The sequence below is a fragment of the Schistocerca serialis genome, chromosome 9 (assembly GCF_023864345.2).
Source record: "Schistocerca serialis cubense isolate TAMUIC-IGC-003099 chromosome 9, iqSchSeri2.2, whole genome shotgun sequence".
NCBI lineage: Eukaryota > Metazoa > Arthropoda > Insecta > Orthoptera > Acrididae > Schistocerca > Schistocerca serialis.
This window is the reverse complement of record NC_064646.1, coordinates 406,251,451-406,395,500: the sequence shown is the minus strand read 5'-3', so window position 1 is coordinate 406,395,500 and position 144,050 is coordinate 406,251,451. Positions and strand designations below refer to the sequence as shown.

The window sequence follows — 144,050 nt, the reverse complement described above, 5'->3', positions numbered from 1 at the left end:
CTCTGGGGCCAGTCTGTGGACTGCAGTCTTGGCAGTCCACAATCAAGCTCCAGTGCCCGGAGACACTGACTGTGTGACTCAATGCCTCCTCTACATTGTGAGTAGTAACGCATCCTCTTCATCTTGCTGTTAAACACTCTGCCTGATATGCATATACTCACATTAGAACAATGTCCTGTTCTTTGTTTAGGTTGCAGTTGGTGGTTCTTCATGATGAACTCAGTTGATTTCTTCAGTTGCTGTCACTCCATTCTAGAGGATGAACCAATCAGAATCTGAATTATTACTACTATCATCATCATCATTGTCAGAAGACATACTTCCCAAGTTTATGACAATTTCATGTATAGTGTCCCCTATTAGCCTGCCTTTTTACCAAAACATGTTATTGATTTTGGCAACATAGTGATCGAACTTCTCCCACACAGTTGTGGTCACAGATGCGGTCCCAGTCTTTGTAACTTCTTACAGCTTTTCTAGAAAAATGTCAGCTGTAGCATTGTGCTTCAGTATATTTCTTCCAGTTTTTGCCCAGACCATCTGTATGGCATTCAGTTCACACACATGTGGAGGTAACTGGAAAACTGTGTGCTTGTGACTGTTCATTATCTCGTCAACACTTTACCTCTTTTCGGGGCTTTCAGCTTTCAGATTGCCTCAAATAGTTTTCAATTTTTAACAGCATGCTGTGAGAGTGCCTTTTTACCTTGCACACTATGATGAGAAGCATTATCAATAATTGTAATACTACCTTTGGGCAGACTGGGGAGCAGATTTTTCTTATAGGTATATACTTCTCAAAACTGGTTGCAGTCATTTGCCTCTGATAGCCGCCACTCTCTTTTCTTGCTCTAAAAATAAGTTATGCTCCATTGACAAATTCACTCCTGGAACCTTCAGAACAAGTAGAGGTCTATCTAGTGGGCTGGTACTTGTAGTGACACTGATGGTATTTTAACTCCACCAGAATTTACTAAATGTAAGATTAAGTGATAATTAAATGGACACCCTAGCTGCAAACAGGTGTTGATATACTTCGTTGGGGACATGTTGAAAATGTGTGCCCCGACCAGGACTCGAACCCGGGATCTCCTGTTTTCATGGCAGACGCTCTATCCATCTGAGCCACCGAGGGCACAGAGGATAGTGCACCTGCAGGGACTTATCCCTTGCACTCTCCCAGTGAGACCCACATTCCCAACATGTCCACACCACTACATTCGTAGTGCGCCTAATGTAGTGGTGTGGACATGCTGGGAATGTGGGTCTCACGGGGAGTGTGCAAGGGATGAGTCCCTGCAGGCTCACTACCCTCTGTGCCCTCGGTGGCTCAGATGGATAGAGCGTCTGCCATGTAAGCAAGAGATCCCGGGTTCGAGTCCTGGTCGGGGCACACATTTTCAACATGTCCCCAATGAAGTATATCAATGCCTGTTTGCAGCTAGGGTGTCCATTTAATTATCATTTCATTTCTAGCAAAGCTGCATGGTCATCAATGGTAACTGTTCTTTTGGGAACAGATACTACCGTCATATATAGTTAAATGTGAGATTGTTTTCACCCGAGGTTCACCCAGGCAAAGAATGTTTCAATGCTGGGATGGGAAGGTTCTGACCCTCCTCAAGTTCTTCACTTACCAACGTACACTATTTTAGGTGCTCACTCAAAATTTTTCCTGTTGCTCGCACATCTCTTCCATTTGGACACCATTAAATGCTATAATCTCCTTAACGTGTCATCAAATCTTGCAAATCTGATTCTTTTCCTCATTGCTCTGTGTTGCTTTTGAATAATAGGGACACCTTTTCAACTAAATAGATGCAGTGTGTCTTATAATGTCTAGAATTGCATTCCCATCAAAATTATCGCATTGAAGCTTGCATTCCTCAGATCATGGACACTTTTTACTTGTAGTATAAAACAATCTGAGACAAAAAATAAGCAGTGCATCACAAAGGAATTATCCAAATGGGGTAGAAATTGGGAGATGTGATGTACATGTACAGACCAACAAATTGTTACAGTTTCAGAAAAACTGGGTGATTTATTCAAGAGAGACAGCCTCACAAAATGAGCAGTCAGTAATTCGTTGGCCGATCTTTTGCCCTTATGCAAGCAGTTATTCGGCTTGGCATCAACTAATTGAGTTGTTGGATTTCCTCCTGTGGTGTTTCATACTAAATTCTGTCCAATTGGTGTGTTAGTTTTTCATCTATTTAATTTGCTCCCATTTACAAATGAACTGCCACCTTGTTACGAAGACAGGTTGTATTTTCACAATATGGAATTGAACATGTACAGAGTGTGAAACTTATTTGACGTTTCTTGTCTGTAGTAAGGATTAATAGTACTTGACCTTTAAATGCTTATACATTTAAGAGCAATTAAGAAACGAAAATCTTAAAATTAATGATTTATGAATAGAAGATAAGAATGTAGCAAGACAGAAAAGAGGTTATGACATATTATAAATTCAGAAAAAATTAAAATAACAAGCTTCTTGCATTTAAGAAGGAGAAAAAAAAGATAATAGGAAACTACATAGCTCTGTATTAGAGATTCTACCGCCTAGCTATTTTGTGCATGAGGGCTCGGCAAATCATCCAGCCTGTCACATTCGAGGTAGCGTACAAAATACATCTTTAATATACATTTGATAAATTTATGTGTATGGTAGATGTGTATTTGTATTACTCTTATATTATTTTTGTTAAAGTTAATGTGTGCTTTACACAGGGCATAATCAGTGTGCTATTTGTGCGTCTTTGACTTCCTTATTTCTACATGTTGTGTAATGGTATCTGTGTTTTTGGTAAGGTAAAACCTTATCTAAGCCTAATAACTGACTGTATCATTTTTGTTACCAGTATTATTTTAAATAAGCTTAATAAACAATTACATCATTTAAATTACATGTATTACTCTAGATGTTTCTACATATATTAAAATATTTTGTGACATATGATCCATTTGTGTGTACCACAATTTAGTCTTATCTTACATTTAGGTCTGTATATTAATCTCACTGTTTGTATGTGCTTCAGTGTCTGAGTCTGTTTCCGTGTTTGTGTCTGTCTGTGTCATTCCAAGAATCCTTTTTCCATGTTTGCTTGCTCCTATTCGTGTATGTGATTATCCTTGTTTGTATAATTCATGTAAGACACATGATACATTGTCAGTTACGTCATTTGCTATGCACCAATCGTAGAATTTGTCCTCTGTTGTCATACTCAATTAGGGGCCATATGCGTGTGAGTGTATCATAGGGTAAAGTGACATGTCCAGGAGTTCCTAGTTCTCCACAGGTTCGCTTGGGCATTCGGTTTGGAGTGTAAAGTGACATGTTCAGGAGTTCCTAGTTCTCCGCAGGTTCACTTGGGCATTCGGGTGAGACTAAACCGATGGAGGTGTTGTGGGTATGGACCATGGCCTAAGAGGAAATTGACCTTGCCACATGTGGGATCTATATGTTTTAGCTTCATTCATTCCTTGATGTTTGGGAAAAATGTGTGGACGCGACACTTCTTTTCTGTTGAATCCCATTGTCTCCTCCAGGTATCATTTCACAGGTAGTTCAGTTAGCGCATTTCTGTGATGTCATCTCCTATATATAAAGCTGGTGGGATTTGCGTTTGTCTTAACTTTGTGAATAGCATAGGCCAGCGAAGGTTGTCAAAAGTGCCAGACATATCAATTAATATTGCCACCACATATTTGTTCTGTGTGCTCTGAGTTGTGTTAAGCCCTATTTACTGTATTTATTGGCACCACGTATGTGTTCTGTGTACTCTGAGTTTTGTGTAAAACCCTACGTACTGTAATTCTGTAGGCCTGTGCATACTGATGTGAACTGAGTCCCAGAAGTTGACTGTGTGACTGTAACCTGTCACACAGTAGTCCCTCCTGGAATTTGCCTAGTATATTTAGTAGACAGATTGATCTATATGATTTTGGGTCTGTTGAGTCTTTGTCCTCTAATTTTTTGATAATCACTGCATTGGCCATCTTTCAACAGACGGGTATTCTCCTTTGCTGTAGAGAGTCATTAAGTGCGTCAGGTAGAGGACAATATGTCATGCGGCAGATTTAATGGTTTCTGAGTGGACCTCATCTGGTCCCGGAGCTTTTCTGTCTTTTAAGTTTCGTAATTGCCAGTGCAATCTCCTCGTGAGCAAAAGGAATACTGAATCCATAATTTAAATAGTTGGTGTCCATTTGTCTGGGTAGGTCTATATGGCGGTGTTGGTTGTGTGAAGGGTAATCATACGGTAGCAGGTTGTTTAGCAGGTGCTTCACCGAACATCTCCACCACCGTCATTGTGCCGTTTGGTCGTTTTAATGTTGACATTGTGGGTGGTGTTTTAACTCTCTCAGTTTGTATTTTGAAGAGCTGTCCCCATATGGTATTCAATACTTTGGTCCTGACAAAACTGTCCAACTGGTCCTGCCTTGGTTTTTGTAATTCGTCTTTGCATCGTCGTTTGGCTTCAAGATATTGTTGTAGTCTGACTTCTTTTTCTTGTGTTGTCTTTGCTAGTTGGGAATACTGTCTTTTATCCCGCGAGTCCTTCTTAAGTTTTGTTAATAATGTTGACTACGGTATACTTTGTTTAGGTATGTCGTTGATTTGTAGGATTGCAGCGATTTAAGCTATCTGTTGTAGGTCAGTTAGTTTGTGTGCACTGTAATCAACATCCACTATATTCCTTGGAAGAGTTTTTCAACAGTGGTTCTAGGGAATGGAAAAAATAATAAATATTGTTATGTTTTATATATAATTTTGCCTAAATTTAATCTTCTTTTTATGTTCTCAGTTAACTGCACATTTAATTTTGTGTTTTGCTTAAAGTACATATTTTGCCAAAATGAAACATTATGTGTGTGATCTACATGGTCTTGTAAACATTTTGCTTTATGGTATTTTCATTTGCTGCTATGAAGTTTTACTTTCCTGTTTAGTTATACACTCCTGGAAATGGAAAAAAGAACACATTGACACCGGTGTGTCAGACCCACCATACTTGCTCCGGACACTGCGAGAGGGCTGTACAAGCAATGATCACACGCACGGCACAGCGGACACACCAGGAACCGCGGTGTTGGCCGTCGAATGGTGCTAGCTGCGCAGCATTTGTGCACCGCCGCCGTCAGTGTCAGCCAGTTTGCCGTGGCATACGGAGCTCCATCGCAGTCTTTAACACTGGTAGCATGCCGCGACAGCGTGGACGTGAACCGTATGTGCAGTTGACGGACTTTGAGCGAGGGCATATAGTGGGCATGCGGGAGGCCGGGTGGACGTACCGCCGAATTGCTCAACACGTGGGGCGTGAGGTCTCCACAGTACATCGATGTTGTCGCCAGTGGTCGGCGGAAGGTGCACGTGCCCATCGACCTGGGACCGGACCGCAGCGACGCACGGATGCACGCCAAGACCGTAGGATCCTACGCAGTGCCGTAGGGGACCGCACCGCCACTTCCCAGCAAATTAGGGACACTGTTGCTCCTGGGGTATCGGCGAGGACCATTCGCAACCGTCTCCATGAAGCTGGGCTACGGTCCCGCACACCGTTAGGCCGTCTTCTGCTCACGCCCCAACATCGTGCAGCCCGCCTCCAGTGGTGTCGCGACAGGCGTGAATGGAGGGACGAATGGAGACGTGTCGTCTTCAGCGATGAGAGTCGCTTCTGCCTTGGTGCCAATGATGGTCGTATGCGTGTTTGGCGCCGTGCAGGTGAGCGCCACAATCAGGACTGCATACGACCGAGGCACACAGGGCCAACACCCGGCATCATGGTGTGGGGAGCGATCTCCTACACTGGCCGTACACCACTGGTGATCGTCGAGGGGACACTGAATAGTGCACGGTACATCCAAACCGTCATCGAACCCATCGTTCTACCATTCCTAGACCGGCAAGGGAACTTGCTGTTCCAACAGGACAATGCACGTCCGCATGTATCCCGTGCCACCCAACGTGCTCTAGAAGGTGTAAGTCAACTACCCTGGCCAGCAAGATCTCCGGATCTGTCTCCCATTGAGCATGTTTGGGACTGGATGAAGCGTCGTCTCACGCGGTCTGCACGTCCAGCACGAACGCTGGTCCAACTGAGGCGCCAGGTGGAAATGGCATGGCAAGCCGTTCCACAGGACTACATCCAGCATCTCTACGATCGTCTCCATGGGAGAATAGCAGCCTGCATTGCTGCGAAAGGTGGATATACACTGTACTAGTGCCGACATTGTGCATGCTCTGTTGCCTGTGTCTATGTGCCTGTGGGTCTGTCAGTGTGATCATGTGATGTATCTGACCCCAGGAATGTGTCAATAAAGTTTCCCCTTCCTGGGACAATGAATTCACGGTGTTCTTATTTCAATTTCCAGGAGTGTATTTCATTTTCTGTATGTTCTATGTGTTTTTGTGCACTGCATAAATATTTTCTTTTATTTGTAATATAAATTTTGTATGTGGTGTTGTATAAATGTTAGTTGATAAACATTGTATATGTGACGCAGTCTGTCCAGCCGTGGCTGGTAAATGATGAAGATATAGTAATAAAGTGATAATAGTTCCTCGGGTGGTGTGTGAGGGGAATTCTATAGCAGGGCCTCTGAGGACATTTCCACCAGCGCATCGCACAACCTTTTTTTTTTTTTTTTCTCTCTCTCCCTATGCTTGTCTCGTTTGCTCCGCCCGTCTCAAGCTTTTCCACAACTTCACCTCTGTTTTACTCGTTATTGCCAAATGTTTATGAACAGTGGGCAGAGAGCTTAGTTTGATGGGACAAGATTACCGGGACATAAGAGATTTAAATAATTATAATAACTTTTTTTGCAGTAATGCTACTAAGATCTGGAAAAAAGGGATCGGCTGAACTCTTAGAGAACTTTTTGAACTCAAACAGGAATACTTCCACACAATCTAGTCTTTGAACACGATAAAACAGAAGAAATACTTTCACATACATATATGGAACCAGACACAGAAATAATCTTCACAGCTTCTACGTGCAGCTTAGGAAACTTTTCATTCGACAAATTCTGGCAGAATTTGAGCAAACCTTGGGTACTGTAAAATAAACACTTTTGGTGATAATAGATTTGCAAATCGATTAGATTGAAATGTAAATCGAATGGGGTTCTACAAACTCATCAAGTATTGGCTGCAGCTTAGTAATTTCCTGTAATAAAACAAAAAAACAAATGAAACTAATGTATAAAGTAGCTTTGAAATACTGAAAGCTGAGATGTTTTAGTAAACACGTACGGTTGTCTAATATAACACTTGTACATTTAATAAAATTGACTTTATTTTGCTGTTAGTGATATACCGGTACATTACTTGGAATCGGTTGCTAATCTCATTTTCAAAGTATTGTAGCACCTCGACGTATTTTTCAAAGAGCTCTCCTTCCTGCACAAATGCTGTCAAACAAGACCATAGTACCGTACTGAATAAACCACTTTTAAAAATCAGGATGCCTTATTTAAGAAAAAAAAATATGTATAGCTTACCTAGCTCAGGGATGTGATGCGTACTTTCCTCTGAAATATTGTTTTTGAGGAACTGAAGTTTATGTTGAATAGCTTTTATTTTGATGACCAAATTGTTGATGAGATTATTTTCTTTTTGGAGTTTCAGACTTGCTGGTAAATCATTTAGTAAAGCCACAATGTCTGTTTGAAATTCTAAATCAGCTACCCATTTGGGGCCATGTAAAAGTGGCTCCGAACATTCTTTGCCGTCCACCATCTGAGCCACGGAGTGTCATCCTCCAAAAACTGCGGAAATCACTATTCCTTTGCTCAGCTAACATACCTCAGCATGATAGGTGATATCGGGATATTCCTCTTCAAATGAAATCAAAAATTGCTTGAACTGATAATGAATGAGCTCGTAGAACGAATATACTCTGCCTCATATCATGTAGGGGCCCCGCGAGCACGCAGAAGCGCCGCAACACGACGTGGCATGGACTCAACTAATGTCTGAAGTAGTGCTGGAGGAAATTAACATCATGAATCCTGCAGGGCTGTCCATATATCCGTAAGAGTACCACAGGGTTGATATCACTTCTGAACACCACATTGCAAGGCACCCACACATTCTCAATAATGTTCATGCGTGGGGGAGTGTGGCAGCCAGCGGAAGTGTTTAAATTCAGAAGAGTGTTCCTGAAGCCACTCTGTAGCAATTCTGGACTTGTGGCGTGTCGCAGTGTTCTGCTGTGTTGGAATTTCCCCAAGTCCGTTGGAATGCACAATGGACATGAACTAGATGCAGGTGATCAGACAGGATGCTTATGTACGTCTCACCTGTCAGAGTCGTATCTAGACATATCAGAGGTCCCATATCACTCCAACTGCACACGCCCCACACCATTACAGAGCTTCCACAAGGTTGAACAGACCCCTGCTGGCATCCAGGGTCCATGGATTCATGAGGTTGTCTCCATATCCACCACTCAATACAATTTGAACCGAGACTCGTCCGACCAGGCAACGTGTTTCCAGTCATTAACAGTCCAATGTTGGTTTTGACAACCCAGGCAAGGCGCAAAGCTTTGTGCCGTGCAGTCATCAAGAGTACACAGTGGGCCTTCGGCTCCGAAAACCCATATCGATGATGTTTCGTTGAATGATTCGCACGCTGATACTTGTTGATGGCCCAGCATTGACCTCTGCAGCAATTTGCGCATCTGTCACGCTGAACGATTCTCTTCAGTCGTCGTTGGTCCTGTTCTTGCAGGATTTTTTTCCGGCCGCAGCGATGTCGGAGATTTGATGTTTTACCGGATTCCTGATATTCGCAGTACACTCATGAAATGGTCGTACGTAAAATCCCCACTTCATCGCTACCTCGGAGATGCTGTGTCCCATCACTTGTGCGCAGACTATAATACCACATTCAAACTCACTTAAATCTTGATGACTTGTCATTGTTGCAGCAGTAACCGATCTAACAACTTTTGCTGACCACAGCGCCGCATTCTGCCTTTTTACACGTGCCTATATCAGTTTCTTCGGCGCTTCAGCATAGTTCACGATACGCACCGCTGCGTTCATCGTGTCTTGAAGACCGAGAACTTTTACTCAAAGAGCTTCTTGGTGTGGAGAGGAAGGTAAATTCGACATGTTAAGCTCTTTCCACAGTAGGCGAATAAACCCTTTTGCTCTACCGTGCATTGCTTATATGCCATTTGTGGCTACGGGAAACAACTTTTTCCAGGTGAACCCTATTCCTTCAACAGCCATTTCGACCGTTTGTAAAATACCCGCCCTCTAGCAGTGTCTGTCACTGAAATTATACCCAGGAGCTCTTCTGTTATATGTAGGTCAACGTCCATGCCACGCAAAAAACTGACTATCTGAGACATGACGCTAATATCCGTAGACTGATCAAGTGCAGTGGCGTAGTACGCCAGGACTTTTCAGTTTTGGCAGCCTTTTGTTCATGCAAATTCCCGGCAATATCATTGATTCGCCGAGATATTGTCACACTGGAAAGTGGTATTCTGCTGTATGCGGGAGCTAATGTGGGTTTCATTGTCTCTACTGCATCCAACAAAATATTCTTTCTTAATGGCCCTTTCACAAACAGCTTCCCTGCATTTGCCAAACGTAGAGCAACTTCATAACTAGCTCTAAGTGTCATATCGGAGTATTCTTCACCCTACATTAGAGAGAGAATATTGTGTTAGATATAATACAAGCAAAAACAAAAAGGAATAAACGTCTGAGAGAAATGTGAAGAAACTTCAGTTCATTTCACAGGTCCTTTAACCAAACATGATGATGATGATGATGATGATGATGATGGAGTACAGGTACAAACCTCATTTGTGCACACAAAATTCTCTTCTGCAAGAGTTTGCAACTTCCTTAATACTTCCTGTCTGGCGTCCCCTATGATTCCATTATATTTTCCTGAATGCAGTTTTCTATACACACGATTTTCTGACACTTGTAATTGCTGTTCCGCAGATTAGACATTTGATTTTATTGTTACAACTAACAAAAATAAGGAAGTTCTCACTCCGGTTTTAAAGGACTTTCGAAAATCTTTGCTTTTTTCGGAGTAAATTTTTCCATTATTCTAGTAACTGGCTTGCGCTTATCTGTATCAGTGTTAAGAAGACGTCTGTCAACGCACTCGATAGCACACCACAGCGGCTTCACAACGCATGCCGAGTTGAGGCGAAACAAACCGTGCTGGACCGATGCACCGTGCAAACAATCTGCACATCGCTTTGCGCGCGCGCAATTTTCCATGAGTGAAAGGCGCTGTTCTATAGTGTCTTTTAGTGTCTGCTATTTTGCCCTTTTCGCAGGTATTATTGAGTGAATATGTTTGTATTTATGTGTGTAGCTGTGAGTATAATTATTGCATTGTGATCGCTGTGTGTTGCTCTGCCATGTACCTGCTAATCAGCGATATGTGTTACATATGTTCCATTTGCTTATGAAATGTCTATGTTATTGATACCTTAGGTATTTCCACGCTATGTCGGGGCTTGCCCTGCCTTATTGAGCACACAAAGGCTGCCCTCATTTAGGATGTCAGTTATTACTTGTCCTCTGGTATCTGCCCTTTCAGCATGCCAGAGTGTTGAGCATAGAGCATACGATAATGTCCGGGAGAATGAGTAGTCTTTAGACCCTAGAGAATGTTGCTATTTGCCTAAAAGGTTCTGCAAAGGGCTCATTGTTATAAGATTACTGTGCGTATAATGATGTGACTATCCATAGCCTAATTCCCATCTCAGTGTAATTTCTGTCGTTAGAAATTGTTCAGTAGGTAGTTCTGTTTATTTTTGTCACTGTAATTCGTGTGTTTGTTACCACGACTGCTGCTTTAGTGTCCTTTACATATGTGATTGTCATATATGTGTTAGGAGACCAGTTATTTTACCGTCATGCATGTAGGGTTCCTGTAGACAGACGACGTCCGCTTGTACTTCGTCCATCAACTTGCTTAGTTCCGTACTAACAGTTCTACTCATACAATTCAGTCGTACGATTTTCACGGCGGGGCATATCTTTTGTAGCCAAAGCTCTTCCGTCCAGTTTCTTTAAGATCAGAGAACAGTAAATGCGCCCATATGCTCTACTAAGTCCTTGTAGTGTTATTTAGGACCACATCCTTTTCTCTCCGTGTGCATACCACCCCCAGGAGTCTACAAGTGCTCTCGTTTGTCAGATGAGAAGTTTTCTGTTCGCAGAACCTTGCGATCAGTCTGTTCTGTAGTTTTATAACGTTAAATCGTCAAAATCCCGAGCTGGTTGAAGAGTCCTACGCATAATGCCCCAAACGTTTCCAATTTGGCGAGAGATGCGGCAACCTTGCTGGCCAAGGTATGGTTTGGCTAGCACAAAGACAAGCAGTAGAAACTCTCTATGGGAGCGGGCATTATCTTGCTGAAATGAAGTCCAGGATGACTTGCCAAGAAGCTCAACAAAACGGGGCACAGAATATCATTGACGTACCGCTGTGCTGTAAGTATGCCGCAAAAGACAACTAAAGTAATCCTGATACGAAATGAAATTGCAACCCATAGAATCGTACCTGGTTGTTGGGTTGTAAGGTATCCCACCACTGTCCGGGTCATCTCCAGACATGTAATCGCAGGTCATCTGGTCTCAGTTCGAAGTGGGACTCATCACTGAACAGTTCAGTCAAAGAGACTCCCCAGTCTCTTTTCCGACGAAAGCTTTGACCGAAAGCTTAATGTGTAGCAGTGTTTTGGTTATGCCTGTCTGCAGTTCAATGCGTCATTTTTACGGTGAATGGCAACTTATCCTTTCCATAATTGCTGAATTGGCAAATTCTTGGAGATAGACGATAATTATCCCTCGAAAGCCTACTTACAGGGCTCCAAGAACCGGCATTAATTCGTCTAGATTTGCATCCACATAGATACTCCGCAAGCCACCGTGCAATGCGTACCTACACCACTACTAGTCATTTCCTTTTCTGTTCCACTCACAAATACAGCCTGTCTACATGCCTCCATATGAGCCCTAATTTCTCATCTCTCATCTTCGTGGTCCTTATGCACAGTGTATGTTGGCGGCAGTAGAATCGTTTGGCAGTCAGCTTCAAATGCGGGTTCTCTAAATTTTCTCAATAGTGTTTCTTGAAAAGAACGTCGCCTTCCCTCCAAGGATTTCCATTTGAGTTCCCAAAGCATCTCTGTAACACGTGTTGTTCGAAACTACCGGTAACAAATCTAGCATCCCGCCTCTCAATTGCTTCGATGTGTTGTTTCAATCCAACCTGGTATGGATCCCAAACATTCAAGCAGTACTCAAGAATAGGTCGCACCAGCGTCATGTATGTGGTCTCCTTTACAGGTGAACCACTCTTTCCTAAAATGCTCCCAATAAACTGAAGTGTTTCTCTGCCTTGTGATGACTGGGTGTTGTGTGATGTCCTTAGGTTAGTTAGGTTTAAGCAGTTCTAAGTTCTAGGGGACTGATGACCATAGATGTTAAGTCCCATAGTGCTCAGAGCCATTTGAACCATTTTAAACTGAAGTGGACCATTCCCCTTGCTTACCACAATTCTCACATCCTCGTTCCATTTTATATCGCTTTGCAACGTTACCCCCAGATATTCAAACGATTTGACTGTGTCAAGCAGGACACTAGTAATACCATATCCGAACATTGCAGGTTTGATCCTCCTACCCATCCGTATTAACTTACATTTTTCAATGTTTATAGCTAGCTGTCACGCATCACAACAACTGGAAATTTTGTCTAACTCGCCTTGTATCTTCCTACAGTCATTTAACTTTGATACCACGAGGTAGCCGAGCGGTCTCAGGCGCCCACCCCCCTCCCTTCGGGCTGATGACCTCAGAAGTTAAGTCCCACACTGCTCAGAGCCATTTGAGCCCCCTCCCTTCCCCCACCCCCCACCCTGTAGGATGTTTGAGTCCACCCTCGGGCATGGGTGTATGTGTTGTTCTTAGCATAATTTGGCTTAAGTTAGATTAAATAGCGTGTAAGCCTGTGGACTGATCACCTCAGCAGTTTAGTCCCATAGGAGCTTATCACAAATTTCCAAAATTTCGACACCTTACTGTACACCATGGCATCATCAGCAAACAACCACAGATTGTTGCCCTCCTTGCCCACCAAATCTGTGTCAGATGAATACACCCATCGAGGATCGAGGACAACATACTCAGTTCTATTACTTAAGAAGTCTTCGACCCACTCACATATCATCGTTAATAACCTCCAATGGGTCACTGTGTCGTCCAGAAATATTCTTCAGCTCCGTATGTATCGCTCCTGTAGAGACCGTGAAGACAATATTAGACTAAATCATACCAAGCACAGAGCCATTTAGGCAGTCATATTTCTTATACTCGATACGCGATTGGAATGGGATGAAAACCTAATAACTGAAACTTGCCTACGGACCGAGAAGATGTGGAGTGCCTTGTGGATTGTGGCAATCGAAAACAGATTTCTCACTATTCATGATGTATTTCAGTTAGATATAGTGCACAGTAATGGTAGATAGAAGGGAAATTGGTTATAGTCCAACAGAGAAAGTAGTGTGGTAATGGGTTTAATCCTTATCAATGTTTAGAAATATGTATGGTGATGCCAAGTATGTGAACTGTAATAGTACATACAATTTTATTAATTGCAAGTGTATAGAAAACAACATTAACTGTTAATTGTTGAATTTTGAATAAGAATGGATATAGCTGTTTGTATTATAGGTAACAAACAGGCTGCATTCTAATCAATACATACATTACAAAAGTAAGTATACAGTGTCTGTGTCTCTCTAACACCCAGAAATGAGTCCTGGTACGATCAAGGAAGCCATATGCTGTGGTAGCCCTCTGTCCCCCATCCACGAAGAAGGTTCCCGTTTTTACCTGAAGATCGTACTTTTGAAGATATAAGGGCTGGAAAGTTTTGCCCTCTACAAATTTCGAGAACATTCTAGAGCATTCCACAATATTCCAGGATATTCCACAATGATCTAGGATGTTCTGGAATGTTTGGGAAAAGTCTGGAACATTCAGAAAGATTCCAGAATGTTCGGGAGCATCCCAGCACATCCCAGATCGCTGTGAAACATTCCAGAACACTTTAGAATGTTATGGAATAATCTGGAACATTGTGGACCATTCGAAGCCTTTTTGGTAAATTCTGGAAGTCGAAATTGGTGGGGCTACCCATTAGTTGGGGTATAGAAAGCAGGACCCTTCGTGGGTTCGAAAGTCAGTTTCCTATCAGTGACGAAGGGAGAAACCGGAAACGTAGTGTAGTGACTGAATAAAAACAAACAGTGAAGTGTGAGTAGCCAGAGTGATACAATGACTGAATATAAATCGAAAAGAAAATATGACAAGTGTGTAAAGTGTGCTTAGTGTATTTGTTAATAAAAAGTTGATTTTATTTATGTTTTAGACATTGCCCAAACGTGAAGGAAGAGGAGATCTTGCCAGTTCTGAAGCAAAATGGCGAAACAAATGAACAGCGAAAAAAACGAAACAGACTGCAGAGTCAAGAATTACGACACAATCTTATAATAAAAGACTGCGAACGCAAGCCAGCCACGAAAGTATCACCCTACGAGATGTACGGATGTGGACAAGTAAACAGTGCACTCTAACAAATGAAGTATTCCTCTACGACCAGGAATGCCATTACACTGTCTTTGATTTGAACTTGAATCTCAGATCATACTACTCAGAAATCTCAATTCACCAGAAGCATGTAATGCAGCAAGGCTGATTGTCAAACAGCTATCGAATAACACCATCGAAGCCGAATTTATGACTGAAGAGTACAATGGACACACACTGTTTATCCCCAGAATATCACTGATCTCTACTTAAATACCATTCCAATTTAAAAGACTGCAATTTCCAATCATTTTAGCTTACAGTTTTACAGTTAACAAAGCGCAAGGACGAACTTTAAAATATTGCGGCATCAACCTCAAAGACTCTTGCTTGTCTAATGATCAACTATACACAGTTTGTTCTCTAGCAGGAAATTCGAAAAATTTGTACATATATAGCCCAGATAACAAAATCAAAAATGTTATTTATAAACAAGTATTGTAAAAACACACATCAAAGAAAGTTTTGCATCACCTCGGTTCTGAGAGTTGCAGGACGTGTACAGAAAATTGGAATAGAGATTAACATAAACGTCATTTCCGCTATTTTTATTGCTCATGAGAACCACACATTGCATGTTGTACCACCGTACAGCGAGACCTTAAGAGGTGGTAGACCACATTGCTGTGCACATCGGTACCTCTAATACCCAGTAGCATGCGCTCTTGCATTGATGCATGCCTGCATTCGTCGTGGCATACTATCAACGAGTTTATCAAGGCACTGATGGTTCAGATTGTCCCACTCATCAATGTCGATTCGGCGTGGATCCCACATCGTCCATAGACAGCCCATTTCAATCTGTCCCAGGCATGTTGGAAAGGGTTCATGTCTGGAGAACATGCTGGTCACTCTAGTCGAGCGATGTCGTTTTCCTGAAGGAAGTCATTCACAAGATGTGCACGATGGGGGCGCGAATTGTCGTCCATGAAGACGAATGTCTCGCCAATATGCTGAAAATATGGTTGCACTATCGGTCGGAGGATGGCATTCACGTATCGTACAGCGGTTACATCGCCTTCCATGACCACCGTCGGCCCCACATTATGCCACGCCAAAACAGAAGGGAACCTCCACCATGCTCTATTTGCTGATCAGTATGTCTAAAGCGTTAAGCCTGACTGAGTTGCCTCCAAACACATCTTCGACGATTGTCTGGTTCAAGGCAAATGCGACTCTCATCGGTGAAGAGAACGTGATGCGAGTGGTGAGCGGTCCATTTGGCATGTTGTTCAAATGTTCAAATGTGCGTGAAATCTTATGGGACTTAACTGCTAAGGTCATCAGTCCCTAAGCTTACACACTACTTAACCTAAATTATCCTAAGGACAAACACACATACCCATGCCCGAGGGAGGACTCGAACCTCCGCCGGGACCAGCCGCACAGTCCATGATTGCAGCGCTCAGCCCGCTCGGCTAATCCCGCGCGGCTCAGCACGTTGCTGGGCCCATCTGCATGGTGTTGTGGTTGAATAGATGGACCTCGTAATGGACATCGGGAACGAAGTTGCGCATCATGCAGCCTACTGTGCACAGTTTGAGTTATAGCACTACGTCCTGTGGCTGCACGAAAAGCATTATTCAGCATGGTGGCATTGCTGTCAGGGTTCCTCCGAGCCATAATTCATAGTTAGGGGTCATGCACTGCAGTAGTAGTCCTTGAGTGGCCTGAGCGAGGCATGTCATCGGCAGTTCCTGTCTCTCTGTATCTCCTCCATGTCCGAACAACATCGCTTTGGTCCACTCCGAGACGCCTGGAGACTTCCCTTGTTGAGAGCTCTTCCTAGCACAAAGTAACAATGCGGTCGTGATCGAACCGCGTTATTGACTGTCTAGGCATGGCTGAAGTACAGACAACGCGAGCCGAGTATCTCCTTTCTTGTGGAATGACTGGAATTGATCGGCTGTCGGACCCCTTCCGTCTAATAGGCACTGCTCATGCATGGTTGTTTTCATCTTTGGGCGGATTTAGTGACATCTCTGAAAAGTCAAAGGGATCGTGTCTGTGATACAATATCCACAGTCAATGTCTATCTTCAGGCGTTCAGGTTACCGGAGTGATGCAAAACTTTTTTTGATATGTGTAGAATATGTTTTCAATAAAATTTTTTACTTCTTATACTTTAACAAGAATTGTAAATAGTTAGAATACGTTTTCATAAGCCGGCCGCGGTGGCCGAGCGGTTCTAGGCGCTACAGTCTGGAACCGCGCGACCGCTACGGTCGCAGGTTCGAATTCTGCTTCGGGCATGGATGTGTGTGATCAGGTTCGAAACCTGCTTCGGGCATGGATGTGTGTGATGTCCTTAGGTTATTTAGGTTTAAGTAGTTCTAAGTTCTAGGGGACTGATGACCTCAGAAGTTCAGTCCCATAGTGCCCAAAGCCATTTGTTTCGATAATTTTTTCTACCTCTTGTACTTGAAAGTTTATCCTTTTATTCCAACTACCATACGATCTCATATTAACTCCCAGAGAGAAGCAGGGTACCCCAACTAGTATATAAATAAAGGCATCCGGGCTCTTCCGTTACCTTTATCCTTCTCTTTCGGCAACCAAGACTGGAATGATTAATTGTTTGCAGCAGTAAATTTATTCTCAGAGAAGGAGGTTGGAGTCGAATAGCGATGTAAATCCAGCGTATATTCCGTTTCTCGTGTGAGATCCTTGTTGTAGCTGCACCTATAGCTTCTTGGGATAGACTATCTTGAGTTTCCTTTTAATGGGTCGATGAATTTTGTCGCAGAACTTCGGTGCTGCTGTTATTTCAGCACCTTCATTAATCAGTACGCTTTGAAATGAGTTTTAGTTTGCCGTTTTGGTAGCTATATCTGCGTCGAAATAACAGTTTTTGTAGGCAGGCAGCATGCGTTACTTTTCACAACATTGAGTTTTGTTGGGTGGCGAGACACGGCGGGCAAATATTTTGTAGCATTATGGGTAATGTGTTGTACGTTAACTGGAAAAAGCAGATCCAGATTGTATCCCTTTTATCATTTTCCGCTATTGAAAGACGAAAGGATTCTGTCATCAAGGATCAGCTCAGATGTTTATTTAAGCCCATTAATAACAGCCTCCCCATCGTTACTGCCTTCGGGTTAGCATCATAGGCGCCGTAGCTGTCAAAGTCTCCAGTGATGAAAAATGGCTGTGTCGCTGCTGAAGGTAGAGTGGAACGGGGGACTCTTCCCACAGGGAGTGACAAATGACACCATCGTAGAGGGCACTCGCTAACTGCAGTGTGACGAGAAGGCAGCTGTGTATGTCACTGTGTTTATTGTTTCCCCACTTTTGAACCCTCAAATACAAGGTAACAGCTAAAGTGGACGGCTTCTTAATGGTACAAAGATATTTTCAAGTATGGATAAAATAGAAGAGGCAAATGTTAAACATGTAGAGCATAGTGGCTACTTTGTAGTGTAGGTTGCCGTGCACAGTTCCCATGCGGTGGACATGAGGTGCTAATCATGGGAAGTGGCATCCCACACCGAAACTGGAGAGAGTTGCTCTCTTTTGTTGGGGTAAGATGACGAATTTTATTTCTGCCTTATACAGACGTTATTTCCATTGAAAATACCTAAATGTATGTAAGAATATCGAATGGAGGTCAGTGGTCTAAAGAATCCCTACAAGTGCCTACGGAGCATCTAGGAACTGGTGAAGTGAATTGTCTTAGAGCTTCCCAAGAATATGACATCCATTACAGAACTCTAAACGATGTCTGCTGAAGAAGAATGAACGATGGAAAGAAACGTGCTATTGACCCACAAAGTAAGCAGCAGTATATGAATTATAATGTTTTAGTTGATTACGAGATAAATGAGTACAGTTTTTAACCGTACTATTTTATTACACCAAAAATTAATGATTCAGAGGGAAAGTTGTTCGAATTAACTACACATTTCCAGTTCCTGCAAACATTTCTCTGTGTTGAATAACTATGGCGTTATTATTATTATTATTATTATTATTTCTAGGTAGCCTTGGTGAAGATAATGAGAAATTTTTGGTCACCTACATAAATACACTACTGGCCATTAAAATTGCTATACCAAGAAGAAATGCAGATGATAAACGGGTATTCATTGGACAAATATATTATACTAGAACTGACATGTGATTACATTTTCATGAAATTTGGGTGCATACCGGTAGATCCTGACAAATCATTACCTGGAGCAACCACCTCTGGCCGTAATAACGGCCTTGATACGCCTGGGCATTGAGTCAAACAGAGCTTGGATGGCGTGTACACGTACAGCTGCCCATGCAGCTTCAATACGATACCACAGTTCATCAAGAGTAGTGACTGGCGTAGTGTGACCAGCCAGTTTCTCGGCCACCATTGACCAGACGTTTTCAATTGGTGAGAGATCTGTAGAATGTGCTGGCCAAGGCACCAGTCGAACATTTGCTGTATCCAGAAAGGCCCGTACAGGACCTGCAACATGTGATCGTGCATTATCGTGCTGAAATGTAGGGTTTTGCAGAGATCGAATGAAGGGTAGAGCCACGGGTCGTAACACATCTGAAATGTAACTTCCACTGTTCAAAGTGCCGTCAATGCGAACAAGAGGTGACCGAGACGTGTAACGAATGTCACCCCATACCGTCACGCCGGGTGATACGCTAGTATGGCGATGATGAGTACATGCTTCCAATGTGCGTTCACCGTGATGTCGCCAAAAACGGATGCGACCATCATGATGCTGTAAACAGAACCTGGATTCATCCGAAAAAATGACGTTTTGCCATTCGTGCACTCAGGTTCGTCGTCGAGTACACCATCGCAGGCGCTCCTGTCTGTGATGCAGCGTCAAGGGTAACCGCAGCCATGGTCTCCGAGCTGATAGTCCATGCTGCTGTAAATGACGTCGAACTGTTCGTGCAGATGGTTGTTGTCTTGCAAACGTCCCCATCTGTTGACTCAGGGATCGAGACGTGGCTGCACGATCCGTTATGGCCATGCGGATAAGATGCCTGTCATCTTGACAGCTAGTGATACGAGGCCGTTGGGATCCAGCACGGTGTTCCGTATTACCCTCCTGAACCCACCGATTCCATATTCTGCTAACAGCCATTGGATCTCGACCAACGTGAGCAGCAATGTCGCCATACGACAAACCGCAATTCGTGATAGGCTACAATCCGATCTTTATCAAAGTCGGAAATGTAATAGTACGCATTTCTCTTCCTTACACGAGACATCACAACAACGTTTCACCAGGCAATGCCGGTCAACTACTATTTGTGTATGAGAAATTGGTTGGAAACTTTCCTCATGTCAGCACGTTGTAGGTATCGCCACCGACACCAACCTTGTGAGAATGCTCTGAAAAGCCAATCATTTGCATATCACAGCATCTTCTTCCGGTCAGTTAAATTTCGCGTCTGTAGCACGTCATCTTCGTGGTGTAACAATTTTAATTGCCCGTAGTGTAAGTTGGAGATGTTTGGATTTCCACCAACAGGAGAAACTCTGCGTAGTCTGGTATTTCAGTTTGAGAAAGAAATGAGATTCGTCATAGATTTTCTAGAGAAAATCAGGTTTCCGGTTGGAATCGGTTGCAGTCTTTGGTGAAACGTTATCTACATCTAGCTACCAGAAAGCCGCAAGGTCTCTCTATTGAGAGAGCTATGGGAATGGTTAGGGAAGCAACTGCAGCTTAGTTTTCCTTAGTTCTGGATGTGAACAGCAAATTCTTTACTGGTTAAGCCTGGCGCCTGTACAATATGGACGAAACTGGCTTTCAGATGAATCCTAGGTCTGACAAAGTTACAGTTAAGTAACTTCTGGAGAAAAAGGAGAAACCATAACAGTTGTCACTTGTTTCAGTGCTGAAGGCAACTTCATTCCACCAATGTGGATTTTTAAAGGTGAAAGAAAGAAGCGTGAATAGGAGGATGGACCTCCGAACGGCTCAGTTGTGTCTATGACTGACAAATCAGGGTATGATATAGTCATGAGCTAGATGGAAGACCACTTTTGTACAAGAAACAAGAAGAAAAAATGGTTCTGGTTCTCAATGAGCATATCTCACACTCTATATATGCTGCAGCTTGCTACGGATAATGGTGTGATCTTGATTTGTTTACCTCCTCACTCAGCGCACTTTCCTCAGCCACTTCACAGGCTTGGTTTCAAATCACAGAAAGAAGATTTTTACACGGCAATGCGCAACTCGACATTGTCTCGCCCTGGCCGGTAAGTCTCAAGAGTACCGTTCCCACTCTTCATTAGTGAAGCATGGAAGAATGCTATACTGCCATCCAAGGCTCAGTCTGGGTTCGAAGCTTGTGGCTTGTACACTTTCAACGCTAAAAGAATTCTAGAGAAGGCATTTCAAGTTTCTGACACGGTTACTAATGTTGAGGCAGACAGGGGTGATGGAGGTATCCTCGACAACAGAGGATGTGCTCGGGCTCTTCTCCCACTGACGGACAACAGCACACTTGAAGCGGAGACTGAGAATAACCCGATGCCAGGAACACTCTTTAAAGACATTACTCCTTGCGCCCATCTTGGACCCACAGAAACAGCTGAAGTTGTCACAGAACACAGTAGAACTGAAGAGGCAAGAGCCAGGTCATGGCGAATTAGGTTTAAAAGCAAGAAGTCCACTGTAAGGCAACCTAAGATTAGCGAACCAGGCGGGTCACAGAATGACAGTGTGCTATGGATTACTACGATAAAAATAGAGCACAGGTAGATTAGTTTCAGTGTGCATGTACAAAAAATGGTTGCATGAAACCCGTACAGAAGAAGACAACGTGCGCAATAATTGCCCAAAAAGGCTCTGATTTAATGTGGAAGCAATCTTGTTATTTGCCAGTTTACTACATCCATTCACATGTTTATTTCATATTTTCGTTTTTATAATTTATTAAATTTGATTTCGAATTATATATTTAGCTACATCGTATCATAAATCCACAAAACTAGCGCTGGAGTCTGCTTCCGATATAACTACCATTTCACCCCGATGATCGGAGTGACATGCCTAAACCACACTATTCATAAAAAGGTTCAAAACGCATGTGATTTGTAATGGTAGCATAACACCAACTGACAAGTACACAGAAAAGGCTCTTCAGTGAACACCAATTTAGTGTCGAATCTATACTCCATATTGTAACTAAAGTTCTGATTCTGCAAACCTTAAGTTGGCCATCTCCCCCCGATCTACAAAATTGCAGTTCTTATTGGAGAAGTCTTCATTTAGTAGTTCTTATACTGAAATATCTTGCATACATATGCATTGTCCAGTCACATTAAAGTGACCACCCCCTATGTTCGATGTCAGCGCGCAATAACCACTCACAGACGCCAGTTGGCGGCACTGGCTGTGGAGGGTATATGAAGCATGTCGGGGAGGATGTGGAAAACAGTTGTTGTCATGATGCGGAAAAGGAACGATATATCTGCCTTCCAAAAGGACATTATCATTGGCTTTCGGGCCAAGGGTGGAGGCATTTCCGAATCTGCTAAGTCTGTAAACTTGTAAGTTGGCTGTTTAGGTTTTTATGTTGGTAACGTCATGTAGCGCTCTGTATGAAAATTACTGGCTGTCTTGTGTGCAGTCTGTGGTTGGTTGGCATTGTTGGAATATTCGCTATTGTAGTGTTGGGCAGTTGGATGTGAACAGCGCGTAGCGTTGCGCAGTTGAAGATGAGCCGCCAGCAGTGGTGGATGTGGGGAGACAGATGGCAGAATTTTGAGAGCGGACGATCTGGACGCGTGTCCATCAGAAAGAGTAAATTTGTAATACTGGATATCATAAATTGATATATATATGATAACTTTTGAACATTATTAAGGTAAATACATTGTTTGTTCTCTATCAAAATCTTTCATTTGCTAACTACGCCTATCAGTAATTAGTGCCTTCAGTAGTTAGAATCTTTTATTCATCTGGCAGTATTGGCGCTCGCTGTATTGCAGTAGTTCGAGTAACGAAGATTTTTGTGAGGTAAGTGATTCATGAAAGGTATAGGTTATTGTTAGTCAGGGCCATTCTTTTGTAGGGATTATTGGAAGTCAGATCGCGTTGCACTAAAAATATTGTGTGTCAGTTTAGTGATGATCAGAATGAGTGAAGAGAGAAATGTCTGAGTACGTTCAGTTCTGCTCAGTTGTTTGAAAATCAAGTAAGGTAAGAGGTTTGCCAGCACAGTAATTCATAATGTTTTCTAAGGGGATGTTTCAAACTGTTCGTGTGCTGCCGTGGGTAAAGTCATGGGATATCTCCTAATGTTAAGACGGACTTCCTTTTGTCCGGCGAAGTGCATCCACTCGATGTGGCATGGACTCAACAAGTCGCTGGAAGTCCCCTACAGAAATACTGAGCCGTGGTGCCTCTATAGCCGCCCATAATTGCGGAAGTATTGCCAGTAGAGGATTTTATGGGCGAACTGACCTCTCGGTTATGTCCCATAAATGTTCGATGTTCGTGTCGAGCGATGTGGGTGGCTAAATCATTCGTTCGAATTGTCCATAACGTTCTCCAATCCAGTCGCGAACAGTTGTGGCCTGGTGACATGGCGCATTGGCACCCATAAAAGTTCGACCGTTGTTTGGGAACATGAAGTCCATAAATGGCTGCAAATGGTCTCCAAGTGGCCCAACATAACCATTTGCAGTCAACTATCGGTTCAGTTGGACCAGAGGACCCAGCCCATTGCATTTAAACACAGCCCACACCATTTTGCAGCCACCACCAGCTTGAACAGTGCCTTGTTCGAAACTTGGACCCATGGCTTCGTGCGATCTGTGCCACATGCGAACCGTACCACCAGCTCTTACCAACTGAAATCGGAACTCATCTGACCAGGCCACTGTTTTCCAGTAGTCTAGGATCCTACTGATGTGATCATAAGCCATGGAGAGCCACTGCAGGCGATGTCGTGCTGTTAGCAAAGGCACTCGAGTCAGTCGACTGCTGCCATAGCCCAGTAACGCCAAATGTCGCCGTACTGTCCTCACGTATAAGTTCGTCGTACTTCCAACATTGATTTCTGCAGTTATTTCACTTAGTGTTCCTTGTCTGTTAGCACTGACAACACCACGCAAACGTCGCTTCTCTCAGTCGTTAAATGAAAGCCATTGGCGTGGTCAGACGTAATGCCTCAAATTTGGTACCTCGGCACACTCATGCCACTGTGGATTTCGGAATATTGAATTCCCTAACGATTTCCGAAATGGAATGTCCCATATGGCTAGCTCCATCTATCATTCCGCGCTGATTGTTAATTTCCGCCGTGCATCCATAATCATGTCGGAAACCTTTTCGCATTAATCACCTGAGTACAAATGACAGATCATCCAATGGACTGCCCTTTTATACCAAATGTGTTGTATCGAGGGGGATTACTTTGACCGGGATGAAGTTGATGTTAATAAATAAAGAAAGATTCTTTAAGAAGAACGAAAAATCCTATTACTTTTTCATCATACCTTGTGTATAAACAATGAGACATCTAGGAAGAAATTAATAGATATTTACGCAACGGATTGTCAACTTTATATTCGGTGGCATCACCCTCGCGTTTCCCCAACAGTAGCAGTTTGCAAGTAGATATTTGCTTCTGAAGGGGAAAGATGAAAATCAATAACCTTTGAAACAAACTCGACGGTACTGCGAAGTCAGTCATCTGATCTCATGGTAGAGTTCAGTACGTTTTCCTGCCCTTTATTTATACTTGGAGATATAATTATACTATTATATTAAACTCTGAAGGGTGCTACGTAAAAGGGGTATGCTGTCCTCTGAACAGTGGGAAGTGAAAGAAACCATAAGTGACAGAAAAAAATTTCAGAAATTACTTTTGTTCAAATCCTTGGCCTATTCAATAATCTAGCATTTAACTACTGAGCCTCTAAGCAACAGAGCAGGTTACAAACTACGTTGTCCAATTCAGCTGTACATGCTTTACAATACGGAAGATACCACAACTGGCTGTTTTTATGTACCAGCTTTTCGATGAATCTTTAATGCATCAGTGGTTACAAGCAGCATTCGTTTTAATGCACACTAGCTCTAATAAAAGGTATTCCATAAAGATGAAACGTTTGAGTGAGTAAAATAATACAGAAATATATTAATGAAATTAAGTAATTTGTACATTGAAGAGCCAACGAAACTGCTATACGCAGGCGTATTCAAATACAGAGACATGTAAGCAGGCAGAATACGCCGACGCCTATATAAGACAACAAATGTCTGCCGCAGATGTTAGATCGGTTACTGCTGCTACAATGGCAGGTTATCAAGAATTAAGTGAGTTTGAACGTGGTGTATAGTCGGCACACGAGCGGTGGGACACAGCATCTCCGAGGTAGCGATGAAATGAGGATCCATGTGCGACCATTTTACGAGTATACCGTGAATATCAAGAATCTGGTAAAACATAAAATATTTGACACTGCTGTCCGCCCCCGTTAGCTGAGTGGTCAGCGCGGCGGAATGCCACGCTAAGAGGCGCGGGTTCGATTCCCGGCTGGGGCAAGAGATTTTCTCCACTCAGGGACTGGGTATTGTATCGTCCTCATCATCATTTCATCCCCATCTCCGACGCGCAAGTCACCCTTTGTGGCGTCGAATGCAATAAGTACTTGCCCTCGGCTGCCGAACTTCCCCGAATGGGGGACTCCCGGCCCACAATGCCGTACTCTCATTTCCATTATATGACATCGCTGCGGCCGGAAAAAGAGCCTGCAAGAACGAGACCAACAACGACAGAAGAGAATCGTTCAACGTGACAGAAGTGCAATCCTTCTGCAAATTGCTGCAGATTTCAGTGTTGGGCCACTAGCAAGTGTCAGCGTGCGAACCATTCAACGAAACATCGTCGATATGGGCTTTCGGAGCCGACGGCCTACTCGTGTACCCTTGACGACTGCACAACACAAAGCTTTACGCCTCGCCTGGACTCGTCAACACCGACATAGGACTGTTGATCACTGGAAACATGTTGCCTGGTCGGACGAGTCTCGTTTCAAATTGTATCGAGCAGATGGACATGTACGGGTATGCAGACAACCTCATGAATCCATGGACCCTGCATGTCAGCAGAGGACTGTTCAAGCAGGTGGAGGCTCTATAATGGTGTGGGGCGTGTTCAGTTGCAATGATATGGGATCCCTGCTACATCTAGATACAATTCTGACAGATGACACGTACGTAAGAATCCTGTCTGATCACCTGCATCCATTCATGTTCATTGTGCATTCCGACGGACTTGGACAATTCCAGTAGGACAATGCGACACGTCACACGTCCGGAACTGCTACAGAATGGGTCCAGGGCACTCTTCTGAGTTTAAACACATCCACTTGCCACCAAACACTCCAGACATGAAAATTATTGAGCATATCTGGGACGCCTTGCAACGTGCTGTTCAGAAGAGATTTCCACCCCTTCGTACTCCTACGGACAAGGATTTATGGACAGCCCTGCAGGATTCATGGTGTCAGTTCCCTCCAGCACTATTTCAGAGACTAGTCAAGTCCATGCCACGTCGTCTTGCGGTACTTACGCGTGCTCGCAGAGGCTCTGCACGGTATTAGGCAGGTGTACCGGTTTCTTTGACTCTTCAGTGTACAATATTGCAGTGTATGCTACCTGTGATTATATATGAAATATGACATTGCTCAAATACCCTCCATGACTCTACAGGCACACTTTCACTCTTTCGATTAATTTTAACTCTTCGGCATACTTGCACCTCCAGTTGTGAAATTACACGCTGACTCTTGGCCTTGAGCTCTAGGAGTAATCGTTCTTTGTTAGCGTACACACTGGATTTCAAAAATACCCCTTCCTCCTAGACAAAAATCACGTGGTGTCAAATTACCAAGATCTGCGTGGCTAATTCACGTCACCGTTGCGAGAAATCACCCAGCCAGGGAATTTCTCTCGTAACAAGACCATTATTGCAATCGATGTGCTACAGGTTGCACCATACCACTGAAACCAAACCTTTTCAGAGTTCAAATGGCTCTGAGCACTATGGGACTTAACTACTGAGGTCATCAGTCCCCTAGAACTTAGAACTACTTAAACCTAACTAACCTAAGGACATCACACACATCCATGCCCGAGGCAGGATCCGAACCTGCGACCGTAGCAGCAGCGCGGTTCCAAACTGAAGCGCTTAGAACCGCACGGCCACACCGGCCGGCCCTTTTCAGAGTTCACAGGACTCGGTTCAGACCACAAGAGCTCTTTTAACATACTGAGGTAGCATCGCCGTCCACTGTTAATGCATTTCTGGCGCCATATTCGAAGAAGTACGGCTCAGTTACGCTCAAATGCCACACCCATAGTCAGTCGCTGTGGCTGTAACGGCTTCTCCATAATTACTCGAGGACTTTCTACGACCCAAATTCTCCAATTTTCCTCGTTCCTGAAGCCACTGAACAGGAAATTTGTCTCATTAGTAGATATTATTTTCTTAAAGAAATTGTTGTCCAGCGGAGTTTTTAGTGATAATTTTTTTCGGTTCTTGCGTCAGTCGGATTTTGTAGGTCCATAGGTGCAAATCTTCCAGAATTCATTTCGTGTTGGTTCTGGGAATGTCCAGTTGTTTTGAACGTCAGCGAATGGATTCTGTCCTGCTTACAGGAATATTATCGCTAACGATAGCTATGTTTTTCGCAGAGCGACTAATACTAGAACGTCCTGAGGATTTAATGTCCACAACCGAGTTGTTTTTCTGTAATACAGCTGTCAGACTCATCACAATTGCCTCATTCGGTGCATTACGTTGGCCAAACATTCCACGGAGTTTGTGAACAGTCTTTGCACAACATTCATCACATTTGTAAATAAGTTTTCACTGTGACAACGCGCTGTTCCGTCGTGAAGCGCTCCATTTCTAACCAGAGGGAAAACAGATGAAAATCGTGCAATGTTCAGTGCTACCCATTTACTAGAATAGAAAGGACAGATCTTATGGGACACCACTTACTAAACCAGCAAATACGACACGTTCCAGTAAGAACTGTGAAATCACATATGGCGTGTTCTTATTGAAATCAAACATGGCATGTTTTGATCTCTTCTCCATCAGCCCATGTCACAGCACACATGATTAATAACGAAAGTAACAATTAACAAATATTTTATACAGGGGAGGCTATAGGGGTGGACAAAAATTTAGAAACGTCAAAAACACAGCACGTTACCATGACTTTTACGGTGTAGAAAAACCGTTAGCTCTCGAAACGGATTTCAATCGCACCGGAATGGATAAGTAAAGGTCCTGCAAGGTGCTCGAAGGGAACTTATACCATTATGCCTGGAGAATAGTGGCACGTTCAGGAAACGATGATGGAGGTGGATAGCGATCAAACACCCTTCTCTCCTAAGTAGACCACAAAGTCATAATAATAAAAGTTTGACGACTGTGGGGGCCAAGAAAGATGCGACAGTTCATTGTAGCGCTCACACAACCAGTGCTGGACGAGGCGAGCTGTGTAAACAGAGGCCCTGCCGTCTTGGAACACAACACCACCATTGGGGGGAAACGTTGCACCTTGGGATGGATCTGATCAGCCAATAAGGTTACATAATGCAGAGTAGTAGAGCGACCTTGTAGAGTAACCATGGGGCCCATAGCATACCACAATTCTTCTTCTTCTGTAGTGGTCAATCCAAGGATTGGTTTGCAACAGCTACAATGGCAGCTTGTCTCCATTCTGTGCGTCTTTCAGCTTTTCTCTTCATTTCTTTATAGGTGTTACATCCCACATCTTTCACGATTTGATCCATGTACCTCAGTCGTGGTCTTCCTCTTGGTCTTTTTCCCTCGACATATCCCTCTATGATTGTGTTCAGGAGTCCTGTTGTGTTCAGGAGTCCTTTACGTCTTAATAGATGGCCTGTAAATTGCACTCTTCTTTTAACAATGAAACTCCAGAAGCTTCACTTCTCACCTGCTCTTTCCAGAACTACTTCGTTTGTGACCTTGTCGATCCATTTTATTTTGAGCATGCGTCTATAGCACCACATTTCAAAAGAATTTAGCTTCTGCTGTTCCTCTGTCCCGAGAGTCCATGTTTCACACCCATAGCATGCCACACTCCACACATATGATTTCAAAAATCTTTTCCTGGTTTCAAGGTTGATGCTCTTAGATGTTAATATGTTTTTCTTCTTGTTAAAAGCAGCCTTTGCTTGAGCTATTCCACTTCTCACTTCTGCATTGCTCCTTCCATCCCTGGTAATATTACTGCCCAGATAAGTAAATTTATCAACTTGTTCAAGCAGTTCATTGCCTACATGAACTTGGACTTTCACTTGATCTTCTTTGTCGCATGCCATTACTTTTGTTTTTGCTTTATTAATTCTCATATTATATTCTTCACCCATAACTTTATCCATTCTATTCAGTAGGACTACAAGACCTTCTTCACTTTCAGCCAGGACAGCTATATCATCGGCATATCTTATCATATCTATTCGTTGGCCATGAATTACTACACCTGTCTGTGAATTTTCCCTTACTTTTTTCAGCGCCTCTTCAATGTATACGTTAAAGATAACAGGGGCGCAACCTTGCCGGACACCTTTCCGTATCTGCACCTCTTCTTGTTTTGTCCGTCCACGGATAACTGCTGTCTCGTTTTTGTACAGGTTCCATGTCATTTTTCTATCTTTATGGTCTATTCCTACTTTTTTGAGTACCTCAAACATCTTATCCCATTTAACATTATCAAAGGCTTTCTCTACATCTACGAAAGCTATGTATGTTTTCAGGTTCTTATCTAGTCGTTTCTCTATTATTAGTTTTAGAGCAAATATTGCTTCTCTGGTTCCTCTATCTTTCCGGAATCCAAACTGGTCTTCGGAGAGTGTAGCTTCGACTTTTTGTTCTATGCATTTTAGGATAATTGAGGTTAATATTTTAGAGGCGTGAGTAACTAGGCTGTGTGTCCTATAATTTTCACATCTTGTAGCATTTGCCTTCTTTGGAATGGGGACCACAATGTTTTTCTCAAAGTCTGTAGGAATTTTACCCTGCTCGTACATGTTGAAAACAAGATTCAGTTTTGCTCCTCCAGATTTCAGAAGTTCGGCTGGGATATTGTCTAACCCAGGCAATTTGTTGTTTTTCAATTTTTTCAGAGCTAGTTCAAACTCTACCTTTAATATAGGTTCACCTATGTTGTGTGCATCTACTTCTGTTTCTTCTTCCATGGTGTTTTCAGACAGGTCTGGTCCGCTGTACAGTTTTCCTATGTATTGTTTCCATCTTCTTGCAACTTCATCATCGTCATCCAACATATTGCCATTTTCATCCATCACAGCCCTACATTTGTTTCTTCTGTCTCCAAAGCAATGTCTCACACATTTATAGGCCTTGTCGATATTTCCCTTGCTCATGTTGTCCTCGACTGAAATACAGAGATCATCAAGGTATTTTTCTCTTGCTTCTTTTGCCTCTCTGTTGATTCTGTTTTTCAGACTCTTGTATTTCTCTTGGTCTTCCTTCTTCACAGAATTTTTTAATTTCCTTCTTTCTTCCATCATATTTAGCAGGTCATTAGTGATCCATTTCTTCCTTTTCTCTGTCCTTTCTTTTCCTATTACTTCTTCTGCTGCTTCTAAAATACCAGTTTTCATTTTTTTCCAGCTGCTTTGGATGTCATTGCAGCCCTGTGTATTTGTTTTCTTGTCTGTTTCTAGTTGATAGTGCTTCAGTGTATTTTCGTTTTTCAGGTTTGTCAAATCCCATTTACATGTACTTCTTCTTTTAATGTTCTTGAATTTTAGTTCATTCGTCATCATAACGAGTATGTGGTCACTTTCCACATCACAGCCTGGATATGATCTGCTGTCCTTAACTAGGTTTTTAAATCTTTGCTTCACTAATATGAAGTCAATTTGGTACCTGTTAATGTCACCAGGCATTTTCCAAGTATATCTTCTTCTTGGATGATGATTAAAGAAGGTATTTGTAATGTAAAGTTTATTTCTTTGGCAGAATTCTACAAGTTTATCCCCTCTTTCATTTCTTAATCCTAATCCAAAATTCCCTGCCACATCCTCTTCTTTACCTTCCCCAACAACGGCATTCATATCTCCCATGATGACAAGGTTTTCAGCTTCTTTAATTCTGCCAATTACTTCCTCAAGGTGGTCATACATCATGTCGATTTCATCATCCTCGTGCCTCGTAGTTGGCATGCATACTTGGATTATGATTGTGTCTCTTGGTTTAGTTTCCAATCGGACATAAATTATCCTCTCACTATGTTGAACAAATCCTTTTACTCTTAACCCCATCTCTTTATTGAGGATAATTCCCACTCCTGCAATCCCGGGTCTGTCTTGTGCTGTTCCAGTGTGTATGATTCTGTAATCCCCTGACCAAAAGTCGCCAGCGTTTGGCCATCTCATTTCTGAGACTCCCAGTACATCAATATCCATTAGTTTCATTTCCATTTTCAAGTTTTCCAGTTTACCACATTTAAGAAGTGAGTTGACGTTCCATGTTGCTATCCTTCATACATTAATGCTTTTGGACTTTGGTATCTCTTTAGTTGTCCCCGCCCGGAGATCCGAATGGGGGACTATTTTACCTCCGGAGAATTTAACCAAAGAGCTTTCCATCATAAGCTGTTGATACTTGGGATAACCGCCCGGGTCTTTAATGGAGTGGTTTCCCGTTGCCTTCTCCATTCTATGCCGTTGGCCACCTTGTGGCTCCTCCGCCTTTAGGAGCAGTTTCCCACCCCAAGGGCAAGAGAGTGCCCTTCCTTCTAGCCGCTCATCCGCCCTCCTACAAGGCCGTTGGCACTTGATAGAAGGTAATCTCCTTATCCCGGGAGATATTCGGCTCAGTAGAAGTATAGGTTGGAAATGGAAGACCCCTAGCCCTCGAAACCTAATAGCGTCAGGGTCGGAAAAGAACAAGAGTTGGCCGAGGGTGGCCAAATAGGAAAGATAAAAGTGAGGAGCCTGGCATAAGTAAGTGGAAGCAATGCCAGTACTCAGCTCGGGACCCCGTGGTCGCCAGCCACGTACTCACTAGGTGTGAGTCCCTGAAGGGCATACCACAATATGGCTGTCCAAATCGTCACCGAATCCACCGTGTTTCTCGCTTGGAACGTAAACTCGGCCAGAAGTTGGAAACAGTGTGAAACAAGATTCGCACGACGAAACAACACCCTTACATTGCTCCACATTCCAGTTTTTACGACTTCAGCACGTTTTCCTTTTTCGGGCATTTGCGTCAGTGATGAGTGGTTCTGGAATTGCAGCTCGCCCTGCCGTTGCCTGCTTCTAGTGCTGATAGGGTTCGCGAGTGCGACATTCAGTTCTGAGGTGACTTTTGCAGCTGTCGTCCTGTTATCTTCCGTTATAATCCTGCCGCATGGGATTAGCCGAGCTCAGCGTGTTCAGTCAGAGGGTTAGCTGTCCTCTGTAATAAAAAACTGAGTTAACCAATCAACAACGAACTAAAACGGATGTCCGCCCCGAGCAGATACAACGAACGAAAGCGAACAAACTGAGATCTAAAAAAAAAAAAAAAACAAGTCTAAGACGCTGCAGTCATGGACTGTGCGGCTGGTACCGGCGGAGGTTCGAGTCCTCCGTCGGGCATGGGTGTGTATGTTTGTCCTTAGGATACTTTAGGTTAAGTAGTGTGTAAGCTTAGGGACTGATGACCTTAGCAGTTAAGTCCCATAAGATTACACACACATTTGAACCTTTTTTTGTTATAATCCTCTTTATTCACCATATGTCGCTCTCACGCACTTTCATCCGCATTGTGACTTAGATGGTGATGTGCTTCCGCTTTCCTTGTATGAGGGAAAAATCTTCGATATATTGACTCTTGAAACGTGAAACTTTCCGCTATCTTGGTTACGGAAGCATCCACCATACGACCTCTAACAGTCTGCCCACGTTCGAATTCACTTAGGTTCGACATAATACTCTCTCAACTAAGCAGAACGGTGTTCTGACCACTATCGATCCTTGCAATGTGTTGAGGACATTGCACAAGTGCATCTACATTTATGCTCAAGCAAGCAGTTCTCGCTGTGTTTCGATATATTTGTCGAACAATGTAGCGCGACAGCACCGAATACATTCGACTAGTCTGACAGGCTTATTTCCTGGCCTATGCGTATGTCGGGCCAGACTACAAACTCCAGTTATGCAACCAGCGATACCACCTGCTAGACCACACAGAGTTTTCTGAACAATGTCATATTTAATATCGATGAATGGAAAGTTGAATCCAGGTAGCGTAACCTGGGTTGACCTGAACGCATTGCAGGTGCCAGGAGTGGGTAACCCGTTTCCGTCTGCTTCTCCCACCCCGCGCACAGCCGCTGCCGCAGCAGCCTCAGCGGCGCTGAGACAAGAGGCGCAGTTGGCGGAAGGCCGTGGCATGGAGAGCTGGCGAGGGAAGGCTGCATTGGTCACTGGCGCCAGCGCGGGCATCGGCGCCGCCGTCGCGACGCGCCTCGCAGCACGCGGGCTGCGCGTCTTGGGACTCGGTCGTCGCCTCCACAAGCTGCAGGTCATTCCTTCTTTCATGCTAAACACTTTTATGACGATTGAAGTCGATGATTCTGAAGTACCAATACCCCACCCCATCCCCTGTCCCCGTTTCTTCAAAGAATCGAACTTCCACGTATAAAACAGCTTCAAGCGTTTGATTACTTTACAAACGGGTTAATGAGTTCAATGTTTCAAGTGGTGCATGTAAGGGCGAAAAAGTTTAGAACGGATTTGAAATTGTCATCTCTGTGGTTCTACTAAACCATACATTTAAAATTTGCGGAGGGTAACAGAAAATACTGGTTGGCAGACTGGGGGGCGAGGACCGCCTAGTTCAATCCTAGGCTGTTGAAAGTGGTCTGTATCGGACTATTTCAGGATGGTTTCGAGAAGCTTCCCGACCGCTGTCTAGCTGACTGCTGGCCCTGGGCTACACTTTACTCAAAGAGTCCAAAAAAATGTAGCTTTCTAAACAAATTACGCCAGTCGAAAGTAAAAAATAGAAGGTATGCAAATAATGCAATAAATCCAATAAGATGGTACGATGTGAAATTCCGTTAAGAGTCTAAGTGTTCTTCACGTTTAAGAGTATTAATGTGGGATTTTTTGATGTTTTTTCTTTGTTATTGTGATTTAACAGGATTTCTTCATTCATTTTCACTTTTTCCCAATTCAAAAATTTTAATTTTCCATGTCATCAAACATTCTTATTATATAAATATTTTTATGGGCAACTCTTTGGACTACCAGCGTTTAATTGTAAGAAAGATGCAATTTCACATCGAAGAATTACGAAGATAGCATTTCTATTGTTATTAATAATATAGAAATATGTACTTTGCGTATATTAGTGAAATCCTTACTGTTTAGGTATCAAAGTAATCTACCTTAAAAAAATTGCGGGGGTACCTGTCACTCGTTTGAGATACAAAAATTTTTTTGCCCTTCCTGTCAAATTTAAATCCCAAGCTCACTGAATAAGTTGTCTCAAAAATGGCAGTTATAAAATCTCGCCCCTCTTTGATAAATCTGCGGACACCCATGTACATGCCTCTGTATGATTAAAATTTTCTCATTGTACTCTATATGTACTGTATTGAATCGCACCAGTTTTTTTAAGGCGCAAAATGACTAAATTACCAATTAACATGAATGTTATGGGTAAATTACTGCTGAATTACTCCATACTAAGATGATTTGATCTCTATATTTCGTTTCCACAGAGTGTAATCCATTCACTATGCTTCATTAGTATTTTCTTTTAGTAGGCCATATTCAATAAAGCTGATTTGACTTCCTATGTTCACATTTCATTCCCAGGAACGAGAATCGCAAAAATATACTGACGGTGAGGAAGTGGCGTAGTTGTTCACGAGAAAAGAGGTGAAATTTCGTGCTGCCAACGTCAGCCAATCAGAGTCGAGACGACACGAGCTGTTGAAATGATCTTTCTGAGGGAAGTGGTGAAGCGGTCTCTGACCCAGGCAAGCAAGGCAGCAGCGAACGGGACACGGACAGCATCCGCCGGGGCGAGAGAGACAGAGAGAGAGATAGAGAGAGAGAGAGAGAGAGAGAGAGAGAGGAGGCCGCGCAAGTCGGTGAGTCGGTGATCCAGCAGTGCTGTTCAGTTAACGGTGCCGCCTCCTTTCCAGCAGTTGCCGTTCCACTCGGGTCGGTAGCTGATAACACAGATTTTTCCGGATTTCATTTTTGTTTACATCCCTGCAAGTCGTCGCTTTTCACAGAAGAACTCCAAGATTTTAAACGCGTTCTGAAGAGTGTAGAAGAGAGACAGAAACCGTTCGGTTTATTTCTTGTACCACGAACAGTGCCAAACTAACGCCTTATCGCCGGATCTAAACAACGACTGTAATAAGGCACTGATGGCGTTTCGCTGGCTCTTCGTGCAAAGGCAGTTAAGCAGCGTTTTCAATCAAGGCCGGATTTAAGCAGTGGCCACCTAGACGCGGAAAAAGACGGGGCTTGTATTTTCAGTAGACTTGGTCTCTCCGTCTCCCCTACCCTGGTCTCTCTCTCTCTCTCTCTCTCACACGCACACGCATACACACACACACACACACACGCGCGCGCGCGCGTGCGCCCACACAAAACTGCATGTAATTCGAATGTACGGACGGCAAGTAGTGTCGCTATCGTAGGATTTTGTTCATTGTTGAGTTCAGTTATAGGGCGATTCATAATGTCGCTTACCGCAACTGATATATAGCTGTGTTTCGTATCGATTCGTGTAAGAGTTGGCGTTGCTTTGGTTGACAATGCTCATCGCTGCGTCTACTTACCATTGAAACTTACGTTCTTCCTGAAAGAAAAAGAAGAAGAAGAAGAAGAATTATATCCGACGTCATGGTTTCGTTCAGAATACACCTGTCGATGGCGGTTTTTAGCTGTGCTGTCGAAAGGTCGATATATGTTATAAAAGTATTAGAAATCATCTCGCGCCTACCGTTTTACAAATTAGACTTATCGCATTGTCTGTATCGTAAATTTAAGTGTAAATTGTAAACATGATTGTGATAACATAACTGATGACTTCGCTGAAACGAAGTATCTAGGTGTTACGCCAACTTTCAAGATCAGAGTTTATGTTAGTTTCACATTTACAGTACATTTACTTCTTTTCTTTCTGTGGATAAACCGCAGCGGTCTTATTTGTTGAGTTCTTATTACAAAGTTAACTGGATGTTACGTATCCCTCTTAAGTAACCCCTTCCCATAAAATTCTGTTTTCTAAGATAAGTAGTAGGGTCAGTTCAAGAACTATATTTGTTAATTTTGATTTAACACCAGATTCTCTAATGACCTTATCTCTTGTTTCTCTGCCTATACAATCAAATGCTTTCTTGAAATCAATAAATGACACTATTATTGCCGGGCGGTGTGGCCGAGCGGTTCTAGGCGCGTCAGTCTGGAACCGCGCCACCGCTACGATCGCAGGTTCGAATCCTGACTCGGGCATGGATGTGTGTGAGGTCCTTAGGTTAGTTAGGTTTAAGTAGTTCTAAGTTCTAGGGGACTGATGACCTCAGATGTTAAGTCCCATAGTGCTCAGAGCCATTTGAACCATTTTTTTAACACTATTATTGGTTTGCTGGTTAACATTCTATGGTGAATTATTGACCTTAAGTTTAAAATTTGTTCTTCACAGGATCTTCCCTTTCGAAAACCACCCTGATATTCTCCCAGTTGTTTGTCTAAAGTATCTACCTTTCTGTTCAGGAGAATTTTTGATAATACTTTGTATGCCACTGGAAGAAGTGACACTTCTCTATAATTACTAACATTTTGTTTGTCTCCCTTTTTATGTAGCGGGTGGATTAATGCTGTTTTCCATTCAACTGGAATCTTTTCAGTTTTCCAAATGTTCTTAAGAAGCTGTTATAGGTCCTTTATGAACTTTGTTTCTGATCACTTCAATAATTCCGCTGTAATCGAGTCTTCACCACTTGCTTTATTCTTTTTGAGTGTTTTGATGGCTTCATGAATTTATAACTCTGTTGGTGGGAAATCTTTCTCTAGATTTTTACTTGTCACTGGAAATTCTAATTTATCAGTTGGAACTAGACAGTTTAAGAGCTTTATAAAAAATTTTGCTAAAATTTCACAATTTTCTTTGTTATTTAATCCGATTTTGCCATTTTCATCTTTGAAACAAATACCTGGTGTCTGATATCCTTTAAGTATGTGTTTAAAAGTTTGCAAAAATTTCCAGTATTATTTTTGGTGAAATTTTCTTCTGTTTCAATTAGCTGAGAATTTTAAAAGTTTCTTTCGATTTCCGGATTATTTTTGATGTTTCTTTCCTTTGTTGTCTGAATTGTTCAAGGTCTTCCTCTTTTTTAGAACATTTCCATTTTCTCCGTTTTTGAACTCTTTGTATTAGTGTTTCTTCACACTCCTCATTGCACCATGTCTTCTTTTTATTGTTGGCCAATCCTAAAGTTTTCTCTGGTGCTTGATTTATTTGTATCTGGAGTTCACGCCAATCTCCTTCTTTACTTGTCTCAAATTCTTCTCTAAATTTTTCTATATTTTCTTTTGTAATATTAGTGTGTGGTGTTGTATCTGATCACTTTATTGGTCACCTTTTTTGTTTTAGATGGGAGAAATTTTATTTTAATCTTAGAGAGATAATGATCTGAGTCGAAATCCCCATTTCTGACTGTTTTAACATTCATAATTTCTGTGATATACCTTTCATATATGGTTATGTGATCCAGCTGAAATTCTTCTAGGTTTGGATTTGGATGTCTCCAAGTTTTGGCATTTCTTGGTAGTTTGAGCAAATGTGTGGACATGAGTTTTAACTGGAACATTTTACACATATTGATCAATCTTTCATCATTTCCGTTTGTTCTTGAGTGTGCTGGATATTCACCTACAATAGTCCTAAATTTTTTTTCCCTCCCAATTTGCACATTGAAATCACCAAGAAGTATATCAACGAACTTTTTTTAGGTATGATAGAAATTTCAGATTCTAAAAGATCGCAGAATTTATTCACTTTCTCCAGATTTATTTTGTTGTTTGCATTTATAGGTGCATGGCAGTTTATGAGGGTGTAACTTTTATTCTTGCCTTGTTAAGATAGGTATTCTTTCTGAATTCGATTAGCAGTTTATTTTTTGAGTATTTATGATCTTAACATCAATGGAAATTACAATGTCAAAATAAGATGCACAAATATTACAAGAATTTAGTACATTATAGTTAGTAAATCTGACAACTGATTCTAAATTTAGTTTATTACAACGTATGCAGTTTCGAAAGAAGAGATCGACCTTCATCGTTTTTTAGGTCGTTTGTCGGCATATTCGTGAGACAATCGTATTTGCTACAGGTTTCTGTAAGTGTAAATATGGCACCAGCCGAAACCTAACAATAACTTATAACTTCTGGCAACGCAGGACCTGATAATGTATAATGAAAATCATTGCCTAAACCTTCCTCCAGGTACTGCAATTAATGCAAGAACGTATTTTCAGTTCTTACATAGTAATATGTTACCTACTTGAATATTGTTTCTGATACATTATTTCGTATACCCGCCAGAAGATATCGAGATCGATGCAGATGCTTCGCCATGCGCGGCAAGGTCAAGGTCGAGCTGCAGCATTGGCAGGACCTTGGTGTCATTTCTCCTATTCTGCTAAGCTAGTGGGCCATGCCTTTGGTGGTGATCCAGATGACAGATGGCGCCGGGCGCCTTTGCAGTGATGTTAAACATACTGTCTACGAGCAGTGTTGGACTCGTATCCAATTCTGAGGAAGGAGGAGTTGGCGAAGTTGCCAGGTGGGCTTTATTTCTTGCTCATCAACTTGCGTGGCGCATGCCTGCAGTTGCCGTTGGACGCAGTTTCTTGGGATTAATTAGTACTCACGACCGCCCGCATCTCGTGGTCGTGCGGTAGCGTTCTCGCTTCCCACGCGCGGGTTCCCGGGTTCGATTCCCGGCGGGGTCAGGGATTTTCTCTGCCTCGTGATGGCTGGGTGTTGTGTGCTGTCCTTAGTTTAGTTAGATTTAGGTAGTTCTAAGCTCTAGGGGACTGATGACCGTAGATGTTAAGTCCCATAGTGCTCAGAGCCATTTGAAGTACTCACGACCCCCTCTGGATTTTTTAACTTTACCAGTTTAATCGCTTTCCCCTTTGGAATTTCGTCTGTGCCAAGAATTTATCAGTGATATCTGGAACAGTTTAATCAGAACATTTCTTGCTACATAAAGTACTTCGATGACATCTCGGTCAGGGTCTCCACACATTTACGAAATCTGCAGGTGGTTTCCCCTACGGACTAGTATGTCAGATCCCAGGAACCTAAAGGAGCTCCAGTCTTTTTGGGAAAGATTTCTTGGCATGTAAAGTTCGTTCCCCAGGCCGAACACAACTGCCATCCTTTTAATCCGCTTCGCCAAAATTGCAACAGATCCGTGTGGTTTGCGGATTTTCATTATCTGAAGCAGTGTTTTTGTTGCCTGTTGGCTTCCTTTACGCCAGGTAACCGCTAACGCTGGCCACTGATGGGTCCCAGTATCGCAATGGTGTGGTTCTATCATATCAGAATCTAGATGAGGCCGAGCAAACTATCACTTATTAGTCCAGTGAAACTGTCAGAAAAAAGCCTGTACCTTGCAAAAGGTGGGGTAGAAGATTTTATTTTTTTAACTCGTTCATTTTGTTGGAAAGGTTAGAAAACCAAGTTTTGCCAACAAAATTTCTCTTGGGAAAACTTTCTGCAGTCAAAAAACTTCGAAAATATCTGGCTTTTTTCAGTTTTTTCAAAATATATGTTTCATTTTGTCTACCGCTTTGACGTCTATTTTTTAAAGAGCACAAAATTCTCTACAAATTTGATTCTTACCATTTTTTTCTACTCCCAGTATCTAAGGCGCTACAGCGCGTCAAAAAATACCAATTTTTCAAATTTCGACCAAAGTGGCAAATTACCTCATTTTTTAACACTGTTATTTCAGTTTCTATTTGTGTAGTATAAACATATTACTCATCATGTTATTCATTGGAATTTACCATCTCACTCTGCTGCAGGACCAGGACAAACAGCATCATATTCAGTAACTACGAACACAGTGACGTCGGATTGCGTGAAGTTTATTTGTGTTACAATATGTAATGCGATTGCATGCAGGTGCCGTACATTTTCTACAGTTGATTGACGTTAATGATCAGTTATAAGAAAAAGTATGTAGGAATTGTTCTTTAGCGGACAAAAGCGTATTTATTCTTTGGCGGGCGGAAGGCGATTATCTCTGGTGATTGTTCGCAGCGCGCTGACAGCTATTAGCACACAACAATAAGGGTCCTACAGTTTGGAGTCGCTTCCATTCAGTATATGTTGTGGTGCTAAAATGAGTATGTCTGACATGAATTTGTGTTTCATTTGCGAAAAAACTGTGGTGAGTGGTGAACGCAATGTGAAAAAGAAAGGACTGAGCACACTTATCGATTGTAGTGCTAAACGCAGGGAGTCTGCTAACACCCGTTTTTTGAAAACGCTCGGTCAAGTGATGGTGCATGAAGCATGCTACAAGGAGTACATTAATGAGAGAATGATAGCAGCTAGCCTTCGACATCCTCAGGAACCAACAGGCGTGCTACGTCGGTCGCGGGAAAAAGGTCAGTTCAGTTTCAAAGAGAAATGCTTCTTACGTGCAAAAGGGAATTCTGATGACTTTTTAACCAGCAGTTAAGATTACCATACGCCAAACGAAATTTTGTTTACGAGGTAATGAAATTGGAAGTGCAATCGAGAGTATTAGAACAGGCTAAACGACGTGGTGATGAATTTGGTCAACAAGTGATAGAGCAGATTCAAAATGTAAATGATTTGGTTGCTGCAGATGGGTGGTACCACAGATTTTGCTACAGAAAGTTCTTTCACCGTGTTTCAGCTACTGGACAGAAACGAGGTTACCGACCTGCAACACAAGTAGATGAAGACATGGAGGCTATATTTGACTACCTGGTAACCAATACAGAAGAATGTCAGTTTTCTATGGACGATATGTTAGAGTAAATACCCACATCACCTCGTCCTAATATTCGAACTGTCAAGGCTCGCCTTTTCCAGAAATATGGTGACGATGTGGTGATAGCTGAAACAGCTTCAAAGCCAGCAGTCGTATGTTTCAAGAATGTTGGGCACCAACTACTCAATGAAAATTGGTACACCAAAAGAAATTCAGATCCTCAGCAAGAAAGACTACGAATCGTTAAAGCAGCTGCAAATATCATATTAGACGATATAAGATCAGTAGAGTGCGATGTAAAACAGTACCCTCCCTCTGATAATTTTTTATGTTATGTAGAGTCTGTCATAACAGAATCTGTAAGATTGTTCTTTGAAACTATAATTTTGAAACACAAGCGGTCTCCCAGAAAATGGGGGAAAATGTGTGTTTCTCTTGCTCATGCACTCATAAGTGCTGCGAGGCCACGTTCATTTATTTCATCACTTTTGACTGCTATTAGTGCATACTTGTACCGGAAGTTTGGCTCAAAACATCTCATCCAGGTTTTGTCTTCCCTTGGCTTTGCAGCATCTTATACGGAAGCTGCCCTATTGGAAGTGTCTTCAATCCTTCAGCTTGACAACGAAAGACAACAAAGTGACGCATTTTGCCAATTTGTGTTTGATAATGCAGATTTCAATGTAAACACCCTAGATGGAACTGGTACTTTTCATGCAATGGGAGGTATAATGTGTGTTACTCCTCATGATGCATTGCTTTCTCAGAAAAATATTAAAAAGTTGAATCATCGTCCCTCAGCTCAACTCGTTAGTGAAGCCGGAAAAAATGACATACAGACATTCCACAGAACACAAGTTGGAGGGCTGAAGACTATAAAAATTGAAGATTTAGACATAATTGCTCCTGCAAAAGGTGTGATCGTCATCTCAACAGCGGTAATTACGTGGTTATATTGTAAATGGTCTCATAATGCAGTTGTTTCAGGGTGGAATGGTTACATGGAACGCTTGACGGCAGGCAAAGAATATGAACGTTCTAAAATAAAGTGTCTTCCATTTCTTAATTCATCACCAACCCATTATGACACCATATAGCTAGAGATGCATGTAAAAGACATAATCAGACTACATGCTTTGTCACATTTGATAAGCCTCTGTACTGGAAGGCAAGGGATATTGTGGAGATTGACCTTCCTGAATTTGGTGACAATTTCTACGATGTAAGCCGGCCGGTGTGGCCGTGCGGTTCTAAGCGCGTCAGTTTGGAACCGCGTGACCGCTACGGTCGCAGGTTCGAATCCTGCCTCGGGCATGGATGTGTGTGATGTCCTTAGGTTAGTTAGGTTTAAGTAGTTCTAAGTTCTAGGGGACTGATGACCTAAGTAGTTAAGTCCCATAGTGCTCAGAGCCATTTGAACCATCTACGATGTAAAGTTCCGTAGAAAAGATAAAGTTGCGACTCTCCTTTCTGCGTTCAACTCTGTAAAAGCTGGGAGCACTAAAATTACTCCTGTTGATCCTTTAACTCTTTTCCAAAGGATTTGTTTAATGAAACGAAGTGAAGAAGAGTTAAAAGCCTTTCTGAAATATGAACTTGCTCCTTACCCAATGTCCCTATTCTCAGAAAAAGGAATGCGAAAAGGAACAAAATCTTCATTCTACAATGCCTTCGTTCCAGTGGAAGATGTGAAGTCAGGTGGACCGAGTAAATTTTTTGTCATTGATGGAGGGTACCTTATCCACAAAGTGACTTGGACTCGAAATGTTTGCTTCAAGTCAATAGCCCAAAGCTATGTTTCTTACCTGCAACGTCATTTTGGATCTCAGTTTGCTATTGTATATGATGGGTATCCATGTGAGGGAGACAAATGTAGCACAAAGAGTGCTGAGAGGATTCGTAGGTCCAAAAAACATTCTTCGGTTGACGTTGTGGTTGAATCAGAGATGGTGAACCAAGTCCCTCAGGACAAGTTCTTGTACAACGAACGAAACAAGATGCATTTGATCACGCTTCTTAAAAAGGACTTTCTGGAGTGTAGCATTGAAGTGCTCCAGGCACAAGAAGATGCTGACGTTATGATTGTAACATCTGCCATTTCAAGAACCAAAGGTTTTGGAAGTGTTGTCATTGTAGGAGAAGATGTTAACCTGCTTGTGCTCTTGACCGGTTTGGGGCAAGGCATTGAAAATTTATTTTTCTTAAAGCCAGGAAGAGGAAATGCAGAAGACAAGTGGTTTTTCACTGCATCTTACTAGTTTGACAGTGAATATATTCTGTTCACTCACACCTTTAGCGGATGTGATACAACATCCGCTTTTTTTGGTCAAGGAAAAATTAAGTGCTGCAATATTGTTGCGAAAAATGAACACCTAATCTCAGCGCTTTGCACGTTCAATAAACCACATGCTACCCGTGAAGAAATAATAACAGCAGGAGAACAGGTTACTATCGCATTGTATAGTGGAGGTGTCAGCAGTTCCCACACACTAGACCATTTGCGGTACCAGCTATTCGCCAAGTCTGCCACAAAAAGCAAACTGAATCTTGCACGGTTGCCACCTACACAAGATGCTGCACAACATCATTCGTTGCGGACTTTTCAACAAGTCCAAAGCTGGATGGGAAACTGGAAACCTCCTGAGAAATGGAGCTGGAATCACAGTGACCAATGTCCAATACACGTTATAATGAGCTAAGATCCAGCACCTGAAGCACTTCTTCACATTGTTTCATGCTCATGCAAGCTGAACTGTGGCGGAGCGTGCTCCTGCAGAAAAGCGGGTTTGAAATGTTCTTCAATTTGCAAGAAACGTATTGGGGTCAACTGTGAAAACGTGCCAAAATTTTTATATGAAGACAGTGAAGAAGATGTTAAGGAGGATGTTGAGGAAAACGCTGACGAAATCAACGAAATTGCTGAGGCTGACTCGCTGTTTAAAGAAGAGGTCAATCTGGGATCAACTCTATGTACAGACCCTGAATCCGTAACTCAAGGTATTTCTGGTGACATTGAGGAACCTGGTCCCTCAAAACGTTGGAAGTGATGCTCATATCTCTCCCAAGTGCGCTAAAGTGCGATATTACAAGTATTACACACCCAGAACCGTCAACATTTTTTAGTAACTGACAATGCATTTTAACTGTAATAAAGCTAATTATTTTTAATGTCAACTGTGTGGCTTTTATACACAAGAATAATTACCTACCTAATTAGGTTGCCTATTGCAGCTAGTTGCCGGCCGCGGTGGTCTAGCGGTTCTAGACGCTCAGTCCGGAACCGCGCGACTGCTACGGTCGCAGGTTCGAATCCTGCCTCGGGCATGGATGTGTGTGATGTCCTTAGGTTAGTTAGGTTTAAGTAGTTCTAAGTTCTAGGGGACTGATGACCCCAGCAGTTAAGTCCAATAGTGCTCAGAGCCATTTGAACCATTTTCAGAGCAGCTAGTTCAGTTTCCTGAGACAATTTATTTTGTGTGTGTGTGTGTGTGTGTGTGTGAGTGTGTGAGTGTGTGTGTGTGTGTGTGTGTGTGTGTGTGTGTGTGTGTGTCTATGTCTCTTAATGATGTATTTTTATATTTCTAGTTTTACAAATACCAGGGCTGAGGTGGCCCATAGTGAACTTCAGGTAGTGATGTAAGAATCACAATAGTTGGGTGCCCAGCAATCTTCATGTTGCATACAGAGAAATTGAATACCTGAATGTGAGGTGGTAAATTCCAACATATAACATGATGTATAATGTATTTATACTGCACAAACAGAAACTGAAAAAATAGTGTTCAAAAATAAGGTATCTTGCCACTATGCTCAAAATTTGAAAAAATGGTATTTTTTGAGGCGCTGTAGCGCCTTAGATATTGGGAGTAGAAAAAAATGGCAAGAATAAAATTTTTAGAGAATTTTGTGCTCTTTAAAAAAGAAAATAGATGCTAAAGCGATAGGAGCAAAAAAACTGAGATATTTTGAAATTTTCCAAGTTTTTTGATTGCAGAAAGTTTTCCCAAGCGAAATTTTGTTGGCAAAACTCGATTTTCTAATCTTTCCAACCATATGAACGAGTTGAAAAAATAAACTCTTCTACCCCACCTTTTGCAAGGTATATATGCTATCTGACTGGACTATATGCACTGAAGGTGCTATCAGAGGCGCAGCGTTAATTACTCTCAGGTGGAAAAGGTGTTGGTAATCTTTTTCGGCGTAAAAATTTTCACGCTTTTTTTGTATGAAATAAGTTTCTACTTATTATTGACCAAAAATACCTGGTTTCTTTATCCAGCTTTCACTCTAAGCTACCAAATCGGAATGTCCATCAGTTGCAGAAGTGGGCCCTCTTTCTCAGTACTTATTGCTACAGCATTCATTACTGGTCTGGTGCACAGCACGATAGTGCAGAAGTGCTATCGTGCTCACTGGCCAGGCCTAATCCAAAGTTTGATTGACAGAAGGCTCTATTTTTGACACTGGAGAGTAACCTGCACCAGATATTGCTGGATCTTCCTTTGACAGCATGGGGGTTCACAGCCACCATGGCTACCATCCCGTTTTCCTGGAAAATAGTTTCAGTAGCCCAAATGGAATGGCCCAAATGCACTCCTTCAGGAGCAGATTTGGTGTGGTGTACATTTCTTCAGTTGCAAGATACGCTCAGTATTGTTTAGGGAGTCTAATGCTGGCCACAGAGCAATATATATTCCAGCTTTCCATTCAAAACATGTAATCAAATCTTGTAATGGATTAAGCAGGACTGTTCTGTTTCATTGTGGATGACTTGTATATATTGCATGTGTCACTCTGGCGTATTTTCCAGGCTTTGGCATGGCGTCATGTGTATTGATTGACAATCGATCATGATTCGACACTGTGTGTGGGCTTGTGCGGTCTGTGCGCAGAATCAGACTGTGACGCCACATCTGCCCAGTTCTGGAGCATCTATGGGAAAGGAAACACTTCGACTTTGTGTGCCCTCTTTTGGGAATCACGTGAATGTTGGTGGGTGATGCATTGCCAAATTTCCCACATGTGGCCAACCTGTCCTCTACAACGTCCGCTACAACTATTTGCATGTTGTCATTCACTTTTGCTATCAAGTGATCTCCCCAGATCGTCGTCTCTGTATATGGTTGACACTTTATGTAGAAAGGAATTCTCAGATTTTTGCAGCCACGTTGGTATCCAGCATCTGACTACCACCTCATTTCACCCGGCTTCTAACTCAGAGGTGGAGTGAATCAGGTAAACATTCAAAACCCAAATGAAGAACTGCGTTTGTCTCATTCCATGACAATGTGCTGTCTAGCTTTCTTCCCACGTACTGGATGATGCCTCTTAATGGGTAGAATATAGCGCAATGTTTGCATGGGCGTCAGATGTCTGGTCTTTTGGATCTGTTGTACCCTGAGATGGATGCCCTGGACCATTGTGGCCCACGCATTTTTCTCATAGAGCTATCATTTGGTCCTGGACTTCTGGCCAGTAGCAGGGCAGCAGGGGTGGCTGCTAGACGTCATGGTGGGCAACTAAGGCTGGCGCTTATTTGTAGTAGATACTGGTTGGGAGCAGTTGACTCATCATTTGAATCAGTTATATATGCAACTCATTGTATCCTCTGCACTACTGTCTCCAAGCTAGCCAGTCGATGGGGTCAGTCACAGCATTGTCCTGCTGGGAGGCTCCCAATTGTGCGAGTGTGCTCACCCACTGCTACCTCCATTGCACCTTCCGATTTCCTTTCTTTTACTCCAGAATAGGGAGCTGTTGGGAGCAGCTCTCATGACTGCCAATGCAGAGCCCGTGAAATTTGAACCAGTGTTCTCCATTCTCCACTCGCCAGTGGATGAGGCCTCTCCCCTGTTGATGCCAGTGGACCAACCCTTCCCCAGCCTCCAGAATTTTTTCCCCCATCAGTGGAGCCAGGTGTATCGACATTCTCTCCTGTGGTGGTCGATCTGCTGCTAGGAAATCTCACGTCATCTCTTGTTTCATGCTGTAGCTATGCCACCTGACCGTTTTCGGCCCTGCATGACCTTTTTACAGGGATGGGGTTAGCAGATACTGAGATGGTTTCAGATGGCGTGGCATGGGTAACCCAGGAGAATATTGCAGAACTCTGTCACAAAATGTGTGCGTTAAGATTGCATCGGCAGAGCCACTGACTTGAGTGTTTACCTGCTGGCAGCAGTAGACCTGGTCCGCTAGTTCTTAGACATCAACTACCTCGGACCTGACCTTTGTCTCCAGCCATTCTGTGTTTTCCGTATACTTAGTTCATTCTGTCATTCATTATGATCATGTTGGGTTTGCTCTGTACACTTGTTTACGCATTGTTCGAACTCTCTTCTCCCCTCTAGATTGACTTGCAAGTCAAATTTCATTCCCTCTTCAGGTTCAGTTCCCCATGCTTGTAGTCGAGATACTGCCAGCTAGTGTAATAATACTATGGGCTGATAATAACGATTTCGAGATGTTATCACGCCTATGGAGATACGAAACGTTGTATGGCGGAAAGTCCCCACTGAACACAATGCCCATCAGGCAATCTGGACCATTGTATACTGTATAGTTCCAGCTCTGTGGTCCGACCTCGACAGACAAGTCAGAGCTGACCAGTACTATTAACTTATTGTCTGCGAGTGATGTCATTTGGATGTGGTAAGGAGAGTGTGGGGTTCAGTACAACTCTTTCCTGGCCCTTTGTCAATTTATCAAACAATGGAGCCGCTACCTCTCACTCAAACAACTCCTCAGTTGGGCTCTAGAGGCTGAGGGCAGTCCATTACAGTCCTTCCACCAAGAAAAAATCCCTGGCCTAACTGGACAATGAACCAGTATGCTCCGCATGGCAGTCAAACGAACTGACCTCTCAGATAGAATGTTTTTTGTCTGCCAGGATGAGGGAACGGATAGGATAATGAATACGAGTGGGCCTCATTGTAGGAGCTTTTAAATCTCTACATTTCCCTAAAAAAATTGTAGGAGTTTGAAACACGTATGTAACATAGCAGCGATGGCGAGGCATTGTAGCATCTGTGACCAGAGAGTATGCGCTTGACCGCGCGAGTGTTGCGAGCGGTTCTCAGTCTGTCAGTAGTCGTTGCGAGTCAGTCGTTCAGTCGTTGCGAGTCTGTCAGTCAGTCGTTGCGAGTCTGTAGCTCTGTCTAGTTGAGGGCAGTACTCTGTCACTCTGTCAGTAGTCGTCGCGAGCAGTAGCTCTGTTCAGTGGCGTGCAGTACGCTAGTAGTCGTCATGCAGAGCGGTCGGTCAGTGGTAGCAGTCCAGTGGGATTGCGTGATGTGGTCTGGCGACAACACTGGTCAAGATGCTGAATGAGGTATACTGTTAATTAAGATAATCATCGGATAATGTAAAGTTTAATTATTGTAACTAATTTTCAACAAGTGCCCCCAATAATAATTTTGATTTCAAAAGCAATTTTACATAAAATTTTCATTTAATTGAAGTAACTATTTCGTTCCACTTCCCCTAAACAAAAGTTTCAGTTTTCAATTAGATTACAAAAAAAAAAGGAATATTATTATTTGCAATGCAGTTCCTCCAAGCGGTGCGCAACAACAAGAGCAGAAATTTGACTAGGTGTTGCAATGAGGTAAGAATTTAATTTTGATTTTTGCACAGGGCCAAAGACCGATATTTCGGTTTAATTGAATCATTATTATCACTGAGATTTTCTTATCACTGAATGGACTTTAATTTTTTATGAAGAACTTATACTTGAGTCAGATTGCGATTCTCACTTTTATTGTCATTAAATTTAATTGCAGGGAGGTTACGTTTGGCTCCTATTCATTTATTATTTCTGTCTTTAAAATTTCAGTGGAGAGGTTACACTTAGCGCAATGTCCATTAGCATTCTTAAATAATATTTATGTCTTTTAAATTTTTGTAGGGAGGTTACACTTGGCGACACCCAGTCCAGGATCGTATTTCGTTGAGAGTCTTTTGAGCAACAGTCAGATATCTGCTCTTATTTGCTTAGATATAATTAGGATTTGGCGCAACGCTTTTGTTAACTTGTGACTTTCTTTCTACAGGTCAACGGCAATTTGTTGCTCTATTGTATTTGTGTGTTGTTTTTGCATTGTGCTTATTTGTTTTGTGAAAAATTTTGACTATTGTAAAAATGCCGCGAAAGACTGTGAATAGTGTATCGCGAGGTATTATGAACGAAATTACCGACTTAAACAGCGTGACCGATAGTAATTGTGACACGCAGTGTAATGATGACAATCCTGCGTTCACTGACAATCAGTGCGTTCTAACAATTAGTAATGATGTAGACCTTAATGATGAACAAACGAACTCGATTGTGTCTTGTGTTGATTTGACGACAATTGATGACGCGGGGCACACTATTGTAATGAGCGCTGCCCTGCTTAACACAACCGATTTTCTAAATTCACGTGACGAGCAGACAAATTTGTCTAATGAAAATGAACAGATCACACAAAGTAGGACAGATTTATTTAATTCCGAAACAATGACTGATAGTATACATTTGACTGACAAACCTTTTTGTAAATCTCAAAATGACCAAATGGTTACAGAAAGTGAAACAATTCCAGATCCACCATTAAACAGCACTGAGAATAGAAATGCTGACTTTGAGTCGAATCCAATTATGGCATTGTTGATACAAATGACTAAGCAGTTTAATGAAAGATTTGATAACAATTCCAAACAACTTAGTGAACAGGACAAAAAATTTAATAAAATTAATGAAAAACTTGACAATATTGATGAAAATTTCAAACAACTTAGGGAACAGTACAAACAGCGGAATGAAATGATGAATAATTATTTCAAACAACTTAATGGAAGTTTTGACAACCATTACAAACAGGTAAATGAAAGTGTCGACAACCATTACAAACAACTTAGCGAAACAATTAATGAAAGTTTCAAACTGACGAACGAAAAACAAGACAACCTTAACGAACGGAGCAGACAAGTTAGTGAACAGAATACAGCTATTACCGTGCAATGCCAGGACATTAAAGAACAATTACGTGAGGATACTAAGACTTGTGCTAATAACAGTAATGAAAAAATTGGCACTGTTGCACAAGAATTAAGTAGCACACGTGTAGACACAACAGAATCACATAAAGACGAGATTATTGCAGTCACCGAACAATGTTCAGCAAACGCAACACCGATACACGAAATTAATGCAGTCACTGAAGAATGCCCTAAAAACGAAGTACAGATTCGCGACGAAATTAATTTAGAGTCAGTGGAAGTTTCACACACTCCGAATACGGAAGATGACGAGAAATTTGCACGACAGATCAACCAAATTGACGAAAGTGTTACAGTAACAGAGTTGAAAACTATTTCAGTCACCAATACGTCACAGAGTCCGCCACTTTGCGAGCATTTGTCAGAGTCACGCAGCGTGTATAATGTGAACAATTTACAGAGACTACGCGACTTAAAATCCGAAAAGCCACGCGACTTAAAATCTGAAAAGCTACGTAACTTGAAGTACGAAATGACACAGACGAACAGATTCACATACAAACCTGAACGTGTTCTCAAATTCGGTGACGAGAACATAGATTATGAGCAATTTTTATCCGCAAGAAAATGTAAAGAATTTAATAATGACAGAACACAGGTACACGCTTTGAGCTGTATACGACAATTTGTTTTTATGCTTTCACCGCTATTGCCTGTAATGCAGAAGCTAGCTTTGAACCAGATGCGACAATTTATTTTTGTATTTACAACAGCATTGCCTATAATGCAGAAACTGGAATTAGCACGGATACAACAATTTGCCTTTGAAATTTTACCGCTATTGCCTGTAACACAAAAGCTAAAATTTATTTGCAGTGCGTAAATGACCTCAGGGGATTCATTACGCTTTAATGAATATGTGCCGTAGCGAGCATAGGGCCCCGAGCTGTAGTAGTGCTATTTCATCTTTAGTTTTCTGCACTGCTGCCTTCTCTTCTACTATCCTTTATATCTATCAAAACTGCTCTTTAACTATTGCTCTATCTAGAATTAAGAAATATTGTACTGAAAACCCGATATGACAAATCTTTTACCGAATGTGACAATTTTCAGTAGGCACTCCCGTAATGACAACTACCAGCGTAATTTTAATTACAGATAAAATCGTAATCATCAGTATGTGTAAAATTAACAGCAAACGCATTTTTTTGTAACAATAGACGTTTTTCACAACAACAACATCAAAACCAGCCGGTTAGCATACCTAACCAACAATGGAATGCACAAGGTCAACCAAACTTTAATGTTTCGCCGCGTGCACGTATAGTCCCAGCTCCAACAAATAGTAACGCACGGCAGCAAAAAAATAACTACGTACAGACAACACTCTATTTCAACTCGTATCGCAATGCGCCGTATAGAAATTACTATCATGACAGACGTAAAAAAAAATGATGAGCACAATTTTCAGCGTACATTTAATAACAGTCGATCTTATGAGCAGCAACAACATCAGCAACAACAAATAATCATGAATGAAACAGACAATAGGTGTCATCCATAGCGTAACAGGTCAGTAAGAAATAACAGAGCAGTTCATATAGTGGATATGTCACAGCATCTTCCCGTAAATAATAGCACGTACGACAGAATTTGACCAGACACAGTACAGACTGCATATTCCAGTAACGTAAGCACTACTTTAGACACGCAGAATGTTATTCACGAAAATGTTATTATTTGACGACATCAGAGACACTCTCTTGCAGGAAAGACCAGTTATTCAGAAAACCATTTCTCATCCTGTTATTGAAATTAAAATTGGTTCTTCGAAATTCTCAGCAGTAATCGATTCCGGCTCACCTATATCAGTAATAAATGAGGAGACTTTTAACGAGTGTAAAAAAAAAAGAATACGTATCCTACACTACCATTAGGCAAAATGAAAGTAAAAGGAGCAGTATCGAGTAAAGGAGTAGACGTCAAATTACAGACGCATTTATCATTTTGTATCGCAGGTCACACATTTCACTCAAATTTTTGGATTGTTCCTTTATTGACAACAGACGTAATTTTAGGTACGAATTTTCTGGTACAACACGACGCAGTTATTGATTTTCAGAATTCTTATTTAATGTTAAAGGATGAAAATGTACAACTTGCTTTAGAATTTCAGCGCTCACTATCTGTGGAAGAACAAACAATTAACCGCACAAAGGTCATTTCCGCAACACGCAACATAGACTGTAATTCTGCATTGTTCACGGATACGTACGTACACAACTATAATACTCCAGACGAAACTGACTACGACGTAATGTAGATGATTTCCGATAAGGTTAAACAAAGCAGTGCAAATACAGACGACGAACGCACGCAACTACGCAAAATTCTTTTACAGCAAGCTACATGGACACGTATGTTACGAGCTAGAAACATTTCTCCGATCTATATATCCAAGTACCACGCTTCTTCGAACCCCTGTGAAAGATTAATGAAAGAAATTGGTAAACTGTGCCGAATATACTGCCACAAAAGACATATTGATTGGGACACACACATACTCTCATTCCAAGACGTAATTAATTCCATTCCAAATGAATCCACTATGCTATCTCCGTCTATTATACTGAAAAACGTTGAACCACCAAACAAAATTAAAGAATTAGTAAACTTCCCTAAATGTCGTCGACTAAGACACCACGAAATAATTGACATTGCGCTGAACAACATCAAACGTGCCGCAGAGCGCCGGAGAAGACAGCAAAAACAGGTTTGTAGACGCCGAGACTTTCACATTGGACAGAAAATATTAGTACGAACACACTATTTATCCAGCAAATTAAAAGGTAAGTGCAGTAAATTTGAACTTCTATACGCAGGTCCATATCGGATTCGCAGCATCCCTCACCCCAATGTTGTACACGTCGAAACTTTGAGAACTAGAAAATCGAAAGGCAACCACCATATCTCAAACATTAAACCGTTTATTGAATGAAGACACTTTATGATTCAACACACTATGATGTCATTTATTAATGCAATTATTTCACTTGACTAATTACTGATGATTATCGCATTTTTTCTTGGCAAGTGCCCGGCAAGGTAAGGTTAGCAGGTCGCTTTTCTTGTCGTTACACATCAGACCGTGCACATTTTCCACTTTTTTTGTGTATATGATTGTACTCCAGTTTTGTTTATATGCACTGTGAAATAGTTAAGATATAACACACACCAGTTGACTTTGACATTTTTTTTTTTTTTTTGCCTTATGACATCTCAACATCGTGACTGTTTTACATTTTTGCTGCTGCATTGTGATATTATCTGTACATTTTGCCTCTGAACACTGTCAATGCCTTTGACATATTACGTTTTCTGTCATGTTATGCTGTATGGTTAATTATGTTACCATAAACCAGTCATTATTTAGTGGGTATATGATTTAAATGCAGGACATTAATCTTTGTTCATCAATTTCAGTAAGAAATGGTGCGTGTAAGAAATAAATTCAACAGAAATGGGAATTTCACCTACGGAATAAACGGTAGAAGATGCAATAACTTTATGAGGAAGAGTAAATGGATCAGGATTAACAAGCATTAACAAGAATATACTATACTCATCGTAGAATAGCAGTCTTAACTATTTTTTTCTTTCAGAATACAAGGTGATTGATGCAGGCTGTCAGACTGAACTACACATCTTAGTTTTAGTGATGAAATATGCTAGAGATAAGGAATAGTTGTATAATGAGTAATGAAGTGATTTTTTGCAGATGATAATGAATACTGATGAATAATGATGAAGGATATGGTATTATGAATAATGAAGTTTTTCTTTACAGGTGATGATAATAATGAAGTTATGATAATATGGATAATGAAGTGATTGATAACGAAGTTTTTTCTTTACAGATGAGGATAATGTTGGAGTTTTATATTTATGCTATGTAGTTATTTAAGTATTTGTTGCAGTTTGTTTTGACAGCAGGTGTTATATTGCATAGTAGGATGACGGAAAGTTTTGGAAAGGACAGCTATGGAACACATTTTATACACATTTCACTACTTGTTAATTCGAAGTTCACTACTTTTCAGTATAGTGTGCGTTTCTTCTTTCAGGTCAATAATCCATTTTGTATTTTTTCCAGGAGATGCTTGTCATGATACTTACTAAACCTGTTACTTATTATACCTGTTCTAGTACTTGCATTTTTTTTTTACCCATTTGTGTTTACCATTTATAAATGTAATCACATATACTGCCTCGTTACATAACCTTGCTACAGCTGACTCATGACGAATGACGTTACCTATCCTCATTGGCAGCAATAGGTCAAAAGCAAAAAGTGTTATGCCTCAGCAATTAATTATCGATCCCAACGCAATGCATTGCTAACAAAAAAAAATGTATTAACAGTCCCAAATAGTGATACCAGTTTGAGAAAATTCTGAATAATACTGATTAGCTCTGAATAGTATGTCACTTGAGTAATGACTTCTTAATGAGACAACAGAAATAAACATATATATAAAATAATGCTTAGTAACTGGCTAGTAATTGCCACTGTTATTGTAATGAGACTACTTATAATCCCCATGATTATTAATGCTATGACTATAATTAACTGATTTTTAATAATGACTTCGTAATGATCTGAATAATACTGAAGGAGGAACAATGCTTTATACTATTCGATACCTGATGGCCACTGAGTGCCAATAATTAGTGTCACTTAATGAATTGTTATTAATTATGCCATTAATTAGCTCTTGTTTTCAATGTTCATACTTTGTAATTGGAAATGAATGTGACTGTTTAATAATGCTTTGTAATTAGGAAAAAGCTAATGATTATTACCATTGAAATGACAAATGATTAATTAACTATGCTTTATAATTGGAAATGAATGTGACTGTTTAATAATGCTTTGTAATTAGGAAAAAGCTAATGATTCTTACTATTGAAATGACAAATGATTAATTAACTATGCCATACTTTGTAACTGGAAAAGAATGCGATTGTTTCATGATGCTTTGTAATTAGGAGAAAGTTAATGATTAATACTATATTGGAATGACAAATGATTAATTAACTATGCTATGCTTTGTAACTGGAAAAGAATGCGATTGTTTCATGATGCTTTGTAATTAGGAGAAGGTTAATGATTAATACTATATTGGAATGACAAATGATTAATTAACTATGCTATACTTAGTAACTGGAAAAGAATGCGATTATTTAATAATGCTTTGTAACTAGGAAAAGAAGATTACTGATTCTATGTAAAACAATTAATGAACATTTTTCTGTAATACTACATACATGGTACAGAAATGTTCAATAACTGGGCTATGAATGCCGCAAACTACTACTGTAATTGACAATATTATGTGACTTAATGTCCTTCAACTCATGAGCTAACTACCCTGAATTACTGCGATGTCCATTTGACCTGTTTATCCTAGTGATCATGGAGCACTATATTTGGTTTTGCACTAATTCTACGTTGATGTGCCGTGTAAGAGCGTGGTGTTGACACGACATGCTGTCCACCACCGTGAGCGATGAAGACGTTATTATGGTCCCACTGTTTGGTGTACCTAATATACTGCCAAAATAAAAAAAAAAATGGAATATTACTACGACAGTTCAGTGTCTTGGCTACGCTGATAAATTCTGAGGGGAAAAGAACTTCAAGTTGTGTCACTTGGTGTTGTACTTCTGTGGAAAGATATGGACTTTCAAAACAGCTGTGTGCAATCTAAAGTGCTACAACCATGATGCAATCCTTCCCTTTCCTATCCTAATTCTTGTCACATAGTGAAAATCATTTTTGCTAACATTATTTATGTTAATGGCTATACATTTTTTCAATTCGCTAAACTCCAGTGCGAGTACACTTATGTCACTGGTCGACATGATTTTTTTTGCTATTATGTTTATTTATTGCCAAAATGCTAAAGACATTTTTTTGATTTGTTCTGAAGTATAGTATATGTGCACTTTTGTCTTTTATATTGTATATACATTTTATTTTCTGAACTACAGTGCATGTGCACTTCTGTTAGGTGTTAATATGTTTTCTACTGAACTTCAGTGCCTGTACACTTTTCTCATTTTTCAATATGATTTCTACTATTCTGTATATTCAATACTTTAATGCATATGCACTTATGTCATTTGTTACTAATTGTACATACATTTCATCAATTACTGATATGTTCTCAACTGCAGTGCATGTGCACTCATGTCACTTGTCAACATAATATTTTGCCAGTCTGTTTATTTGTTCTGAATATGCTAAAGAATTTTTTTTTCAGTGCCTGTGCACTTTGTTATCTGTCAAATAATTTGTATATACATTTTTCTGATTTGCTACTATGTTTTGTACTCACATTTTGTCTTTGTCTGATATATTTTGTACTTAGTGCGTGTGCACAACATTTAAATATTCTGTAAGTTGTAGAATTTTGTTAATTAAAGAAAAATTTTGCCGCGCTTGGCAAGTCCAACTGACTCACCATCGCTGCCAAATTTTTGCCCCCCCAGTGGAGTGTTATGAAACACGTATGTAACATAGCAGCGATGGCGAGGCATTGTAGCATCTGTGACCAGAGAGTATGCGCTTGACCGCGCGAGTGTTGCGAGCGGTTCTCAGTCTGTCAGTAGTCGTTGCGAGTCAGTCGTTCAGTCGTTGCGAGTCTGTCAGTCAGTCGTTGCGAGTCTGTAGCTCTGTCTAGTTGAGGGCAGTACTCTGTCAGTAGTCGTCGCGAGCAGTAGCTCTGTTCAGTGGCGTGCAGTACGCTAGTAGTCGTCATGCAGAGCGGTCGGTCAGTGGTAGCAGTCCAGTGGGATTGCGTGATGTGGTCTGGCGACAACACTGGTCAAGATGCTGAATGAGGTATACTGTTAATTAAGATAATCATCGGATAATGTAAAGTTTAATTATTGTAACTAATTTTCAACAAGTGCCCCCAATAATAATTTTGATTTCAAAAGCAATTTTACATAAAATTTTCATTTAATTGAAGTAACTATTTCGTTCCACTTCCCCTAAACAAAAGTTTCAGTTTTCAATTAGATTACAAAAAAAAAAAGGAATATTATTATTTGCAATGCAGTTCCTCCAAGCGGTGCGCAACAACAAGAGCAGAAATTTGACTAGGTGTTGCAATGAGGTAAGAATTTAATTTTGATTTTTGCACAGGGCCAAAGACCGATATTTCGGTTTAATTGAATCATTATTATCACTGAGATTTTCTTATCACTGAATGGACTTTAATTTTTTATGAAGAACTTATACTTGAGTCAGATTGCGATTCTCACTTTTATTGTCATTAAATTTAATTGCAGGGAGGTTACGTTTGGCTCCCATTTCTATTAAGTATTGTCATTACATTCTTATAAATTTTTGTGGGGAGGTTACAAGTTATATACATACACTTAGGTGCACTGTCAGCAGTGGCATTTTGGAGAGAAAGCGTAAATGGAACACTAAATTCCACCATCGATTTGGCAAGCACAAGACATTAAATGCTAACGGCTTAGTGTATGAGCTAATTCTCGAACCTCGTTAACCAAACTGCTCAAAAAATGTTTTATACACCTGCATATATGCGAGCGTTGGTGAGTTTAGATTCAAGAGGATGGGGCAATAAGCCAGTGGGGAAAAATTTTACTCTGAATGAAAAAAAAATAGTAAAAAAGGCATTCTCTCTGAAAGTGGATATCTTTGCATATCCGTGAAATCAAAACATACTGCTAGTATTGCTCCACCTAGTACACTGAAACATGCTTGGAGTCTCCTTGGCATGCTGTGCACAATGTAGTTGAGACATCGCTGCTCAAACCTGTCCACTTTTCGTCATCGTCCTCCTGAAGTCATCCAGTATGTGAGGAGGGTTTCTTCAGGGGCATACTGGTCCAAAGAACATTCAATCTGGTTCATGTCAGCAGGCAGCACAGGCTATTCCAGTTGGTTGACTTGGATAGGTGTACTTGTGAATCATCGACTTGAAAGACGAACCCGTCGCCAAAAAATCGAAAATGAGTCTGGACGGTAGGATGGAGGATCTTGTCCAGATACTGCACAGCCCTGAAATTACCCGCGACAGCGATGAGAGGTGTCTGAGATTTGTAGATGATACTGGCCCAAAATAAGACTGACGACCACCCTGCAAAATCCGTGGGACTGCAGCCTGACACATGCGTTGGTACCTGGCCGCCTCTTCTACGATAATCATCAGGAATCATGTAAATCCTGCAGTCACTGGCGATGAGAAATCGACGACATTGATCCAGGTTCTATTCCACTCAATCCACTAACATTTCGGATGACTGTATGCAGTGATATCCCATGGTCTAAAGAGGTTTCCGGCCGATTTAAATAGTCATGAGGACGTTGCAAAGCTTTTTGTGGGCGGCATGTGTCAGGGGGCTTCCCCTATAGCTTAGGTAATTCGTGCATCCGCAATACAGGCTTTTTGTGGCTGCATTTAAAAATGAATCCACTTATGAGGATACTACTACACCAATGTTTCACCGTGTTTCACCGTCTGTGCCCCCCCCCCCCCCCCCCCCCGCCCGCCCACTGGCACACACACAAATAGGAGATATTGAGATAAGCATCCTCAGCACGGAAAAATTAACACTATTAAAAACGTGCAAGCCACTAGGCCCTTACAGAATTACAATTATATTTTGCATTCAATATGCAGAGTACATTCGCCCAGATAGTTGTGCGTCTTAAGGCGCCACTTCTGGGATGGGGTGATGCGTCGACCCCGAATCGAATCCGCCCGTCGGATTAACGACGAGGGTCGGTGTGCCGGCCAGCCTGTGTGTGGTTTTCAGACGGTTCCCCACATCCCACCAGGTGAATGCCGGCTGTCCCGCCTCAGCTGCACGACTCGCAAACATTTAGGAAACTTTCGCACACTTTCAAATGAATCACATTACACGCAGACAGTTCGGGTACACACATTCCCTACAGGGGGGAGAGGTAATCGGCGGGATGCGGGGGGGGGGGGGGGGGGGGGAGGGGCACAGGAAGAGAAGAGCAACTGACCAACTTTTAAACCAATCATGCCAAATCTGAACCATGCCGACTCTGCGCAAAGGGACAAGAAAAACAAGAAGACAAATACACTGCGGAAATCAGTCCCTTATCCAGCCCATATTTATCGAACAGTGAATAGTCTCGGGCAAGCGAAAAGAGCGCAAATCACTCCTGTTTACGAAAAGGAAAAGAGAACGGACACTGAGAACTGGACGCCAATATCGCTATCGTGAGAGTATCGTAGGAGCCTTAATATTAAGCGATAATGCTGTGAGATTTGTAAAATTCAGATACTTCTGTGTATGATTAGGAAGTCATCGAGATTTTGAGGTCCATCTCGTGCAGTCTCCACGATGTGGCTTTTACGTATGGAAGTTCTTGGCCTGTGTGCGAAAATTACCAAGTAGCGCTGTGGTTTGGATTCCACATAAATCCATTGGTCCATTGACAGACGTGTGGGTGTGATAATTTGCTTTTTTTGGGTGGGCAGGGGCACGTCATATACGATGAAAACGCGATTAATAGAGTTCTGTGATGTCCAGATCAATCTTCACTGATTACGAGTCACGGTTTCTTATTCTATTCTTTTTTTATTTTAGGCAACTATTGACGAGCAACTCTGAACTTCAAATGCTGCTTTAAAGCAATTTCCTGATTGTAAATCGCCGTACCTTCATCAGCCTCAAAGCGTAATTACATTAGACCGTACCAAAGCTCGTGGTGATGCTGAACTAGCTTGAAGCCTAAAGCAGCAAAATTAACAGTATATACCTTTACTTGTAGTGCTGGATCATTGTGCTGAAAGGAACAGCTGGAGGCTTCTCATGCTGGACGTTCGATTTCAAGCATCTGAACACCTCTTCCCAGTGAATGTTACTGGAAAGCTGAGCACCAAGTATGTCTTTTTTACGGAGCATACAGTCATTATTATTCGTTTCCTCACTGACTGGAGAGCATTTGGCATTCTGTTACCTAAAAATTAAGTTTTTCGGTGACTTGTTGGGCTTGGGGACTCTCCTTCAGCCATAGCACAACGTCCCTATCACTGTTGCTCGTCACTGCTGGAGTAGTTTTTGCATAACTCCGATGTCAGCTTCGAAATTGCTGTCGCGCTTGTTTAATCGCAAGCACAGTCTCACAGTTACTAATTACTAATATGACCATTAATACTTACACCAGCTCACTCGTACGTTTTTATATTTACAGAAACAGTTTTATACATACCTGGCATTTATAATATGTTGTAGACAGTACAAAGCATCATTGTTTATACACAATTCTACAGTTACCGTAGCAGAATTAATATATTTAATACTTCAATATGCCAAGGCATTAGAAAAAAACAGGACGCCTTGAACGACTAGCGATAGAACATTCATGTTTACAGGACATGTGCATTAATATGTTCTGCAGAAATGATTAGCATGTGAACCACATCGGCCCGCGAGTTCAAGGTGAACATCGATATCGCGGCGCAACACCAGCTACCAGCAAAATGTGCCCGCGCCTCTCCTTGACGCTATAATCTGAATGTAATGGATCAGTGTGACCTGAGCGGACGTGCAGGATGCCTCGCAGACGTGTGGGCGAACCGTACCGTCAAATGAGTCAATTTGAAAGAGTGCGCATTTCGGCATGAGAGAATGCCACGCATCCATCCAAGAAACTGCTGCTTGTGTGGGTCCAAGGGTTTCGGCAGTGCAAGGGATGTTTGCAGAATGATTCATGGAAGGCTGCAGAACACGATGAGATGGTTCAGGTCCCATCATCCAGACCACCCCCCGAGAAGATCGACACCTCATCCGAATGGCATTGCAGGGCAGATTTGCGTCCTCCTCGGCTCTGGCTCAACAGTGAACAGTGTAACACATCGTACAATATCAGGAGTGATAGTCCATCGCCGTTTATTATGGCATGGATTATGTGCACTTCGTTCACTTTCCACCTATGTTTGACGAATGTGCAGAAACATGCTAGACGCCAAAGGTGTGTGGGACAGCGTCACTGGGGGCAGAAATGGCATCAGATAGTGTTTTCAGACGAATCCAAATTCTGTTTGTTTGCTAATCATAGTCGCGTTTTGGTTCGCTGCGAACAAGGGGAGCGGCATCACAGTGATGTATTACAGCTTCAGCTCAAGGCCTTATGGTGTGGATTGCTATTGGGTACAGCCACAAATCACAGCTGGTGTGTGTCCAGGCCGTACTGAAACCTGTAGCCATACCCTTTCTGCACAACACCCAGACGCCATTTTTCAGTAAGACAATGCAAGGCCCCACGTTGCTGCACCAACACGTGCCTTCTTCTTGTCACAGGATGTCAGCCTTTTGCTCTGGCCCACCAGATCACCAGACTTGTCACCAATCGAAAATGTGTGGGATACGGTGAAATGATAGGTGCAGTACTGTGACCCAGTGCCAACGGCTACAGATGAACTTCGGAATCAGGTGAATCCAGCATGGACGACTGTACCACAGGATGCCATTCGCGCCTTATGCGCGTCGATACCATTACGCATGGAACAAGTTATTGGGGCCCACGACAGACCCTGAGCCTGCTAGGCAAGAGTACACATGCTGAATTGAGGTGACTGAAATGCTAACCATTTCTGCAGGGCATACTAATGTACATGTTCTGTGAATATGAATGTCCTATCTCCAGTGGTTTAAGGTGTTCTGTCTTTTTTGTACATGAGTGTACGAGGTGCTATCCAAAATTTTCGGGACTGGTGCTGCATCTGTTGAAAACCTTACCTTTGGACTAATGGTCACCATCACCCTTGAAGTAGTTCTCATCCGCACGTACACACCAGTCCCAGCGCGTCTGCCACTGGTCAAGCGTTTTCTGGAAGTCCTGTTCTTTGAGGGTGTTTATCACCGACAGCGATTCTTCTTGAATCCTGTCTAGAGTGCCGAACCGACGGCCTTTCAACTTGAGTTTCAGTTTTGAGAATAGCGCAAAGTCGCAAGGTGCCAAATCTGGCGAGTGTGGTGGGTGCGGTACAACCGCCATGCTGTTTTTTTCCAAAAAGGTCGTGGTGAGCAAGGACGTGTGACAGGGCGCGTTGTCGCGATGTAGGAGGCAGTTTCCTTGTCGCCAAAGTTCGGGCTGTTGTCGCTGCACGTTTTTACGCAGCCGTCGCAAAACGTCACAGTAGTACGCGGAATTCACCGTTTGGTTGGGTGGGACGAATTCTTTGTGCACAATTCCTTTGGTGCCAAAGAAAACGATGATCATGTTCTTCACTTGGCTCTTCATCTGTCTCGGTTTTATGGGCCTTGGAGAGCCCAAGCTCTTGTGGCTTTGGGTCATAACTGTAAATCCAGCTCTCATCCCCGGTGATAACCCGAGACAAGAAGGTTGGATCATCAGATGCCGTCTGATGAAGGTCTGTGGACACATCAACACGCTATGCCTTCTGATCGGCAGTGAAGATCGCACAAAATTTGCGGCGACACGATGCATGCCCAGTTCATCAGTCAACATTCGTTGATATCTCCCATAACCAATACCCACTTCATCCGCAAAGTCTTGAATGGTTCGACGTCGATCCGCACGAACCAATTGTTGAAGTTTGGCAACAATGTCTGGCGTTGTGCAGCTAACGGGCCTTCCAGTGTGAGCATCATCTTCGACGTCTGTACGGCCGGCCCTGAACTCAGACACATGCGTACAGCTAATGCTGTGTCCCCCAAACACTTGTTGAATCATTGCAAGTGTCACCGTAGCACTTTTCACGAGATTCGCACAGAATTTGATACACACACGCTTTTCTATTCATAGATCCACCGTAAAATCGCCACACACCAAACACACAGTATTACGGAAATTGCTGTGGACACGCAACACGTCCTCCCAGCTGAATGTCACTCTGCACACAGACTCATCAGCTATGCAGCTCTCGCCACCTAGCGGTGCAAAGATCTACTACTCCTACTTTTCGGATGGCAGCACCAGTCCCGAAAATTTTGGATTCCACCTCGTATATAAGCGGAGTAGAGCAACGCAAATGTGGAAATCTACTTACATAAGCGACTCTGAGAAAGGACAAACTGATATGGGCTGGCGCCTGGGAACGAGCATCTCGAACATGACGAAGCTGATCGGCTGTTCATGTGCTACTGTCGTGAGCATCTGCGGAAAGTGGCGAAAGGACGGTGAATCCTCGAGTAGGCGGCAAGGTGTTGGACGTCCACTCCTAATCACAGAACTTGAAGGTTGGGGGCTTGTCTGCACTGTAAGCTGACAATATGTGGCAAATCTGACAAAGTGTAATGCTGGTGCAGGCACAGGTGTTTCCCAGCACACCGTTCAGAGCACATTGTTGAACATGTGATTCCACAGCAGACGACTCATACGTGTTCCCATGTTGACCCAACTAGATCGTCAATTACGATTGCGGTTGGGACGGGATCGTCGATATTGGGCCGTGGAATGATAGAAACGTGTCGCCTGATCGGATGAATCACATTTCTCGTTATACCCAGCCGAGCGGTTCTAGGCGCTACAGTCTGGAACCGCGCGACCGCTACGGTCGCAGGTTCAAATCCTGCATCGGGCATGTACGTGTGTGATGTCCTTAAGTTAGTTAGTTTTGAGTAGTTCTAAGTTCTAGGGGACTTATGACCTCAGAAGTTAAGTCCCATAGTGCTCAGAGCCATTTGTTATACCAGGTAGATGTTCAGATACGCCATCGTCCAGGCGAAGGGATGCTCAAAAAATGCAGGCTGCTGGGGCCAGTATTATGGAGACATTCGCCTGTGCGTCCATAGGTCCTACAATAGTGTTCGATGGCGCCATCTCAACGTCCACAAAGCAGCGTCCCATAATTTACGAGAATTGCGTGCCATCTGCGTAGACGTCTGATACCTCCGGAAACCTACCAAGGACTTGTCGAGTCCATGCCACGCAGAATCGCTGCTGCATTGCATCCCAAATGTGAAGCAGTATGCTAATAAGCGGGCGGTCATAATGTTTTGCCTCCTCAGTCATCAGTGTAAACAGTATGGCGAGGTAGCGAGCATCGTAGCAACATTACTTCAGAAATCTCGGAACCCTGCCGTATCGCCACACCACATGGATCCTCACATTACGAAACATGCTATAATACCTCTTTTAATAAGAATCTCTTTTCTCATGTCTCAGTTCCACCTCAGCATTACATCCCCCATAAAAACAAGTAGTTTCCGTCAAAACAATTTCACTTGTTGTGCCTGTGCATCAGGCATATTGCCAGTCACACACTGTGGAAGCAGGCTCTCAAAGCCATAGAACTGAGATTTAAGACCAGGGTGACGGGACACTACGCTCAAAGAACACTTGTAATGCCTCTTTAACCAGACGGCATGTGGCACAAATGTGATTGCAGCTATTGGTGACTTCATGAAATACGATTGGTTATAGGAGATCAGAAACTGAATTATTGGTTCGTACTATTTGTAGGAGGGTCTCCTGAGAGTCAATGAACAAACGAATGTAGGTCGTGTATTAAGACATTATGTTTAGAGATCAGGGAATAACTTTTTTGCACTAGAGGGATCAAAGGACTAAAACTGTGGGAGAGGACGGAGGTTGGAATACATCCAATAAATAATCGAGATGAAGAGGTTGACACAGGAGTTCGTGGCGAACTAAAGTCTGAAAACTGAACGGAAAAACAAACAATTTGTAGCCAAATGTGAGGTAAATGCCACCCGTTTGTCAGCAGCTTCACTGAATTATATTGGATTTCCTTTGTAAATCTTCTCTTAAAAGTTAATTTTCCAGGAAGTGGAGAAACTTGCTCGAGAACAAGGTGGTGAACTTCACGTCTTGGAGTGCGATCTCACGAAGGAAGAAGACATCCTGCGTGCTTTCCAATGGGCCAGCGACAACTTTGGTGGAATTGATGTGCTCATCAATAATGCTGGCCTCTTCTACGAGAGTCTCCTGTCAGGTAATGGCGTTTCGAATATACTGTTTACGTGTATCTTTTAGTTGGCCACACTCTTGTCATGTATCGTATACAGAGAAAAGTGCAAGACCATTTTTTTAGGGAAATAACTTCCCGAAGCCTCCTTCAGTAGCACGATTTTAATTGGGACTGACTATGATTTTATCTACGATGAGTAGTATTTGGTGTTGTACAATAGAGAAAGTGAAAAGTGAAAAGACCAAATTATGATTCTATAAGTGGAGAAGAGACCATAAAAAGGACTGCAAATTTCTTTATTGTCAAGCCTGAGAAGAAGGTAAGGGGGGGAAAACCAATAAACAGAATGATAAGAGGAACTTCCAAGTCCTTCAGCACTCATTTTTACTGATGTTACCGGCTACTAGGTAATGTAAGAGGTGTGAACAACATTAGATATTGAGTGATCAATGCATACGAATGTGAGGCCAGGCATATTCATCGTCAACGTACTGGGCGACCACGTCTGACAACAAAGGAGAATCGCCATATTGTGCACCAAGCACGTCATAACCACATCTGTGGCTGCCAGCTAACAGCAAGTCATGAACTCACTGCAACATTCCGTTTCGTCCCTGACCATTGGTCGGAGACTAGCAGTAGACTAGGGAATTTCCACTTCATGTTTAGGCTGTCGTTAACACCACAACACAACGGCTGCATGTGGAAGTACGCCGTGACGGGGAAGCATGGATTGTTGATAAATGGTGTTGCACTGTTGTAAGTAGCAGTAGCGTGAATAAAAGGTCGATATGTGTAGGAAGCGTGAAGCGTACTTTGAATGTATTCTGATGGCTAACAGAGCCACGAGCACTTTAAATAAGAAAATGCTATCTGACATTCAAATCAACGTAAAAGATTGGGTCGCCACCAACTCTAGCCACACGACAAATAATAGGTTGCGCTGAGTCTGGAAAATTACTTAATTTATTCATAAGAGAAGTCCGCAGCTCGTGGTCTAGCACGCTGGCACGGTAACTCAGCGTGTTCGGTCAGAGGGTTAGTTCCCGTCTGTAATAAAAAAAAAAAAACTGAGTTAATGGATCAACGACGAACTGAAACGGGTGTCTTGCGACATCCGCCCCGAGCAGATACAACGAACAAAAACGAACAAAATGAGATCAATTAAAAAAAAAAACGTAGCGTTCTCGCTTCCCGCACACGGGGCCCTGGGTTCGATTCCCGGCGGAGTCAGGGATTTTCCCTGCCTCGAGATGACTGGGTGTTGTTGTGTCGTCTTCGTCATCATCATTCATCCTCATTACGGTCGGAGGAAGGCAATGGAGCAAAACACCTCCGCTAGGACCTTGCCTAGTACGGCGGTGCGGGTCTCCCGCATCGTTCCCCACGCTCCTCGGAGTATGGGACCTCATCATCATTCATAAGAAAAACTCACAAAAGAACATTCATTGTAAAGTCACTGATAAAGAATGAGATGTAATTATTAATATGATCCAGGCATTGTTCACGTGAATCAAATACTGAATAAAGTAAAGAGTACGTGAACACTGTGCATAAGTGCAGCTTGCAGCAACATTCCTGAAAACAAGATATATTCCAAAACATTTGTTTTAAATAAAAAAGGGACACTAATTTTTGGACCTGTGCGCATGGAAACGCTATGGGTGGGCTAACAAGGAAAACTGCAAGGTAAATGGCGTAGGTAACGGAGTCGTAACATGGGTACACTGGATAAGATTGGAGGCAAAATTATTCATTCCTTAAAACACTGATGTAATGCATATATAGACTGCTGTTGCCTGGTAACTAAGTACAATTGCTAGTGAAACGCTATACATTTCACAACAGACTCGTGTGTCAACATGGTTCGCGGAGATACAATTTTAGTAACATCAAACCACGCAGTTGCGGACAGTTAACATTTTACAGAGGGTACATTTGAAGAGACAAAGGATAATGACAGAGGGCCAACAAACTCTAATATTAACCCATGTGGGTGGTTTCCACCCATGTGGGACAAAGAAAATTCACAACGAAGCAAAAATTACCAAGAATCGGAAAATATTAGAATGCATACACACGCAGTTGCAGGCACACAAACATTCACACTAAACCGAGGGCGCTTCAACATATACAACACCTTTGTGCCATGTTCTTCTTACGGATGAAAGTCAAGTCTGCATTAGGAATCAAACTGAAAATCTGCAAAAGCCTTGCATTCCTTGCTGCGACCCAGCAAATCAATCATTATAAGATGAAATGCGAGACCAAAAGCTAAAAGCTCCCCTCTTGCTATGAGACAACGCGCCACGCGTTTGTCAACTCACCCTTCTTCGAAGACACTTCGGCTGCAGACCCTCGGCGAGCTGGAAGCAGACTGACCATCTCACACACTTCAACGCCTCCCACGTGACTCCGTGGCCAGGAAAACCAAGAGATGAGGCTTCCGCCACCAACGTAACACCGGTAACTTTCACACAAGGGGAGCAAACCCCTTTGCCTACCTGAAAACAACAAGGGTTGGCCATTCTGTACGACTACCGTTGATTCTCTGCAGCAGACTAAACCACTGTATAGCAAAATGAAACACACCCACATTCATTCACTCACGCATGCCAGAGAGTTCTGTATCATTGGGAAGCAAATAAAATGATAATGAAAGGGGACTACAGGACCCTTTCACTGTGTTCAGCAATGAATCTCAATTTGCACTACTCTGGATGACCGTCATTGGGAGTTATGGTGGCGACCTGGGAAGAGGTCCCTTTCTTCCAGTGTTTTGGAGGGGCACTGCAGCGTTATTCCTGATGTCATGGCTTGAGGAGCCATCAGGCATGACGTCAGGTCACGGATGGTAGTGGTTGAGGGAACTCTGAGGTTGAGGCAACTCTGACGGTATAATGGTACATCACAACATGCTGTGTTCTTATGTGTTACCTCTCATACAACAGTATCGTGGTACCACTTTTAAACAGGACAATGCCACTTGATTCGTCTCTCTGCGAACTATCTGTGTGATGTTGTACTCTCGTGACTAACAAGAGATCCAGTTCTTTCTAGACCCACTTCTTTCCCCAAACCGAACGTGTATTGAACGAGCTTGGATGTCACTCCATCCCACTTCCGGTATCCAGGACATCAAGGACCAGAAGGGGAGGAGATTAGTGTTTAACGTGCAGTCGTTGTCATTAGGGACGGAGCTCAAGCTCGGTTTAGGGAAAGATGGGGAAGGAAATCGGCCGTGTCCTTTCAAAGAAAGCATCCCGGCATTTGCCTGAAACGATTTAGGAAAATCACGGAAAACCTAAATCAGGACGGCCGGAGACGGGTATGAACCGTCGTCCTCCCGAATGCGAGTCCAGTGTGCTAATCACTGCGCCACCTCGCTCGATAACAAGGACAAGATAAACAGTTGACCGCCAACTCCCTCAGAAGACCGAATCTGTCCATGCAAGCAAGCCAGAGGGAGTGTGGTATGTCATAGTGATAAGTGGGCTCATACTGCGAAGCTCTTGGTAAATTTGACTCGATTTTGTAATCATTAAAATACCATCACATACAAGTGAAGCTTAACTTCGTTTCCTCCACCCCTTCTGGTTGATTCACTTTTTTGTCAAGTGATTTTTTTTTTTTTTTTTTTTTTTGGTGGGGGAGGTGATTATGACCTGCACCTCTTTCCCGCCTGTCCGTGTTGGACCCACACCTGGCTGCTCCCAGAGGGAGCAGGCCAAGTGAGTGGCCGCTATGGAAGCGCACCAGGCAGCAGACAAATAATGTCTCCATAGTGAATCTACCACTGTCTACATTTCATGACTGATTGTCGAACATGAAGTATTATTCACTAGAGGACTCTGCAGAAATGCTTCTAGTGTGTAGTATACCAAGGCGTAGTGCCTGGAAGCAGTGTACCGAGCCCAGTTCACAACAGGCACCATCGTCACTGGAAGATGTTTATCGCCGTGGGTTGAAATGAGAAATTGAGTCGTTTGATCCACGTAGAACTGCTCTAGGCTGTTAGTAAGGAATTGTCCTCACAGCATAATTTGAGATGGTGTTGGCTCATATGGAAAGAGACTCGTTGTTAAGCACCCATCAACTTGCTTCTTATTATTAGATTGGAAGGAACAGTCCTCTCTCATGGCCAGCGCTATCCTCGACTCTTAATCCCTCAGTTAGATTTTTTTTTTCTTATGGGTTACCTGAAGTTACTGGTGCATGAAACTCCAGCAGAACCCGAAGAGAGAGTAACTGGTAGGCTCCAAACAGCATGGTCACTGTGGCCACCGCGACGTCCACCTCAGATTCACGCACGCTTATTAGCGTTCGTCAGTTGCCCTGACCAACACAATCTTTCATTTAGTACATTTAGTGTGTGTGGGAGATCGTGCGACGATATCTGCTCAGTCTGCGTGATCGACATCATCACGCGACAAAGTGCACCAGGTGAGTAGCATCGACGTTTTCTATCGAAGTTTTTTCGAGGATATCTCCATAAAGAGACTAGTCTAACGATCTCAAAAACAGTGTTAACGTACGACAGATTTTTTTTTCTTTTCTTGTTAACTCATCACTCTTCCGATCGATTCGATGTGGCCCGCCACGAATTTCTCTCCTGCGCTAACTTATTCTTCTCACAGCAGAACTTGCACCCTAAATCCACAATTATTTGTTGGATGTTTACCAATCTGTAACTCCCCCCACAAGTTTCAGTCTCCACAGCTCTCTCTAGCACCATGAAAGTTATTCGCTGATGTCTTAACACATGTCTTATCAGCCTTCCTCTTCTTCTTGGAAGTGTGTTCCATATGTTTCTGTTTACGTAGATTCTGCGGAGAAACTTCTATCCAACAAATTTACATTTGACGCATACTTGACTGTCTGCATGCAGAATTTTAAGAGTCAGTACGTTCCACAAGTTGCTGAAATTGTTATCTACGACAGCATACCGAACATAATATTCAGTCATTCCCTGGAGGCTCTACGCGAATATTGTGTAACGCCGTCTGTAGCTTGTATAACGCCCTCAGTTCGGCGAGGAAGGAAGTCCACAAGGTTGGTTCAGGTATGCTATATCCATATAAAGCCGCTTATTGATGATCAACTTCCTCAGAGATACCAGATTTCGTACATTTTGTATGCTGTGTTTCGCCTGTTGTTCCAAATATTCTAGATATTTTCTGTGGGGTTAAGATCGGATGATTTAGTGGGTCAGTCCAGTTGTGCTAGAGTGCCTGAGTGTCCGTCAAATCAGGAACGAATGAGAGGAGCCCTGTGAACCCGGGTGTTGTCATCTTGGAAGAGGGCAGTATCGAAAGAACACTCATCATGAAGATGTCGGAGAAATGGCAACACTTGGTCACCGCGAATGTTGGAAGATACATCCTGGGCCACGTTCACGGTATCCTGAATAAGAAGATCCAAGCCATGGTACGCAAAACGTACTCAAAAATCACAGAACCACCTATGCGCTGATCTGCAGCCTCTACATATCGCACAGTAAACGCGTTAATGGGACTGTCATTGCGTTCGCCGTGCATCATTTGTGTAGCTCCCTGCACAGGTCCAGTACTGCTGTGTGACGCAATGAGGACGTTGACGACATTGTGGGTTCAGTTTGCTTTGAAATCAGCCTTTGTAGCGGAGATGGGAGGAAGAAAACCTGCTTGGTAGAAGAGGTTAGGATACAGAAGATGTGTAACTCTCCTAGGGTTAACAGAAGTGGTTTGCTTGAGTAGCAAGTCATTACTCTTTCTTTAATCAATTTGTTACTCTAACAGACACATATACTTCTACATCTACATAATTACTCTGCAATTCACATTTAAGTGCTTGGCAGAGGGTTCATCGAACCACAATCATACTATCTCTCTATCATTCCACTCCCGAACAGCGCGCGGGAAAAACGAACACCTAAACCTTTCTATTCGAGCTCTGATTTCTCTTATTTTATTTTGAGGATCATTCCTACCTATGTAGGTTGGGCTCAACAAAATATTTTCGCATTCGGAAGAGAAAGTTGGTGACTGAAATTTCGTAAATAGATCTCGCCGCGACGAGTTTTTGCTTCCATCCCAACTCGTGTATCATATCTGCCACACTCTCTCCCCTATTACGTGGTAATACAAAACGAGCTGCCCTTTTTTGCACCCTTTGGATGTCCTCCGTCAATCCCACCTGGTATGGATCCCACACCGCATTCGGAAGAGAAAGTTGGTGACTGAAATTTCGTAAATAGATCTCGCCGCGACGAGTTTTTGCCTCCATCCCAACTCGTGTATCATATCTGCCACACTCTCTCCCCTATTACGTGATAATACAAAACGAGCTGCCCTTTTTTTGCACCCTTTCGATGTCCTCCGTCAATCCCACCTGGTAAGGATCCCACACCGCAATATTCTAACAGAGGACGAACGAACTTAGTGAGGTGTCAGACCAAAAGCCTTTATAAGAATGTCAGATGCTTTCAAAAATTAGTAGAAACGATCTCTATCAGACACGAGTACTTGTCTGTCATCTCTCAACCCACCTGGTCACTTGGTCTAACTAATCAGTCGTCGGCACTGTGAACTACTTCAATAGTACTCACAGGTCAGATTATCTACTGTACAAGAGACAAATACCAAGCAGTAACTAGTTCCGGCCATTAACTGAAATTCACATCTCCATGTCGAGTCATCTTATGCCTTTTAGACCCTCTGGCTACAGTTGTGTACACTAACTTTTACTGTGTCATAGCTGCAAAAGAAGTATTTCTTCGTAATGGAAACCTGTGGTACATATTTGTGAATGTTCAAGCTTTTTACCATGCGCAAGAGCTGCCAACTGTTAGGCATCACTATGAAAATGTCAGCAAATCAGTGTAGCAGTGTGCAGCAGCTCATCACCAACAGAATACACGGATGTGGTTGGTTTGCTATATTCCACTGTATGATTGAATATTGTTATTTTTATTTTTCATGGTAATTATTGAAAATCATTTTACTATTTATTACAACAGAGAAAATTTGGGAATTAATTATTTTAGTCCATCAAATGGTATGTTTTGAAAACGAGACCGTATTTTTGTATAAGCTAAAAAATGGCTCTGAGCACTATGGGACTCAACTGCTGAGGTCGTTAGTCCCCTAGAACTTAGAACTAGTTAAACCTAACTAACCTAAGGACATCACAAACATCGATGCCCGAGGCAGGATTCGACCCTGCGACCGTAGCGGTCTTGCGGTTCCAGACTGCAGCCCCTTTAACCGCACGGCCACTTCGGCCGGCTTTTTGTATAAGCCTTGCATCTAAAATCACCTAAGAGCATTGCCACATAAATAATGATGCCATTCAGCTGACTGTAGTAAGTGGTATGGCTATAAAATAAGGGGACTGGTGCTGTCACAGATTAAGTACGCTTGAGCCAAATATGAACGACCAATAGCTGTGAAGCGCAAAGAATTCTCAGTCGAATGCAGCATCTCAGGTGTCAGTAGGTAAACCAGTGTGGCTGTGCCCTCCGTTTGCTAACAGCTGTTACTTCGTTTTGTCGGAAAAATGATGTGTAATAATAGAGCAACGAATTGTCGTGAATTCCGCCTGCTAAGCTTGGTGGTAACGTACAAGCGGGCCCGGGTTCGATTCCCGGTCGGGTTGGAAATTTTCTCCGCTCGTGGACTGGGTGTTGTGTCGTCTTCATCATCACTTCGTCCTCATCACCGGCGCGCAATTCGCCCAATGTGGCGTCGAATGGAATAGGACTTGGCTGCCAAACTTCCCCGAATGAGGCCTCCCGGCCAACGATGCCATACGCTCATTTCATTTCCATTTGTAGTGAAGTTTCACATGTTGTTGTTGTTGTGGTCTTTAGTCTTGAGACTGGTTTGATGCAGCTCTCCATGCTACTCTATCCTATGCAAGCTTCTTCATCTCCCAGTACCTACTGTAACCTACATCCTTCTGAATCTGCTTAGTGTATTCATCTCTTGGTCTCCCTCCATGATTTTTACCCTCCACACTGCCCTGCAACGCTAAATTGGTGATCCCTTGATGCCTCAGAACATGCCATACCAACCGGTCCCTTCTTCTTGTCAAGTTGTGCCACAAACTTCTCTTCTCCCCAATCCTATTCAATACTTCCTCATTTAGGTTTTCCGTGATTTCCCTAAATCACTCCAGGCAAATGCCGGGATGGTTCCTCTGAATGGGCACTTCCTTCCCCATCCTTCCCTAATCCGATGAGACCGATGACCACGCTGTCTGGTCTCCTTCCCCAAAACCACCACCACCACCACTTCCTCATTAGTTACGTGATCTACCCATCTAATCTTCAGCATTCTTCTGTAGCACCACATTTCGAAAGCTTCTATTCTCTTCTTGTCCAAACTATTTATCGTCCATGTTTCACTTCCATACATGGCTACACTCCATACAAATACTTTCAGAAATGACTTCCTAACACTTAAATCTGTACTCGATGTTAACAAATTTCTCTTCTTCAGAAACGCTTTCCTTGCCATTGCCAGTCTACATTTTATATCCTCTCTACTTCGACCATCATCAGTTATTTTGCCCCCCAAATAGCAAAACTCCTTTACTACTTTAAGTGTCTCATTTTCTAATCTAATTCCCTCAGCATCACCCGACTTAATTCGACTACATTCCATAATCCTAGTTTTGCTTTTGTTGATGTTCATCTTATATCCTCCTTTCAAGACACTGTCCATTCCATTCAACTGCTCTTCCAAGTCCTTTGCTGTCTCTGACAGAGTTGTAATGTCATCGGCGAACCTCAAAGTTTTTATTTCTTCTCCATGGATTTTAATACCTACTCCGAATTTTTCTTTTGTTTCCTTTACTGCTTGCTCAATATACAGATTGAATAACATCGGGGAGAGCCTACAACCCTGTGTCACTCCCTTCCCACCCACTGCTTTCCTTTCATGTCCCTCGACTCTTATAACTGCCATCTGGTTTCTGTACAAATTGTAAATAGCCTTTCGCTCCCTGTATTTTACCCCTGCCACCTTTAGAATTTGAAAGAGAGTATTCCAGTCAACATTGTCAAAAGCTTTCTCTAAGTCTACAAATGCTAGAAACGTAGATTTGCCTTTCCTTAATCTTTCTTCTTAGATAAGTCGTAAGGTCAGTATTGCCTCACGTGTTCCACTGTTTCTACGGAATCCAAACTGATCTTCCCCGAGGTCGGCTTCTACTAGTTTTTCCATTCGTCTGTAAAGAATCCGTGTTAGTATTTTGAAGCTGTGGCTTATTAAACAGATAGTTCGGTAATTTTCACATCTGTCAACACCTGCTTTCTTTGGGATTGGAATTATTATATTCTTCTTGAAGTCTGAAGTTTCACATACAAGTAGGAAAAATAGCTACTGATAGCTATTTTTATGAAAAGAAGTATATAGTGGAGGCTGTTTATCACGTGCACGAGTAGTTCAAGCGTTTTCAATATGGCTGAGATGGCCGAAATGACGTTGAAGATGACTCACATCCGGAACGACCTTCAGCGTACAAAACGGATGAAAATATAGAAAAACTACGTAATCTGGTTCGCCTGACCGTTGGTTGAGAACTCGGTCGATTGCTGAAACTGTAGAAATTGACACAGAATGCGAAAGGCAAATTTTACATAACCAATTTAACATGCGAAAAGTGTGTGCGAAACTGGTGTCGAAAATTATTACGATCGCACAAAAAGAAGCTCGTGAAAATGTTTGTACAGACGCTTTGAACACCACTGAAAATTATACTAATTTCTTGGCCAGAGTGATGATGTGTAACGAATCTTGGTTTTTCACTTAATGTACGATCCAGAAACTAAGCGCCAATGCATGCAATGGATGAACCCATCTACACCGAGAGCGAGAAAAGCTCGAATGAGCAAATCAAGATTCAAAACGATGATGATTGTTTTCTTCGATATAGTGTGTCTTCACTGGGTTCCTCAAGGTCAAACTGTTAATCAACATTACTACTTTCAGACTCTTGCTCAAATCCGTGAGAATATACGAGAAAAGCGACGCGAATTGTGAAAAAACGGGTCGTGGATTTTGCATCAAGACAACGCATCGGCTCAGACCGCATTGCCTGTTAAGAGAATTCTAGCAAAGCACAGCATCCCAGTGTTAGAGCACCCACCCAGCGTCATGCGACTTTTATCTGTTCCACAAGGCTAAATTCGCATTAAATGGAACAAGATCTCAGTCCATCGAAACAGTGAAAGAAAAAGCCGCGCGCTTCATGAAGAAGCTCACAGAGCAATATTTCCATCAATGGAAAATTCGCTTGGAGCGTTGTAGGTATAGAGAAGATAAGTACATTGAGTGTGACAATAACTAAATTGGTATGTTTTTGAAATAAAATATTTTACTGCAACAGTACCTTTATTTTACCGCCATACTTCGCAAAATCTACTTATTTGATGTCACATCGGAGAGGCCCATTTTCGTTTGTGTGCCACATGATAAATGAAATTAGTAAAAATCGGATTTTATTTTGGTGCTGGACGATATATCCGGTAGCTGCTTCGCCTTAACGTGCTGTCGTTGTTCGCTGTACAGACGGCGCGACTGACGAGTGGCGCCAGATGCTGGAAGTGAATGTGCTGGCGCTTAGCGTGTGCACCAGGGAGTTCCTGCGCGGACTGCAACGGCGCAGCACCCAGCCGGGACACATCGTGCACATCAACAGGTGACAGTCTAAGCGGCAATGTTTTTACATCGTTGCTGGCGGCCAGTTAATATTGTTATGCCGTTTCTTTACTGTTCATAATTGTTGTACAATGTTATTTAGACCCACGTCTATACTCTGTAGCCCACTGTGAAGACTATGTCAGGGGGAGTATTAGGATTTCTTCTCGTTCCATTTGAGTAATTGTGATTTTTATTGGTCCGCTAAAATTACCTTTCATACAGCCATGTGCTTGTAACTCAGGACACGTCATAGTGCTTACAATCTAGGCAATATATACAGACATTAATTTACATGGTCTGTGAATAATAATATTCTATATAACACAACAATGATTAACAGTACGTAATGGTTCAAATGGCTCTAAGCACTACGGGACTTAACATCTGATGTCATCAATCCTCTGGACTTAGAACTACTTAAACCTAATCCCATACTTACGATCTTACTGTTGTGGAAAAGATTTTTGCAATTTTGGTATCTCTTCCGTGTCAAATCAGTTTTGTAGCTTCCCATGTTTGTTGAACGTTTCATGTTTAAGCTTTATTCTGTTCTCCAATCTTGGCCCTTTCTATCTCTCTATCTCTCTCGCTTTCTCTTTCTCTCTCGTGTTCATTTAATAGACTGAGCGAAAAAATCGCAGCACTAGAATATAATTAAAGTAGAATAATGAAATATCGGCATTACATTTGCCTAGGTAACATACTTTAGTGATTAACAATGCAAGATGACAAGTTAATGTAAGCGCGAGACAAGCCATTGCAAATATAAAATGCTGGAACATTAATAACCAGTGTAACCGCCAGAATGTTTAATGCAAGCACGCAAACGCTGGAGTTGACCTCCGGTGATGCCCCATATTTGCTGGTGATCGAGCAGGCCAAGGCAACATGTCGACACTATGTAGAGCATGTTGGGTTACAATAGCGTTATGTAGACCATGTTGCCATCCCGATACCGGTCTTACTGCCACCGTACATTCTCGTTACCACCGCTACCAGTAACCGTGTACAGGGACTATGTTCCTGCCAAACCTTTCTGCAATATCACAGAAGGAACATTCAGTTTCTCATAGCCCTATTACACTATCTCGTTCAAACTAGGTAAGGTGTTGGTAATTGCGTCTTTGTCGTCTTACACGCATTCTTGACTAACATCAACTCACCACGTCCGAAGGTAATTGAGGCTGACGATCGTTAAAACGTGTATTTACGGCAAACCTGATTTATATACTTATAGTGCCTCTATTATCGACACTCTATTGCGACAGGCGCGAAATTTGAAAAGACATCATCTTTGCAATGTAGAAAAACGCCTACCAACTTTCGTTTATGTCGCACAACTCCTTGGTGTTAAGCCTTTTTTTCCCATCATTGTATGTTTAACTTTTAGGCATTACTGTATCTAATGCCACACTTGGTGGTTCTCTTGTGAACTCCGGACTTTCAAAGGGCGAGATCGCATTTTACATTGCACAACAGTGATGTAACTACACTCTGTCGGGTTGACATTGAAGTTGGTGCTGTAATAGCTCCTGTCTGTTGCAGCGTGGGTGGGCACTGGGTCCCGTCCCTGCCTGGAGCGGCCGCCTACGCCGCCAGCAAGCACGCCGTGACGGCCCTCACTGAAGGGCTGCGCCGAGAGCTCGTGAAGACCGGCAGGGCTGGCATCAAGGTCTCGGTAAGAGACACCTTAGAGAGTCAGCAAGGAGCAAGCTGCGCTAGCAGACGCAGTGGAGCTAGCAAGCTGCGGACGTGGTGCGTTTACAGTGTTGTTGTTGTGGTCTTCAGTCCTGAGACTGATTTAATGCAGCTCTCTATGCTGCTCTATCCTGTGCAAGCTTTTTCATCTCTGCGCAACTACTGTAACCTACACCCTTCTGAATCTGCTTAGTGTATTCATCTCTTAGTCTCCCTCTACTATTTTTACCTTCCACGCGGCCCTCCAGTACTAAATTGGTGATCCCTTCATGCCTCAGAACGTGTCCTGCCAACCAGTCCTTTCTTTTAGTCAGATTGTGCCACAATTTTCTCTTCTCCCCAATTCTATTCAGTGCCTCCTCATTACTTACGTGATCTACCCATCTAATCTTCAGCATTCTTCTGTTGCACGACATTTCGAAAGCTTCTTTCTGAACTATTTATCGTCCATGTTTCACTTCCACACAGGGCTACACCCCATACGAATACTTTCAGAAAAGACTTCCTGACTCTTAAATCTATACTTGATGTTGACAAATTTCGCTTCTACAGAAACGCTTTCCTTCCCGTAGCCAGTCTACATTCTCTATTTCGACCATCATCAGTTATTTTGCTCCCCAAATAGCAAAACTCATCTACTACTTGAAGTGTCTCATTTCCTACTGTAATCCCCTCAGCATCACCTTACTTCATTCGATTACATTCGATTATCCTTGTTTTGCTTTTGTTGATGTTCCTCTTATATCCTCCTTTCAAGACATTGTCCATTCCGTTAAACTGCTCTTCCAAGTCCTTTGCTGTCTCTGGCAGAATTACAATGTCATCCGCAAACCTCAAAGGTTTAATTTCTTCTCCATCGATTTTAATTCCAACACCAAATTTTTCTTTTGTTTCCTTTACTGCTTGCTCAATATACAGATTGAATAACATCGGGGATAGGCTACAACCCTGTCATACACCCATCTCAACCACTGCTTCCCTATCATGCCTCTCTACTCTTGTAACTGCCATTTGGTTTCTGTATAAACTGTACCCCGCCATTTTCAACAAGTACACCAAGTCCTTTCATCCATACATGTATTTTTTCGTCATTACTAACTTTTCTACATGAGCGTGTATACAATGTAAATGGCGTATTACTATGAACATAACTAGGTCTGCTTTGTGTCTTCGGGTCAATTTCACAATGCTAAGTCTTGTAGGCGATGACTCTGTCGGCGAAAGATTCCAGTCCAGAAAGTGAAGCGTTTTCACAACGAACCCCTGCCACCTTCAGAATTTGAGAGAGAGTAGTATTCCAGTCAACATTGTCAAACGCTCTCTCTACAAATCCTAAAAATGTAGGTTTGCCTTTCCTTAATCTAGCTTCTAAGATAAGTCGTAGGATCAGTATTGCCTCCCGTTTTCCAACATTTCTACGGAATCGAAGCTGATCTTCCTCGAGGTCAGCTTCTACCAGTTTTTCCATTCGTTTTTAAAGAATTCTCGTTAGTATTTTGCAGCTGTGACTTATTAAACTGATAGTTCGGTAATTTTCACATCTGTCAACACCTGCTTTCTTTGAGACTGGAATTATTATATTCTTCTTGAAGTATGAGGGTATTTCGCCTGTGTCATACATCGAGCAAGATGGTGAGCAAACCAGATGGTAGGTTTTGTCTTGGCTGGCTCTCCCAAGGCTTCAGTAGCTCTAATGGAATGTTGTCTATTCCACAGGTCTTTTTTTGTCTTAGGTCTTTCAGTGCTCTGTCAAAATCTTCATGCACAATCATATCTCCCATTTCATCTTCATCTATGTCCTCTTTTGTTTCCATAATATTGCCCTCAAGTACATGGCACTTGTATAGACCTCTATATACTCCTTCCATCTTACTGCTTTTCCAACTTTGCTTAGGACTGGTTTTCCATCTGAGCTCTTGATATTCATCCAGCTGGTTCTCTTTTCACCAAACGTATATTTAATTTTCCTGTAGACAGTATCTATCTTACCCCTAGTGATATATGCCTGTACCTCATTTGTCCTCTAGCCATTATTGCTTAGCCATTTTGCACTTCCTGCCAATCTCATTTTTAAGACATTTGTATTCCTTTTCGCCTGCTTCATTTACTGAATTTTTGTATTTTCTCCTTTCATCTATTAAATTCAATATCTCTTCTGTTAGCAAAGGATTTCTACTAGCCCTCTTCTTTCTACTTACTTGGTCCTCTGCAGCCTTCACTAACTCATCTCTCAAAGCTACCCCTTCTTCTTCTGCTGTATTTCTTTCCCCTGTATTTGTCAACCGTTCCCTAATGTTCTCTCTGAAACTGTCTAGAACCTCCGGGTCTTTCAGTTTATCCAGGTCCCATCTCTCTAAATTACTACCTTTTTGCAGTTTCTCCAGTTGTAATCTACATTTCCTAACCAATAAATTGTGATCAGAGCCCACATCTGCCCCTGGAAATGTCTTACAATTTAAAATCTGGTTCCTAAATCTCTGTCTTACCGTTATATAATCCATCTGAAATCTTCCAGTTTCTCCACGCCTCTTCCATGTATACAACGTTCTTTCATGATTCTTAAACCCAGTGTTAGCTATGATTAAGTTACAAGTATGCTCTGCACAAAATTATACCAGGTGGCTTCCCCTTTCGTTCCTTACCCCCAGTCCATATTCACCTATTACTTTTCCTTCTCTTCCTTTCCCTACTATCGAGTTCCAGTCCCCCATGACTATTAAATTTTCATTTCCCTTAACCATCTGAATAATTACTTTAATCGCATCATACATTTCTTCAATCTCTTCATCATCAGCAGAGCTAGTTGGCATATAAACTCGTACTGCTTAGTAGGTGTGGGCTTCGTGTCTACCCTGGCTAAAATAATGCGTTCACTATGCTGTTTGTAGTAGCTTACCCACACTCCTATTTTTTTTTATTTATTATTAAACTTACTCCTGCATTTCCCCTATTTGATTTTGTATTTATAACTCTGTATTCACCTGACCATAAGTGTTGTTCCACCTGCCACCGAACTTCACTAATTCCCACGATATCTAGCTTTAACCTATCCATTTCCTTTTTAAATTTTCTAACCTACCTGTCTGATTAAGGGATCTGACAATCCATGCTTCGATCTGTAGAATGCCATTTTTTTTTCTCTTAATAACGACGTCCTCCTGTGTTGTCCCCGCCCAGAGATCCGAATGGGGGACTATTGTACCTCCGGAATATTTTACCCAAGAGGACGCAATCATCATTTACCCATACTGTAAAACTGCATGCCCTCGGGAAAAATTACGGCTGTAGTTTCCCCTTGCTTTCAGCCCTTCGCAGTACTAGCACAGCAAGGCCGTTTTGGTTACTGTCACAAGGCCAGATCAGTCAATCATCCAGACTGTACCCCTGCAACTACTGAAAAGGCAGGTGCCACTCTTCAGGAACCACATGTTTGTCTGGCCTCTTAACAAATACCGCTCGGTTGTGGTTGCACCTATGGTACAGCTATCTTTATCGCTGAGGCATGCAAGCCTCCACACCAACGGCAAGGTCCATGGTTCATGGACATTACATTACCTGACAAGAAAAGTGAAACACCCCGAAGATATGGTTGGATGCCAATGTATCTTTGCATATGTATATTCCAGTGTTGGGTATGTAAACGATTACGATTGCAATTCTCTGCAACAGTTAGAATTGCCACCAGAGTGCATTACTGCTGTTCATGTCTAGTGGTGTAACCAGACTTGATAGGGTATATAAAGAGTGTGAACAGCATTAGAAGTTGAGTGATCACTGTGAAAGACACAGAGGTGCCGCTTACCCATTGTGAGATAGTGCCATATGAGACAGTTTGAAAGAGGTCTCATTGCGGGTCTCCATTTGACACTATGGCCAAATCACGCAATATTGAGATTTGTGGGGCATTCAGGTGTGACAGTGGCCTGATGTAGGACTGCACAGGAATGCAGGGGTAGGCATACTCATCATCAAGATACCAGCCGACCACGTATCACCACCATAAGGGAGGATCGCCCTATTGTGCACCAGACATATTGGAACCCCTTCACAATTGCACCTGCTAACCTATAACAAGTAACGGACAGTCAGCAACATTCTGTGGCATACCACACCATTGGACAGAGACTTCCAGCAGCCGGAATACAGAATTACTGTCCCATGCTCACTTTGATGTTAATACCGCAATACAAACAGTTGCGTTTGGAGTGGTGCCATAACTGGGAAGAATGAACTGCTGATGACTGTGCTTAGTGATGAATTGTAGTTCTGCACTCTCCAAGGTGACCATCGCCTGCAGGTATGGCAATGACCTGGGGTTCTTGTAGTGTTTTTGAGGGGCACATCATTGTTGCTCCTGGCATGGTGTGGGAAGCCATTAGCTACGACTTCAGGTCACAGCTGGTATTACCTCTCATGTGACAGTGTCGTGATGCCACTTTTTAATAGGACAATGCTCACCAACGCATGACACATGTCTCTATGAACTGTCAGCGTGATGTTGAGTTACTCTCGTTGCCAGTATGTTCCCCTGACATGTCTGTGATAGAACATGTTTAGTACCAGCTTGAATGTAAACTCCATCCCAGTGTCAGTATTCAGGATATCTAGGGCCAATCGCTTTTTTGATACCCATTGCATGCATCCAGCTGGGGAGGGGGGTGAAATGTCATATTGATAAGAGAGCTCATGCTGCCAAGTTCTTTGTAAATTTGACTCGATTGCGTAATCCCTGAAAGAACATAACATATGATCTCAACCCGTGAAGTTTCATTTTGTTCCCTCCTCCCTTTCTTGGTGCTTCACTTTTTTGTCGTGCAATATATATCTGGTGTGGATGAAACGCAGACAGCCTCACCAAATTATAATAAAACGTAAAAAAAGACTGTTTTTCTTTAATTACCTGAATATATCCTCGCAGGTCCAATATAGTTGCTCCAAAGGCTTCCATAACAATTTTATTAATTGTTCTAAATCAGTAGGCTTTCATGGTCGAAGTCAGTTTCATCAAAATCTTTCTGGATGTGTCGCTGCCTTATCTAATAAAATACTTAAAACACCAAACTACTAAAATACACCAATGTTTCGACCGAGTTGAAGAAATCTTCCTTTCAACAGACGCCTTTCGCCAAAAATCTCAAAGTTACTCCTAATCTCTTGTTGAGCGAACTTACGTTTCTCATTAAGGTATTTTGCTTTTTATTGTATGTAGCATCACCATAAGTAATTTCTCATATGATGCAGGACTCATCCGAATATAATTTACGAAATCTGTTTGGTCCATGTTTCTGACTGCAGTCAGTATACTGAAATCCGACAACTCGCCCCTTTTGACGCTATTTGCGGACCTATTTCCTATTTTGACAGTAATAGTTAATGATTGAAGCACGTACTTCTTTTGCGTGTTCGACATCTTAACCTTATGAAGTCGAGTTGCAAACTGAAGTCAAACAATTTTGACTAAATTAATGATGGCTTTAGAGTCGCTCCAATATACAGTACTACTATAAATGAATCACTCGTTTTCAAGACTCTGTATTTTTCAGTGTATGACATATACAACTATGACTAATACTTGAACAGATCTCATCAAGTTTGCAATCTGCTCACTACAGATGTTCTGTGAGTGTCCTATGGTCGCACAACACACTTCCTAGCAGTAGCCAAGTTCGTTCAATACCTTATGTAGCAACATCCCATCACTGATCATCACAGCAGCATTGATGGGTCTTTTGATCTGTTTCAGTGTTCTTGGTATTTGAGGTACGTATACATGATCCTTACTCTATCCCCAAAGGGAAAAGCGACAAGGCATCAGGTCAGGCAACCTACGGGCCAAGGGAACTGAGCAACTTCATCTTCACCACTACACCCAATCCAGCGATGTGGAAATTGTTCGTTTAGGTAGCATCTGACATTGATACTCCAGTGAGGGAGTGCCCCATTTTGTTGGAAGGTGAAATTCTCGGAATCAGCAATCAGTTTTCCAGACAATCTCAACTGCAAGATATCAAAGAAAGAGGTACCCCATACAGTCTTCTCAAAGAAGAAAACCAGCCCATGCAGCTAAGTCTGTGACATTGCACAGAAAACATTAATCTTCTGCGAATCTCCTTCATGCACCATAGTTTCAAGAAGATTTTCAGTGCCCCATATTCACTCACATTGTGGCGATTACTCTTTCCAGACAAATGAAAGGTTGATTCGCCGCTCAATATCAGCTTCTTGGCGAAATATTCGTCCTCAAGTGCTTCCTGCATTGTAACACAAAATTGAAGGCGCTGCCCTAAGTTTATGGTAGAAACTGTTGCACGAGTTCGTGGCTTGACCGGAGCGTTCAATTTTCGGGATTGCATACAAAACTTTTCCTCATTCTCTCCAGGTTTGCATCTGGCATACTTGGTCAATCGGTTCTCTTCTGTTTACAGAGACAACACAGTGTCCATAAACTGTCGACACCAATGCACAGTGCTCTGTTCACATGGCTGTTCTCCTCCACAATTCATTCTGAGTACACGCTGCACTGTTGTAAGTGATAAACATCTCGTATGTTCCAACACACCAAAAACTCTTTTCTTGCGTGGTCGTCATTTTGCCAAGGCACTGCACTCCTAACTCAGTTAGTTTACAGTTCTATTCATGCGTCAATCATATTTGCACAGTAATACTTTGGAAAATATAGAATTCTGAAAACGATTTAATCATTTATAGTAGCCCTGTATCGAAGGTTTGACAAAGTAGTCTTGTCAATAAGTATTGAACATGTGCAGGGCTATTTAGAAGACAAATTCATTGACAGAATCGTTTGTCTGATTCTCCAGCCCAATGACATTTGCAGCTCGCTTTCTGTCTGTACTTTGCCCTCTCCCTAATTTTCCAGCTCGACATAACTCTGGCTTCCCATTGCAGAGGCAGCACACACGACTGGAAATGACACCAGAAAAATACTGGAAAAAAACAGTGCGCTGTACGACTTGCCCCTTCAGATGTCTCGCTAGACAATTGCAACACCTCCACTACAGGAGCTTTGTAATGAAAGCTCATACAAAGAAGGAAAACACTGTCTACCAAAAATTCAAACACACTTCTCGGGTAAAATTTCTTTGTCTGAAAACTATTCAGTCTCATTAATGACAACCAAAACATTGGCCTGTTTAACATGCTACAGTTTTCGTTATATGCCAGACATCTGGCTTTTCCATAGTGCACAGTGTGTAATGGGGGGTTTCAAATTGCCACAGAAAGTGATCTGATCATAGCAACAGCCAACAGGCGACCTTATATTGTTGTGTCTTGCCACTGAAGTGGCCAACCACCATACAGCAGACCATCATATCTGCCTGAAGCTTCTGCATGAGGAAGTGGAGGAGTTCATAGAGTGCGGTGAAAGCCAGATGACGAGAAATTGTTGAGTTTCATACTGTGTTAATACTTCCTTTCTTTATTGTGTGTATGATGCTTTCGTGGGAAAACTGGATACTCTACAGGTACTAGGTACAGCATGATGCCACACTGAGAGGGCAAGATATTTTCCAGTGCTGACCAAGGGACATACCTCCCATAATCTACACTGTTTACAGTCTAATGGTAGACTTACTCACTTACTCCTCAGTTCTACAGCCCTTGTAGGGCCTTGGCCTGCATCATAATATCTTGCCATTCTATCCGGTCCAGGGCTTTCTGGCTCCATCCTCTGACACCCAACTTTTTCATGTCTTGAATTCAGTCCACTCATATCTTTCTGGAATGTCCCTTCCGTCATCTGCCTCCAGTCTTGCCATCAAAATTGTCTTCCTCCATTCTGATCATGTGTCCTGCCCACTGCAGTGGTGGTGACAATGTCAAGTTCTTTAAAAAATTCTTCTAGTCCTGTATTTGGATGGATGCACCAATCTTCTCGACTGTACATTGTGCCATATATCTTACGCAGAAGCTTTCTCTCCCAAATGCTAAGAATCTTTTCCTCATTTGCAATCATGGTCCATGTCTTGACACCATACACAACAACTGGTCTTATAATTGTTTTGCAAATGAGGGTTTTAGGTTTTCATGATAGAAGTGAGCTCCTAAGCATGGGTAGTGCAGTTGAGTAGAATCTGTTGCCTGCTGTTCTAGCTTTCACCTTGCTGCCGATGTCATTTGTCTCTGTGCTAGTCAATCCAAGATACCTGAAGTCTCTCACCCTTTCAAATTCCTTGTCGGTTATCTTGAGGTTTGGTTGATTTCATTGTTTAGTCATTGCCATATATTTGATTTTTTCGACATTGACTACCAGGCCAAGTTCTCTTGTACCTCTCTCCAGTTGTTCATTGGCTTTAGTCAGCACACCAGTGCTTCATGCGAATAATGCCAAACCATCTGTGTAGGCTACATGTTACAGTGATTGATTAAAAATGGTTCCTCCTCTATTTCACACTATCTGAATTACGACTTTTTCTAGGCAAAGGTTGAATAGCAGTGAGGAGATATTCTCACTCTGTCTCAGACCCTTCTTCACTTCCATTTCTCTGGAGATTTTGCCCAGTATTTTTACTTTGCAGTTGGTTTCACTGAGGTCACCATAGTAAGTTTCATTACATTCTATGATGCCAGTCTTGAGATGCTATCATAGGCTTGTTTAAGATCAATGTAAAGCTGGTGTATGTTTATTTGATATTCATAACATTTTTCAAGTAATATATGCAGTGTGAATATCTACCTATTTCTTCTAAAGCCACTCTGATAGTCTTTAATTCTCTCTTCCACATAGGGAATAAACCTCCTAGTTAGGATCTTGGAGAACACTTTATACGTAGTATTCAGCAGGGAGATTCCTTGATAGCTCTGAGAGTTTAATTTATCTCCTTTTTTTATGTATGAGGCACATTATAGCCTTTTTCCACTCCAATGGCATGCTCCCCTCCTGCCAGATGCTCAGTATTACTTTAGATACTGCTTTCCACAGTGTTTCCCCACCATATTTGAGAAGTTCCACCTGGCTCTGATCTTCCACAGGTGCCTTATTGTTTTTAAGATCTTAATAGCTCATGTTATTACAACTGCCTGGCCTATGCCCAAATTGACTTAGGCCTCCATTTTGTGGTCTATGTGCCTACCTCAACACAAGTGGTGCTGTTGTATCTGTGGGTGATGCCACATGCAAACAGCTCAGTATTCTTGACGTATAATGTCAGTTGAACTCTTGCCATCTTCAGAACATTCACGGTGTACAGTAAGTATAACAGGGGCCCAAGTGCAGACACCTGTGGCGCTCCGCTCTAATCGGCCATACTGTAGATATGGTGTCATCACAGCCATGTTGTTCCTCCAATGCAAGTAGCTTGTAGAGCAGTCCTTTGCCTGCAGTCCATAGGGGCAGATTTAGTTCATGAGTGTGGATGACGTAGGGAGCACCCCGCTCTGAACATTTAATGCCAATAGCTTCTCTAGCAGCCATACCCCTTCTGATCATTAAAGCTGATCATTTCCTTCCCATCTGAGATTTTTCAGTGACCTAATCATATTCGGCAGAAAGAAGATCTTCTCCTGACCAAAGCAAGGTAAATCTTATCACCCTATCTTGGAAAATAAAACAATTATAATTTTTGAAAGACATGATGTGAATACCTATGTGCTCAGAAAGAATCCTATGAAGATGGACTGTGGATGAAATATTTATAATACAACATTGAAGGGCCACAAGAAATTATTAAATTCTGGTGTCTACAACATACTAGAATTTTAAGACTATTAGTCAAATCCAGGAGGCAGTTAAGCAACATTAAATCTACTAGAATTTGCATAACATAACTTTTTACTGAAACTATTCATTAAACATTAAAATGTTGTTTATATCAGATTACAGGTTTCTGGTAAATTTGAACCTTCTCTCTTTATTCCCTATTGCTTGTAAAGCACAAAACACATGTAATAACTCAAAAATTATTTACTTCACCTTCTTGAAATTTTGCCAGATGGTATTTATTTGCACCTATCACAACTTTTTGATAATAAGGCTATAATAAAAAATATTACTTTCAAATGATTGCATAACAATGTGGTGTCATCCAGCTGTGTTGGATGTAGATGGCATAAGGGAGTAATTGCTCTTGTAATCAAAACCATTCAGCTGTGCTGACCGAATGTAGAGCACCTTCCTGATATTAAGAGTGAGGCAGAAAACAAAGAACTTGCTTCACTACAAGTCTTACAGAGTGAGGGCTGTAAGCTTCCACCCCTACTCTGGCCTATATTTCAATTGACATATTAATGGTCTCAACTTTAACTAAAGCAATCAGAATCTGTCATACAGCTAAATGCAGAAAGGTTAAGAGCTTTGAGCATGTGTCTAGTGCCAAATCATTTCCCTGCTTCAAATTAAACAAATCTTGTATATATTTACTTCAATTCAAAGAAAAAAATAGTATTCACACTGTTTATATTCAGTAACTCAGAATGAACAAATTATGTAAATTTAATCACTATTTATTTGACACGTATTTCAATCTTAACAGCTTCAGTTTCCACAGGTCACTATTGTTGCAAAGCCATTTTCCTTATGGAAAGTGTTGTTCTGGATTGTTCTCCATGAAAACCACAAAAAATTAGACGAAACATCATGAATGACAATTACTATTCCGTTATCAGCCAGATCCCATTGCTAACTTTAATCTTTTGTGCCACTTTAAATCAGAGCACTACATTTTTTAATAACTCCTAATCCCAAAGTATTCATCCACATTACTAATAAATATTCTCTCTCTTGTCACTTTTCCTCTACTTAACTCCTCATCTACATTTATCTCATATTCATTACTGTCTCACACAACTCCACTCCTCTAAATTCTGACTGCTTCCACATGCCTCCAGAGATGTGCTGATTATACAAAAATGCACCTGCTCTCAAATTAGAAACCTAACATCACCAATATTACAATGGCCAATGACTGCTTCCAGGCTATCAAAGTACTTGGTCCTAGTAGATATGGTAAGCTTAAAGGGCAAACGATTTGAGATGGTCTGATAAATATCAAGTTTTGTGGCCCACTAGCTTCTTTTGAGAGCATGTGTGTGAACAGTGTGACTTTGCAGCTAAATGTCAAATCATAAATCCAATAACAGGGGTTCGTTACTCACTCAGTCTCGTCAGTCTCAATTTTTTTTTCCTTTTTGCTCTGTTAGTTGTCACTTCTTGCACCTTAGGCAAATGAACACTGGTGGAAATGGGAAACATTACACCATGACACTCTAGCCTGATATTTGTCAAACTTTGTAGCAATGTACACTGCACAATGGGTATTAATTGATTCAGAACTGATGCCCATCATTATCAGTAAGAGGTATGACCCCAAAGGGTACAAATACACTCTTGTGTTGATTGTGCAATGCAAGTAAACAGCCTCCAAATGTTATCTTGAGAAATTTCTGTCCATGTTCGAAACATGTTGTATTAATTCATGAAGGTTACTGATGTAGGCTGTTATGAAAGTATGCATCTTTCTATCACATCCCCGACATGCTCTATCAGAGGACCTAACAGGTCAGTCACAGGGTCAAAACATTGCTCACTGAGTGAGGTGGTGCAGTGGTTAGCAAATGCTGGGATGGTTCCTTTGAAAGGTTTCAAAATGGTTCAAATGTCCCTGAGCACTATGGGACTTAACAGCTGAGGTCATCAGTCCCCTAGAACTTAGAACTACTTAAACTAAGAACGTCATCATACACATCCATGCCTGAGGCAGGATTCGAACCTGCAACTGTAGCGGTCGCGTGGTTCCAGACTGAAGCGCCTAGAACTGCTCGGCCACACCACCTCGCCTTTGAAAGGGCATGGCCAATTTCCTTCCCCAGCCTTGACAGAATCAGACCTTGTTATTCATCTCTCATGACCTCAATGTCGTCATGGCATTAAACCTAGTCTTCCTTCCTTTTTACACATTGCTCAAAACATTTGTGGTGTGGGCTCGCACTGTGGCGACTCGCGTTATCCTGCTACAATATGCCATCTGGTAGCCAGGTCATGAAGGATATGTATGACAACAGTTTACTATTCTTGTCATAACCATACATCCCCACTCCAAGATTCAATGAGTTGGAAAGGCAGGGGGCCAAGAATTGTTTCATAGAAATATGTTGGTGTGGATCTGACCACCACTAATGGAAGTGAGACATTATTGTGATGATGCCAAAAACAATTCAGTAATCACCATATGCCATCTAAAGACAAATGAATTTTGTTGTGTCCCAAGTGTGGTTTTTGCAAGGGACTGAGTGACAGAGGTTTGTCCTAACTGGAATTGCAATTGACTTCTAAATTTATTTCAAAATATCAATTATACGGATGATTTCCCCAGCTGAAATGCCTCTGCAAGTCCTTACACAGAGACAGTGACTGTTTATCACATTATTGTCTGCTTACAGAAACCCTCGTACATGAAATTCAAGATCAGAAGAGCCGTTGCAGCTAATTAACTTCTTCTCAGCAACCCCAGCATATTCCCCTGCCTGATTCAGCCCACGAAAGTTTTTCATGTCTAATCCACACTGCCTACAGCCTGACTACACATTCTTCTATATTTCTCCTCCTCTAGATGCCTGGTCCTTGAGTTCTATTGGCTTTTCCCTTCAGACCCCCCAAGGACATGCTGTAGTGTCAAAAGGCTTCACATCACCTTACTGGCTACTCTGGTGTGTCATTCTTGAGGTATCTTTCAGATACTTAGTGAAGGGGATAGGAAGCTTATCCTATGTGGTATGCAGCTATCATGGCATAACATCATCCTCATCATAAGCCTTCTGTCTGTCTCTCCTCACAGCTTATGCTCTCATCCTGTCTCAGTTCTTGTCCCTTTTACCTTAGACCCCTCCCTCTATTATATTATTTACTTCATATCATCTAATGATTCCCTTCATTAACTCTGTCCCATATTTATTTCATTGTCATCTAAGGCTCTGGCTTCATAAATTCTGTCACTTAACATATTTCTTTATTGGCTATGGACCTTGCTTCATTAAGTTTGTCTCTCAAACTATTTCACAGGGCTTCTCTTGTTGCACCATTCTGACCCCTACCATCTGGCCCTGTAGCTGGATAATATTTAAAAGGCCCCTTGTCATATCTGTGGCTGCTCCTGCTGCAGGTCATTCCCTCTCTTTCGTTTTTGTTGACTTGAATATTATTTCTAGAACTTGGCTTCTCATTGAGGACATGTCAATCTGACAGAATTGTATTTGAACAACTACTGTAACAATAGCTCTGACAATAAGATTACAATTTTTGTTATAGGGAATGCAAGTCTTTGATATTTTATGAGTTCAACTGCAACCTGGATTTTAATGAGTGCACGTCTGTATCTGGTGGCTGGTACAAATGTGTCTCACACAGTATTCTCTTTTTTTTTTTTTTTTTTTTTTTTTTTTTGCATCACAATATGTAGATAACAATTGAAAAATAAGTCAGAATTTACATGTTTCACCACCAACCGGTAGGATAAGAAAATCAAAGAGGCAAGGTGAGGGACTCTAATGGCTTTCAATTCCAAGGAATCTCTCTGTTCACTTGCATTCTGAGATTTATTTCATACATTGCTACAGGGTCTTGTGTAATGTAAGCATAAGGGGCAATTAGACATGGATGTTAAACTTAGCATCTTTGTTGGTGGTTATCACACTGCCACTTCCTTCAATTCAGTATGATCCAATATAGTACAAAGACAATGCTATATTTCAGAAACACACATATCAAACATCCACCCAATGGTGTTATACACTCCTGGAAATTGAAATAAGAACACCGTGAATTCATTGTCCCAGGAAGGGGAAACTTTATTGACACATTCCAGGGGTCAGATACATCACATGATCACACTGACAGAACCACAGGCACATAGACACAGGCAACAGAGCATGCACAATGTCGGCACTAGTACAGTGTATATCCACCTTTCGCAGCAATGCAGGCTGCTATTCTCCCATGGAGACGATCGTAGAGATGCTGGATGTAGTCCTGTGGAACGGCTTGCCATGCCATTTCCACCTGGCGCCTCAGTTGGACCAGCGTTCGTGCTGGACGTGCAGACCACGTGAGACGACACTTCATCCAGTCCCAAACATGCTCAATGGGGGACAGATCCGGAGATCTTGCTGGCCTGGGTAGTTGACTTACACCTTCTAGAGCACGTTGGGTGGCACGGGATACATGCGGACGTGCATTGTCCTGTTGGAACAGCAAGTTCCCTTGCCGGTCTAGGAATGGTAGAACGATGGGTTTGATGACGGTTTGGATATACCATGCAGTATTCAGTGTCCCCTCGACGATCACCAGTGGTGTACGGCCAGTGTAGGAGATCGCTCCCCACACCATGATGCCGGGTGTTGGCCCTGTGTGCCTCGGTCGTATGCAGTCCTGATTGTGGCGCTCACCTGCACGGCGCCAAACACGCATACAACCATCATTGGCACCAAGGCAGAAGCGACTCTCATCGCTGAAGACGACACGTGTCCATTCGTCCCTCCATTCACGCCTGTCGCGACAACACTGGAGGCGGGCTGCACGATGTTGGGGCGTGAGCAGAAGACGGCCTAACGGTGTGCGGGACCGTAGCCCAGCTTCGTGGAGATGGTTGCGAATGGTCCTCGCCGATACCCCAGGAGCAACAGTGTCCCTAATTTGCTGGGAAGTGGCGGTGCGGTCCCCTACGGCACTGCGTCGGATCCTACGGTCTTGGCGTGCATCCATGCGTCGCTGCGGTCCGGTCCCAGGTCGACGGGCACGTGCACCTTCCGCCGACCACTGGCGACAACATCGATGTACTGTGGAGACCTCACGCCCCACGTGTTGAGCAATTCGGCAGTACGTCCACCCGGCCTCCCGCATGCCCACTATACGCCCTCGCTCAAAGTCCGTCAACTGCACATACGGTTCACGTCCACGCTGTCGCGGCATGCTACCAGTGTTAAAGACTGCGATGGAGCTCCGTATGCCACGGCAAACTGGCTGACACTGACGGCGGCGGTGCACAAATGCTGCGCAGCTAGCGCCATTCGACGGCCAACACCGCGGTTCCTGGTGTGTCCGCTGTGCCGTGCGTGTGATCATTGCTTGTACAGCCCTCTCGCAGTGTCCGGAGCAAGTATGGTGGGTCTGACACACCGGTGTCAATGTGTTCTTTTTTCCATTTCCAGGAGTGTATATTTGAAACATCATCCACAGGCCAGAGAAAAGTATGCCATCTCAGCAACATCATAATAAGAAATCCCCACATTACTTCCTAATGAGGTGACTTACGAATTGTGCCAGAATACAGTTTAGAGAGAGAGGAATGACTAAAAGTGACTGTTGGAGCTGCAATGTAGTCCAATGTATTTTACTGATGTATAAACACTGCTAAAAATATTTCAGTTGTTGGGGGTTCAAGGTGGATTGTTCTCAATTTCTTCATGAACAGTATAAGCTGTCACTTCCTACACAGTAGGACAGCACAGTACAAAACTGAGTTATAGTAAAAACAGCATGTCACGAATACAATGTGAAATGGAGTGTCTTCTCAGAGCACCTTTGTCTGTTGAAAACTAAACACTTGTAGTAGTACCAGTAGCAGCAACAACAACAGTAGTGGTGGTGGTGGTGGTAGTCGTGGTGGTGGTGGTGGTGGTAGTAGTAGTAGTCTCGATTCTTTTAGTTGCTGATGAATATTAAAATAAAATGTCTCTTAATCACTATATGTGTCTATGCACAGGCTATTAGCCCAGGGCTCGTGAAGACTGAAATATTAGACAGGGGTAATCTCCACTCTGCAGCAAGCGACACAGTGTTTGCCAGTCATGCACACATGCTGCCTGAGGACATAGCAGATGCTGTTGAATATGTCCTGTCTGTCCCAGAACGTGTCCAGGTGAGTCTTTTTACAGAGCAGACCAGCTTGCTGCTAAGTGCTGAAGTGCAGTACAAGTATATCCTATTATCAGTATGCAATTTCTGCCTCATCGCATAATATGTTCAAATGCAATGCTGCAATCAGATCTGAATCCCTGAAGAAATTTCAGAAAGCTTTTAAGTGTGATGCATGTTGAATTTCACTTTGGTGACCAAAGTCAAAAATATTGTTAACTATTTAAATTTTGTTACACAACATACACTGCCAGACAAATCCATTAATTTTATTTCACACATCCCTGTTAGAAATGGATCATGAAGGTCAAAGTTTTAAATTAATGTGACTCAGTTATTTCTTGAAAAATAGGTGTTATTAAACTTAATCTTGTATTTTTTTGTTTTCTTCATGCCTCCTGTGTTTCAGACCAGTAAGGTTTTGTTTCCATGAAACTGATCAACTTTACAGTACCAAAGATTTGATGATCCCTCTGGCTCATTCATCCACAATGAAACATTTCATCTAGAACATTTTGGTTAATATTTCTTTTTTGGATTTGTCACAAAGTTGTTTTCTGATGAAGGTAAAGCATGCTAATAAGAATTGTGTGTGGATATATGCTCTACGATAGAAATATCAAATAAATATCTAGCAGCTGTGATTTTAAGGCTGAAAGACAATGTCATCATATTTCAGTCAGTTAAATAGTTAATTATTTTGGAGTGTTGACTGTCTCTTGGAAAATATAAAAGCTATGAGCACTTCTTCTTCTTCATTGATACTGTGAAATGCATCTCTTCTACTACGAGCTCTTTTCTTTCCATATTTTGCGAGGAGGTAGTATGGACCAAAACAAGATAAAATATTTAGTAAACATGGGCTCCAAAAAGAACATCTTCAGAACAAATACTCATAATGTTTAAGATATGTGATTTGGCAAATCTCCTGCAACAAAAACCCTAGGTTTAGTCATGACGCTCCTCGGGTTAGTTTGGAGACAGTACATGGTCTTTGTGTGGCACATTCTGTTTGTCACCATCATGGATGTGGTTCACTCTTGATTTTCATTTTCAGAAATTGTTCGAGCATTACAATAAAAATAATAGCCATTGAAATGAAAGAATCTAGAAAGGAATTTTAGTCTGTAACATGCCAGGTACTTTTCATTATATGTTACAAGAGATGCCCTAGTTTAACAAAAACACACTAGATTACATGTTGTTGAAATACTTCATTATATTAGAAAAGATGGGCAGGTCAGTTCTTACATTATGCCACCAAAAGCATCCAGACACCTGCCTGAAAAATGACTTGCAAGTTAGTGGCACCCTCCGTCAGTAATGCTGGCGCAGACATACATTCAATCTTCTTGGGGAATGGCAGCCAATTCTTCACGGAGTGCTGCACAGAGGAGAGGTATCAATGTTGGTTGGTGAGGCCTGGTACGAAGTCAGCATTCCAAAATGTCTCGAAAGTGTTCTATAGGACTCAGGTCAGGACTCTGTGCAGGCCAGTCCATTACAGGGATGTTATTTTCGTGCAACCATCCGCCACAAACCGTGCATTATGAACAAGTGCTCAATTGTGTTAAAAGATGCAGTTGCTTTTCAACAGTGGGAAGCAAGAAGGTGCTTAAAATATCAATGTAGGCCTGTGCTGTGATAGGGCCATGCAAAACAACAAGGGGTGCAAGCCCTCTCCATGAAAAACACATGCACGCGACCACACACGCACACTCCACTGCTCGACTCGCTGTGGCTCACTTCGTTACCGACACTCACGCACGCCAATGCCACTAGCTCAACACCTTGTCGGGACGCGGAAAGGGATGCAAGCTGGCTGCCATGGCCAAGCTCCTGCTCACACTGGTGGGAGATGGGCACGTCACCAGGACATGCAAGGGCGCAGTCGCGTGTCTGAAGTGCGCCAAGGTGCATGACACGCATGCCTGCGATAAACCGTAACACGTCGTGTCCACGTGCGTGAACTGCGGTGGTGCACACGCTGCAAACTTGCGCAGCTGCGCGTACCTAAAGAAGACACAAGCCGCCGCAAGAAAAGTGGCACATAAGGAAGAGGTTGTGGCCCCACAATCCCTCTCTACAGGGGGAAAATGAACGCGGCAACAAGAAGTTGGCTAGACTGGAGGCCCGCCCAGCAGCAGAGACGGCAGCCACGCAGAAGTAGCTCGTCGCTATTCACCGACAGCTTCAACAGCTGCGAGAGGAACTCAGGTTGGCGATGAAGAAGACACTCGCCCCCAACGCCACCTCCACGGTGGGTCGACAAGCAGGGATGGACGCGATGACCCAGATGGATGGTCCGCCGCGAACGGACGTGGCGACTCAAACGGACGTCGCCCCGAAACCTGTAGCAATACAGGAGACCGGGGAGATGCCCATGGACGTGGCACCGCCCTCCCCTTCCCCAACTCCTGACGGGTAGGTAAAACACCAGGGGAAACACAAAGAAGAGGCTGGGAAACTGCGTACCAATGTCATCCCATTCCTCGACAGCACCAGCATGCCAGTGGTGCTGAAGAAGATCGCCACCATGCTGTGGGATGGGTGCTTCAACGTGCAGAAAAACCCATACCTCTTTGCCCAGGTTGAAGGGGAGCAGAAGCCTTCACTACCACATAGGCCGCTAGACCTCTGTAGTGGACACCGGACAATAATGCTCGAAATCACCACGAGGAAGGATCTGGACGTCATCAAGGTGAACCCCATCTTCACACCGTGCCACTGGAACTACATCCCGGAAGACGCAGTTGTGCGGCTGAGGAAGGAGGCTCGCAACAGCGAGAGGTAGCTGACAGCAGAGCTCGAGGCAGCAATTCAACAAGTCACGCGCGAGGGGAAGAAAACTCAAAAGAACAAAGTCCACCACTAGCATGTTCGCATGCCAGCTGTCAGGAATAATCGACGAACCGCACCAGGACAGATCCTTAAGACAGGAAACACCTTCACACACCCCACAAGGAATAGGAGGCAAGGCTGTAACAAGCTAGAACTCTACCCCCCTCGGGCCAAGGATAAGGCCCATCAGTACACCAGCGTCAGCATAATGAAACACACAACCACGCCATAACACCACCACATCCAAATTTTGCTGTTGGCACTACACCCACCGGCAGATGACATTCATTGGACAATCGCCAAACCCACATCCTACTATCAGATTGCCACATTGTGTACCGTGATTCATTACTTCACACAATATTTTTCCACTGTTCAGTTGTCCAATGTTTACGCACCTTACAACAAGCGAGGTGTCATTTGGCATTTACCGGCGTGATATGTGGCTTATGAGCAGCTTCTTGGCCATGAAATTAAAGTTTTCTCACCTTCTGCCTAACTGTCATAGTACTTGCAGTGGATCCTGATGCAGTTTGGAATTCCTGTGCGATGGTCTGGACATATGCCTGTCTATTACACATTACGACCCTCTTCAACTGTTGGTGGTCTCTGTCAGTCAACAGACGAGGTTGGCCTGTACACTTTTGTGCTGTGCTGTGCATGTCCCTTCACGTTTCCACTTCACTAACACATCAGAAACAGTGGACCTAGGGATGGTTAGGAGTGTGAAAATCTCATGTACAGACGTATGACAAAAGTGACACCCAATCACATGACCATATTTGAAGTCCACGAGTTCCACGGCGCACCCCATTCTGCTCTCTCATGATGTCTAATGAGTAGTGAGGTTGCTGATATGGAGTACCTGTCAGCAGTTGGCAGCATAATGCACCTAATATGAAAAACATAGTTTTTTGGGGGTGTCATGATACTTTTGATCACATACTGTACCTGCAAGAGATGCAAATCCTGTTACAGTTAACTGAAACATGAACTAAAAACTCTTTCTTCAGGTGAGAAAGAAGAAAACCCTCTGTCCTTGAGGGTAGAGCACATTGCTACAATTTTGCGATTACCAAATTACTTTATAGTGGGTATCATATTGCTTCTTCACTGGGCCGATTCAATAACTAATGTCATCCTTACACTGGGCAAAGGCTGCTTGGGATACTTGTTGTGTTGAAAAGATCCCACCATGAAGGAGTAGAATGTGGAATGTATTTGAAGTGGGCAGACATTATAAATCTGCTTCTGAAAGATGCTTCTGAAGATGAAAATTTCATAGCCTGACATGATGACAGTGCTAATATAAATGTGACATTTTGATTTTTGTTATGTTGGTACATGTTAGACAATAATTTAATCCACAGTGAACTTGATCAGCAGGTTATTTTTATAGCTATTTTTAAAGTACTTATGCTGTACATGTTTGTTGCATGGTGCTGAAAACATTGTACAAGTGTTAGTCATTCCCTTTCCTGTTCTCCTCAGAAATGGAGTGAGGGAAAAGTGGCTTTCTGTATGCATCCAAATGAGCCTTAATTTCTCTGACCTTGTGTTTGAAATTGTTATACAAAATGTATGTTGGTGACAGTAGGATTGTTCTGCAGACTGCTGAAAATACAGGTTGTCTAAACTTTATCAAGAGCATTTCCCAAAAAGTACAAATTCCTATTTCAGTTCAAGAAGCATTTCTACAACACCTGGGTGTTGATTAAATCTCCTGGTAACAAATCTACCAGTATGCCTCTGAACTGATGGAGTGTAACTTTTAGGACATCATCTTTTGTCAGATTACCTGGTGGGGATCCCATACACTTGAGAAAAACTCGAGAATGAGACATACGAGTGTTCTGTGCAAGGTCTCCTTTATAGGATTGTCTCAATAAACTGAAGTTGACCATTCACCTTCCCTGCAACTGACCTTACATGCTCATTTCAATTTATGCTGCTCTGCAGTGTAACACCTAGATATTTAATCAAGGTGACCATATGAAGCAACACATCATAAATACTGTATCTGAACACTGCAGGATTTTTTTACTATTCATCTGCATTAACTTAAATTTTTCCACATCTAGACCAAGCTTCCATTCATAATGTTAAATAGAAATTCTATTCAAGTCACTCTGCATTCTCCTACAGTAACTCAAGGACAATACTTTCACATGCAGTATGGCACTATCAACAGAAATATCCAGGTTGCTGCTCCCCCAACCATCAGATGGTTTATGTATACAGAGTACAAGAGCTCTCTTTGCCTCAGATGAATTCTCACTGTCCAGGACAAGACACTGGGTGCTATTACTGATAAAATTCTTTGAGCCACACAGATACCTGAAAACCCATTACCTATGCTCAGACATTAGTTAACAGTGTACAGTGCAGCACTGTGTCAAACGCTTTCTGCAAATCTAGGAATATGGAATCTGTCAGTTATCTTTCATCCATGATTCACAATACTAAGTGCAAGAAAGGGGTAAGCTAAGTTTCAGATGAACAGTGCTTTCTAAATCCTTGTTGATTTGTGGATAGAAGCTTTCCTCTCTAAAGAAAACTTTGTTATATTCAAACTTAGAATATGCTAAAGAATTCTGCAGCAAACTGACACAAGGATAGTAGGCTGTAATTATGTGGGTCCATTCTTTTGCCCCTTCACTATACAGAGCCATCTGCACTTTTTTTCCAATCGCTTGGGACTTTCATCTTGACGAGAGAATTATGATAAACACAAGCTAAGTATGGGGTCAATAGCGAAGAGTAAAACCAAATTGGGATTCCACCTGGATCCAGTGACATATTCATTTTCAACTCTTTCAGCTACTTTTAAACAACAAGGATGCCCTCCATATGGGAGTTTGTGAAGTAATCAAAGAATGGTATATCTACAATTCTCCTGTGCAAATGATTTATAAACATGAAATTTAAAACTTCAGATTTCTTTTTGCTACCATGATCTTTCATTAACGTCTCATAAAGGAAATTGTTACATGCTTTGTGTACCAATCTTTTTACAGATGTGTGAATTTTTACTAAAGTTTATCTATTGGCATTTCTGCATTCTTTTTTGAACCGTGAGTGCAGAAATCTCTTTTTCCTCTTAGCTTTTTCTGCATTTTGTTACTAAATCACAGTGAGCATTTTCCATCCTCAAACCACTTACTTGACACATACTTTTCCAGAGCCTGAATTACAGTCAGTTTAAACTATGGTTATAATTACTCTATTCCATCGCACTGGCACTAGAAAGTGTCCATTCACTGCCTAAGTAGGATGCTAACAACTGCTTGTCTGATCTTTACAGCATTAAATATCTCCAAGCCTTCTCAATGGGTTTGTTAACTTTAGTAGTCATCATGGCTACAATGAATCGTGATTGCTAATCCTTGTCGCTATACTGACACTTTTGAGAAGGTCACCCTGTTTGTAGTTATGAGGTCTAAAATATTTCCATACGATGTGGGTCGTTGCACTAGTTGTCCATGGCAGCTTTTAGAGAAAGTGTTCAGAACTATTTCACAAGACTGTCTGCTGTCCATATGACATGCAACAATATCCCAGTGTGTATTTGGTAGGTTAACATTGAATCTAACTAATTTTGCTTGATTTTGGGGGGAGGGGGGCTAACTCTGTGCTGCCGAAAGCAGACATTCTTTGAGTGATTCTACAACTAGTTCAGTGGAATTCGTGGCTGGTAGGACAATTACTCATGTCCAGATAACTTTGCAGTCGGACTCAACCTTGACCTTGATATAGAAAATATTTTTGTTGACTGTAATGAACCCTCTCCCTCCTACAATCTCTAACGTGTCTTTTAGATACACATTCCATGCTTCATTAAATAGTTCAAGTCTTTCTACTTTAGATTTCATCCAGCTGTTGGTTCCAAGCGTAATTAAATAGTTCAAGTCTTTCTACTTTAGATTTCATCCAGCTGTTGGTTCCAAGTATAATTTGAACATGACAGCTTTCCTGGAGGGCTGTAAATCCAGGTACTTTGTTACAGTCTTTGGAAATTTAATATTAAAATCTTATAAATGATCTGATTGTGCTCTCTGTCTCTTGACTGGTGAGTGTTTATACAAGGAACATTAGCTATCTGTATCGACCTCTACAATCTTCTGCCCCATAATGCAAGTCCAGATGTCTACAGTCGAGACTATCACAGAATCGACGGAACCTCTGGTTGAGATCCCCCGCTTGGCTTAAACCCAAGGATCCCAGTCAAGTAACTCAGGGTATGACACTGCAAATCATAAGCTCTGCTTGCACCCTGTGAGCAAGGCCAGCACTCTTCACCATTCCTACCAGCCTCCTGCAGGAACTGAGGATAGCCTCAGGACCCAAATAACAGAAGTCATTGGTGTCAACATTACAACTGCACCCTGCACCCTTGATAGCTGCAGGCTTGCTAACAAAAACTCATGCAAAGTTGATGAATGTTTACAAGAAGTCTAATTCTTCAGTTTCAACAACTGAACCAGTAGTAGGTGAACTCAAAAGTGCTGTACCACTCTTGAAGAAGATCCACAAGATGGACTTTTCACAATTGCAGCCAGATGAGACATAATAGAAAGGATAGTATGGTAAATTACATGATGAATTAACTGTGTGCAAGGATTTTGCTTCCGTTGCTTCCATTTGGAAAGTTTTTGAAAGAAGCCAACTGATTTTTGTAAACTGACCAATGTCTTGAATGGGACGTGGGCCGCAAATTCATGCCAGAAACTAATCCTGAAGCGCAAAATTGGTTGGAAATTGATGTGCTGTAACATAAATGGCAAAGCAATTTCATATATGATTGTTGGAACTCTATTAACATAATTTCATGTCAATATCTTGTAAATTTGTACCTACAGTGGTTTCCTAGAATTTTTCCAGTTTTGGCAGCAAGTGACCACTGGTAGCTCTGGCTCTTTTTGATGTAGCAGCTTACATTTGCTACTGGAAAGAGTATTTAAAGCTGCTGAAAGGTGTTCTCTTTACTTATTACTTCACAAATGATACAAAATTAACTGTTGAATGCTACTGAAGTCTTCTAGACCAACTCAGTTAAAAATATATGAAAACAGAACTTGATTGATTGATGAGAAAGAGAGAGAGAGAGAGAGAGAGAGAGAGAGAGAGAGAGAGAGGTGTTATCAAAAAGTAATAAGAATTTTTGTTTTTGTTAAAGCATCTTTATTTATTCACATTAACATCAAGTTTGTACCCTTCTAAGTAACTGCCTCAGATACAATACACTTTGGCCAGCACTTTTACCAATCTTAAAAGCACTTCTGGAGATTACTTTTCATTGTGATGTTCAGCTTCTTCAGCAATTCTATTTTTATCTCATCAATGATGGCAAAAAAACATCCTTTCATGGTTCCTTTCAGTCCCAGAATTGAAAGAGATTGCAGAGGGCCATGTCCGGTAAACATGGTGGCTGAGGCAACATAATGGCTTTATTTTTCACCAAAGAATCACAAACAAGCACGGAGGTGTGAGCGAGAGCATTATTGCGATGCAATTTCCATGACTGGTCTTCCCAAAATTCTGGTCATCCTCTTCTGATTGTTTCATGCAAACAGTGCATAACTTCCAGATAGTAATCCTTATTGACCATACACTTATAAGGCAGGAACTCATGATACACTGCCCTGTTGTAAATGAAGAAAACAGTGGGAAGAACCTTCACATGTGATCGAACTAGTCAAACTTTTTTCATCTTGGCTCTTCACGCCGTTCACATTGGAACAAGTGGGCATTCGTTTCAATGTCATACACATATACCCATGTTGCATCATCTGTTGTAACCTTCTTTAAAAGTTCTGGAACATTATCGACTTCATTCAGTAATTCCTGGGCGACATCATTTTTGGATGAAATTCATCAATTTTGGAACAAACTTTACTGCTACATATTTCATGCCCAAAACATCTGAAAAAATAGCTTTTATGAGCCAAACGGTATGCTAATATTGTCAGCAACCTCTCTGATGGTGATTTTCCAGAACCATTTTCTTTACTTCATCCACACTATCGTCAGCAATAGATGTGCTAGGGCATCCAGGGCGGTCGTCATCTTCAACGTCTTCGCGAACCTCTTTGAAATGTCTGCACCACTTGTAAAGTCTTGTCTCACTCAAAGTAGATTTGTCAAAAGCCCCAGTCAAAATTTTGAATGCCATGCTGCAATTTATTCCATTTTTCAAGTGAAATTTAATGCATACTCTTTGTTCCATCTTTTTTGAAATTAAGAATTCACTGAGCACTCAAAAACATATGTGACCTCTTCAGCTGTCAACAATAAACTAAATATGCAAACAGGCTGAAAATGAAGACACACATCAGGAACTCATGTTCCAAGAAGATTATAAATAGAACTGAAAACTGATTGTATAAAGTCTGTGAAATTAAAAAAAGATCCCGTTTAAAAGACATTGAGAAATTTGAAGTACAAGTGATAGTTTCTAACATATGTCATCATCACCAGATTTGGTACCATCCGATTTAAACCTACTGCCAAATCAATAGAAATTTGTGGCTGGGAAATGTTTTGAGACCAACAGAGGGACTAACAGCAACATATGCATATACTGTATTGCATTCCTTAGAGAGACGCACGTCCAAGGATGACATCTACTGACTGGAAAATTTGCCCAAGTGTACTGACCTACAAGAGTACTGCATAAAAAAAAAATAACCATTTTTACCTAAAAACAGCCCCTCATTAACAACCAAGAATAATTATTTAGAGTCTTTATGCTTTATTACATTAGAAATGAAAATGATATAAAATTAACATGAAGGTTTCTACCTAAGGAAAGGCCTTTAGTTTTTTAGTTTTACTATTAAACCACCCTCAAACTGCTTTCTTAACATTGATTTTGACTTACACACACACACACACACACACACACACACACACACACACACACACACACACACACACACACAGACAAAGAGCGAGCGAGAGAGAGAGAGAGAGAGAGAGAGAGAGAGAGAGAGAGAGAGAGAGAGAGAGAGTGAGTTTGGGAGGGAGTTATGTTAAACAATGGAATTTCAGTATACTCATAGACACAAAAAATAAGTAACCTTTTACTTTGGAATCATGTTGCTTATCATAACACTATATAATACCAATATATTATTTCATTTAATATTTAGGTTGTTCCTTATTATCAATAACAATTTTGATGTAACAATTATTACGCAGATTAGAAAAATATATGATAAGCATTGTAGCTGATTGAAACTTTTTTGTACTATACACTTCATTTCAACTGGACAAATGTTTGTATTTCACGTATTTTTCTTCTTGGTTTTTCAGATCCATGACATCATTCTCAGACCTGCAGGAGAAGAGGGCTTTTGAAGACATAAATTAAGAATAGAAGTATATTTATAATGATATACCATGGTTTTGTTACAAACTTAGAACTCACGAAACTAATAAAGTGGTAGCATATGACTGTTGCATAATGTAGAATTACTAATATGTTCCAATAACTTGTTATGTGTGCTAATAATTAGCTTGAAATAAAACAGTTTATTAAACAGAATTGTACTATATCAATTAAATTTTTTTTTCAATGAATAGCAAAGTGTAAAAAGGATTTGACTGAGAGCAGAACATTCATCTGCTCATTTCACACTGGACATTAAACCACTGTTATAGTGTTGCTTCGTTAGTAAATGAAATGTGGAAAGTAATTTATTAGAATCAATTCAGTTCCACGGATTGATTTGAAACCTTGTAACTGAAACACCAATAATGACTGGAAAAAAATTGTTTTAACTTGGATTTGTAGATTTCCAAACACAACAAAATTCTGTTAATAAAATATGTTGAACTCCATTTAATAAAAAAGTGCAGTATGTAAAATAACTTCCAACACTTCGAAAAATGAAAAGGAAAAAATTATTATCAAATATATACTCTGTACACGAGGCAAACACAGTGTGTCACAGTGGCATATTTTACTAAATTAATTTAACAATATGATGCTTAATGAAAGCCTGGTGTATGGAGAGAAAGGAGTCACTGAAGGAAATGAGAGAGTACCATATGGTAATTATTGTAACAGTAGGCAAAAGAACTGTACAAAGTTGAATAAGTACTAATACTACTTGCACTACCCATAAATGGCCAGTTGGTAGAAAAATCCAGCAACAGCATTACACTCAATGACCACATCCACTTAAAGTGCAGTTAAAAGTGAGAATTACAATGAACTATAGCAAACAGACTGGAAGACACACACATCTGTGTATTGTTGGATCCACTTGTGAAATCACTATGATAGTTTGAGGAAGCAGCATTTCATTGGGCAGATGGTAGAAATGTGCTGGAGACATCGATCTTTATGTTGTTGGAGCTTCATTTTGGTTTCTGGATTGCCACTGCACTGTCTTCTTTGGTGATATTTTCAGTACTCCATATTTCCCTCAACTTCCTCAATTTTTGCTGCTATATCTCCATCTTCGGACAGTGAAATCGATAGCCTGAGATCACTGCTGCCACAAGCTGCACCTACTATTGTGAGATGGCATAGGAAGGCAGTCACGTGGGTGTAATTGAGGATGTCACATGGATAATACAGCTCATTGTCCAGTGGAGCTCATTCAGTTCAGAATGTGCTTTGCTTACAACTACCACAAACACTGTATTCCTCTATATCTGGCTGTGATTTTTGACACACACTCTGGATATTTATTTGGTCTGTTTACTTGGTGGCTGATTGGAGGCTGCTGGCATGAGTGTAGATCTTTTTGGTTAGTTCTTAGGCCAACTATTTATTCACAGCTTCTACATTAAGACATGGATTGGTTTTGCAAGCTATCATTGTATTTTGAATTATGTAAAAAGCAGTGTGAAAAATCACTTTTATTACACTGACACAAAGTGTTACATTCACTTCCAAAATTTTGTGTTTGTGGCTAATTTTTAAATGGTGATATTTCCATTGCATATATACAGGGTTATTACAAATGATTGAAGCGATTTCACAGCTCTACAATAACTTTATTATTTGAGATATTTTCACAATGCTTTGCACACACATACAAAAACTCAAAAAGTTTTTTAGGCATTCACAAATGTTCGATATGTGCCCCTTTAGTGATTCGGCAGACATCAAGCCGATAATCAAGTTCCTCCCACACTCGGCGCAGCACGTCCCCATCAATGAGTTCGAAAGCATCGTTGATGTGAGCTCGCAGTTCTGGCACATTTCTTGGTAGAGGAGGTTTAAACACTGAATCTTCCACATAACCCCACAGAAAGAAATCCCATGGAGTTACGTCAGGAGAGCGTGGAGGCCATGACATGAATTGGTGATCATGATCTCCACCACAACCGATCCATCGGTTTTCCAATCACCTGTTTAAGAAATGCCGAACATCATGATGGAAGTGCGGTGGAGCATCATCCTGTTGAAAGATGAAGTCGGCGCTGTCGGTCTCCAGTTGTGGCATGAGCCAATTTTCCAGCATGTCCAGATACACGTGTCCTGTAACGTTTTTTTCGCAGAAGAAAAATGGGCTGTAAACTTTAAACTGTGAGATTGCACAAAACACGTTAACTTTTGGTGAATTGCGAATTTGTTGCACGAATGCATGAGGATTCTCTACCGCCCAGATTCGCACATTGTGTCTGTTCACTTCACCATTAAGAAAAAATGTTGCTTCATCACTGAAAACAAGTTTCGCACTGAACGCATCCTCTTCCATGAGCTGTTGCAACCACGCTGAAAATTCAAAGCGTTTGACATTTTCATCGGGTGTCAGGGCTTGTAGCAATTGTAAACGGTAAGGCTTCTGCTTTAGCCTTTTCCGTAAGATTTTCCAAACCGTCAGCTGTGGTACGTTTAGCTCCCTGCTTGCTTTATTCGTCGACTTCCGCGGGCTACGCGTGAAACTTGCCCACACGCGTTCAACCGTTTCTTCACTCACTGCATGCCGACTCGTTGATTTCCCCTTACAGAGGCATCCAGAAGCTTTAAACTGCGCATACCATCGCCGAATGGAGTTAGCAGTTGGTGGATCTTTGTTGACCTTCCTCCTGAAGTGTCGTTGCACTGTTATGACTGACTGATGTGAGTGCATTTCAAGTACAACATACGCTTTCTCGGCTCCTGTCACCATTTTGTCTCACTGCGCTCTCGAGCGCTCTGGTGGCAGAAACCTGAAGTGCAGCTTCAGCCGAACAAAACTTTATGAGTTTTTCTACGTATCTATAGTGTGTCGTGACCATATGTCAATGAATGGAGCTACAGTGAATTTATGAAATCGCTTCAATCATTTGTAATAGCCCTGTAGTTTCAGTACTGTTCCCCACTATATAAAGTTTACTGGGCTATTACAGCTGCTGAGACATTCATGTCCCTTTGAATATTCTACAAGGGTATGACCTGATTGGCTAATGTTAAATTTATCACATACACAAAGCTTCTGCAAAAGGGGCATTGCACACATCATACAGTGAGCTAACCATTTTCATTGGTCCCTTTTACTTCTGTTCAGAGTTTTTTGTATCAAAAGGATTCTTTGGATCCATCACTTGCAATTCTACAGATTTGCACTTCTAAAGTTGTCTTGACAAACTTCCATGCTCTCACAAACTGCAAAGATCTGTACAGTCTTTTTCTAATGAATGACTATGGCCCTAGCATCATAATAATGAGGAATGGAGGTTGGTTTTATTTCAGTAACCAAAGTGAAGAATATATTTTTATAAAGGGAAATAAGTGCAACCCTTCTACAGAGTCAAACAGTAGATGTGCTTTAGTACACATTATTCGAGACTGAATTTTTTGATAAGGGGATTTATGACTATATCCTGAAATAAATTACACACACACCTCAATTTTCTTTTTTAACTTTGACTGTGTCTTCCACTGCTAAACTAATGCTTGAGTTTGAATTGTGATAGGATTAATAACATAATGACATGCCTGCCTTAGCCTATGATGAACTTCTGTATTCAGGTTTATGATACCACATTTACTTCACACGTTTATATCAAGGTTTATGAGAAAATAACCCTCAAGTCCTGCGAAAGAAAGGTCTCAGAATCTTTATTAGAAGTAAGTGGGACAATTAGTGGCTCCTTTCCCCATCTCTCTTTTAACAATTTTTCCATATCAGTTTCATTTGATTGTTTGTGCTGTTAAATTTTACAATTTTTATGAATATGCTACAGAATTTTTTATAATATGAAAGTTATCTTGGTCATTACTTGTTTGACAATTACATAAATGTTCAAGTTTCATTCTGAATGAAACTGGTCAAAGTCCCAGTACTATTAACAGACATTTGTAGAAGAAATCTCAACAACATCACGTATTACAGAGCTCTGCACAGGGCTGTTGCTATATGGGTCTTAGGAGTCATAGCAGCAGTTTTTTTTTTTTTTTTTTGTCAAATTCTAGTAGGTGACACAAGAAATGAATGCAGCAGTGTATGGATGAAACCTCTGAATAACATTTTTTTATGAGCCCAGTTGCTGAAAAGCACACAAATTTGAATACACTGTTTTTATCACATCTATTCATATCTCCCGATATAGTATCCAATCAGACCTTTGACAAACCTTCCAATAAAACAATGTTTTTGAAAGAGAGAAGAAACTTTTTTGTTTTGTCATCTGGTAAGACAGGTTTCTCTTCAAGTAACTAGAAGAAAAATTGTGAATGAAGGAATGCCGTGCACTGTTATATTTGCATAACAGCAGTGAGGATACTTGTAGGCATAGTCTCCCGAATACGTGACAACAGTCTCATTGAAATCTGATGAGGCCAGGAATAGTAAGTACAACTGAAGATGCACATATACCAATACCTACTGAAGAGGTTTTTGTGCATGTCTCCCTGCACAATGACAACTGAACAGCTGTCTGTTGAGATTTGATAAACAGAATTGGTATATTTGAGACTCACCAAAGAGTTTTCCTCCAGCTCACTACTTCCTTGCTTCAGTTCGTTTTATATTCAATTTTCCTGTAGTGCAATTTTCTAGAAAATGTACCTGCTATACTACTTTATATTTTCAGGGTAACACAGAATATTAAGGTAATGCTGTTAGGATACATGTGTCTAAGACTGAGATAAGAAGCAGCTATGGATTAAACTGCACTCTGCGCTGATGACTGCAGCCTCAAGGAAATTAGACACTAAGAATGGTATCAACTAGACACCAGTAGAAAGTAATGTATGTTTGGATTATTCCACTCAGCTGTCCTCATTTATGCAGGAAAGGAGCACAGTACATGTTTGTTTTAGAATGTTATATGAGTTCAAGTAAACTCCTGTTGTCATGAGTTGGAATGAAAGAAGTACAATGAATTAAATCTTCACATACTTTTCAAAGACCTAGGTGGAATTACAGCAGTATTATGAAAAGAGGAGATGTTAAGTCACAGATGTGCACAACAAAAAGACTGTTACACATCAAGGTTTTGGCCGAAGAGGCCTTCTTCTGAAGTAGAACACACACATACATTTTCACACAAGCACAACTCGCACACACTGCTACTGTCTCTGGCCACTGTGGCCAGACTGCAGACTTCAGTTAAACCTGATGGGAGAAGCAATTTGGCACGGTGGGAGAAGGAGGAAGCTGGGGTGGAAAGGGGGAGGGTAGCAGGGTAGGGATGGGTGAAGGCTTAGCGCTGCTTGTGGGAGCAGGAAGGGGGATGGTGGGGACTAGTGCTGGAGAGGGCGCAGGGTAGGGAATAAGTAGGTGAAGGGCGGGGGCTAACAAATGTTGAGGCTGGAGGGGCGAGAGGGCAGGGGGGGGGGGGGGGGGAGTATGGGGACATAGGTTACGTTGCAGGAAGAGTTCCCACATGCACAAGTGAGAGAAGCTGATGTTGGTAGGAAGGATACAGATGGTGCAGGCTGTGAAGCAGTCACTGAAGTGAAGTACATTGTGTTGGGCTGCTTGTCCAGCAACTGGGTGAACTAGCTATCACTTGGCCCCAGACTGTTGGAGTTCATTAGTTGTCATGCCCCAGTATAAAGCAGTACAGTGTTTGCACCTTAATTTGTAGCTCACACAACTGCTTGCAAAGGTAGCCCTGTCTCTGATGGGATAGGAGATGCCTCTGGCCAGACTGGAGTAGATGGTGGTGGTGATGGTGGTGGTAGGATGTATGGGACAGGTTTTGCATCTAGGTCTATTGCAGGGATATGAGCAGTGAGGCAAGGGGTTAGGAGCAGGGGTGGAGTAGCAATGGACAAGAATATTGCATAGGTTCATTATGTGGTGGAATACCACTGAAAATGGGTGGGAAGGATAGTGGATAGAATAGTGTACTTACCCAATTATAAAACAAGGTTTTTTCCCAAATCCGTCAATTCAAAAAATACAGGGTCATCTTATATTTGCAGATTAACTATTGGTGCTGAGTTGACATTTTAATGTTGTTTAATAAAGTATATAAGTATTGGCTTTTCTTTACATATGAAGCTTTAGATATTGAAGACATGTGAGATTTATTTTGAAGAATTAATAAGGGCAAGGTTGGGCAAACTAAACTCACTTTTGAACAGGTTTGAGATCTGCTGGTACACTGAAGGTCTCAATACAGTATTGAGTAATGACACGCTCGAACGATCACATGACATTCGACTCATACTGCAGTACCCGAGATACTTGAGAAACTATGAACTAGCCACTGCAACAATCTATTGCTCTGTTTAAAATCAGATGGTTTTGTAAAACAGGAGGAAATAGCACTAAATTCTATAATCTCAGAAACTGTTGTTATACTTGAACAGGTTTGTAATAAAAGTTCTCATTGTGTAGATACCATATAAAAATATTATTGCTACTTTTTAAGTAAATGTAACATTCAAAAGTGGAAATGTTGTCCTTCAAAAAACATTACTTGATTCTGAATTCAGATCAATATTTAACTTGATTATGAGATGATGTAATGATTTACTAAGTGGGTTGCAAATGAGAAATTCGGCTGCTCTTCACGTATTAGAATATTGAGTAAAAATGTTACCAGCTTTTAATCAGCTTTAGAACATGAAGGTGACACTCAGATGAAATGAGAAGGAAAATTAATCCAGAACGAACTATTTAACAAATGAAATCATTCAAATTAAACTGACTCTAATTGTTCTGAGAATACATCATAGCAGCAAGACCTGTCACGGAGATGGTACCACCAGACATCAGTAGATCACAGGGCGAGTGAAAGTGTGAGAATCGGACAGAATCTAAATTTATGTATTTTTTATTTATGTATTAGTTGCTGTTGTTACATATGATCTGCTGCTTCAGCAGTCTATGTTTCCAGTTGCTCAAGCACAGCAGTACAGAAGGGTTGGAGAGGTAAAAGTGATGACTGCTTGACTGAGAACTAGAGGACTGTGGGGAGGAGAGCAATGTGTGGGCAGCAAATTATGTCATTTTACCAATCATGGGAATGTAAACCACATACTTTGGCTTTTTACGAGCATCTGCCATGTTCAAACTGCAGTTTACCTGAATCCTTTTCGGAATTGAACTGACTTTAAAATTGGACAAATACTCAACAATAGTATTCATTTCTGCAGGATATGGTATAAGTCCAGATAGGGGTCAATGGCATACTTATGTGTTTCTTGCCACACTCTTGCTTTGCTCATTGTGACATGTGACGAAAACAAAAGAAGGTGTGTCAGCTGCTAGTTCTACGCAGCCAATGAGAGAACGGAAGGCATTTTGGAAGCAGGTGACATTGTAATATTATCACATCAGTATAGATATGAAATCCGCTATGTATTCGTTTAAAAATGGGTGTGTTATCAGGTCCCACAGTAACCACAACTGTAGGAATCACAATATATTCGAAAAAGCAGTCAAATATTTGTGACAATGAAGATATAAATTTTTCAGCTGTGACATTAGGATGATGATGATGATGATGACAATGATGATGATTATGATTTTTATTTTATTTCTCCAATTTTTATCAAAATGTAGACAACCAATACATGACATAAATTTAGTATAGGTACAAATCTAACTTTTTAGACAGAGATTTTATGTCAATAAAACAGTTTGTAACTTTGATAAGTCAGAATATGTTAAAAATAAAACTTTTCTCAAGAAGCCTCCGAAAAAAAAGGGGGAGTCATCTTATACTCGGGCAAATACAGTATATAGTTTTACAACACATAATATTTATTGTCACCATAATGGAGCCCTTTACTAGTTTTAAGTTTTACAATAACTTAACAAAGATAAATAAAGATACAAGCATCTAATTAGTTGGGGAAAAAGCTGGTCATAAAATCTAATAGGACATCACAATGTGGCTGACCATCTACACAAAAGGTACGGCCGTTGGATGTGCCATGTTACGTCTATTCTTAAAAAAGAGCATATATTAATATGACTGAATATGACAACACATTTTCAGAGTAGAATTTTGAATGTCAACACAAATGTTACAAGAGGCCAAAGCAAAGAGCATATAGAATAAAAAACAATTTATTAAAAAAACAGTCATATTGTACATTACCATGGAATTGGTGTTGTTGTTGTTGTTGTTGTTGTGGTCTTCAGTCCTGAGACTGGTTTGATGCAGCTCTCCATGCTACTCTATCCTGTGCAAGCTTCTTCATCTCCCAGTACTTACTGCAACCTACATCCTTATAAATCTGCTTAGTGTATTCATCTTTTGGTCTCCCTCTACGATTTTTACCCTCCAGGCTGCCCTCCAATACTAAACTGGTCATCCCTCGATGTCTCAGAACATGTCCTACCAACCGATCCCTTCTTCTGGTCAAGTTGTGCCACAAATTTCTCTTCTCTCCAATTCTATTCAATACCTCCTCATTAGTAATGTGATCCACCCATCTAATCTTCAGCATTCTTCTGTAGCACCACATCTCAAAAGCTTCTATTCTCTTCTTGTCCAAACTATTTATCGTCCATGTTTCACTTCCATACATGGCTACACTCCATACAAATACTTTCAGAAACGACTTCCTGACACTTAAATCAATACTCGATGTTAACAAATTTCCCTTCTTCAGAAACGCTTTCCTTGCCATTGCCAGTCTACATTTTATATCCTCTCTACTTCGACCATCATCAGTTATTTTGCTCCCCAAATAGCAAAACTCCTTTACTACTTTAAGTGTCTCATTTCCTAATCTAATTCCCTCAGCATCACCCGACTTAATTCGACTACATTCCATGATCCTCATTTTGCTTTTGTTGATGTTCATCTTATATACTCCTTTCAGGACACTATCCATTCCGTTCAACTGCTCTTCCAAGTCCTTTGCTGTCCCTGACAGAATTACAATGTCATCGGCAAACCTCAAAGTTCTTATTTCTTCTCCGTGGATTTTAATACCTACTCCGAATTTTTCTTTTGTTTCCTTCACTGCTTGCTCAATATACAGATTGAATAACATCGGGGAGAGGCTACAACCCTGTCTCACTCCCTTCCCAATCACTGCTTCCCTTTCGTGTCCCTCGACTCTTATAACTGCCATCTGGTTTCTGTACAAATTGTAAATAGCCATTCGCTCCCTGTATTTTACCCCTGCCACCTTTAGAATTTGAAAGAGAGTATTCCAGTCAACATTGTCAAAAGCTTTCTCTAAGTCTACAAATGCTAGAAACGTAGGTTTGCCTTTCCTTAATCTAGCTTCTAAGATAAGTCGTAGGGTCAGTATTGCCTCACGTGTTCCAATATTTCTACGGAATCCAAACTGATCTTCCCCGAGGTCGGCTTCTACTAGTTTTTCCATTCGTCTGTAAAGAATTCGCGTTAGGGAATTGGTGTAAACTGTTTAAATTCTTGAATATATATTCAATGTCAAAACAAAATTTAGTTTCAACCCATTTTATTTCAAATAGTAACAGAAGTGCCAGAATCTCTCAAAGTGGCTAATAATCAACATTAAGAAACGCACAATACAATTCAGAAAAAAAGTAAGGCAGACACTAAATAGAAACAATATTATGGTGAAATAACATATTTTTACATTGCACTGAATGTTTCAGCTGGAACAGCTAACTCGGAGGAACAGTGACCACTCCGGAGGAGGGTCTGCAAATTTACGCTTTTCTGCCTCTTCTTGAACTGTGAAAGGGTTTTTCAGTATCTCATGCAGCATCTGGACTTCAGTAAAGTCATTGTCTTCTGCTCGCTCAATAGCAACCTGTGCCATCCAGTTACGAAGAACGTAGCGTGGATTGAATTTCAGTATCCGTTCCTTCCGTACTTCCTCAGTTAAGCCTGTGAATGATTATAAATGGTATTCAGTGGTCAGTTACTGGAAACAAAGCAGAACAGTAAATATTTTGATGGGTCAAACAATAAGAACACATTATTTGTTCTCTGGCAGATTACATATTCCATACATCATATTCAATATAAATGTAATGAGATGGAATGTGTCATCTCAACGTACCTAGTATATAACTCTTTAAAACATGTATTTACATTGCAATATGTGGGTCATTTTCATGTCTGTAATCGATTACTTCTTCCTATTGAGGGGTTCCTCTACAGTACAGGTATCATTAAGGAAAAATAACGTAAATCTATGTTTGAAAACATTTCTGCCATCTGTCAGACATTTTGTTTCTATGGATTAGTAATCAAAGAATTTTGTAGCTATGTCTTATACTCTGTTCTGTGCCAAAAATAGATTCATCAGAGGAAAGTATAGATTAGTTTTCCTTCTACTGTTGAATTTTTGAACTCAGAGGTGTAAATGGCAAATTTCATCAGTTAATAAATGTTGTGAGCCTGCTGTTCCTAGAGGTTAAACCAATGCCTACAAATCTTAACCCAAAACCTAATTCTGACTACTTCCTTTTGCATATTTGTGCCATACAGGGTGACAACTTTTGATGAAAGAAAATCATTAATATTTTCTTTGCTGGTGCATTTTTTACTTGGCCCAAAATAAAAAATGCATCATCCTTAATAAGAAATTCCTGATTTAAATGAAATGGTTGATCAACATAAATCAAGAAGCCCATGATAGTACACTGTGAAAAACCCACTGTAATTCATGGTATTGCACTACAAAATATCCATTGTCATTTTTTCACATGAAGAGGATATAACAATTGTGAACCTCTCTGTGAATTGTTTAGAAAGCCAACTGCAATTTTCTGCAACTTTTTCCTTAAAAAGAAACTAAACCAAGTATGTGCTGAGCCATGCATTCCATAAAAATATAATTCCTTCAATAGAAAGTTTTCACTGAAACAAATGATGAATTTAATAAGTCATAGAAAATTCTAACTGGTGATATTCTATCATTTAAAAATTTTATTGTATTCATCAAATGTATAAACTATTGTCTCAGTTTAGTGATCATTTAAAATCCAAATTGTAATTGACTTAGTATCCCACTATTGCGCAGATAAGTGACAAACAGTCACTGTCTCAAATATTCTCAAAATTACGTAAAGAGAGGGGCTGACCACTAGTTACTGATATCTGTAGAGCCATCTTTTTAATAGGCATGCCAATATTTAAACTTCGCACCAAAAAACTGAATTACTTTTTTGTGTCCAATTGAAAATATCATCAACCCAATGTGAAATTATACTTTAAAATGGCTTCATAATTTTATTTATTACAGACGAGAATGTGTAAGAAATTTCAACTTCAATCAATTTCCTTTGTATTGTTTCTCTGGTGTACTGTTTTGCCTTCTCTTTTGAACCACTTGCATCATGTTTTCCACCTACTTTTAAATAGTACCTGTCTAATGCTTTCATATTTGATGCAACACTAAATACAAAATTTACTTCCTTTTCAAATGGTAAGTATTAAAAACATCTGCCACAAATGAAAAATGTCTTATCATATTTCTCTAGTATCTCCACTGGGCATCAATATATAAAATACGTCCTTGATCTGTGGCCACCTCAGCCAATATTAGTTCAGCTGCAGCATGTCATAAGCTGCTTCAGATTTTATGTATGTTTGCATCTCAGAGTGATATAAGTGTGCCTATCTCAATGGACCCCCCCCCCCCCCCCTCCACCCCATGAACCATGGACCTTGCCGTTAGTGGGGAGGCTTGCGTGCCTCAACGATACAGATAGCCGTACCGTAGGTGCAACCACAATGGAGGTGTATCTGTTGAGAGGCCAGACAAACGTGTGGTTCCTGAAGAGGGGCAGCAGCCTTTTCAGTAGTTGCAGGGGCAACAGTCTGGATGATAGACTGATCTGGCGTTGTAACAGTAACCAAAACGGCCTTGCTGTGCTGTTTACTACGAACGGCTGAAAGCAAGGCGAAACTACAGCCGTAATTTTTCCTGAGGGCATGCAGCTTTACTGTATGGTTAAATGATGATAGTGTCCTCTTGGGTAAAATATTCCGGAGGTAAAATAGTCCCCCATTCGGATCTCCGGGCGGGGACTACTCAGGAGGACGTCGTTATCAGGAGAAAGAAAACTGGCTTTCTACGGATCGGAGTGTGGAATGTCAGATCCATTAATCGGGCAGGTAGGTTAGAAAACTTAAAAAGGGAAATGGATAGGTTGAAGTCAGATATAGTGGGAATTAGTGAAATTCGGTGGCCAGGAGGAACAACACTTTTGGTCAGGTGAATACAGGGTTATAAATACAAAATCAAACAGGGGTAATGCAGGAGTAGCTTTAATAATTAATAAAAAAATAGGAGTGGGGGTAAGCTACTACAAACAGCATAGTGAACGGATTATTGTGGCCAAGATAGACACGAAGCCCATGCCTACTACAGTAGTACAAGTTTATATGCCAACTAGATCTGCGGATGATGAAGACATTGATGAAATGTATGATGAGATAAAATAAATTATTCACATAGTGAAGGGAGATGAAAATTTAACACTCATGAGTGACTGAAATTCGAGAGTAGGAAAAGGGAGAGAAGGAAACATAGTAGGTGAATATGGATTGGGGATAAGAAATGAAAAGAGGAAGCCGCCTGGTAGAATTTTGCACAGAGCATAAATTAATCGTAGCTAACACTTGGTTCAAAAATCATGAAAGAAGGTTGTATACATGGAAGAACCATGGAGATACTAAAAGGTATCAGATAGATTATATAATGGTAAGACAGAGATTTAGGAACAGGGGCAGATGTGGACTCTGACCATAATCTATTGGTTACAAACTGTAGATTAAAGCTGAAGAAACTGCAAAAAGGTGGAAATTTAAGGAGATGGGACCTTGATAAACTGACTAAACCAGAGGTTGTACGGAGTTTCAGGGAGAGCATAAGGGAACAATTAACAGGAATGGGGGAAAGAAATACAGTAGAAGAAGAATGGGTAGCTCTGAGGGATGAAGTAGTGAAGGCAGCAGAGGATCAAGTAGGTAAAAAGACGAGGGCTGGTAGAAATCCTTGGGTAACAGAAGAAATATTGAATTTAATTGATGACAGGAGAAAATACAAAAAAGCTGTAAATGAAGCAGGCAAAAAGGAATACAAACATCTCAAAAATGAAATCGACAGGAAGTGCAAAACTGCTAAGCAGGGATGGCTAGAGGACAAATGTAAGGATGTAGAGGTACATATCACTAGGGGTAAGATGGATACTGCCTACAGGAAAATTAAAGAGACCTTTGGAGAAAAGAGAACCACTCGTATGAATATCAAGAGCTCAGATGGAAACCCAGTTCTAAGCAAAGAAGGGAAAGCAGAAAGGTGGAAGGAGTATATAGAGGGTCTAAACAAGGGCGATGTACTTGAGGAAAATATTATGGAAACGGAAGAGGATGTAAATGAAGATGAAATGGGAGATATGATACTGCATGACGAGTTTGACAGAGCACTGAAAGACCTGAGTCGAAACAAGGCCCCGGGAGTAGACAACATTCCATTAGAACTACTGACGGCCTTGGGAGAGCCAGTCATGACAAAACTCTACCATCTGGTGAGCAAGATGTATGAGACAGGTGAAATACCCTCAGACTTCAAGAAGAATATAATAATTCCAATCCCAAAGAAAGCAAGTGTTGACAGATGTGAAAATTACCGAACTATCAGTTTAATAAGTCACAGCTGCAAAAAAACTAACGCGAATTCTTTACAGACGAATGGAAAAACTGGTAGAAGTCGGCCTCAGGGAAGCTCAGTTTGGATTCCGTAGAAATGTTGGAACACGTGAGGCAATACTGACCTTACACCTTATCTTAGAAGCCAAACCTACATTTCTAGCATTTGTAGACTAAGAGAAAGCTTTTGACAATGATGACTGGAATACTCTCTTTCAAATTCTGAAGGTGGCAGGGGTAAAATACAGGGAGCGAAAGGCTATTTACAATTTGTACAGAAACCAGATGGCAGTTATAAGAGTTGAGGGGCATGAAAGGGAAGCAGTGGTTATGAAGGAAGTGAGACAGGGTTGTAGCCTCTCCCCGATGTTATTCAATCTGTATATTGAGCAAGCAGTAAAGGAAACAAAAGAAAAATTCAGAGTAGGCATTAAAATCCATGGAGAAGAAATAAAAACTTTGAGGTTCGCCGATAACATCGTAATTCTGTCAGAGACAGCAAATGACTTGGAAAAGCAGTTGAACGGAATGGACAGTGTCTTGAAAGGGGGATAGAAGATGAACATCAACAAAAGCAAAACGAGGATAATGGAATGTAGTAGAATTAAGTCGGGTGATGCTGAGGGAATTAGATTAGGAAATGAGACACTTAAAGTAGTAAAGGAGTTTTGCTATTTGGGGAGCAAAATAACTGATGACGGTTGAAGTAGAGAGGATATAAAACGTAGACTGGCAATGGCAAAGAAATCGTTTCTGAAAAAGAGGAATTTTTTAACATTGAGTATAGATTTAAGTGTCAGGAAGTCATTTCTGAAAGTATTTGTATGAAGTGTAGACATGTATGGAAGTGAAACATGGACGATAAATAGTTTGGACAAGAAGAGAATAGAACCTTTCAAAATGAGGTGCTACAGAAGAATGCTGAAGATTAGATGGGTAGATCACGTAACTAATGAGGAGGTATTGAATAGAATAGGGGAGAAGAGGAGTTTGTGGCACAACTTGACAAGAAGAAGGGACCGGTTGGTAGGGCAAGTTCTGAGGCATCAAGGGATCACAAATTTAGCATTGGAGGGCAGCGTGGAGGGTAAATATTGTAAGGGAGACCAAGAGATGAATACACTAAGCATATTCAGAAGGATGTAGGTTGCAGTAAGTACTGGGAGATGAAGAAGCTTGCACAGGATAGAGTAGCATGGAGAGCTGCATCAAACCAGTCTCAGGACGAAGACCACAACAACAACAACATATTTATTGTATTGTCTGTGCTTTTAATTTCAGGGAACATGATTATTTTTACAATTTTTCTATATTGCTGCAATACTATTTGTAATATGTAAATTTCCTTGATCACCATCTGCACAGACTATTTTGTAGACATTCCAGTTTCATTCTGAAGATAGTATGATATCTGTAGTAATTCAAGATTTATTTGAGGTTTCCTAATTGCACTGAATTATCTGGAGGGAGAGGACTATTTTCTAAAATGGCTGCAAATATGTTAAATTTAGAGCTGGCATTGGACTCACGGTAAATTCTTCCTACTCGACACTTAAGCTCTCTTTATATACTGTTTTATCCTTAATGTTCTCATGAAGTGTTTTTGAAAAATAATATAAGCACAATTTAACATGGACTTTTTCTGGAAGAAAAGGAGTCAGAGGAAGCCAGACGATTTTGGGCCAATATGGCATGTTTCCGCTAGCTGCCCACCTTACCTGCTAAACAATACAACATATTGTAGCAACATAGTAGGCACTGTGAATGCAATGTGCAGCCTGCACTGTGAGAAAGGGGTGGGGCTTGTTCCCATTGTATCTCTCCTCTCTCTGCAGCAGCCCATAACTAGGTGCCAATCGCACATGCATGTTTCCAGCATCCAATGCAAAAAGCCAAGTTGTATTATACATATAGCACATGCAAGTAAATTACGGAATCAAGCTAACTGTGCATATATGCCAATTTAACTTGGTAGCAATATAATGTAATTGGATAAATAAGAAAGCTATCCACCAAGTGGCAGCAAGAGAACACATATATAAAAAGAGATTTTATGTATGCAAGCTTTCGGAGCCAAAGGCTGCTTCTTCTGGAAGAAGTGTTGAAGGGGAGGGAGACGGGTTAAGGATAAGGACTGAAGCGGTTTAAGAAAATGGGTAGAGTTTGGAAACATAACAAAGACCCCAGGTCAGGGGAGACTAACTGGATGGAATGAGAAGGAAGGGCTGACTTTTGGGGACTGCACCAGATGAGACTTGAAAACCTGAGAGCTTAAAAGATGTAAGATATGGTAATATGCAAGACAGAGATTACTGCTAAAAAACTATGCACGGGTTAATAACAGTGAAAAGCTAAGTGCATTGTATGTAATAGAGATGTGAGGGGGACAGCGAAAAATACACAGGTCAAAAAATGAAAAATGCAGAAAACTAAAATAGAGTGAAGAAAGGATTAGTTACCGTGAAGAAATGCTGATACGGAAGAAATTAACATAAATTAATGCCAGGTTGGTGGCAAGACCCAAGGACATGTTGTAATTCTACTTTTCACCTGCTGATTTCTGAGAAACTGATGTCTGGGGAAAGAATCCGGATGGCGCGTATGGTGAAACAGGCACCAAGGTGACGACTGTCATGTTGTAGAGTGTGCTCAGCAACAGGATATTGTGTGTTCCCAGTATATGCCCAGTCATCCTAACTGATGATAACTTGGTTAATAGGCACAGGCAAGGGTGTATACCGGTGACACACAATATCTTGTAGCAAACCACGCTCCACAACATGACAGTTGTGACCTCAGTGCCTGTTTTGCTATACATGCCATCTGGCTTCTTCCTCCATACACCAGTTTCTCACAACTCCACAAGTGGTAACTAGCACAACAACATGTCCTTGGTTCCTGCCTCCAACCTGGCCATAACTTACTTTAATTTCTTCTGTCTCAGCATTTCTTCACAGTAACTACTCCTTTCTTCACTCCATTTTAGTTTTCCACAACTTTCATTTTCTGACCTGTCTATTGTTCACCGTCCCCCTCTCATCTCTATTACATGCAATGCACTTAGGTTTTCACTCTTATTAACTTGTGAATGATGTTTCAGCAGTAATCTCTGTCTTGCATATTACCGTGTCTTTCACCCTTAAACTCTCGGGTTTTCAAATCTTGTGCAGTATAGTCCCCAACAATCAGTCTTTCCTTTTCAACCTGTCCAGTAAGTCTCTCCTGACCCAGGGTTCTGGGTGACTTTTCTGAACTCTACCCCTTAAACACTCCAGTCCTTTTCCTTCGCCCCTCTTCCTTTCCCTTCAACACTTCTGCCAGAAGAAGGAGCCTCTGGCTCCAAATGCCTGCATAAGTAAAACCTTTTTTTTTTTTTTACATGTGTGTTTTCCTGCCACTGCTCTGTGAGTACATTTTTAATCTATCCAATTACATCATATTATCAAAAATTGTTTATTTTCATTGCTATAGCTTGGTAGCAGGAACGACAGAAGAGAAAGTCTGCTTGAGCTATGCAATAAATTTCAGCTGGTAACAGCAGATATATTGTTCAAGAATCACAAGAGAAGGCGGCACACTTGGAAAGGAACTGGAAACACAAGATGATACAAGCTGGATTACATCGTGGTGAGACAGATTCTGTAAACAGACAATGGATTGCAAGGCATATCCGAGGGCAAATATAGGCTCAGATCACAGTTTAATAATGATGGAGAGTAGACTGAAATTTAAGATATCATCAGGAAAAATCAATGTGTAAAGAATTGGGATATGGAAGAACAGAGGAATGATGATGAGATTTTAACATTCTATGAGACTACAGATACCGGACAATGGATACCAGAGTAAGTAGTTTATCAGTGTCTTTTTTAAACACCACATCTGAAATGCTCCAATTCTCTTTCCCAGTGTAATCACAACCCATGATTCACTGCCATACAGTTCTGCGCTGCAAAAAGACATTCTCAGGAATTCCTTCTACAAAATAAGGCCAATGCTCGATACAAGGCTTCTTTTAGGAAGGACTGCCCTGTTGTTCTATATTAGTCTGTTTCTAAGTGTCCTCCTTGCTTCATCTGTTGTGTGTTATTTTGCTTCCAAGGTATCAGAGTTCCTTCACGTTGTGGATTTCATGGTTCCCAATTGTGATACCAAGCTTATCACTATTCTCATTTCTACTACTCCTATTTATTTTCTTCTTTCTTTGCTTTATTGTCAGTCCAAAATCTGTGCTCATTAACAGTCCACTCACAGTGAATATTGTTGATATCCTTCTGCCTTGAATTCGATTCACTCCTAAGCCTGTCTTTAATTTTTATCATTCTTCTTCACTGTCCAGATTGAAGAGTGGAGGAGAGAAACTGAATCTTTGTCTTACAACTTCTTTAAATCAGGGACTTCTCTGTTGTTCTTTCATTCTTATTGATCTCACTTGGTTCTTGTAAATATTGTATCCTATGTCTTTCCCTGTAGCTTATACCTATTTTTTCTGAGAATTTCAAACATTCGCACCATTTTACACAGTCAGACACTTTTCCTAGGTCAAGAAATCCTACAAATCTCTCTTGATTTTTCTGAACTTTTGCCGCTGTTATATCAAGGGCAACATAAGAAACTGCTTCCCTGTTTATTTATTTTTTGTATAACGAAAACCAATACAAGTACACAACATTTGTGGATAAATACACATACACATGATGTTATAGAACCTTACAGTTTGTCGTAAATGTCAATTATTGTTCCTTCATACACCCAAGAGGACAGTCAGCAACAGTGCAGTGGATTAATTTCAAGTTCATAGAAATGGACAATCTTTGTCCTTCCCTGATGCTTGTATCTTTCCTAAAGCCAAATTTACTGTCATTAAACATACCTTCAAGCCCTGTTTCCACTCTGTTGTATGTTATTCTTGCCAGCAGTTGTTAAACTGACTGTGCAATATTTCCCACATTAATTTGCCTTTAATATCTTTGTGACTATATAAACAACACTTCCGAAACTTTCATGGTGTACCTCCATTCTTCTACATTCTACATACTAACTTGAATAATCTTTGGTTTCCACTTCCACTACTGATTTTAAGAATTATGAAGAAATTTCATCTATGTCTTCTCCTTGTTTGACAATAACTCTTCCAAAGCTTTTTCAAACTGTGATTCTGATGCTGGATGCCCTACAACATCCACATCAATGCCTATTTCTTCTTCAGTCACATTAGCAGACATTTGGTCCCCTTAGAGGTCCTCAATGTACTCTTTTCCACCCACTTCTTTGTTTAACAGTTGAATTCCTTATACAATAATAATGTTGTTGCCCTTACACTGTGAAGAGCAATGACAGAGGCTGGATTGGCAAATATAGATACGAACTAATTTTGGATAACAAAAGAAATACTTCACCTGATTGACAAAAGAAGGTAATGCAATTGTATTTGTGGAAAGAAAGGAATGTAGCAATGTAAGTTCCTTAAGAAAGAATTAAATAAGAGGTGCAAGGGACTTTAAGTAAGAAAAAAAGGAGAAAAAGCTAAGACTGTTTGAGGACTGAACCCTGAGCCTTTGAATTTATAGTCTAACATTTACCACTGACAAATATTCAAATACTTCACTTTTTAGCTTGCTAATATTCTGACAGCATGCACAGATTCCACTTTTCCACTTATTCTTGTGTGATAAATCAGAGATTCTTTCAACACTGTCAGAAACCCAGAGAAGAAGAAGCTGGAAGATTTCTATTCTTCCCCCCCCCCCCCCCCCCAATCACCCCTCAAAAAAAAAATTCCCTACTCATTTGGATAACAAGATGATCAGCATTCAGTCATGCTGAAAACAGAAGAAGAGCAAAGGAGTATAGCTCATTTCTGGCAGCAGAAGGAGTGGAGAATTAATGAAAGAATGGGACAAGTATACAAAGAGTCATGTCCATTTTGAGGGTCAAGGCATGATAGAAGCAATTCAAGGACATTGGCCAATGTAGAATCAATGAATGCCACACCACATTACTGATATCATTGTAAAGCAGATGGATGTCCTTATTATGGAAGACTGAAGAATGACAGTGGCCGTCTCTGTCCCAGAGGCTGGACTGAGCATTGGAAATGCAATGGACATTTGGTGCTCTCCATACATTTGTGACATTCATCGATGAGTTTTACATTCCCCATTCTCCTTCCACTGTAAGAAAACAACTGTATCTCTTTGCTGTTCTTATGAAGACTCTACTTCTCCATTTTGAGCACTACTGAGTGTAGTGGATAATTGACGCTTACACATGCTCACTCCAACATCTATGGAGCACATCCACATCCTCCAGCAGCAAGTCTGTGGCCTCAGCACTCTTATATGAACTAACACATCTGTAGGCAATAATGCGGTGTCATTGACCATCAACACTGATGTTCCAGCCGATGCCCACTGCAAGAACACTGCCTGTCCTCACAGCATCAAAGAGTGCCAATTGGAAAAAGGAAATAGCTACATGCCTTGAGAGTTGTGAGTTGCCACTGTCACACCTTGATAAGTGGCCACATGTGACAAGGGCCACCATCATGAGAAAGGCCTACTTCTGCTCTTCAGTGGACAGTTGTGCTCTTTATCAGTCTTTGTTATTTACATTGTGTTACATGGCATCAATGGTCATGTGTTTATAGTAACTGATGTCAACAGTCAAGAGTTCATTCTTCTACAGAGTTGCAATTTCACACAGCTAGTGTTTAGATCTCGAGGCATTGAATTGCATACATAATTCCACATGTAAACATTCAGCCACAGTCATGGAGAATGAGAAAGACAAATGTATTTTATTTCAAATAAAGTGTTTTGTGTTTTAATTAATCATTTTACTGACTGTTCTTTTGTACCACCTGTACATTGGATAGCAGATCATGAAAAGTGACATTACGATCATTTTACACCGGCACATTTCTTTTCGAATTATTCTAATATTTTATCCCAGTCTCTCTAACACTATATTTTATGTCTTTAGCTGGGCCTTTTTAGTCCCATCACTATCAGATATCTGTTACAATCCTTAAACATCTGTTCAAAGTTTTGTGTTATCTGTTTAAGTTTAACATTTGTTTTCATGACACCTAAGATCCTATAACTCCTGGCCTGCAAACCTCCCACAGATTTTACCCACAAAGAGAGCTCCTGTGCTGCAGTGTTTCAATCTTCTTAGCATAATCTACAGTCCCATGTTACCTTAATGAGTGCCCTTTTCATCCCCATGGCATTTGGCTCAATGTAACGACAATGCAGAACCTCTGGAAAAAAACACTTGACAGTTTCACAAATATACAGTAACACTCTACACTAATATCTATATTTGTAACTCATGACTGATCAGTTTTATACAACCCCAACATTTAGACAGTATCCATAGGAAAACACACTTAAGAAAATTATTTAATTACAAGGAGAGAGAATGGCTGGTCAGTATTTACCCTCAGGATGCAAAATTCAATAGCTATTAATACATAACCTTAAAAGTGAAAACTGTCAGACCAATTAGTTCATTCATCAAGAGGGGGCAAAGAAGGATTGGAGGGAGAGATCAGGAATGGTGAAAAGCTGGTGGCAGGTCTCTCAGATCCTAGGATGACAGGCACCATCCTGTTACGAGGACAAGGGAAACAAAGATTTCTCCTCATCTGCACTACTGCTGGGTCCCTCCTTTATAAGCTTCATAAATCTATTTCTCTTACCTTACTGAGGAAGGAACTAACATTTCTAAAGGCCAGAAAAGTTTCTGGTTTTCAATCTTAAATGCATCTTTTGGCAATGTATGAATTTGACCTCGTGATGATCAGAAACAACCAGTTATTTTCTCTCTCTGCACTTCAACACGTAGATAAAATTAAATAGACAATATTAGGGTGATATACTAATTTTTACCATGGGTAGAATTAACTCTACAAATATTTCTGTGAATGTCAGAAGAAATATGCACTTTTTACAATGTTTCACCTTACACGAGTCAATACTAGCATGTCCAATAAAGTAAATTACACTTAAATTATATTCACGACAGGATCAAATGTTTAAAAGTAACTCCTTATCTAACATTATTCAAATATTTATAATGACAACATTAAATTTGGTTGCATGGGTTTAGTGTGATAAACCAATACACTTTATACAACAGCTTATAAATTATTACAAACTCAAGATCAGTTATATTGTTACAGTATACAAAACAAACAGACATAGCTAACTGGAAGCTTAAAGACTTACCCTTTTCTTTCTTCACTCTATTCCTATAGAGTTCAATAAAGTCTTCAAATAATCTGTGCCCAGACAATTTTTCTAAAGACCAGAGGGTGTCTAGTTTAGATTTGTCTGTAATATCAGTCAGATCAATTTCACCAAACTGCCTAAATGTCATTGTAAAATCAGCTCTTGTTTCTGCCATTATCTGAAGCAAGAGTGTGATTAGCTCATCATCTGAGTCTTCAGGCTGTTGTAAACCCAACTTTCTCACAAATGCTTGTCTGAAATTAGAAGCGCCCGTATAATTTTGAGTTAAAACTCACATATTACACAAAGGAGCCCATTTTGGAAAGAAAAATGTTACAATATTGAATGAATAAAACCTCACCTCCTTTTCTGAGTGGAATAAGATGAAAGGCTATTCATAACATCCAATATCTGGCTCCTCTCATCATTGTTTAAGAGAGGAGACAAAGCATGGGCAAGCTTTTCGAGGTTCCATCTGACAATCTAAAATGCAAGCACCAGTTAAATATAGTATTGTCAGTGATGCTTGGTGACAGGTAAGGGCATAGACATAAATATTTCCAAAAAATTGTGATGAATTTGCCACATTATTGTTGATCACATAAAATCTTGGAACTTAGAAGTCGTAGAACTTTTTTTTTAAAAAAAAAAGTGATTATTGATGAGATATACTAGTGTTTCCACTAAGACCTATGGTATTTAGCCTTCACTTCTATCATAGTCTTAACCAGTTATACTAGCAAAAAATTTCATTTTGCAATCAGTATACAGCCTTATATGAATTACAGCTCTAGCTACATTTTAAACATAATTTATCTTAAATCATTTAGATTTGTTCTTTTACTTTTTTATGGTTATGCACTTCAATCAGTAAAAATGGAATGCTTTTAGAATCATTTTGTTGTCCATCTGTCTGTCTGTTCAATTGCGAAGAACTCTTTTTCTCAGGAACGGTTCTAGGTTCAAGTTGAAATTTACATCAAATACTGAGGTCTATGGTCCCTTGGCGGTGTACATAATTTAAGCTTCTAGGACAATGCAATCAAAAGACAGGGTCATATATGTTATATATTTTGGTACTCATGAACTCTTATCAAAACATTTACATGAACTACATACATACATGTCAGTCCTGGTTGTCCAGCACAAAAGCACATGCCTGGAAACTGAGAGGTTGTGGGATTGAATCTCAGTGAGACCATGGATTTTTTAGTCTGTGTTTTAACTACACTTCACCTCTCAACAATTTGAGGAGTTGCCAGAAACAACAAGTGGTTGGAATTCCACGTTAGACTGAAGATCCTCTTTCCCGTGTTGGATAACTGAGGTAAGACTTGCACCAAATAATTAAGCCACACTAAATTATTATTATTATTTACATATACAATTAAGTTTGTACAGAATGCTCACAACGTGAGACCTATTCACACTTGCCGCCCCCCCCCCCCCCCCCTTGCATTCTCTACTGCTGTTACCCTTTCCTTGGGGCATTGTAATAGTAAGATATATGGCTTGCACTTGAAAGGAGTGAGATTCAAGTCCCCATTGGGCTGTCCAAATTTCCTGCAGTTTCCCTAAAGCAAGTACGATGAATGCTAGTCCAGTTCCTCTGAAAAGGACAGAGCTGATTTCTTCCCCATTCTTGTTCAATTCAAGACTACATTTGTTTCTAATGACTTAGTCATTGATGAAATGTTAAAACACTAATTTTCCTTGTTTCCTCCTATCTATCTGCTTAACTCCTTGACTACCTCTCTAGCTTTTGTTTTTATGATAGTATTTATTTAATATACATTTTCCAGCATATTTCATCTCTTGTGCCTCAACATACATTTTAGCTAATAATTAATGTTTCTTCATTAGTGAACTGCTTATCATTTTTTAATTATAACAAAGTTTAAAATTCTGCTATTACATTCCACTTTTACTCCTCATTTATGCCATGGGAGATGATCATTTTATCTACCATTTTTCCATTTTTTTTTTCTTGCTGCCAATCTGCTTCTATTAACTGATACCATAACATGAAGCTCTACACCAGATCAATTAAACTAGGATCAGATACAAGAGGTAAAATGGAACTTATCGTAGAATGATGCAACTTTGGATTAATTGGGGACTCTGTGTACTCATCTGACTCAGGTTCCCGGCTTTCTCCTCCATATATCAGTCACTGCACACAACAAAATATTTTCAGCCTTATGTTGTTACATTCTTTGTTTATGAGTATTCTATAGAGAGATGTCAGTAGACCACTTTCAACGACACCCTGTTACATTGTGTGGTTATGAGAATGTAACCTTTTCTCTCCTTTATCCCAGACACTACTGACTCTTTTCCCCTTATGTATATATACTCTGAATGCCGGATTTGTGGGAACACATTAGAAAATAAGTTTTTCTCGATATATCAGATATGCATGCATACATACATACATACAGGGAATGGCTACCTGAGTATCAGAGTACGTGTGTTACGCATATTGATGTTTCATAGTTTAGAGATACTCCAGTTAGCTCTCCCTAAGCTTGGTGGTAAACTACATGCCACAACTGGAGAAAGGCGTACATCAACCACACTAATGACAGATGAGATCATTCATCCTTGCAAGTCAGAAACAGAAAAATGTTTATTTAGTGTCACTCAACTGCAAAAGGTTTCGTTATAGGGTCCAAGAATTAGTTTCATTTATTAGCAACAATAATGCCCACACAGTACTTGGAACAAAAAGCTGGGTGAAACCAGAAGTGAAGAGCAACAAATTTTATGCTGGGTGCTAATGGTGGTGTATTCATTGCTATAAGGTACTCCTAATTGATGCTTTTATAAATTACTTGCCTCATGATCTATAGTGGCAGAACATTTCACAGAAAATTGGAGAATACTGAGAGTACATTTTCTAATGATGCTACTGCATCAGGAAGAAATTTCAACTTGCTAACAATAGATTGTGAGAGAAAGACAATTAAACTGGGTGGCAGAGACAAGGATTCGTGTGAGATTACTCTGAAAGTGTTTTCTGGAAACTATGCTGAGTAGTTAGTTACAGAACTGACTCATGAGGACATCATCTCAGATCACCTAGTAAGTAACAGCCCTGAACTTTCATTGAAATAAGCGATTTTTGAACAGAAACTCAACTTAAGTCACTCTACAGAGGAAAAGCAACTCGATCAGATGACACTCCTGTATTATCCTATACAGATTAACAGTCCCATACTTGCCAAACTAGATCCATAAGAATGTAAAATATGAACTCCTTTTTTTTATTGTAATAGTACAAACTACTACAACAAACAACTACTGCATGAAAGAGCTAGCTACCCTTCTAGTTGCACTCTGTAGGTTATCAAAAGAACAAAGCATTCCAAGTGGTTGGAAAACAGTACATGTCATTTCCATGTTCAATAAGGGCAATCAGACACATGTATGTAACTATAGGTTTTACTGACATGTGCAACTATAGATCAAATTTTATGCTTGTGTATCATGACCCATTCCGAGAATGAGAATTACCTCTGTAGAAGGCAACATAAGTTCTGCCAACAGTGGTCTTGTGAAGCTCTGATTACACTGTTCATCCATGAGACCAAGAAGGCAGAATATAACAGCTCCCAGGTTGGTGCCATGTTCCTTGACTTCAATAAACCATCTGATAAATATCCACATTCTGCATAGCTGCATAGCGAACCAAATCAAAGCTTATGAAATAACACACTAACTTTGTAATTACATTTGGTATTTCTAGCAAATAGATCTCAACATGTTGTAACACGGGGTGATATCATAAGATGTAAAAATTACTTTGAGTGATTCCAAAAAGGAGTATTATAAGGTTGTTACCATTCATGTAAATGATGTGTTGGATAATTCCGAAAACTCTGTGAAAGCATTCTCAGATGATGATGTTTTGTACACTGAAGTCACAATGCCAGATAACTGTAGCAACATGCAGGGACATTTGTTTGGTGTAAGGACTGCCAATTGACCCTCAACATAAATAAATGTAACATACAGAACATTATTGACCAATTACAAATTTGATGATCAATTACTGGAAACACTAAGAACCATAAAATATTGAGGAGTATACATTCAGAGTGAGCTAAAATGGTACAAACACACAAAATCAGATGTAGCAAAAGCAGATGCAAGACTAAGATTCAAAAGATGAATCACAAGGAAAATTAAACAAGTAGCTTACAAATTCCTCACTCCACTGATTCTTGAGACTTTCTAGTTAGATGGAACCATTAATTAAAGATAGGATTAATAGAGGATGTAGAGAGAATCCAAAGAACAGTACATTTCATCATAGCTTCATTTAGTAAGAATGAAAGCATTATGGACATGTTCATCAAACTCTAAGGGAAGACACTGTGCGTCATGGAGAGGGAGCAGATTAAAAGAAAATTATTACTTCCTCCCACCTACATTTTGAAAAATGACCACAGAGGGAAAATCAGAGTAATACGAGCTCATACAGAACATTACTGACTGTTGTTCTGCCTGTACATCATTCCTGAAAGTAATAGGAATGATGGACATGATAGTGGTACCAAATCTACCCTCAGAATCTGAAGTTTATTGTCTCATGATGTACATACATAAACCATTGATTTAAAGCACAGGAGACTCATCAATATAGAAAATGTATCAGTGATACATACAATGTATCAAACAAAGAACAAAAGCAATCTTAATTTACAAAAATTGTTACAAATTTGTTTCATTACCCTACAAAGCAATCTTCATCATCATTTAAAAATTCCACGAGTGAATAACAACATTTTTTCACTAGGATGATGTGTAATCTCATCTTCATGAAACATAGTTCCATACAGTGAAAATTTTTAATTTATTATAAATTTTCATAGCCATGTAATGAGGAGTTTGGAAGTAGAGTTTTATTCTCTGAGATGGCAACATGAAGTTCTCTTTGTTTCTTGTGTCATGCATATGTTGTAATTAGTTTTCTATACTTAATTATGAACTGGTATAGATAAAGACAAACATTTCATAACTGTAAATACATGGAATAGTTTTAATCCTTGAATAAAGATCAGCATGACTCTCTAGGCTTAATATTACACAAATTTCTAATGATAGTTTTTTGATTTACACTACTTGCATTCCCTCAAAATATTATTCTGTATCTTACAATGGATTCAAAACAGTTGTTGTAAAGACCTTTCCTAGTGTCAATGTCACCTGCATAAGACAATATTGTGATTATGAATGCTAGACTGTTTAGCTCATTTACCAAGTAGCTTATATGCGAAGACCAGAATAATTTTTTTCTAAAAATATTCCCAAGAATTTGATAGATTCTGACTTTTATGGGTGATTTGCAAGTCACCTGATTTTCACTGTTTAGTTTTAAACTGTGTGAGGTAGTTTTGTTTTCATGTTTACTTTTAACTCACTTACATCAAACCAGTGTTTTCAATTAACTATATGGGGTGCCAATAACTCTTTGAGGAATTTGTCCTGTGGTCTCACTTTCAATCAGCACAGATGTATCATCTGCACATAAAAGTGAGTGCAATGTTCTGTGTAGCAGTAAATCATTTACTAAAATAAAAACAGGATTGGGCCTAAGATGAAGCTACTTGACTGCAAAAATTTTAAAAAGCTGAACACTGTTATGATTTATTTCAAAAGAAGTTCTTTTTTGTTTTTTTCTGTGTGAAATCTTATGGGACTTAACTGCTAAGGTCATCAGCCCCTAAGCTTACACATTACCTAACCTAAGAGCAAACACACACACCCATGCCCGAGGGAGGACTCGAACCTCCGCCGGGACCAGCCGCACAGTCCATGACTGCAGCGCCTTAGACTGCTCGGCTAATCCCGCGCGGCTTTTGTTTTCTAACTCAATTTTAGTTGGTACAGTTTCTGTTGCAGGAAAAATGGGAAATGATTTGTAGGCAATGGGCAAGTCGGGAAGTATTTTAGTGGTTTTATTGATTTGTGTTTTTGGACCATATTTTGAATTATGTTATATTTTTAGGTTTTTGCTACCCGAGATTTGGTTGCTACTGTCGTTTTTTCTGATAGCTAAATTAGTTGCTAAGATGTGTTTATTTAGTTTTTGGACTTGGTTATGAATGTATTGATATGTGTTTAGTGGGTATTGTGGACTTCATTTTAACTCTATAGGTAAATTGAAGTTAAAGACACCAGATGTATATTCTTATTTCTATATTATTCAGTTGCTTTGAAATTTTGTTTTAATGTGGTCAGTCAGTATTGTTGTGTTCATTTCAGGTACATGGCTGAAGTGAATTTAAGACATCATTATTTGTGGATTTTCCTCCCAGTAGAAATCACTGTTTCATGGTTAGTTGGTAACTTGAAATTTATTTTAGCTATATAAGTTAACTGAAGATAATGATAAAATTTTGCAGTGTTCTTTTGGAGGATTCACGTACCATGAGGTTAATGGAATTTTGTTTCATTTTTGGATTTTGACGTATGTGAAGGGGGAGCAGGAAATGGTGATTTGTTCCTGCTACCCTCAAATTCCTGGCAGGTGTCCCATCAGTTACTAATTAGTTTTAGATTATTTAATATATGGTTTTAGGGTGAAATTTCTGTTGCCATGTTTCATTACGGTTGCATAAACAACTTCATGGTTGCCATATTGGTATTATATGAGTTGTCTGTATATGCCATTTCAATGATACTGCATGTCAAAATCAATGCCCAGTATACTTCAGAATTTACAGTAAACAAACTGGAGGAAGATAGTGTGCAGAGGCTCTAAATTACTGCTTCCAGTTCCTGCACTAAAAAAAGGAATGTGAGGCACACATTATTTATGATGGTCAATGGAGGAAACTTGTGACTTAGAACTGCTCAGAAGTAAAATTCTACAAATGTACATTTCAATGTCATTTTGTCATGAAGTGTCTGGTGAGATGGCTTTGACTCATTTACTGATTTAATGTAAGAACAAAACTTCTTAATATTCTTTGTCAGATCACATATATACAGAATTTTACTTTCAAATTAGTTGAACACTTTGTGCATGGCTCTCCTTATGGGAATTTTGACTCTGTATAGCTTTTGTTAGTCTGTGAGGCTTTGGCTACATTTAAATATGCACTGAAGCTCTCTTTAGTTTCAGAGCAACTTTCTAATATGACTGTCAAACCACCACAGGTCGTCCTTGTCCCTCACTTCACATGCTACTACCTGTCCAGGCACTTATGATTGGCACCAAATTCTGAGTCTTAGAAGACAACAGGCAGACAATTAGTTAGCTCCAGCACCAGGTAATGTCTGAGATCAAATGATACTGCTAGGTGTTATGTAGCCACAATACATATGACACCACTCTTGGCTCTGTATGTTTTGTGCAATCTGAGTTACAAATATGAAATTCTGGTGACATCTCTCTTGGTGGCATATAGGAAGCAATCAAGTTTATTCCCTTCATTTCTAACAAGTAGCACTAAAAATTAGCTAATACATATTTTAGTGCGTGTTGTCAGTATTCAGTGCACTGTCCACTACACACAACCACCTCAGAAACTGGCATTCAATTATGGCATCACAGACTCTTTTAACTTAGTTGTCATCAGCACAGTTTTCATGATGAATACTTCTTCTTTTCTCCTTTAGCTTAATAAATTCAAAAGTTAGTTGACTCTCTGAATTTCATATCAATTATATTCAGAAATTAAATTTGGTATACTGAAGTAATTCACTGAGAAATTAAGTTATGTATACAACTAGTTCAGAACATTTTTATTTTTTCTGAATTACACTGCTTGACAAACAAATGTTAAACAGACCTATTAAATCTTCCAAATACTGCTGCACTTTGGATATGTATGACAAATCAACAAAAATGCTTGTGCAGGTAATATGTGTCAAGATATGTTAGCACAAATTAACAAATATGGCTGATCCACTTACTTCGAGCTGTTTACAAAGAGCATATCTCTTCTCATCATCTGATGAATTTGGCACAAAGAGTGGATCATAAGTTTCTACAAAACCAAAGGGACCATAGTCAATGGTAATTCCAAGAAGGCTCATGTTATCTGTGTTCAGTACACCATGAGCAAATCCCACAGTATCCCAATGTATTGCCAGGTCCATTGACTTATATGCTATATCACTAAACATTTGAACATATTTGTTCTTGTCATCCTTCAAGTCAGGGAAATATTCCTGAAAGAAAATCTTAATGTGTTACTGTGTTTTTACCACAGCCTATCACTTGGTCACTTCCCAAGCACTGTGTTTAAACAGTTATTATAAAAAATTGTCACCTGAATGATGTAATCTACTAAAACTTTAAGAGTTGCCAATTCACCATTCTCTGTCAAAATTTCCAGGGAACCAAACCGGAACCAAGAAGGTGCTAGCCTGAGCACTACAGCTGCTCTCTCTGCTTTAGGATAACCCTTGTAAAACTGATCCCTTACAACAGGATCTTCACTAACAACTAAGGCGGCAGCCCTAGAAGTTGGGATCCCTGAAAATATTTTCATGAAAACAGGAACTGATTGCAGATAATTTCTTTAAAGATTGATCATGATTTGGAAATCTGTCTATCTAAAAATACAGCCTATTATTCATATAAAAAATTAAGTTCTTAATGTTTTGTATGATGCAGTGACCACTACCTAAATAATACATGGCTTCAGAGCATAGAAACTCTCTGACTGACGAACGAAGCACTGCTCGTCCATCACCAAACCGCGAGTATGGTGTCCTTCCTGAGCCTTTTAGTTGTAATTCCCAATGTTGTCCTTTGCTGAAAAGTGTAATGAATCAATCAACCACTACCCATGCAACAGATAGTATCTAGGCTTGATGTGCTGCTCACCTGTTAACGTATTCTCCAAGCGATACTGCTCTTCCATCTCCTAGTTGGTAAGCCCAAAGTCCAAACTGGTACCCGCCGTATCTGTGAGCTAACGGTGTTGAACTATCCAACACTTTATTCCCAGCTATAAACTGAATAAATTCCTCTGTGTCACTTATTTCCGGATCCATGTCAAGAATGTCTGTTAATGCATCTCGCGAGATCGACACAAGCCTTAGCTTTGTTTTTAATGGCACCGGTGACACTTCTGAAAACACAGCATTTTCTACATTCCCACGGACATAGTTTTCTTTTATTTCATCAATGGGCAACTGTTTCAGTTTGCTACAAGAAAACTGCCATTCACTTAGGCTTCTTTTCAGCCTGGGACAAGTATCACGCCCGATTATATCCATCACTAAGTGCGTGTAATTCTTCGGCCACTTATCACAAGTGTCACAGGTTATCGAAGTGGCAACAACACACAAAATCGTCGAACACAAAAGAATCTTCATTAATTACAAATGGGATACATCATGTAAATTGAAAAACTTCATTACAGGCGCCACACCTATTTTCATGAGTGGCTGTATTTTGAATGTCAACTGCTGCCATAACAACTAACTGCTTCAATATTTTCCACTTACAGTTAAGCGACTATAATAAATTTATAGTGAAAATTATAAAACAACACACTAAATATCGATTAATCGATAAATACGACAGTTGATAGTTTTCTCGATGTATGTGTCACAGTCTAACATGTTAGACTGTGGTATGTGTGTTCAGTTATTATTCATCGATACAGCGCTCCGCAATATCGATGTTTGTGAAACAAGTAAAACAACCAAGCCGACGCACTTGCAATTGCAAGAGCAGTTAGTTTCATTGGCAATGAGCTCGCTGATAACTGATGGATTTCCTATAAAGGAGAATCAGAAGTAAGTACTTTGCTGAAGATAGTAAAATGCTGGCATAATCAGTACATATGACAGAGAACACGCCATATAGTCGTAATGCAGAAGTGGAAGAAATAGCACTGAATAGAAAATTATGGGAGATATTACCCTAGCCAAAAGACTTTAACTAATTTGCAACGTCATGCTTGACTGACTGTTTATATTAACAGTCATATACTCTTACAAATAAGCAGCTAAGTGCTCTGAGAGAAGTTTTAAGTGGCACTATTCTCAAGAAAAGGTAGAAATAAGAGCTGCTGGGTCTACGCATATTTCTTGCTACAGGAACATATATAAGAGGGGTGTGACGATTACTACGTTCTTGTGTTACGTAGTCTAGTTTTCTGCATGTCATTATTTAATACAGTCCTACACATGTGTCCGTTGTGATCGAAGTTAATATAACTAGTTCGCGTGATGTAGGAAGGCGACCCAATTTTCAGACGTTCTGCGTATCCCCCTCTACTAGCAACTGTTGTTTGTTGTTGTGGTCTTCAGTCCTGAGACTGGTTTGATGCAGCTCTCCATGCTACTCTATCCTGTGCAAGGTTCTTCATCTCCCAGTACCTTCTGCAACCTCCATCCTTCTGAAACTGCTTAATGTATTCATCTCGTGGCCTCCCTCTACGATTTTTACCCTCCACACTGCCCTCCAATACTAAGTTGGTGATCCCTGGATGCCTTAGAACATGTCCTACCAACCGATCCCTTCTTCTAATGAAGTTCTGCCACAAACTCCTCCCCAATTCTATTCAGTACCTCCTCAATAGTTATGTGATCTACCAATCTAATCTTCAGCATTCTTCTGTAGCACCACATTTCGAAAGCTTCTGTGCCCTTCTTGTCCAAACTATTTATCGTTCGTGTTTCACTTCCATACATGGTTACACTCCACACAAATACTTTCAGAAACGACTTCCTGACACTTAAATCCATACTCGATGTTAAAAAATTTCTCTTCTTCACAAGCGCTTTCCTTGTCATAGCCAGTCTACATTTTATATCCTCTCTACTTCGACCATCATCAGTTATTTTGCTCCCCAAATAGCAAAACTCCTTTACTACTTTAAGTGTCTCATTTCCTAATCTAATTCCCGCAGCATCACCCGACTTAAGTCGAATACGTTCCATGATCCTCGTTTTGCTTTTGTTGATGTTCATCTTATATCCTCCTTTGAAGACACTGTCCATTCCATTTAGCTGCTCTCCAGGTCTTTTGCTGTCTCTGACAGAATTACAATATCACCAGCGAACCTCAAAGTTTTATTTCTTATCTATGTATTTTAATACCTACTCCGAATTTTTATTTTGTTTCCTTTACTGCTTGCTCAATATACAGATTGAGTAACATCGGGGAGACACTACAACCCTGCCTCACTCCCTTCCCAAACACTGCTTTCATGTCCATCGACTCTTATATCTGCCATCTGTACAAACTGTCTGTACAAAATGTGAATAGCCTTTCGCTCCCTGTATTTTACCCCTGCCACCTTCAGAATTTGAAAGAGAGAATTCCAGTCAACATTGTAAAAACCTTTCTCTAAGTCTACAAATGCTAGAAACGATATTTCTACGGAATCCATACTGATCTTCCCCGACGTTGGCTTCTACCAGTTTTTCCATTCATCTGTAAAGAATTCGTGTTAGTATTTTGCAGCCGTTTATTAAACTGATAGTTCGGTAATTTTCACATCTGTCAACACCTGCTTTCTTTAGGATTGGAATTATTATATTCTTCTTGAAGTCTGAGGGTATTTCACCTGTCTCATACATCTTGCTCACCAGATGGTAGAGTTTTGTCATGACTGGCTCTCCCAAGTACCAGGAAATTAACTATGTATAAATCACTTATAAGACCAGTGCTTACATATGCCTCTGAAGCCTGGACATTAACAACTAATTGCATTTGAAAGAAAGGTACTTAGACGAATTATTGGCCCAATCTGTGAAAGAGGAAGATGAGGAGGAGATACAACCACGAGCTGCATACCATATACAAAGATCAACCCATCAGAAGGATAGTGAAATCATCCAGACTGAGGTGGGCGGGACACGTGGCTCACATGAATGATACAGAAGTACCAAAAAGAATATTACAAGGAAAGCCAGGAGGGCAGAGAGGACGTGGTCGACCAAGAGCCAGATGGGAAGATGGAGTAATCGAAGATCTTAGGAAGATGGGCTATAGAAACTGGAGAGTATTGGCAAAGGACCGAGAGAGATGGAAGGAAATTGTAGAAGAGGCCAAGGCTCATCATGAGCTGTAGAGCCAAGAAAGAAGAAGAAGATTCACCTGGCCAAAAGTCATGTTCCACCATCCACCAAACTTAACTAATTCCCACTATATCTAACTTTAACCTATCCATTTCCCTTTTTTAAATTTTCTAACCTACCTGCCTGATTAAGGGATCTGACATTCCACACTCAGATCCGTAAAACGCCAGTTTTCTTTCTCCTGATAACGACGTCCTCTTGAGTAGTCCCCGCCCGGAGATCCGAATGGGCTTCTATTTGACCTCTGGAATATTTTACCCAAGAGGCTAGCAGCCAGCTGAGTGGCTAGCAGCCAGAGAGTTTACAGCTGGAAAGCGAGAATCTCGCTCCTACATGCTGCACTGTTGCCGTACTTCGCGACAACCGAATTCTTCATTCAGCTCTCAATTTTTTCTTTTTTTCTTTTTTTTTTCTTTTTGCAGTATAGCTGTGAATGGGTATGTGTAAATGTTTAAGCTCGATAAAAAAAGGTCAGATGATGGCAATAAATGTGCAGTGCTTCACAAGCAGGCGAAGGGTATTATTTATGCATTTACAACTTCTTCAAACGTCAATTTGAAAGCAGATCTCCTGCTGTTGACATTTGAAAACTCGAGAACGGACTCCAAAACCATGTGATGTAGGCGAGAGAACTGTAAAGAGAATTGTAAATGGAAGTGTCAGAGCTGTAGGAACCGTACAAAAAGTTGATTCTGTCTCGCCTGGCAAGCATCGAAATCGCAGAGAATCTGTAACACAGATGGATGGTTTTAACAACGATGTTTTGAAGTGCTGAATATGAATACCCGACATCACAAAAACGTGTTACAGCTATGTAGGAGAAAATAGGCTTCAATGGTAAGCGCTTCATCAATGTAAAGAATTTTAAAAGATACAGCTATGCAGGAGAAAACTGGCTTCAATGGTAAGCGCTTCATCAATGTAAAGAATTTAAAAAGACGTTGGTTCCAGATATGTTCTGAAGAGAGCTTTTAGTTTAGAGAAGTGACATAGGTGCAGCACGAACTACATCCCTTATAAAGATTGACAGTACAAGAGAACGAGGTAGTTCAACAATGTATTGTTGTTGTTGTTGTTGTGGTCTTCAGTCCTGAGACTGGTTTGATGCAGCTCTCCATGCTACTCTATCCTGTGCAAGCTTTTTCATCTCCCAGTACCTACTGCAACCTACATCCTTCTGAATCTGCTTAGTGTATTCATCTCTTGGTCTCCCTCTACGATTTTTACCCTCCACGCTGCCCTCCAATACTAAATTGGTGATCCCTTGATGCCTCAGAACATGTCCTACCAACCGATCCCTTCTTCTGGTCAAGTTGTGCCACAAACTTCTCTTCTCCCCAATCCTATTCAATACTTCCTCATTAGTTATGTGATCTACCCATCTAATCTTCAGCATTCTTCTGTAGCACCACATTTCGAAAGCTTCTATTCTCTTCTTGTCCAAACTATTTATCGTCCATGTTTCACTTCCATACATGGCTACTCTCCATACAAATACTTTCAGAAATGACTTCCTGACACTTAAATCAATACTGGATGTTAACAAATTTCTCTTCTTCAGAAACGCTTTCCTTGCCATTGCCAGCCTACATTTTATATCCTCTCTACTTCGACCATCATCAGTTACTTTGCTCCCCAAATAGCAAGACTCCTTTACTGCTTTAAGTGCCTCATTTCCTAATCTAATTCCCTCAGCATCACCCGACTTAATTAGACTACATTCCATTATCCTTGTTTTGCTTTTGTTGATGTTCATCTTATATCCTCCTTTCAAGACACTGTCCATTCCATTCAACTGCTCTTCCAAGTCCTTTGCTGTCCCCGACAGAATTACAATGTCATCGGCGAACCTCAAAGTTTTTATTTCTTCTCCATGAATTTTAATACCTACTCCGATTTTTTCTTTTGTTTCCTTCACTGCTTGCTCAATATACAGATTGAACAACATCGGGGAGAGGCTACAACCCTGTCTTACTCCCTTCCCAACCACTGCTTCCCTTTCATGTCCCTCGACTCTTATAACTGCCATCTGGTTTCTGTACAAATTGTAAATAGCCTTTCGCTCCCTGTATTTTACCCCTGCCACCTTTAGAATTTGAAAGAGAGTATTCCAGTCAACATTGTCAAAAGCTTTCTCTAAGTCTACAAATGCTAGAAATGTAGGTTTGCCTTTCCTTAATCTTTCTTCTAAGATAAGTCGTAAGGTCAGTATTGCCTCACGTGTTCCAGTGTTTCTACGGAATCCAAACTGATCTTCCCCGAGGTTGGCTTCTACTAGTTTTTCCATTCATCTGTAAAGAATTCGTGTTAGTATTTTGCAGCTGTGACTTATTAAGCTGATAGTTCGGTAATTTTCACATCTGTCAACACCTGCTTTCTTTGGGATTGGAATTATTATATTCTTCTTGAAGTCTGAGGGTATTTCGCCTGTTTCATACAACTTGCTCACCAGATGGTAGAGTTTTGTCAGGACTGGCTCTCCCACGGCCGTCAGTAGTTCCAATGGAATATTGTCTACTCCGGGGGCCTTGTTTCGACTCAGGTCTTTCAGTGCTCTGTCAAACTCTTCACGCAGTATCATATCTCCCATTTCATCTTCATCTACATCCTCTTCCATTTCCATAATATTGTCCTCAAGTACATCGCCCTTGTATAGACCCTCTATATACTCCTTCCACCTTTCTGCTTTCCCTTCTTTGCTTAGAACTGGGTTTCCATCTGAGCTCTTGATATTCATACAAGTCGTTCTCTTATCTCCAAAGGTCTCTCTAATTTTCCTGTAGGCGGTATCTATCTTACCCCTAGTGAGATAGGCCTCTACATCCTTACATTTGTCCTCTAGCCATCCCTGCTTAGCCATTTTGCACTTCCTGTCGATCTCATTTTTGAGACGTTTGTATTCCTTTTTGCCTGTTTCACTTACTGCATTTTTATATTTTCTCCTTTCATCAATTAAATTCAGTATTTCTTCTGTTACCCAAGGATTTCTACTAGCCCTCGTCTTTTTACCTACTTGATCCTCTGCTGCCTTCACTACTCCGTCCCTCAAAGCTGCCCATTCTTCTTCTACTGTATTTATTTCCCCCATTCCTGTCAATTGCTCCCTTATGCTCTCCCTGAATCTCTGTGCAACCTCTGGTTCTTTTAGTTTATCCAGGTCCCATCTCCTTAAATTCCCACCTTTTTGCAGTTTCTTCAGTTTTAATCTACAGGTCATAACCAATAGATTGTGGTCAGAATCCACATCTGCCCCTGGAAATGTCTTACAATTTAAAACCTGGTTCCTAAATCTCTGTCTTACCATTATATAATCTATCTGATACCTTTTAGTATCTCCAGGGTTCTTCCATGTATACAACCTTCTTTCATGATTCTTAAACCAAGTGTTAGTTATGATTATGTTGTGCTCTGTGCAAAATTCTACAAGGCGGCTTCCTCTTTCATTTCTGTCCCCCAATCCATATTCACCTACTATGTTTCCTTCTCTCCCTTTTCCTACACTCGAATTCCAGTCACCCATGACTATTAAATTTTCGTCTCCCTTCACAATCTGAATAATTTCTTTTATTTCATCATACATTTCTTCAATTTCTTCGTCATCTGCAGAGCTAGTTGGCAAATAAACTTGTACTACTGTAGTAGGTGTGGGGTTCGTATCTATCTTGGCCACAATAATGCGTTCACTATGCTGTTTGTAGTAACTTACCCGCATTCCTACACTCCTGGAAATTGAAATAAGAACACCGTGAATTCATTGTCCCAGGAAGGGGAAACTTTATTGACACATTCCTGGGGTCAGATACATCACATGATCACACTGACAGAACCACAGGCACATAGACACAGGCAACAGAGCATACACAATGTCGTCACTAGTACAGTGTATATACACCTTTCGCAGCAATGCAGGCTGCTATTCTCCCATGGAGACGATCGTAGAGATGCTGGATGTAGTCCTGTGGAACGGCTTGCCATGCCATTTCCACCTGGCGCCTCAGTTGGACCAGCGTTCGTGCTGGACGTGCAGACCGCGTGAGACGACGCTTCATCCAGTCCCAAACATGCTCAATGGGGGACAGATCCGGAGATCTTGCTGGCCAGGGTAGTTGACTTACACCTTCTAGAGCACGTTGGGTGGCACGGGACACATGCGGACGTGCATTGTCCTGTTGGAACAGCATGTTCCCTTGCCGGTCTAGGAATGGTAGAACGATGGGTTCGATGACGGTTTGGATGTACCGTGCACTATTCAGTGTCCCCTCGACGATCATCAGTGGTGTACGGCCAGTGTAGGAGATCGCTCCCCACACCATGATGCCGGGTGTTGGCCCTGTGTGCCTCGGTCGTATGCAGTCCTGATTGTGGCGCTCACCTCCACGGCGCCAAACACGCATACGACCATAATTGGCACCAAGGCAGAAGCGACTCTCATCGCTGAAAACGACACGTCTCCATTCGTCCCTCCATTCACGCCTGTCGCGACACCACTGGAGGCGGGCTGCACGATGTTGGGGCGTGAGCGGAAGACGGCCTAGCGGTGTGCGGGACCGTAGCCCAGCGTCATGGAGACGGTTGCGAATGGTCCTCGCCGATACCCCAGGAGCAACAGTGTCCCTAATTTGCTGGGAAGTGGCGGTGCGGTCCCCTACGGCACTGCGTAGGATCCTACGGTCTTGGCGTGCATCCGTGCGTCGCTGCGGTCCGGTCCCTGGTCGACGGGCACGTGCACCTTCCGCCGACCACTGGCGACAACATCGATGTACTGTGGAGACCTCACGCCCCACGTGTTGAGCAATTCGGCAGTACGTCCACCCGGCCTCCCGCATGCCCACTATACGCCCTCGCCCAAAGTCCGTCAACCGCACATACGGTTCACGTCCACGCTGTCGCGGCATGCTACCAGTGTTAAAGACTGCGATGGAGCTCCGTATGCCACAGCAAACTGCCTGACACTGACGGCGGCGGTGCACAAATGCTGCGCAGCTAGCGCCATTCGACGGCCAACACCGCGGTTCCTGGTGTGTCCGCTGTGCCGTGCGTGTGATCATTGCTTGTACAGCCCTCTCGCAGTGTCCGGAGCAAGTATGGTGGGTCTGACACACCGGTGTCAATGTGTTCTTTTTTCCATTTCCAGGAGTGTATTTTCCTATTCATTATTAAACCTACTCCTGCATTACCCCTATTTGATTTTGTGTTTATAACCCTGTAGTCACCTGACCAGAAGTCTTGTTCCTCCTGCCACCGAACTTCACTAATTCCCACTATATCTAACTTCAACCTATCCATTTCCCTTTTTAAATTTTCTAACCTACCTGCCCGATTAAGGGATCTGACATTCCGCGCTCCGATCCGTAGAATGCCAGTTTTCTTTCTCCTGATAACGACATCCTCTTGAGTAGTCCCCGCCCGGAGATCCGAATGGGGGACTATTTTACCTCCGGAATATTTTACCCAAGAGGACGCCATCATCATGTAATCATACAGTAAAGCTGCATGCCCTCGGGAAAAATTATGGCTGTAGTTTCCCCTTGCTTTCAGCCGTTCGCAGTACCAGCACAGCAAGGCCGTTTTGGTTATTGTTACAAGGCCAGATCAGTCAATCATCCAGACTGTTGCCCTTGCAACTACTGAAAAGGCTGCTGCCCCTCTTCAGGAACCACACATTTGTCTGGCCTCTCAACAGATACCCCTCCGTTGTGGTTGCACCTACGGTACGGCTATCTGTATCGCTGAGGCACACAAGCCTCCCCACCAACGGCAAGGTCCATGGTTCATGGTTACCTTGCCGAGTTACCTTGATGAAATATGGGTCAGTTAGAATCATTCCAGGAATATGTGCTGGAAAATGAGTGATGGTACTGGTGGTTTTAAAGTTGTCATAGTAATAGGTCCTCGAATAATTATTCTGCATGCTGACTCTTCTTCTGATTTTGTTTCTGAGATTAAACTGTGTAAGAAAAACAGCAGTGACTACCATTCGGAAATGTATCAGTTACGTGATGTGATTCACAGTTCTTGTCATACCTCGCTTCGAAATCGGTCACTGCTATATACTTACAGTTCAACTGTTACAGAGAAAACGCCAAGTGAAAACATCAGAAAAGCGGATATTTTGCCCTGGCTTAAAAATAAAAATATTAGGCACAGTATAAATCAGACTTGTAACAATATCCTGCAGCTTGTTAATTTATACAAGTCATGTGACAGAACATACAAACGTGACTTCCTTGGACAAGAATGGGTCACATAGTTTTGTGTTTACTCACGTGTCACTGTCAGTGTAGTCGCATGGAATTAATATGGGCCAAGGGTTAAGGCTATGTGGCAAGGAAAAAAAAACATGCAAGATAACATACACTGAATCGCTTGAGCATGAGGCAATAGACAACATCCCACCTGTAGTGTGGGCACTGTATGTGCGGCACGTTGAAAAGGTTCAGAAAGAAGAATTTGACAACGAAGTAATATTGGATATAAGCCAGATTGTTCGGAAACAGACTCAAATAGAAGTGATAATGGTATTATGAATCAGATTTTGGAACAAAGTAATAATAGTTCTTAGTTTTAAAGATCCATGGATTAAAAAATGTATTTGTCAACATATCAGTTTCATTTATAATAATGAGAATTTTCTAGACTTTTTGATTCGGACTTTGTATCCTTTGACTTATGGAGACTATTGCCCAAGGAGCTTCTCCCACCATGTTGTATGCTCTAATAATGCACGAGAATGCAGCTGGATAAATTTGTCAGAAGTGTGATATTTCCACATGTAAACCTCTGTCATTTTCAAGGCACAAACAGGATAAGGCCCTAAAATAACAATAACTTTTATTTGTTGAGATATCGGTGGTTTTCCATGTTATCGGTCAGCATTCCCTGGAGTTAGTCGCAGATGGATTTTAAATGCGGTCTCTCACTGTAATGTCGAACGCGTTAGTTTACACTCATAATGACAGTTAACAGCGAAAAATATGACAGCTTACCGAACATTTTTACGATACATTAGTATTTTCTACCAC

The 144,050-nt window shown here is 41.1% G+C and overlaps 2 protein-coding genes across 3 annotated transcripts; one reads left to right on the top strand and one right to left on the bottom strand.

Annotated features, from left to right (window-relative positions):
* Window positions 1–32,956: 32,956 nt before the first annotated feature.
* Window positions 32,957–103,214, top strand: LOC126419053 (farnesol dehydrogenase-like). Of its 2 annotated transcripts, XM_050086125.1 has the most exons (6): window positions 32,977–33,194; window positions 64,489–64,657; window positions 75,187–75,316; window positions 76,864–76,996; window positions 92,730–92,885; window positions 103,037–103,214. In XM_050086125.1, exons 1-6 carry the CDS (start codon window positions 33,063–33,065, stop codon window positions 103,079–103,081), a joined length of 765 nt encoding a protein of 254 aa, XP_049942082.1. In that variant the 5' UTR covers window positions 32,977–33,062; the 3' UTR covers window positions 103,082–103,214. The 2 variants fall into 2 exon arrangements, with proteins under 2 accessions (XP_049942084.1, XP_049942082.1); XM_050086127.1 differs by lacking the exon at window positions 103,037–103,214 and having other exon boundaries at window positions 32,957–33,194; window positions 76,864–77,073; window positions 92,730–92,871.
* A 9,334-nt stretch (window positions 103,215–112,548) lies between these two features.
* LOC126419050 (protein adenylyltransferase SelO-like) lies at window positions 112,549–134,537 on the bottom strand. Its single transcript, XM_050086121.1, has 7 exons — window positions 133,817–134,537; window positions 133,614–133,744; window positions 133,257–133,462; window positions 132,898–133,155; window positions 125,333–125,454; window positions 124,969–125,225; window positions 112,549–112,960 (listed from the first exon to the last, which is right to left on the bottom strand). Exons 1-7 carry the CDS (start codon window positions 134,308–134,310, stop codon window positions 112,722–112,724), a joined length of 1,707 nt encoding a protein of 568 aa, XP_049942078.1. The 5' UTR covers window positions 134,311–134,537; the 3' UTR covers window positions 112,549–112,721.
* Between the last annotated feature and the right edge of the window lie 9,513 nt (window positions 134,538–144,050).

What these genes read in the sequence shown, in the direction of transcription:
- LOC126419050 (XM_050086121.1), bottom strand. Translation starts at nt 134,310, where the DNA reads ATGAAGATTCTTTTGTGTTCGACGATTTTGTGTGTTGTTGCCACTTCG. An exon ending in CTTGGAGAATACGTTAACAG is followed by an intron (nt 133,745 to 133,816) that starts GTGAGCAGCACA and finishes TACACTTTTCAG; the next exon opens with CAAAGGACAACATTGGGAAT. An exon ending in TAGTAGATTACATCATTCAG is followed by an intron (nt 133,156 to 133,256) that starts GTGACAATTTTT and finishes ATTTTCTTTCAG; the next exon opens with GAATATTTCCCTGACTTGAA.
- LOC126419053 (XM_050086125.1), top strand. Translation starts at nt 33,063, where the DNA reads ATGGAGAGCTGGCGAGGGAAGGCTGCATTGGTCACTGGCGCCAGCGCG. An exon ending in CTACGAGAGTCTCCTGTCAG is followed by an intron (nt 64,658 to 75,186) that starts GTAATGGCGTTT and finishes TTCGCTGTACAG; the next exon opens with ACGGCGCGACTGACGAGTGG. An exon ending in CACATCGTGCACATCAACAG is followed by an intron (nt 75,317 to 76,863) that starts GTGACAGTCTAA and finishes TGTCTGTTGCAG; the next exon opens with CGTGGGTGGGCACTGGGTCC.